Below are 144,179 nucleotides of genomic sequence, written 5' to 3' on the forward strand. Positions count from 1 at the left end.
GTCCTCCTCGTTCAGTTTAGGCAATTCATATGTCTCTAGAAACCTGTTGATGTCTTCAAAATTTTCTATTTTGTTGGAGTATAGGTTTTCAAAATAGCTTCTAATTATGTTTTGTATTTCAGTCGTGTCTGTTGTGATATTTCCTTGTTCATTCCGAATTTTAGTGATTTGGGTTTTCTCTTGTCTTCTCTTTGTTAGTGTGGCTAAAGGTTTATCAATTTTGTTTATTTTTTCGAAGAACCAACTATTTATTTAGTCAATTTTTTGTATTGTTTCTTTTGTTTCAATTTCGTTGATTTCAGCTCTGAGTTTAACTATTTCCTGTCTCCTACTACTTTTGGTGTTGGTCTGTTCTTCTTTTTCTAGGACTTTGAGCTGTAGTGTTAGGTCCTTTATTTTTTGAGTTTTATTTCTTTTATTAAATGCGCTCCATGAAATAAATCTTCCTCTAAGTACTGCTTTCATAGTGTCCCAGAGATTTTGATATGATGTTTCTTTGTTCTCGTTTACCTCTAAGAATTTTTAAATTTCCTTCCTAATATCTTCTGTTATCCATTCATCATATAATAGGATATTGTTTAATCTCCAGGTGTTGGAGTAGTTTCTGTTTTTTACTCTTTCATTTATTTCTAACTTCAATCCATTATGATCTGATAGAATAGAAGGTAGTGTCTCTATCTTCTTGTATTTGCTAACATTAGCTTTGTGGCATAATATATGGTCTATTTTAGAGAAGGATCCATGTGCTGCTGAGAAGAAAGTGTATTCGCTCTTGGTTGGATGGTATATTCTATAAATGTCTGTTAAGTCTAAATTATTGATTGTGTTATTGAGATCTATGGTTTCTTCGTTCAATTTTTGTTTGGAAGATCTGTCCAGTGGTGAGAGAGGCGTGTTAAAATCACTTAGTATTATTGTGTTATGGTCTATTTGGTTTCTAAAATTGAGAAGGATTTGTTTAACATACATGGATGAGCCACTGTTTGGGGCATAGATGTTTATGATTGTTATATCTTGCTGATTTATGCTTGGCTTAAGCAGTATGAAATGTCCTTCTTTATCCCTTCTGACTAACATTGGCTTGAAGTCCACATTATCTGAAATGAGGATGGATACTCCAACTTTTTTGCTGAGTCCATGTGCATGGTATGTTTTTCCCGTCCTTTTACCTTTAGTCTATGGGTATCTCTTTCTATGAGGTGAGTCTCTTGCAGGCAACATATTGTTGGATCTTTCTTTTTAATCCAATCTGCCAGTCTATGTCTTTTGATTGATGAATTCAGGCCATTAACATTCAGGGTTATTATTGAGATATGATTTGTATTCCCGGTCATTTGGTTCATTTTTTAAATTTTATTTATTTATTTATTTCTTTTTTGACACATCTTGGTTCCTCCTTTATTTGACAGTTCCTTTAGGGTAATTCCTCCCTTTGCTGATATGCTTCTTTGTATTTTATCTCTTCCTCATGAAATATTTTGCTGAGAATGTTCTGTAATGCTGGCTTTCTTTTTGTAAATTCTTTTAGCTTTTGTTTATCATGGAAAGATTTTATTTCATCGTCAAATTTGAAGGTAAGCTTTGCTGGGTATAAGATTCTTGGTTGGCATCCATTTTCTTTCAGAGCTTGAAAAATGTTGTTCCAGGCCCTTCTAGCTTTTAGGGTCTGGATTGAAAAATCTGCTGATATCCATATTGGTTTCCCCCTGAATGTAATTTGGTTCTTTTCTCTCACAGCCTTTAAAATTCTGTCTTTATTTTGTATGTTAGGTATTTTCATTATAATGTGCCTTCATGTGGGTCTGTTGTAATTTTGTGTATTTAGAGTCCTATAAGCCTCTTGGACTTGATTTTCCATTTCATTCTTCAGATTTCGGAAATTTTCTGATATTATTTCATTGAATAGATTGTTCATTCCTTTGGTTTGTTTCTCTAAGCCTTCCTCAATCCCAATAATTCTCAGATTTGGCCTTTTCATGATATCCCATAGTTCTTGCAGATTCTGTTCATGATTTCTTACCATCTTCTCTGTTTGTTCAACTTTGCTTTCGAGGTTAAATATTTTGTCTTCAATATCTGAAGTTCTGTCTTCCAAGTGTTCTATCCTATTGGTTATGCTTTCTATGGAGTTCTTAATTTGGTTTATTGTTTCCTTCATTTCAAGGATTTCTGTTTGGTTTTTTTTCAATATCTCTAATTCTTTATTGAAATGATCTTTTGCTTCCTGTATTTGCTCTTTTAACTGTCGATTGGTGCTATCATTCAATGCCTGCATTTGCTCTTTCATCTCATCATTCAATGCTTGCATTTGCTCTTTCATCTCATCGTTTGCTTCCCTAATCATTTTAATTATGTACATTCTGAACTCCCTTTCTGTCATTTCTTCTGACATGCTGTCGTTGGATTTTATTGATGTAACATCTAGATTTGTTTGGGGCATTTTCTTCCCTTGTTTTCTCATATTGTTCAGGAATCAGTGGGTCATTAAGATATTGGAGATTTCCTCTATCGACTTACAATGTCCCTGAAGATTGCTAGTATATCCCCTCTTATCCTTCAGTAGCCTGAAGTCTTGGAGGAAGTTGATAATGCGGAGCTCCACGAAGAAGCTGCCTCTCTAGGGGTGGTGACCCTCAGGTGGCGTATATTCCCTGCTAGTGGGCAGAGGTGCCTCCACTTGTTGACCAATGGTCATCCAACGGGGAACTAGGCTGCGGGCTGAGGCAAGTCCTGTTTGTGCCTGTGTCTCTGGTTTTACCGTCCCTGTGGGAAAACCTCACCCGGCAGGGAAGACTCACTCGGTGGGGACGTCTTGCTGATCAGTTCCCCTCCTAGAGGTTCCCCTCAATCTACAACTACCACCTGGGCTGGGCTGTCTTCCTCTGCAATGTTCCCAGTGGCCCGGACATACCTCCTGGGCCTGGGAGCCTCACCCTTTGCAGGCGAGTCTCCTTAGGCTGCCTCTCCCAGAGAATCTGCCCGCAGTCCTGGAAACTTCTCTCCGCCCCTAGGCGTGTCTCTGTGCGGCTCTTCCAGCAAGAAGCCACCTATCTCCTGGTACCCTGCTCTGCACCTAATTGCCTGGCTATGCGGCCCCTCCTCTGAGCCGCCACCTGGAGCCCCGTACAATAGCTCTGATACCCAGAGACCGGCCACACACCTCCTCCACCAGACAGCGGCCAGGTTTCCGACGCAGTCACTAGGAGCCCAAGCAATTCACTTCGCGTCTCCTCCTCCCGCCAACCGCCCGTAGCCCTAGGCAGTCACTCCAAGTCCAAGTGACCCATCCTGTTCCTCCTCCTCCTCCTTGGGGTAGCCCCCCGGGTGTTCAGGAGTGGTGGCTCCAAGACCAAGTGACCCACCACGCTCCTCCTCCAGGCAGGCCACCGGTGTTCAGGAGCGGTCGCTTTTAGTCCAATCAACTCACCACTCGCCTCCTCCTCTGGCAACCGCCTGTGGCTCTGATGCCGTCACTTCTAGACCAAGCGACCCGCTGCACTTCTCCTCTTCCTCCAGGCAACCCCCCGGTGTTCAGAAGGGGTCGTTCTGAGTTCAAACAGCTCGCCACGCAGCTCCTCCTCTGGCAACTGCCTGTGGTTCTGATGCAGTCACTCCTAGGTCAAGCAACCCGCCGCGCTCCTCCTCTTCCTCCAGGCAACCCCCCGGTGTTCAGAAGCGGTCGTTCTGGGTCTAAACAGCTCACCACGCGGCTCCTCCTCAGGCAGCGGCCCGAAGCCCCAGTGGTTGCTCCGAGTCCAAGCGCTGTGCTGAGCCGCCTCCTCTACGATGATCCCAGTTGTCCGTGTTCACCGCTCCAGTGGGGGGAGGGGCGTCTCGCCGAGCAACTCTACTTCACAAATTCCCTGCGTTCCAGGGCTACCGCCCCATCCAGGACGCCTCCCCAATGGGAGAGACTCACCCAGCGGCTTTGAGTTGGTCCCAAGTCTCTCACTATCTCCTCTTTTGAATCTTGTGTCCTGGAGCAACCTGAAATGCAGCCGCCCCCTAGTCCGCCATCTTGAAAACCTCCTGGACTTTTATTTAATTTATATATTTATATGTGGTGCTGAGAATTGAACCCAGTGCCTCACACATGAGAGGCAAGCGCTCTACCACTGAACCGAGCCACAGACCCAGTCCATAACATGACATTTTTATTCTAAGTTGCTGCTGTTTTAAAAATTGAGCAATTTAATCCTCACAGCAATTCTGTAGGAAACTCTGTAACTACTACCATTTTACAAAGGCAAAAGCAGGCATTGAGGGGCTGGGGAGATAGCTCAGTCGGTAGAGTGCTTGCCTTGTAAGCACAAGGTTCTGGGTTCGAACCCCAGCACCCAAAAAAAAAAAAAAAAAAAAAAAAGCAGGCATTGAGATACCAAGAAACATGTCTGAGGTTGCTAGTCCAATAAATGTGAAGCCAGTGTGTGACTTTAGAGTCTGTGTGTGGGGCTAATCATGTAGTTCTGTGGTAGAATGCTTGTTTAGCATGCATGAGGTCCTAGGTTCAATTCCCATCACTACAACAACAAAAAAGTAGAATGTGTGTTGTAACCACCATGCTGAAAGTCATATTTCTGATATTTGCAATCAGACCAGCATCCTAAAAAAAAATAGACCCAAAACATACAACCCTACATCTATGTATATCTATATGAGTACAGGGGAGAAGACAAAAATTTTGGTTATTTTAGGGAATGGGACTATAAGAGAGAAGATTATTAACCATTTCTTAAAAATTATCTGTAATGTCTGACTTGTTGCAAGAAGCCTATTTTTTAAAGAAAATACCTACAAATGTTTATATTTATATATATTTTGTGGTACCAGAGCACTTTACCACTGAACTACATTCCCAATCTTTTTTATTTTAAGACAGGGTCTTGCTAAGTTGCTGAAGATGGCCTTAAAATTGCAATTCTCCTGCCTCAGTCTCCTGAGTGTCAGGGATTACAGGTGTGTGCCACCATCCCTGGCTTAAAGAAAAATATTTAAACATTAAATAATAAAATTGTTATAAAGGAGAAAAATAAATCTGGGAATGCAATGTTGAATGCTACATCTAATTATTTCACTTTAATGAGGAAAAATGACAGTGTGATTTGTTATGTTCTCATCTGTTCATTTATTCAACAAAAATATGTTGAAAACCAGCCCTGTTCCAGGTACTGGGGATACAGCAGTGGATCAAGTAGACACAGACACCACCATCAAGGAGCTTACATTCAAGATAGAGGTAGACCATAAAGAAATAAATAAGCAAACTGAGCAATTCGGAAGGAGACAAGAGTTGACTAGAAAAATAAAGCAAGATAAAGAATATAGGCAGAGTGGTATGAGTTCAGGGGATAGCTGGGTTATTTGTTGTAGGAGTGTCAGAGAAGATCTTAGTGATAAGGTAACATTTGAGATGATGCCTGAAGGCAATGAGGTTAACAGCCCTGTGGATAAAGCGTGTTGACAACTATGGGAAGAGTAGGACAGCCAAGAGAGCAAAGGCCCTGAGGTCAGTGCATGCTTGGTATATTCAAGGAACAAGAAGGCCACTTTGGGGTGGGGGTGTAGAGGTGGACGAGATCATGGGAAGACTAAGTTAAGAAAGACCAGCTTTTTCTCTGAGTGATATGTGAAGCCATTGGAGAATCTTGGATAGACAATGACATGATATGACTTAGTAACCTGGTACTTGAAGTATAAATGCTTTTCTTGGTCATATCAGATTCGAAGGCAGTGATAAAGTTTCGTCCTTGTCCCCAGTTCCAATTGAAGTAAAGAAGATAAATTTTTTGAGAAAAAAGAAAAGGAAGTTTTGGTTTTTGTTTTGTTTTTTATTTTTTTCTTTAGTTGTCAATGGACCTTCATTTTTCTTTATTTATTTATATGTGGTGCTGAGAATCGAACCCAGTGCCTCACACATGCCAGGCAAGTGCTCTACCACTGAGTTACAACCCCAGCCCGGAAGAGGAAGTTTTATTGATTTGCTAGCAAAGGAGAAAGGCAGTGGTCCCAAAGAAAGATCCCAAAGAATGGCATGTCCCTCACAAGGGGAAATAAAGAACTTTTTAAGGGAAATACAAGAGGCAGACTCCAAGTATAATTATCAGTAAACATAATTAATATCCAGCTGGTGGCCCTGTGAGAGCCTTGCTCAACTTGCTGGCACCAATTTGTAGGTTAGGATTTTCTTTATTGTGGTCAGTGAGGGAGTGAAGGACAGTGATAACTTGGCCTACAATTTGAAAGCATTCATCTTGTTTCCCTTGCTGGTAAGGAGGGGAGACAGAGACAAGGAAGAAAAAGGAGAGAATGAAATGCATGCACACACACACACGCACACAATTTATATTTAAATCAACAAATGAATCCCTGTTACTGCAGTATGGCATTTGACATTCATTCCACATGGTACCCACAACACTGCAGTGAGTATCCCCTGATAATATTATTTAAAGAGAGGAAAAGGAAGTAACCTGGGAGAATATGCAGAGAAATCTGAGAGGAGAGTAGTGTGGGGTTTCTGAGAACAGTTTGGAAGTTCCAACCAGGTCCTAACTGAATAGACCCTGCAGATAGAATGTGTTGTTCTACATGGTTTGGTATGCAGTTACATCATTTAGAATCTTGAAAGATTGATAGGGACAATCTTAATCCACAAGGAGCATTTTTTATTTGTTTGATTTAGAATAAAGGGGAACATATCCATCAGACTTGCATAGGTCTGCCCAAGACCAAAAACCAAATCAGAATTCTGATTTGCTGAGAAGTCTCAAAACAATATGGAGAAGATGATCATTTCAAATATAACCTATAGACCGTGTGTGTTAGGTCAGGTTTTCCAGAAGCAAATCTGAAGACAAAATTTATGTGAAAGTGATTTATTAGAAGTATTCTTAAGAATTCACAGGTGGCTAGGGAGTAGGGCTGGAAAGGGAAGGAGCCCTTTAGAAAAGGTGCGATGTCAACCAAAGTCCAAGGGGAAACTGGCTCCATCCCCCAGAGACGCTCTGCAGACACACAAGCACACATCCATACCATCCCCACAGAAGTAAGGTTGCTGTGCCATTTATACCACAAACCAGTCAGTAGCTGGTGAAATAAGGAGAGAAATGCTAAATGCCCAAGCATGTAGATCAGAGAATAGACATCACTGAAAATCTCTAAGGGAAAAGATCCAGGAATAACGACATCATCTGACTGTCAAAGGGTCTTTGAAAACTATGAGAGGAAAGTAGATCTAACTCTTTCCTTCATGTTGTTCCAATCCATCTGAATTCCACAGGAAAATAAACCTTTACCTCAAATACAAACTTTGATGTTTGAAAAGTAAAAGCAAGCTGCTTCCCTAGGCAGAGAAAATTGTCCTTACTACTTAGAAGAGATACCCTTTTAAAGGATGGGAACAGTACATAATACTCTCTCTGATGCCCAGTTTCCAAAGCTAAGCTGTCCATGCAGATCTAGTTTGCTTCAGAAGTCACCAACTAGTGCTCAGAGGTCCAACCTGCTCAGATTTGTTCTGTTTGATCAGCATGATGTGTTTAAAAATTTGATTTCAATGTTTATCTTCATTTGAGATATATTTTGACCACTAATTATGTATCAAAAGATTAGTCTTGTGTCCAGGGTGTCCAGAATATGAATAAAAGACTAAGAACCAAAGTTAAAAAAATAATAATATACCAGGGGACAGTGAGTCTGGCAACATAAACTATCAACAGAGATAGAGACAGGAATTTCACATTTTTTGAATAATTATCTTAATAAAAATAATAATCCAAAGACTTCACAAAGCCAATATGAACCAACACAGTAAAACTCTTTCAAAAAGTATTTTGAAGAACTTGGTATTTATAAGTATTTTAAAAGGAATGACAGAATAAGATGTCTAAAATACACATCAAACTTTTGAGATTATAATTTGTCTAGTGGACAAAATCATTTGTATATCTACCAGAAAAAAAAATTAACAAACAATATGTAACCTCATAAAATATGGGCTTTTAGTCAATAGCAAATATAGCACATCAGGCACAAGTGTTGTAGGTTTCTCCAATGATCCTTGGGTGGGTGTAGTAAATAATACCCAGTCTAATATTACATCCTTCTTCTTCTTAATTTTGGATAATTTTTAAGACATCTATGGTTATGCCAGGAGAGATTGTAATTTTATTGACCCTAGGTAAATTATTTTTAAAGCTGTCCTAAATTCATAAAACCAACTCATTTCTGTTTTAGAACTAACTGTGAAGGACCGAGCTGTGGTTAAACAAGGATCTACCAACTGATACTTCCTTTTTCTTCTTTTCTCTTTTCCCAGAATTTTGTGCATTTTTTCTTTTTTTATTGATGAATTAGAATTAGTGCTATATTGGTACATGCACATAATTTGATCAATCTCATTTCCCAGTGCCAATTAATATTTTCTGATCATATATGATCATATATTCTTTCTGTCTGAGGTATACAGCTAGGCTCATTAGGAAATATGGAAAACAGGGGTAAGGAGCTGGGGTTGTTTGGGGGAAGGGTTAACAAAGGACTGTTCTAGAACTTATTAAAAAAAAATTAACAAGAGGCCCAGCATGGGGGTTCATGCCTATAATCCCAGTGTCTTGGGAGTCTGAGGCAGGAGGATGAAAAGTTCAAGCCAACCTCAGCAACTTAGTAAGGCCCTAAACAACTCAGTGAGACCCTGTCTCTAAATAAAAATTAAAAGGGCGGGGGTTGTGGTTCTGTGGTTAAGTGCCCCTGAGTTCAATCTCAAGTACCCCCCCCCCAAAAAATAAAAAATAAGATGAGTTTTAAAAATAGTTGGAAGGACAGCAGAAACAGAAAGGAGACGAGAATATGAATAAAGATGAAAGGAGAGAAGAGAATCTGATACTATATTGTTCATGTAGTCTCATAACTTCTTGTGAGTTGGAAAAATTCAGACATGGAATGGAGGGGGAAAAAGTTAAGAGTACTTACTGTATTACTAGATACTGCTAAATTTACAAAATCACAGTGACTGTGTATACTCTCATCAACTACTATGAAAATGCCTGTTTCTTTTTTAAGTTTTTATTTTCTTATTTTTAGTTGTAGATGGACACACAGCTTTTATTTTATTTATTTTTATGCAGTACGGAGGATTGAACCCAGTGCCTCACATGTGTTAGGCAAGTGCTCTATCACTGAGCTACAACCCCAGCCTCTAAAAATGCCTGTTTCTTATATCTTACCAGAACTATAACAGTAACCATTTCAGTTTTTGCTGTTAAGTAAAAAATAAAAAAGTATCATGTAGATATTCTAAAACTTCAATTTACTTATGAGTTAGTGTTAAATTGACCATCTCTTTAGGTATTTATTGTATGTCTTTTACTGACAGCTCCTTTTGTATTTTTGCAGTCTATTTTTCTTTTACACGTCAAAATACAACTATTTCTTATAACAACATCTATTGAAGGGCATCTAGGTTGGTTCATAGTTTGGCTATTGTGAACTGAGCTGCTATAAACATTGATGTGGCTGCATCAATGTAGTATGCTGATTTTAAGTCCTTTGGGTATAAACTGAGGAGTGGGATAACTGGGTCAAATGGTGGTTCCATTCCAAGTTTTCTGAGGAATCTCCATACTGATTTCCATAGTGGTTGGACCAATTTAAAGTCCCACCAGCAATGGTTGAGTGTGCCTTTGCCCCACATCCTCACCAACACTTATTGTTGCTTGTATTCTTGATAATTGCCATTCTGATTGGAGTGAGATAAAATCTTAGATTTAATTTGCATTTCTCTAATTGCAAGAGATGTTGAACATTTTTTCATATGTTTGTTGATTGACTGTATTTCTTCTTCTGTGAAGTTTGTCTGTTCAGTTACTTAGCCCATTGATTTACTGGGTTATTTGTTTTTTGTGTGTTCAGTTCTTATATATCCTAGAGATCCATACTTTACCTGAGGTGTAGGTGGTAAAGATTTTTCTACCATTCTATAGGCTCTGTCTTCCCATTATTGTTTACTTTGCTATGAAGAAGATTTTTAGTTTGAATCATCCCATTTACTGATTCTTGATTTTACTTCTTTGTTTTTTCTATTTCTATGAAGAATGTCATTGGGATTTTAATAGAAATTACATTAAATCTGTATAACACTTTTGGTAGTCCGGCCATTTTGACAATATTAACTCTCACTCACATCCTGCGTGGGCGAGGGAATGGGTACCTGTTGGCGGGATGGGCTGTCTGTGAAATAAAAGCTATGAAATTTATATTTCAGAAAATAATACAAAAAGGCAAGAATATTTTAAAAGCAGGAGTATGGTCCGTTGAGCCATCCATTTATAGAAACAGATCAAAGGGAATCAGAAAGAATAAGGTGGCGATCCAAGATGGCAGCCTAGAGGGTGACTGCACCCCCAGTTGCTCCAGAACCCAGGAGTTAAGAAGGGGAGGCATTGAGAGACTCAGACTGAAATAGAGCCACGGGTGAGTCTGCCCACTGGGTAAAGCTCGGCCCGGGTGGCAGGCCCAGATAGAGGTGGCTTATCGGAGCAGGGCAGGGCAGCTAGAGTCTTCCACAGGCAGCCCTGGGCACTCCGGTGGTGGGCCCCGCCCACACAGCCAGCTTCTCCAGGTTCTTGGAGCAGGCCCCCTAGTGAGAGCCTTTCTGACCAGAACAAGCTCCAAGTCCTGGAGCCAGCGCAGCACAGCGTACTCTGGCACACAAGCAGCTTCAGGGACCAGGATAGGGCAGCCAGAGACCTCCCCAAGCAGCCTGGACCCCTGCGGTGGGAGGTGCCTTTCAAGGCTAGCTTCTCGGACCAGACCGCCCAGTGAGAGGCTTTCTACATAGAACCAGCCACAAGCCCCCAAACCAACGGAGAGTTTCGATCCGCAAGCAGCCTCTGGGATCAGGGCAGGGCAACCAGAGACCTCTTCAGGCGGCTCTGCCCACTCCGGCCGCAGGCTCTCTTCACGGGGTGATCCAAGATGGCAGCCTAGAGGGTGACTGCACCCCCAGTTGCTCCAGAACCCAGGAGTTAAGAAGGGGAGGCATTGAGAGACTCGGACTGAAATAGAGCCACAGGTGAGTCTGCCCACTGGGTAAAGCTTGGCCCGGGTGGCAGGCCCAGATAGAGGTGGCTTATCAGAGCCGGGCAGGGCAGCTAGAGTCTTCCAAAGGTAGCCTTCCACACTCCGGCAGTGGGCTCCTCCCACACGGCCAGCTGCACGGTGCAGGCCCACAGTGAGAGCCTTTCCGCACAGAGCCAGCTCCAAACTGTGGAACCAGTAGGGGGCTAGGGGCAGTTTTCTTCAGATGCACTGCATTATCAGATTCCTCCAAGACATCAGGCTACTGAAGGCTGGGAGATGATACACTGGAAATCTACCAGGACACTATAAGCCAATAGCGGAAAACTGCAATATCTCAGGGTCCCACTGACAGCTGACCAATATGAGAAAACAAGGGAAGAAAATGTCCCAAACAAACCTAGATACTACATCAATAAAACCCAATGACAGCACAGCAGAAGAAATGTGAGAAAGGGAGTTCAGAATGTACGTAATTAAAACGATCAGGGAAGCTAATGAGGAGATGAAAGAGCAAATGCAGGCATTGAAGGAGGAGATGAAAGAGCAAATGCAGGCATTAAATGATTGCACCAATCAACAGTTAAAAGACCAAATACGGGAAGCAAGAGATCATTTCAATAAAGAGTTAGAGATACTGAAAAAAAAACAAACAGAAATCTTTGAAATGAAGGAAACAATAAACCAAGTTAAAAACTCCATAGAAAGCATAACCAATAGGATAGAACACCTGGAAGACAGAACCTCAGACATTGAAGACAGATTATTTAATCTTGAAAACAAAGTTGGCCAAAGAGAAAAGATGGTAAGAAATCATGAAGAGAATCTACAAGAATTATGGGATATCATGAAAAGGCCAAATTTAAGAATTATTGGGATTGAGGAAGGCTTAGAGAAACAAACCAAAGGAATGAACAATCTATTCAATGAAATAATATCAGAAAATTTCCCAAATCTGAAGAATGAAATGGAAAACCAAGTAAAAGAGGCTTGTACAACTCCAAACATACAAAATTACAACAGACCCACACCAAGGCACATTATTATGAAAATACCTAACATACAAAATAAAGACAGAATTTTAAAGGCCGCGAGAGAAAAGAATCAAATTATATTCAGAGGGAAACCAATAAGAATATCAGCAGATTTTTCAATCCAGACCCTAAAAGCTAGAAGGGCCTGGAACAACATATACGAAGCCCTGAAAGAAAACGGATGCCAACCAAGAATCTTATACCCAGCAAAACTTACCTTCAAATTTGACGATGAAATAAGATCCTTCCATGATAAACAAAAGCTAAAGGAATTTACAAAAAGAAAGCCAGTATTACAGAATATTCTCGGCAAAATATTCCATGAGGAAGAGATGAAAAACAACGATGCAAATCAGCAACAGGAGGCACTAGCCTAAAGGAATAGCCAAATAAAGGAGAAACCAAATCATGTCAAAAACAAATATGAGTCAATTGACTGGGAATACAAATCATATCACAATAATAACCCTGAATGTTAATGGCCTGAATTCATCAATCAAAAGACACAGACTGGCAGATTGGATTAAAAGAAAAATCCAACAATATGCTGCCTGCAAGAGACTCATCTCATAGAAAGAGACACCCATAGACTAAAGGTGAAAGGATGGGGAAAAACATACCATGCACATGGACACAGCAAAAAAGCTGGAGTATCCATCCTCATTTCAGATAATGTGGACTTCAAACCAAAACTAGTCAGAAGAGATAAAGAAGGACATTACATGCTGCTTAAGGGAAGCATAAATCAGCAAGACATAACAATCATGAATATCTATGCCCCGAACAATTGGCTCATCCACGTACGTCAAACAAATCCTTCTCAATTCCAGAAATCAAATAGACCACAACACAATAATACTAGGCGATTTTAACACACCTCTCTCACTACTGGATATATCGTCCAAACAAAAATTGAATAAAGAAACTATAGATCTCAACAACACAATCAACAATTTAGACTTAACGAACATATATAGAATATACCATCCAACAAAGAACGAATACACTTTCTTCTCAGCAGCACATGGATCCTTCTCTAAAATAGACCATATTTTATGCCACAAAGCTACTGTTAGCAAATACAAGAAGATAGAGATACTACCTTGTACTCTATCAGATCATAATGGATTGAAATTAGAAATAAATGACAGAATAAAAAACAGAAACTTCTCCAATACCTGGAGATTAAATAATACACTATTATATGATGAATGGATAACAGAAGACAGAAGGAGGGAAATAAAAAATTCTTAGAAGTAAACAAGAACAAAGACACATCATATCAAAATCTCTGGGACACTATGAAAGCAGTACTTAGAGGAAGATTTATTTCATGGGGCGCATTCAAAAAAAGAAGTAGAAATCAACAAATAAATGACTTAACACTACAGCTCAAAGCGCTAGAAAAAGAAGAGCAGACCAATACCAAAAGTAGTAGAAGTCAGGAAATAGTTAAAATCAGAGCCGAGATCAACGAAATCGAAACAAAAGAAACAATTGGAAAAATTAACAAAATAAATAGTTGGTTCTTTGAAAAAATAAACAAAATTGATAAACCCTTAGCCACACTAACAAAGAGAAAGAGGGAGAAAACTCAAATTACTAAAATTCGGAATGAACAAGGAAACATCACAACAGACACGAGTGAAATACAAAACATAATTAGAAGTTATTTCGAAAATCTATACTCCAACAAAACAGAAAACCTCAAAGACATCAACAAATTTCTAGAGACATATGAATTACCTAAACTGAACGAGGAGGACATACACAACTTAAATAAACCAATTTCAAGCAATGAAATAGAAGAGGTCATCAAAAGCCTACCAACAAAGAAAAGTCCGGGACCAGATGGGTTCTCAGTCGAGTTCTACAAAACCTTTAAAGAAGAGCTCATTCCAATACTCCTCAAAGTATTCCATGAAATAGAAGAGGAGGGAACCCTCCCACCTCGTTCTATGAAGCCAATATCACCCTGATATCTAAACCAGACATAGACACATTGAGGAAAGAAAATTTCAGACCAATATCCTTAATGAACATCGACGCAAAAATTCTCAACAAAATTTTAGCAAATCGCATACAAATATATATTAAAAAGATAGTGCACCACGATCAAGTGGGTTTTATCCCAGGCATGCAAGGTTGGTTCAACATTCAGAAATCAATAAATGTCATTCACCATATCAACAGACTTAAAGTTAAGAATCACATGATTATTTCAATAGATGCAGAAAAAGCATTTGATAAAATACAGCATCCCTTCATGCTCAAAACACTAGAAAAAATTGGGATAGTGGGAACATTCCTTAACATTATAAAGGCCATCTACGCTAAGCCCATGGCTAATATCATTCTAAATTGTGAAAAACTGAAAGCGTTCCCCCTAAAAACTGGAACAAGGCAGGGATGCCCTCTTTCACCACTTCTATTCAACATCGTCCTTGAGACTCTAGCCAGAGCAATCAGACAAACCAAAGAAATTAAAGGGATACGAATAGGAAAAGAAGAACTCAAACTATCCCTGTTTGCTGATGACATGATTATATATTTAGAGGAACCTGGAAATTCCACCAGAAAACTCTTAGAACTCATAAATGAATTCAGTAAAGTAGCAGGTTACAAGATCAATGCTCATAAATCCAATGCATTTTTATACATAAGTGATGAATCTTCAGAAAGAGAAATTAGGAAAACTACCCCATACACAATAGCATCGAAAAAATTAAAATACTTGGGTATCAATCTCACAAAAGAGGTGAAAGACCTCTACAATGAGAACTATAGAACACTAAAGAAAGAAATTAAAGAAAACCTCAGAAGATGGAAAGATCTCCCATGTTCCTGGATAGGCAAAATTAATATTGTCAAAATGGCTATACTACCTAAAGTGCTATACAGATTCAATGCAATTCCAATTAAAATCCCAATGATGTTCCTTGCAGAAATAGAGCAAGCAATTATGAAATTCATCTGGAGGAATAAAAAACCTAGAATAGCTAAAGCAATCCTCAGTAGCAAGAGCGAAGCAGGGGGTATTGCAATACCAGATCTTCAACTCTACTACAAAGCAATAGTAACAAAAACGGCATGGTATTGGTACCAAAATAGACAGGTAGATCAATGGTACAGAATAGAGGACATGGACACAAACCCAAATAAATACAATTTTCTCATACTAGACAAAGGTTCCAAAAATATGCAATGGAGAAAAGATAGCCTCTTCAACAAATGGTGCTGGGAAAACTGGAAAACCATATGCAATAGAATGAAATTAAACCCCTATCTCTCACCCTACACAAAACTCAACTCAAAATGGATCAAGGACCTCAGAATCAGACCAGAGACCCTGCATCTTATAGAAGAAAAAGTAGGTCCAAATCTTCAACTTGTTGGCTTAGGATCAGACTTCCTCAACAGGACTCCCATAGCACAAGAAATAAAAGCAAGAATCAACAACTGGGATAGATTCAAACTAAAAAGCTTTCTCTCAGCAAAGGAAACTATCAGAAATGTGAAGAGAGAGCCTACAGAGTGGAAGAATATCTTTGCCAACTATACCTCAGATAGAGCGCTAATTTCCAGACTCTATAAAGAACTCAAAAAACTCTACACGAAGAATACAAATAATCCAATCAACAAATGGGCTAAGGAAATGAACAGACACTTCACAGAAGAAGATGTACAAGTAATCAACAGATATATGAAAAAATGTTCAACATCCCTAGTAATAAGGGAAATGCAAATCAAAACTACCCTAAGATTTCATCTCATCGCAATTAGAATGGCGATTATCAAGAATACAAGCAACAACAGGTGTTGGCAAGGATGTGGTGAAAAAGGAACACTCATAGATTGCTGGTGGGGTTGCAAATTAGTGCAGCCACTCTGGAAAGCAGTGTGGAGATTCCTCAGAAAGCTTGGAATGGAAACACCATTTGACCCAGCTATCCCATTCCTTGGCCTATACCCAAAGGACTTAAAATCAGCATACTACAGAGATACAGCCACATCAATGTTCATTGCTGCTCAATTCACCATAGCCAGATTGTGGAACCAACCTAGATGCCCTTCAGTTGATGAATGGATAAAGAAACTGTGGCATATATATACGATGGAATATTACTCCGCAATGAAGAATGATAAAATTATGGCATTTGTAGGCAAATGGATGAAATTGGAGAATATCATGCTAAGTGAGATAAGCCAATCTCAAAAAACTAAAGGACGAATGATCTCGCTGATAAGCGGATGAGGACATATAATGGGGGGTGGGAGGGGTTAGCATTAGGTTTAGGGTTAGGTTTAGGGTTAGGGATAAGGAGAGCAATAAGAATGAAGGAAAGAAGGACTGTATAGAGGGAAAAGAGGGGTGGGAGGGGTGGGGGGGAAGGAAAAAAAAATATCATTGCCCTATGTAAACGTATGATTACACAAATGGTATGCCTTGACTCTATGTACAAATAGAGAAACAACATGTATCCCATTTGTATACAATAAAAAAAAAAAAAAGAAAGAAAGAAAGAATAAGGTTTCAGTGTGGGAGGAGTCTTGTTTTGGTGATTGCTTCTTGGTGTGGCAGGGGTCTTGCAGTAATCAGGTTATTTGGTGTTTGGTTCTTGATGGGTTACTCTGATCCCCATGGCCATGCTACTTGAGTTACGAATTGGAACAGGTTGCCAGCTTGCGATGGGCATTCTCAAACCAGGGAGTTTCCACCTGGGAGTTCCCATAACAGGGCTTCCCTGTCTATTGGTTTGAAGGGTACTCATTTCACACAGGTCACATAGATGGCTTCCTGCAATTAACTCTGTCTATTCAAGAGCATGGGAGATCTTCCCCTTTTCAAAGGTTTTCTTCAATTTCTTTCTTTAGTGTTCTGTAGTTTTTGCAGTCTATTTTTTTCTATTGGACTTTTTTCGTAGTGATTTTTAGAAACTCTTGATTTATTAAGGAGATTATGTTATATCACCAAGGGCTGCTTAGGCAGAACTTTAATAAGCATCTAGGTGCTTCTTTGTGAAGTCAGTCACTTTTAAAGTGAGTCCAATGGACCTCCTTAAGATCTAAGTCAGAGCCAAGCAGGCATTCATCCCCCTGAGGCAAGGAGATAAGAAGAATATTTTTGTTGTTTAATGTGACTGCCCCAAGCTAAATATCCGTTGGCATGCCGAATTAAAGAAAGAGCCAGATAAATTTGCAGCGACACCAGAAAACCTCCTGGGAGTTTGTATTGTCACCTACCTAACACTCAGCAAAAAGTGGAAGCCCCTCCTGTGTGCAGCAGGCTGCAGGGTATGAACTGGGAGCAAACTGGAGGAAAACTAAAGAACTATTCCTGACTTGGGATCTGAAAGTGACAGCCTCCATATCACCATGTGCATTGGGTCATCCTTCTACCATCACTTCAGTCCTCAGAGTTGAGGACATGTGAGGGACCCAGGGTCACAGTAGGCACAGGTTAACAAACTGTGCAAGGCTGGTGTTCAACAGTGACACCATGTCCCAGCAACGAAGTGACTGAGGTGGGCAGGATGTTGGGAACTGAGTAAACTCCCCATTTCTCTCTTTGCCTGGAATTTGGAAGCAGATGCTTCTGCAGTCAGCTATCTTTAGAGTTCTTGGACAATCTGGAGGTGGGAAAGTAAGTGATATTGGGCATCCTGGTAATTTGGTCTGAGGGGTTTATTATATAATTGGAACCTCAAACTTGAGAGACACATTATGCCAATTGCAAAATGTGTGTGGCAAAGGTTAACTTTGTCTTCCATTCTGGATTTTTTGCACCTTAGCACTTTTGTATGTCATATAGAATTTAAAAGTATTACCAATCAATTACTTCCATTATTAGTTCTCTGTTTTGTACTAAGAAATAAGAAAGTCCTTCTCTCTTCTGCAAGATATTATATATGTGAGGTATAGATAAAGATATAGATATACAGATTGTGACAGAAAAATTGTGAAGGACTCTGAAGGGGGTGGAGAATTACTGGGTAAACTTTCAGGGAATACTCCACAGCCTTCAAGGTTACCCAAAGAATACCTACAGTATGATGGATGCTTATGATGGAGTGAATAACCATGAGCTACTGTGGTAAATTAACTACAGCCTTTCAGTCTCATTATCAAATAGGTTTCTGCTTCCTGAAACTTGCCTGAGGTTCTTTTATACACTACAGGTCAAAATCTGGTTGTTCAGCAAAGAAAGAGAGTCCCAGAATCTCTCAGAAAAGGACCGTGTGACAAGTACCTGAAAACAATTGACTGCAGAGAAAGACCCTTGGGTACAAGCTCTGAGCTGATACTTAGATGACATTCAGTCTGTACCTGTGGAGCGAGTGTGCTTTTACAGGACTGTTTTTAATCTAGAAGCAGACAGCTTTATGAAAGTAGAATGCTAATCCAAGATCTAGCAGAACAAAGTTACAAGGACAAGATGACCTGAGCAGGAATATTTTATTGTGGCTGTGTTTTTATGCTCTATTTTCTGGATATATAAGGAAGTCATCTATCTTTCTTCTTAAACTATCTTGAGTCTATGACTATTCAGTTGACTTTGCTTTTATAAAGAAAAATTAAACAATTTTTTCTGCTTCTCATGGAACTCTCCTGAGGAGGCCTGTCCATATCTAGCAGAATCAGATTTGGTTGAGCCATGGGATACAGAGGCCTGACTCCCAGGAACTGGCAGCCATGATAGACTATTCCAGATAGCCTGGGAAGTAAGTGGCCCTGTGTGGGAGTGACTTACTGTCTGACTGATATGCTAGTTCCCTGAGCAAATGGCTTCCCTAGGTCCACCCCTGTGATGGGTTGACATATTTGACCCCATGGAAATGTTATAGGACAGGCTATAAGGACAATGACTAACTAGACTCCATTTTACCTTGAGACTCATGTTATGTAGGAAATGCTTCTCCCCTGGGAAAACCCCACCTCTGTACCCATCAATAGTTGCTTAGCATAGCATGTTTAGCAACACAAAATGGCAATTCTTATATAACGTAAAATTGTTCTCTTTTTGATTCCTATTTTTCTTAGACAATGTACCATGTCAACAGTGACTGTCTAGATGTTAGTAACCGTTGTTTAACTTTTACCCAACTAAGGTCATTTTGACCCACTTCCCCTTCTGCTTATGATTTTAGATCTCATGATCATAACAGACACTTATGATTGATGTACTGACTTATGGTATAAAAACCCCTGCAACCCTATGGTAGGGACTGTTCTCCCAATAGCCATTTGGGGCATTGCGTGAGACAGTCAGCTGGCCAGCTAAGAGTCTCAGATTTGGACTTCTCAGTGGTGATCGCTCTATTAAAATTGCGCCCACAATACCCCATCCTGTTCATCACAGAAGAAGTTCCTCCCAGTCTTGGCCCCCTTTACCTGCGTGACTGTAAAATAAAGGAGTGGTGGGCTACTCCACCTTGTTAGAAGCCAGATCTGGTCTGGCCCAATCTGTCACACCCACTCTCATTTGAAAAGAGTATTAACTCTTATGTGTTTATTGATTAGATAAGTTTATTGAATTAATAGATTTATTGCTGTCCTCTGGCTGTTAACCCTTCCCTCATCCATGCAGGATATGGCGAAACCCCCACACTCTCCTCCAGCCCTGAATTGAAAAACTGTGACTGAGTTCCCTTACTTTTATAGGGCAATGTGATTATTTTCTTAAATTCAACAGAATCTCTCCTTTTTTCAGCATATAATTGACAAAATTGGTTGTGTTAACCCTGGCCTTAGTTGGAATGTCACATTTGAGAATGATGGTCATTTAACAGGTGTCAAACAACTCTAAGTAGGAAAGGTTGGTTTTTAATTATAAAGCCAATGCTTACAAAACACTCCAACAAAAACTGGCCTAGGACCAACCTCATGAGGTTGTAAGCAATAGCCTAGTTCCAAAGGTAGGTACCAACCATATAAGCAGTAAGAACGGGCACTTCCTGGTAAGCCAGGAATTTTAGCAAATTTGGGGGACCTCGAGTAGAGAAGAATTTATTCAAATTTACAGATAGTACTATTGAAATGTGGTAGTTTCTTGGACTTGCTTTCCTTTTGAACTAGCAAACAATAGAAACAATAGACTTAAATGTATAAGTCTGTGGTTCCAGCAATGATTCAATATTGCATAGTTCTAGATTGCGAAGCAAACTCAAGGAAGCCTATATGGTTAATTGACACTCGCACTGCTTCTATGTAAATAAGTAGGTCAAACTTAATGAGACCAGCCTTCCTATGACTAAGAATAATCTTTGAGACTTTTATGGTAACAAAGGGGAAAATTGTTAAAAAAAAAAAAAAAGGTAGCAAAGCCTTTTAAAGAGGAACAAGAAAAGGTTACTTGATGTACTTTCAATGAAAGGTGTCTTGTGGATCATCTGATTCTACACAGATCTTTCTTTCTTTCTTTCTTCTTTTCTTCTTTCCTTCCTTCTTCCTTCCTTCCATCTTTCTTTTCAGGACTTTGAACTACTTTATAATCCTATACATTATAGCAAACTGATAGCAATGGAGATTATTGTGCAGAGATACATGAATTCTGAGATGCAGTTGATATTCCCCTGTGGACAAGGCTAGTTTTGCATCTTAGTAAATTCGTTTCAGCATTCCTGATTGCTTCTATAATATCTCTGTTCTTTGAATTCTCCTTTGAACCATTTTTTAAACACCTTGTTCCTTCATTAATAACAAGCTAAATAAAAAATTTCCAACACAATTATAATTTTTGATACTTGTAAAGAGAAGATCTACTACCTATGTGTTTTTAAATCTTAAATATATTTTGAGTTCTCTTTAGATATAAGGGCAAATATAGAGATTTAGTTTTATTTTCTTCAAAAAATAGTCATTTTGTTCCCAATTATTGTGTAAACTTTATTTCCCCCATTGTTTTAAAAAAGTCACCTTTTGGTATTATTTGGGTCATTTATGTGTACTCTATTTTGATCTATTTTTGTTTATACTAGTACGAATCTGTTTTAAGTGCTATAGCTTTACAATACATTTTGATGGCTTGGCAGGTTATTTTGGTGTTCTACTGAACCTCCCAAGAAAGAATAGATTGTTCTATGATTTTAGTCTAAAATTTACACTAACAAAAGTTTAAAAATTAGTATGCATACATTGACCAGTTCATTTGGGCCTCATCTACCCTTTCCAGACCATCTTAACTCAAGCAGAACACAATTATGAACCTTAAAAATAGGCAAATAGGACTTCTGAGTTGCAAAGTTTTCACTAAGCCCATAGTTTGTTCCATAAGGAGGGGCAGGATAATCCTTACCTAATGAGTATGTGTTACATAGGGCAGACGGCAGACACTCATGAAGAGACAGTGGAAGAAACCAGAATGATCAAACGATATGCAGAATTGGAGCAAAATGCTTAGTTTCTCAATAACCTTTTCAATGTATAACCTTTTACCACTGCTTAGGTTTGAAAGTGCTAATTACACCCTTTGCCTTTGGGATTTTGATCAATTAAGAAGTAGACACAAGAGGTATATAAGGATAAAAACATCAGCTTTATTCCTAGTAAAGCTAGATTGGAGTAACTTGGACTCTGTTCCCTGTTTACACCTTGAGATGCACCTGTGTGCTGATGTGGCCCTGCAGAATGGGCTCTTACCACCCGGCAGCCCAGGGAGAATCAGGGAGAGCCTCACGCCCAGTCACACCAGGAAAGGCCCAGCCTATTCCTACACCGACTCACAAGAAGAATCTGTTCATCGGACCTTGACTGTCTTGGTCCTCGATAACACTTTTCTGAGATCATGGAGCAGAACAGGTGGTGGGAAGAAAAAGGCAAAACTCAGTGGTTTCTGTCCTCCTGGTTCCCAGGGAAAGACAGGTGTTGGCAGAATTTCCCATTTTATGGCAGCTGCCATGGGGGTAGTGTTCCTTCTACAACACAGGACAGAAATGGACAATCCTGAAGATGAACCTGAGTTAAAAAAGGAAACATTGTCTCCAGATGGCTCTGAGTAGGAAAAATGGAGAAATATGTAATATGTGTCAGACCAAATGGGTTTCTATCAGAAATTTCTTTTTCTTTTTTAAACATTAGAATCTTAAAATATAATCTTCCATGATCAAAAACAATGAAGAATGTGCACAAAAAAACTTTCTCCAGTGATTCTGAATAGTGTGTATAATACTCAACTGCCTCCAATTGTAGTATTGCATCCCAAAAGAACCAACACAAGACTGTTAAGTACTTTTAGTTCACATTTTTACTGTTTAAAAACTATGTTAACAGAGCAGTTATAGAACAGATCTTCTTACATTTCTTTATTTACACCACACCCTGAAAAAGAAAACAAAACTCTTATTTGATTAACTATGAATAGCAAATTTTTGTGACTTGCAACTCAAATTGCCCATCTGAAACTCATTTACAGGGTTTTTACATTAATAGAACAGTGGTGTGCTACATATACGGGACTCAGATGGAATCTAAGATACACTGGACTCTAGAGAATGGATTATGTACCAACAATTAGGATTCAAGTGTTTGGGGGAAAAACCCTTACATAAGAGATTATGTTGGCCTCAACACTAAAATAAAAGACAAACATGCAACTTTCAATACTTGGTAAAATAACTTTTTTCCCCTTCAAATTTGTGCTCATAGTTAATATTCAGTCCCCCAGCCCCCTGAAATATCCCAAAGTTTAGGAAATGTAGCAATTCAATTTTGGGAAAATAAAAACTAAAAATATTCTCCTAACTTCTGTTTTTATAAATACTGCATAGTGGCATCTTTAACCATGAAAGAATTTTATCAAGAAACAATCTGTCATTTTGGGTGTATCTATTTCTATATGACAATGATTTAGGTTTAAATATTCCTTACTTGTAGCTCAGAGAACTATCATTTAAACAAGTGATTTTAATACCAGAATAAGAATCAACACAGCTACTTCTCAGACACTTCTTTTTCTAAACAATTAAGTAAGGTTTTAAGTTCCAAGTTTACACTGAGAGAATTATGTTACCTGGGATAGAATGTAAAATTGTTCTAATTCTCAAACAAAACCACTAATATCTATGAAAACATTTAATCTTTATATGCAGATACTAGTGACTTCTATTTCAGTGTGGATCAACAACTGCAAAAATATACAGCCTCCTATTTATTTACAATATATTTATATACAAGTGAAGCATTCCTACAATAAGCCTCAGCTGCATAGATTCTTTCTTAAAAACACAAATTTGAGCCTGTGTATAGATAGGCCCAGTTACAGAGCCTTCCTCAGAGAAAACCCCAAAGGAGGATGTCTGCATCCTTGCAAATTTTACACTGTTTTCCAAGAACTCTCCCTTTTAGTTTCAGTGATATTTTTCAGTTGTTAGCCACCCCACCCCCAATTTGTACCTGAAAACCTTATATCATTATAAACAATTCACTGTATTTTAGAGGGAGTATGTTCTGTTGCTAAAGGATCTTGAGTACTGCTAAATGATATTGTTTGTATTGTTGTTTTGAAAGTTGCTGGACATTTGCTTGAATGAGGGAATTATATTCTTAAAGTCTATGCCCTTTCTAAGTCTCAAGTCATTTAAACTGAAAAACTGAGGGATGGTTTTGCTCCAAGGCACAAAATCAAACAGCCAGTATTATAACCACCTTCTACCCACCCCAACTACAAGCGCCTTCCACTAGCGGACTACATTGCAATGGAGCCGAATTGCTACTTTTCAGAGCAGTTTGTAGTTCCTTCAGCAGTGCAGACCTTTCAGTAGAGAATTCACTTTCTTATTTATTTTTGCCACACTGCAGATAGAACTCAGGGCCTGTGCACACTAGGCCAGTGCTCTACCACTGACTGAGAATTCACTTTAGAAGGAGGACAGGATTGATCACCCCAGGAACACACTCTATGGAGAACTGACTTCTGACAGGAATTCAGTATTTCCTCTAAGGTTGCATTTACAAAAGGGATTTTCTTTTAATTTTCCTCAAAAAAGAAGAAAAAAGAAAGAAAAAGGGGGGAATAAAGCCGTACTTTGATTTCTTCACAGCTATAAAAATGTAGTTATCATTGTGCCTTACCCAAAGTGACCCCAAGTGCAGTTTTTGAGTGTTGCACCTGCACTGGTATTTCCAGAGGGAGGGAGCGCAGCGGGTGGCAGCATGAGATTCCTTTGCTTTCCTGCCATTGCAGAGACCTTGTTACGGAGGTGCTTTCCTCCCATCCCTAAGTCTGCGCTCCAATTTTTTTGCCTAGAAACTATCTTCTGAAGCAGGACTCATGGAGAGAACTAATTAACTCAGAGTGGTTCTCAAACTTGATGTGCATTAGAATCACCTGGAGGCCTTGTTCAGATTGCGGCCCCTTTCTGAGAGCGGCCAATTTTGCTGTCTGAGGCCGGGCCTGGGAATGTGCATTCTAACAGGTTCGTGCCTGATGCTGATGCTGCTGGTCTGGGGGATGTGCTTTGAGAACCACTGGCTTGGAGGCTTGAGTCCAGCTCCAGGAAGAAGTCACCCTTGGCAGTAACTGAGGTGTCTTCTGAAATGCTGAGGAATTCTACCACAGTCCTTCGTCTATACCATCCCCCCACCCCCAACTCACGTGCCTTTCTTTTTTTCAACAGGGTGCACGTCAAAAGGAAAGTGGAGCCTTTCTACCCTTCCTCTGGTTACCGGACAGTTAAACTGTGGTCAAGAACACTAAAGCCATTCCAAGTGTCGTGTGCTAGCCTCCACCATACCCTGGCACATAGGAAAAGCTATGCAGCAATGTCTTTTTCTGTAGTGGGCTGGAAAGGAGGTGAACTATGGGAACAAAGAGTCATACAAACAAAAGCAGGCCAGCCTGAGACCTCGGAGGAAAGAAAAGGCGCCAGCTGAGGAATGTCCCTGGTCGTTTACAACCCCCTGGAGGCCCCTCATCCTGCTTCCTCTCCTACCACCAGACTTTCTAGACTTTTTCTCCCTCATCTTTGCTGGAGACCATGATTCAGGCCACCATGGTCACCTGTCACTGGTGGCAGCCCTACCTCACTGTCTGGCAGGTGATGTGTGGCTGGGATGAAGAGTCCAGATTTTACCAGCAAGAGGCAGAGACATTCTTGACAACTCTGAACAAACACCCCTGGGAACCATATCATATTTGGTGGCTTCGATCTTTAGCAGTCATATTACATTATTCTATTTCAGCTAAACTATGGGTTTGATAATCTTTTCTAGCTGGTCTGAGGGCCTAACCTGATTTCTAAAGGAAAATACATTCCAGGTTGCAAACAACCCACAAAGTTTCACAATACAAATTCCTTATAAACTGGTGGTTATCTAAGCCTAAAAAGAGTAGATTTTCTCCCTGTGCATATTTTGCTACCCCTACCTCCAATAAGCGACACATAGTAAATTGGGGATTTATAGTATTCTGTTACCCTTACCAGAGAACAGTTCTAAAGCCACAGTATGAAACTGGCACTGTTCACTAGTGTGGAGATCCTATCTAAGATACAGTATCTTTAGTCTACTAATTTAGCAGAAAAACATCTATAGCACTTGAGTTGTGCTGTTTAAGTTCTACCCAACATTTGCAATACATGTTATTTTTGGATACCAGTGCACTATTTTGAACAAGAAGAGCAGTACACTTCATAGTGAATCCCACACAGGTCATATAATCAGTAATATTTGACAAGTTACAGTAGGGTCTATTATATTCAGTTGACAACAAACTAAACTTACAAAGAAGGGTTGAAAAAGGTGGTAACAGACATCAACAGCCATGTGCTTCCTCTAAATAAATATATTTTAAATAATAAATTTCTTGTTGACACACAAATCCAGAGATCCAAAAAAATTATTACACATCCTAGAATGAACAATTTTATGAATTCACTTTGTGAATGTAAAATGAATGGAGTAATGAAGAAAACGGGCGCAAACTAAACGGGTGCTTACAAACTAAATTATGTATTTTTTAATATAGGGTCATCCCATTCCCTGACTATTTCATTACTTGGTGTTCCAGACCACTCCCAAAAGCCAACTAAATCTGGCTTTGCTCAGTTTCTAACATTGCCCATGTAACATGGAAACTACTGCTGAAAGGGACAAGATGGCTGTGGGCTTAGTAGGTTAAGGGCCTGGGATCTAGGTCAGGTGATCAAATCTAGTTGCCTGAACTCCGACTCAACATGGATGTAATTCTGCAGCATTATATCAAAAGCTATGACAGTGCAAAGCAGGAAATAACCTTCCATTCTCCCCCAAGAGGAACATGACAGGCTTTGATGCCTGCCTTATCTACAGACATTAGTCTCTAAAGGAAGGGAACAATTCCCTGTGACTGACTCCCAGTAAAAGTGAAGGCCTTTGGGGATTCAGGGTGGGAAGGAACACCCAGAGCTAAGTGCCTGGAAACTCTGCCAACCATCTGTGGTTAGATTCTACTTATCTTCAGATAAGAAATCTGTGCTCAGTGAACTTATGTGTTCAGAAAATGCAGCCAGAATACATATAGGTAAAGCATAAGCCCTGTTTCAAGAGACCAGCTCACAGAGCATGCACATTTCTTACCATACCTAAGATAGGGACATGCCAATCACAAGTGATGAAATGGCCCAGCTTTCGGGGGATGCTATTCTGGATGTCCTTAGTGTCCCCCATTCCTGTTCCACTACCTTGTCACAAGCTCTTTATTTTCATCTCTTCATAGTTTACTTCTGCTCCCTTTAGGAGAGGGACTGAGTAAGAGTTTGGGGCAACTCTATCCTGCACAAACCATGCCAGGATTTGGAAGAAGAGTGACAGTGTAGACACTGAGGCCCTCATCTTTCCTGTGGGGAGAAGGAAAGTACACAGTGATTTCACCAGAGCTTCTTCACAAAGACTTTCTGAAAGTTTATTTTCAAGACTGGATGGAGAGTTAATGGAGAAAAAAGAAATGAGGCTTATTTGAGGTACAAAAATCTTGTATTTGTAATAACCTAGATTTATATATATAAAACAAGTCTATTAAAGACTCTCCTAAAGTACCCAATATAAAACAGGAATTTCTTACCCTAGATCGTCCTTACTTAGGGACACGCTATTCTCTGTGGCAAAAAGCTGGTGGACATGACTAAATGCTGTTGGGCTTGTAATTCAGTAAAACATTTCCCCCACTTCAACAATACAGGTATAGAGTTAAAGGTTATCTACATCAGAGGAGTATTTTCTTAGGCATCTTGGACAATCTTTTTACAGTAGGTGCCAGGGGTCTCCCCGAGTAGAAGCTCACTCAGCTTAGAGGAACTATGACACAAGATCCTAAAACAAAAACAAAACTTCATTTATGAGATTACCTAAATGTGAAGTTTAAATCATTTACCAAGGTATTGTACCTACCCCTTCCTAACTGAGGACACTCACAAGGGAATATTTTTCATGGGAGCAGTATGTTGTACCTGCTAGGCAACTGGACAACCCTGATCTGAGCTGCCTTATAAAATGGGCATGCTCAGATTCAGCATAGGGCACGAGCCCGATGACTCTCATATGATTAACCTGGTGTGCTATGTCAACCAAAATAAGCAAATTATTTATGAAAAACTTTTTTTTTTCTGTAAAGCAAAATAAATATATACAATTCAAGATTCTTTTCTAAAAAGGTCCAGATAGTATGAGCTGAACATCAGTAGGAGAATTATTTCAGAACTTGGATGTGTCAACATGATTGGATAAGTCAACATGATTGATGATCATGTGTTCAAAGTTCTGAGACTACAAAGCCACAATAGAGAGTTAGGAGAGTGAAATACAACTGATTTGAAAAGTACTTGAAAAATGTAAATGCATGAAATTTGGGGGGAAAAAGTCCACCATTCCTAAAGAGATCCCAAATCTTAGAGGGGCATGAACTGTTACAGAAACAGGTCTCCATTTTGCAACCAAAGTGCTGTTCCATTTTAAGTATCTTGTACTTTTCTATTTGTTTCTGTAAACTTGCAAAAGAAGTGAAGAGGGGTTGCTGATGTGTGGAGACTTGATGAGCAGCAGACCAGAATGCTTTCCTTCCCGGCTGGTCTCAGTGGCCTTCGTCACTACCTGATGAGCAGGCCCAGTCATAGATGACCAGAGGGATGCTGACCAAGGAGAACAGCACCCCCAGGCCCAAAAAGAGGGCAGCCTGGAGCAACAAAAAGACATGAATTATTTTCAATCCAGCTGACATTTTTTACATGCACCTGGGAAAAAAATAGAAATATTTCCCCCTCTCCCTTTGTGTCCCCTTGTATTTGGAGCTTGTTACAACCATTGCTGAACTGTGAGACTGAATCAGTTGTGTGAATCTGATTCTGCAAGAATGGGAAAATAACAAAAATAAGCTAAGCACAGCTGTCCTCTACATTCTGTTCTTTAACTTCAAGTTCACCTCAAATGTGTCCAGTCTACAAATGACTAGGTATCCTTAGAGCTTTTTCTCAAAGTAACATTAAAAAAAGAAAAAAGAAAAAAAAAATATATATATCTATATCTCCAGGTCATTGTGTTACTTGTTACCTACCAACCTAAGTGATCACTGGCAGGCAGACCTTTCTGTTTGGAAGAGTGGAACAAATACAAGCAAAGGGAAAGTAGGTTTGATCAAGTGAAATCAGAAACAGGTGTCAAGGGGAGATAGCTCAGTCAGTAGAGTGCTTGCCTTGTATGCACAAGGCCCTGGGTTTGATCCCCAGCACTGCAAAAAACAAAACAAAACAAAAAAAAACAGGTGTCAAAAACTAAGTTACTTGGAGGATTGATGAAGGCCATAGGTGGACAGGTAACTAAGCCCAGCATCTGGAGAACTGATTATTATAAGTTGTTTGGCCTTGAGAAAGTCCATTGAGAGTTTTGCAGGGGAAGATGAAGCCTTATGAGAACCAAGGGCTAGCCTGGGAACTGAAGTGTAGAAGAGCTAAGGGAAGCAGATGAAGCAGATGGTGCGGCTGACCAGTCTAACTCCCAGTAGTCTCTGCACAGACAGAGCCCTTGCCTAATGCTATCTGATAGATCCAGTTTTATCTGGGAGTGTGGATGGAGAGGTTCAGAGCATTCATGGACAGCAGGCCTTCACCATTTGTAGATTTCATCTTAGGATATTTCACCATTGTGCCACAGTGAATTCTCCTTCCTCTTTGTTCTTGTGAAGACCCTACAGATAAGGCCTAGAAGGATTTGGAGTTTATGGCTTCCAGGATAAACTAGATGCTCTACCAGCATCAACGATGTTTCTAAATACACAGGATGGTCCCTCCTGCTTCTGGGTCTGTTGACTCAGGTAACATGTGCAATTGCAGTGCTTACACTATCTGGGAGGGCAGCTGAGAAGCCTTCTCCGAGGCCAAGCAAAATGGTGCTCCAGAAGGGACTCATGTAGCAGCCACTTCACCCCTGCTTCCCTCACTGTCTCCAAGTGCACCACCTTCAAGATGCCCTTGAACTTCACCAGACCTGGAAACAAGAATCCCAATATAGAAAGGTAGTTTTTTGAATCCAGGTCTGCTTGCTCCAAAGCATTTCTTTCAAGTCATAAAAAGGCTCTTCAACCTAACTCAGACATTTCATTTAAGGCACCACCTATGCCCTGGGTTGTAGGAAGGAGGTAGTTACGTGACTAGAAATAGTGCAGAAACAGCAGACTGCATCCAATCTTTGAGTCTCTCCATTTCATATCATGCTAAAGACACAGGATTGTAAACATCCATCTCCTGGCTAGTTGATCAGAGTAAAAGCTAACTCACAATCAGAGTAAAAATGGAAAAGAATATTTTGAGGGAATAGAGATTCTGAGTTGAAAATTTTATATCTCCCCAAGGGGAAAACTACAGGGCTAATGTCTCCCTTCAAGGCAACCAAAAGTAGTCTAAGATGGTAGAGAGATAGACTATTTGCTAAATTCAAATGGAAAGCTAATCAGAAAATTAGAGTGGTTGGCAAGAGACATACCCAAATTCTTTGAGTGCCTTTATCTCCGTCCTGGTTTGTGATTTTTAAATAAAGAGATGAAGGAAGAATGAAAATAAGCATATTAGCAGATGTAACTCCTGCAAAGTAAGAAAAAAAGAAGGCGGCTTAGGGTTGTTGTTGTGCAATTTTAACTTTGAACAGCTGCAGTATGTTGTGGAATGATAGGTGGAAAGTCATAAAGCCATACCTACGACTCCAAAAATATCCTTCATGGAGGGTATGAAGATCACCAGCAAGTTGATAATAACCAAGAGTATGAAGGTAACCAAGACATGACGACATAAATTAAACTTTGTTTTCTTAGCCAGTTCAAATAAAGATGAACGAACCTGTAGAAAAAGAAAGCAAGGATTCTGTAAGGGCCTCAGCAGCACACTAAACTTCACATTTCTCAGCAGAATAACTGATTTATTGGTGCACAGGAATCTGTGGAATGTTCTATAATGCCTTGTGAATTTTGAAATAGCTTAACAGTTCTGGACATATGGGGCTTGACTTTAACTGCCAAGTATTCCCATATATGAACAGTAAGTGTTTTCCTCTGGGGTGGATAATTGCTTTAACTAAGATTTGAGTGTTCTCTTCTGGTCTTTCTACATCATTCTCTCATGTATGCCTGAGATTCAACCATTCCATATACGATGGGCTGCAGTTGTGGCTCAGTGGTAGAGCGCCTGCCTAGCATGTGTGAGGCACTGGGTTTCATCCTCAGCACCACTTACAAATAAATAATAAATAAAATGAAGGTAATGTGTTCATCTACAACTTAAAAAAAAAAAAAAAAAAAAAAAAAAAACAACTTCCTCTACAGAGGCTACACTAACTCACAGATCCCACTTGCTGTCCCAAGAGCACGGGGCATCTCAGGCTCTTTGAATGACTAGGGAAGTCACCTGTGGCAGGTTTTTTCTGGAGCAGGGTCCCGAAGGTAAAAAAGAAAGGTGAGACCCCAGGTTTTCTCAGATGGCACTGAGGCCTGTTACTCACTGTGAAAAACAACACCGGCACTGTGAGGATGACAGCAACAATGACAGCCAGCCGCACTGTCAGGATGAGAATGTCATCTTTGCTCTGGTACTTGTGAAGGAGGTCTGAATGCACATTGTCTACAGGGAGGGAAAAGCAAGAGGCTTTGAAAAGGAGACACAGAGCTGTACTGAATGAGTTTTTCTGAACTACCAAGAATGTATAAACCAAAGGGTAAAGAAATATCTATTAAAATCATTTATAAAGTTGAAAAAAAAATCCCCTGTGTGAGATATGCTCCAGTGCTCATGTGCAACTTTAGCTGAAAGGAATGAGAAGCAATCACTAGAAGAAGGTGCCCAGTGGGGCTGCTTCACTGAAACTAATGAACCTGCATGGCTGAGGCACAAGCCCTTCCAAATCTATAGACTCCCCCCAAACCTACAGACTCCCCCCACTGGGAGTTGCTCTTCAAGCTACCCTGACTAGTTGCAGTCTTCCTGGGGGGCTGCAGACACATGAGCATTCTTCCTTCACACTCAACCTCCAGGGGCCAAGCCGGAGAGGCACCCACCTAACCTCACCACCCTCACCACAAACGGGAAAGAACGCTTCTCATCCATGAATGCTTTTCTTGTTATGAGAAAAAAAAAAAAAAAAGTATGCAGTTTATGTACTACTTTGAGTTTCTCTCAGCTCCTAACCTCAGAAAGTGTTATTTGAAAGGCTACCAATGCTGGGACAGCAGTCAAAGAATGGCATGGAAATGCTCATTCTTTTGACAAGAGATCATTTCCCCTCATGTCTCCTTTCAAAAGTTTCTCACTGCACCAGTCTCAAGGTTCTGGGCCTGGAGTTCAAATTCTAATCTGTACCATAGTGCTTGTCTCAGTTACTGAAAAAGGACCAAAGGTTATAATAATAATAATTTTAAAACTCTCATTAGTTTTAAATTTCTTGATTCAGAATTCAAAACCACTTAAAAATCCTTTTTCTTTCATCTAAGAAAAAAGGGTTTGATATTCTATTATTTGTAAAAAAAAAAAAAATGAATTTACAAAGAAAAATCATAGCTTGAAGAAGGTAAAGGTGAGACTGTTCAATTAAAATTAGCTCTCACTCTCTCCCTCCCTCCACCCACCCTACTCCTGTGACTCTGTGGGAACCTCAGAAATACCACTTTCATGCAAAACTTAAACATGCTAGTTATGGAGTCATAAGATAATGGTATTCTCTATTGCTTGTGAAATGGTTATAATACAACTGTATACTCAGAGTAGCCTTTCTCTCTAAACTAAATTAATCTTTAAATGTGTTTCAATTTTGAGGCATTTTTTGTTTATGGTAAAAAAAAAAACACCCCAAAGAAATATTCTTAAGGGCTGGGGTTGTGCTTCAGTGGTAGAGCACCCGCTTCACATGTGTGAGGCCCTGGGTTTGATCCTCAGCAGCACATAAAAAATAAAATAAAGGTATTGTAATATATATATATATATATATATATATATATATATAAAGAAATGTTACTTAATAGAGAGACAATTGTGAAAATATGTATTCAAAATAGGTCCCCAAATGCCACTGAAACATTTTAAACAAAGCTGCAGGGTAATTTGAGTAGGAGAGATTAAGTAGTAAAAGCAGGTAAACTGTTCAGTAAGAGTTACAAATGAAATCTTTCTTTCTTTTTCAGATTTCCTTTAACTTTCTATGTCATTCCTTCCCATCTTTGCAAGGCATCAACTTCCGGTAAACACTTAGCGTTTTATTTTTTAATTAATGTAGAGTGTCATGAGTGTGGCACTCTCCTTTTCCTCACTTCCAGCATCTGTCTCTCTCTTTCTATTAATGGAATCTGACCCAATTTGCAGTGTCAATTAGGAAAAGTCTTCTGTGATGCAGTTTCAAACTTTCCTAAGATGGCATGCTTCTAAAATACAATATCTTTTAAGAACACAATGAGGAGAAAACAATTACAGAATATTGTTTTAGTGATGATTCTATTCTGCAATCTACATGAACGTGTACAAGGACACATCACCATTTACTGTGAAAACAAGACAAAACAAAAAGCCAGCAAAACTAGTGAAAAACTAACTTGGTTGCTCGCTTTAAAGGCCTACATATCATTTTGATATTGATTTTTGCTAATTTATTTACACATACCTGTAAGTATGCGTGGACAGAGGTTACTTACCATAGAACGTCAAGTAGCCAAAAATGGCAGTCAAGAAGTACATAACAAACATGGCGAAAAAGGAGATATTTGAAACCATCTGCATTTTTTTCTGTGATCGACTAAAAACAAACATAAATGAGTTTGAAAATTAAAAAAAATATGACTGTATTGAAGTTCGGGGGTTAACACTGAGGAACATACTAACTTAACTTTCCTTCCATCAGGCTGGGGCAGATCTGGTCAGCTAGAAACCCCCAGCAATTAAGCCAGTTCAAAATAACTTCTTTAATACCAAATGGATGTTGTGAGGGAGTGAGGCATGAACCATACTCCCTTGAGTTTTCTTCTCCATGCTTTTAAAAGGATATCAAGTTCTCATCTGAAGGCCAGACAGTACTTTTTAATATTTGTGTTTATTATCTCCACACTGACTGGGCACAGGAAAAAAAGGCAGAAAAAATTCAAGAGCTCTCCTCCCAGCCGCAGAGATCAGTGGCAGAGGACGAACTTGACCTCAGGAGTTCTGTCTTGAAGCCTGCTGCTATGTGGGCTCTGGTTTGCCCATCAAGTCTCCCCAGGGGTGCACCTGGAAGTCTGTGTATCTCCAGAGCAGAAAGTACACAAGAGATTCCACTGGCAATGAGGGTGGTGGGCTCTCTCTCAGGTCCAGTCTACTCTGGGGTTGGGATGACCCTTTTAAGTTTTTTTTAACTGCTCAAATAATTAATCTACAAGACTGTATTCCATAACAGACCACAGATAGTCATAACATTAAGTGTCCTCATAGAGAATCGGGGACACCATGAGAGTGTGGAAAACAAGGAAACGAGCAGTACACACTTGAGAAAGGGACAAACTAAAAGCCGACCATTAAATTTAAAAGATGCCAAAGACATTATTTAAATTCTCTAACTATAGGATCATACATTTATATGCAGCTTATTAAATGTAGATATTTCAAAATCTGGCCATTTATCAATTAAATATGAAAGGGGAAGAATTAAGAGAGAATTCAATGCTAAATGACATCATTTTTTTTGTTTAAAAATGGAGATAAATAGATATATTATATATCTTTTCTGAATGTAAGACTATGACTTGATGACTATTTTTTTATAGAATAAGTCTGATAATAGTAGGCTAAAAAGGGAACACCGGAGGAAATTTAAAAGTTGGCCTTCAGTCTTCTCTAAAAAGACAATCAAAAATAAATCCATAGAATCATCTTATTTCTAGTTTGTTGCCTTAAGATTAATTTCCTATTGTCTGATTTACCAGCCTTTTCTATCCCCAATCATCAGGGGAACCAAAGACAGTGCATTTGGTAGTTTGCAGATCAGTTTAAAGATTATCATCTACTTGCAAACTAAGCACAAGGGACAAAAAGCAACACAAGTACTTGAACTCTGCTAAGATAATACAATATTTGAAAAATCAAATTAACTAAAAATCCCACAGGATTGGGCATTTTCTGTATTTAGAGTCCAAGAACACTGCAGATTTCTGATTTTTTTTACAATACAGTACTTAAGAAAGGCAAATGTTAGTAAATGTTGAAATTGGGTGATGAATCTGTGGTGGTTCATTATACAAGGTTTTATTTTAATACAGAACTTGCCTACTAATGAGGGGGTATAAAATGACTAAGATCAAAAACTGAATCTCTTACTCTTTAAGCTCACTGTAGATCGGCAGAACTGATGGGTGGCAGACAAACGCAAATGCAATGGTTGGTAAAGCATACACGGTCTATTTGAAAGAAAAAAAAATAAACATTAAGAAAAGACAGCTTTACCATAAAAATTACACAGCTCACTCCAGTATTTCTGAGCTGTTTTTTCTTTTTTTTTTAATCTGACAGCTCTTCAGAATCTCTGGATTATTTGGTAATTAGGAAAGTTTTGATCTCTAAAACAGGAGCAGCTTTTCTCAGAGGGCTTATCTAGCTCTAGCCATTAGGCACTTGTCACATAAAGGCTTTAGATCTGGCCCGCCTACAGTCTGTTTATGCACCCCAGGTGCAATAAACCCATGTTTACGTGGTACTAGTCAGTTACATGCCAATTTTCCTACATCACACTCCCTCACTGGGTCCCCATAGCAGCTCTGAGCAGCAGACAGGCCTTTGCTGTTCTTGGACTCCCTTGGGCAGGTAGGGGATGTGCTTAGGACTTCCACCTCTGTTCGACTGCTCTTTGGCTAGGTCAGGTGCCTCAAAGGGTACTTAAAACATGGCATCTAAAAAGAAAGTTAGTTCCACAGTTCACTACTTTGTCTGTATCCTTAAAGTGAGAGAAAGAGAGAGGGAGAGAAAGACCTATTTAATTTTCTTAGATAAGATTTTTTCAAACTCTCAAATTCAACATAACATACAAAATGAAATTGGTAGAGGAGGGACGACAAGTTAACATATCTTATGTTCTAACTGCTGAGTTTCTGCATGAGACATGTTCCCACAAAACCCTGGGAGATATAGACAAGGATTCTCATTTTGACACAAAGGGTATGATTTTCCTGAGGACTAAAATCCAAGCCTGACAGACTGCATAGTCCACGGTTCCTCATACAATCAACCCTATTTTACAGTATGAACATCTTTTTTTTATGGGTCAATTTGTGGTGGGAGGTCTATATTTCCACTGTGCGAACTAAGCAGGTTTGAGGTATTCCTTTTTGTCACCATCATATAAATGCAGTGGGCTAAGTATGCTATCCTTTGCTTTTAAAGCATCACCCTGTACTCTACCTAAGAAAAGCTGAGACAATTATCCAGAAAGAGATTTTTCACAGAGAACACTCAAGGTTGTCCTAAGCAGGTAAGAGATGAGGGGAAATATATTTGCATACATCTAAAAGGTCTCTGAATGGACTGGAATACAAAAGCAATGGCTCCATGTATTCTTTGAAGAACTAATACATGCAAAACAACAAGAAGTATGAGAAATATATTGCCCTTAATCAAAATATTCATGTTTATCTTTAAAAGATAAGGAAACTTACCTTTGAGTTGAAAGTAACATATTTTGGTGTACACATGTCAGCATTTGTTGAATTAGCATTTGCTGTTGAATTTAGCTCTCGAATACTGCAGGGAATTTGAAATTTCTTATAGATAACCTGGTATTAAAAAGCACAGGAGAAATTATGTAGATTCTATTAAAGCCAAATAATGAATAATCATTTCATGGCTTTGTAGTATGTCAAAATCAAACCATTTCATTCAGTACTTACCACTATTAGGAAAAAAACCATACAGCTCAAGGAAAATCCACTAGTATACCCAAGATATCCTTTAAAAAGTAAAAAGAAAAGAAAAAAGAAAAAAAAAAGCTATTATTATTTCATTTCTTTCAATGCATTATTTGAAGCCTAGCTTGGGACTCCAATAATATGCACATATGCCCATGTGAATACAAGATTTATTATTTGAGAATGCTACTTTATTTGGCAAAAAAATAGGGCTTTGAATAAAAGCATTATATTAGGTGTTTTGATTTCACTGCTCCCTGGCACACCAGAGAACACAGATTCCCAGAATTCAGGGAAAAGGAGCCTCCCAATTTTGGCCCTAGGCCTGTGTGCTGATGTACTCTAAGTCAGTCCTACAGGCAAATTCATTTACTCCTTGATCCTCTGGTAGCTCTTCATTGTGCACTTACTGTGTGCACACTGAGTGTCAATTATAACAATTCTTCCCTCAGATGAGAGGCACACAGATGTGAATTTCTAGGGATAAATGGCCTATCTAAGGAGCTTTACTTGTTCCCCTTAGACTCCAACTGGGATTCTAAGAATTCCATTTGCTGCTGCATAGCCTCCAGGAAGGTGAGTAAGTGGGCTCCTGGGAACTGCATTCTTCTCATCCCTGGGGAAGGGCCCTTCTCTGGGTACACTGAGAAAAGCTACCTCTGGCAGCATAGAAAAGCCTACGCCAACCCAGAAAGTAGAAAATTAAGTACTCAAAAAAAATCTACTTAATGAACTTCATAGAAGCTATAGAAGTGTGACATTTTTTTTAACAAGGGGGAAAAACACTGGTTCCTAATTATTTTTGGAAGAACATTAATCCAAACTTTTGCCTTGAATTAGCCCAGATTTAAAGGAAATGCATCTTAGAGGTTTTTGGCTACACAGCAACCTGGCCTCATTATTCAATGTATGAAATTCCCTTAACACCAGGCATACTTGTCTCCAACTTACAAGCATAGAAACAAATGTCAAAACCAAATGGATATGACTAGGAGATCATCTGTCATTTTTGACTTTAAACTTTTTCACTCTCCTTTCAGCAAGGGAAATCACTGATATTGGCTAGACTCGAAATTTAAGACTGATTCATAATACTTTGGGGTATAAATACAAGTAATTTTCTGTCTTGATATTAAATATGAAAATCTGTCTAAATAATCAGAGTATTTATGACCTCATAGGAGGAGAATTCCATTTTCAGGACTTTTCTTTGAGCAGTCTGTACTGTCGGCCCCAAAACCTTCCCTCTGCTCACCCCAGCTTAATAGAGGGACTGCTCAAGCAATCACATACTGATGTGTTTTCCTCACACATGAACATTGGGCTTGATTAATGCTTGCAATTTATGATTCATTTAATTGTGACCCTGCATGTGGAAGCACAAGGCAAAGTTGTTCATTTTTCTGAATCACATGGGCACTGTAGAGATATGATAAAGGCAAGACTTTTCCTTACCTAAGTTCTTCAAGAGACACAGAGGGAGAATTATGCCAAAGGTAACCATCACCACCAGAACTCGGCCATCCACATACCAGGCTCTGAAAGGCAGGTAATCAGCTAGGTTCTATTTTTTGTTTAGAAAGTGACATTTCCCCTAATCCCCCATGATTTCATGGTATGTTTGAATTTTTATTACTAATTTTACCATTTATTTTTTAATCATTATTCAGATCTTATCCAAACACTTTAACCCAACCACTAATCCTTTTCTACTGCCTCACTACCAGGTAATGAAAGAAGGGGAATAAGTTTTGCCTTTCATTGGCTAAACGTGGCATTCCTTTGAATTATTTATGCAGTTTCGAAGCTGAATGCATACATTGCGTTCTGTCAGATTACAACTTGTCCTATCAATTATTTAAAGAGAAAGTTCCTTTTTGTTTTGCTTGGCTGGTATCAGTGAGAATCCAGTCACCATAGGTAGGCAGTTCTCTTTTGCTAATCCCGTGGATTTGACCTTGAATCCTGAGGATAGAGCACTAGGAACTCTGGCTCCTACAATTCTCCCTCAAAGGAGAACTGTTAAAACAAGGAGTCAAAACATAATTGCTATGCCAAAAGTAGCTGGCAACATTTTCCAGGGTTAGCAAAATCTTTAATGAGGTTCGTTCATATAAATTTTATTCCCCAAATGCTATGAACCTTCTTCAAGAAAGAGGCTAGGGTCTTTTTTTAAAATTTAAAAAAAAATTTTTTACGTGTTCTACTTCTATGTTAAAATACTCTCTATCTGTCCATTTCACAGACACTTAATATAAATTTCAGGCTCTTGGGAAAAAGCAGTATCAATTGCAGCATGACAGATGAATCTATCTTTGAAATGTTCATATTCAAATGGTTCTCCCTGCTTCTTTCATTTATATAGCTCCAAAGAAATTTATTGTTGAACAAAGGAAAAAACAAAACAAAACAAAACAGGAAAAACTCTCTTTCTGCAATTTTCATGAAATATAACTTTTGTTAGCCTGCATTTAAATTAAAAACATTTTAGTTTTATCACACACACACACACATACACCACACACACAAGGTCTATAACTTACGAAAATGCCTCTTCCTTTCCCATTAGAAATTTTATGGCAGAGGGTAGTTCATTTTTTACTATGAAGAGGTAGCTCAGCATTGCTGGAGGAAAATGAGAACATTTTTAGAAAGATGATACAAAGGATCATGTTGCAAGCTATCTGGAAGGTGACTAGCCTGTTCTTAGACTAACCTTCAATAAGACACAAAGGTAGTGTTAGCAGCCCTGGGGGATATTTGCATTTAAGTAAGTAACTGCCTTATATTCCATATGTGATAACTGCTTGAATCATGTCAAACTTTATGTGGATACCCAACTACGAGAAATAGAAAAGGCAAAAACAGTCACACACTTTAGGTATGGAAAAGCATGTTCTCTTTACCTCCAGTGTTCTGTAGAGAGGTGGCTCCAAAGATGACCAGCTTCCCTGTGGTACCAAAGACTTGCTCTCCCAGTTTTTCATAAACCATGCAGCCTATTAAGAGTCAAAATTGAGGAAACAATCCTGTTGACTATTCCCCAAGTTATTTTGTGTCTTTCTCAAACTCATACAAACAGCAGCCATCTTGATTGTGCAAGGATTAAGGCATTACACTGATAAAATAACATCTGACATTTTAAAATGTCAGACATGATCACCATTTCTCCTTTTTCAAGTTGGCTACAGTAGCATTATAATTAAACTCTAGATCATCTGGCTTGTTTTAAAATATCTCTACCTTACTGGAGGGCAATTCCCACTGTCATCTTTTTCTCAGGTTTGGTATGCACCTTTGAAGATTTGATTTAAAAAAGATCATGATGTTTGAGACAAAAAGGTTCTTTTACAATTAACTACCTGAACAGATTAGGCTAACAAAGAGTTATCTTCATAACATTCCATCAATCCCTCTTGTCCTAAATATAATAACAATCTTCTAATAGTCACCGCATAAGAATTCTGATCATTCATAAAATTTAGTTCAAAGAAAACAGCAGACAAATCTGTCCCAAGAGTAATTTGGCTGTAGCAAAATTCTAAAGTGATGAACTAGCTCATATCAGTAAACACTAGGATTCTCAACCATTCATTAAAAACAACAGCAACAAACTGTTTAGCCGGGGATGGTGGCACACATATGTAATCTCAGAGACTCAAAAAGTGAGGCAGGAAGATTCCAAGATCAAGGGCAGCCTGGGCAACTTACAAGTCCCTGTCTCAAAACAAAAAATAAGAAGGGCTATGTGTATGGCTCACTAGGTAGAGTACTTGCCTCCCTGTGGGTGGCCCTGGGTTCAACCCCCAGTACCCCAAAAGAAAAAAAAAAAAAAAAAAAAAAACAGAACAACAACACAAAACAAAACACAATGACCTGTTACACTTTTTTATGACAGTTCAGAAAGCAGCATGGAAGCATGGATCAGGCTATAATTAAACCTTTATTTAATCTTTCATAAGACTGGTGTTTAAACTAGACAATGGCTAGATCCTAAATTTATTACAAAATGTTCCAGTCATCTGTATACAATAATAGCTGGCCAATGTGGTTTTAGCTAATGTAAAAGTCAAAGTATTACAAACATAATCCAGTGTCCCAGGAATAGAAAATAAACACTTCAGGTATTACACTGCCCAGAGAACTTGAAGTCCTTGGTAGCTTGCTCCCTCCCACGCTGCCTCAGGAGTAACATTTTCTCCTTGGAATATGCACCAAAGAGGATAAAAGGTCTATTTACTTTTAAAACCTTGGAGGTTATGATATAAAACATGCAATCTTTGTTCAGGATTTATGAAGGCCTAAGGGAAAACAGAAGCCTTTAAAATGAAGTCATCTTAAAGTAGAAAAACAGACACAACCGAGGGTTCACTTTAAATGACAATGCTATTTGCTCATTGCTCATGACAATTTAAACTTTAGTGCCTGTTTTTCTAGGCAAATACCACAATAAGTCTTCCAGTTGCTGGTGGGTCAAAGCAGTCTTTCTTTTTAATAATCAGGTTGCTGAACAGAGAGAGCATCATTTGTTCACAATTCACCATGAAAACCACTCACCCTGGCTTTAACAAAATTAGATGTCTTCTCAGCTTACCTGTTTCCTTGGAACAGATCAATAGAAGGTTTATTGAATATATGGACAGCAATGTCACTGAAGTCAAAAGTATCCTGAAGCAAAGAAAATAAATTCTGTTGTAATAATTAGAAAACAACATATTCTGACCTTGCGTTCTAGAAGGGCAAAGGTTTATTTATATGGTTAACACTATTTGTTAATAGTATCCAGAATGTGGAAACTATTAGTCACCCTGCTTTAAAAACCTCAATAAAAATGTCCTACCAAATAAAGAAGTGCTCATTAGAATCTGAGTAACTCTACTAGTTCAAGTTCTTCATGTAATTTGAAGCCCAAACAGCTCTCTGGGAACATTTCAGTTGAGATGACTATAAGACCACATTGTGGAAGAACACATTTTTAGTCTATGGCACGGATATTCTCTCTTTACATCTGGGTGAGAAAGTGGTTTGGGGTTTGCTGTGAGTGACCTTAAAAGGGTGACCACGTGACTTTGGGCAACTTGTTTAACTGCTTCCATCTCTGGATACCTCACCTAAAACATAAAGGCACAAGCAGAATGATGTAACCTCTCCCTCTATGACTATTTTTGAATCTATACGTTGTGCCACTTATCTAATTTGCTCTTTTTGCACATGGCTCCTCTGAGATGCATACCCACCTCTTCCTTTGGGGCGATTCTGACAATCAAGTGTAATGAAAAGACTTTTTTTTTTCAAATAATGAACTCATGTTTTTGTTTTAGTACATCTGGCTCATCATCAAACCCTTCTCAAGAAAAATTACAGTTAAAATAAAATGGGAGATTACACAGATTATTTCTGAATCCTTTGGTTAAAACTGACATGATAACTGAAAACAAAGCCCATTTATTAAAAAGGGGAAAAAATTTCTTCTCCAAGTGAAACTACTCCCTGAATATAGAGAAATATAGACCTAGAACAATAAATTACTGCAATTGATTCCATGTTTGCATAAATAAAGGCAATTATTTTCCTAGCAAGTGCTGTTGAGAGGCACTTGGCACACCACGCTGTTCCTGGCAGGGCTCCTGCTCCTGACCTTCCCCCACAGCACACCTGTTGAACCCCAGTGGCTCTTGGCCCAGCTCAGAGGCCAGCTCCTAGGGCCATTCCCTGGCCCCGGACAGAATGACTGCTCCTTAGTCTCCGGTCCTACAGCCTTTTGCTTCTCCTGCATGCAATCCAGTGGAGGAAAACAGGAAGTACAGAACAGTCATCAACAGAACAGATGGACTGCCAGAAATTGCTCAGAAAACAAAAGAGAGACAACTCTGGGGAGGAAAAATAGAAAACCCAACACTTTGGGTAAAGGCCAAACTGTCCTGCCAATAAAGGGGAATTTAGATTAATTATGCTGATTAAGGAAGTACCTTCAGATACATATTTATTTAGCTTGAGCGAGGAGGGTGGTTAAGATGGTAAGTCCCTTACAATCTTTTCTGGTTAAAGGACACAAGAAACTGAGAGCAAGCATTTATTAACCAACCCAGTAGTTTTGACAAATCATGAAACATGATTTGATATGCTCAGTGTGAGAAAAAGATACAGGGTCAAATTGCAGTTTGATTTTTATCCCCTATAAGATAAATAAGATTTATGTTGAAGAAGTAAGCATTGAGTCTTATTCAGAGTTTTCTCATGTTCAGGGACCCTGAACATAAATGGCAACGTCTATATGTGCATGTGACAGACCCTGGAGGCACAGAACAGAACAGAATCGCATGGGCTTCCCAGTAGGGACAGGCTGGGTGCCATGTTAGGATCAGTCATGTGCTATTCTGCGGTGACCATGTGCCCTAATCAGACTCCACTGGGCATGATGAGGACAGTAGAGAAGGTGTTACCACAGACCCATGGTTGTGGTATGATCTTGCAGAAAGATGTGCCTAGCAGGAGGTATTAATTACTTAGCATCTACATAACAATTTACCAAAGTCCCTAAATTTGGAAGAAACTGAGTATTTAATAGCAAAAGAAATATTCTATGAAAACCTTTAAACCTTTGCAGTAGTCTCTGCTAGTCGTCCCTGGAACCACATGCATGCATTCTATCGGTTGAATCTCTTAGTAGCTGAAGCCCATCTCAGTGGGCCTCTGGCCCTTGTCAAAGAAGTGAAAAATTTCTTCAGAAACTCCTGTTACACCTTTTCCTTTATCAGATGGGAGAAGTATCAATCAGGGAAGATTCTAGTAGGGTGATTCCCTATTTTCTTCCCCCACATTAAAACACAGCAGGATGAGGTGCTTCCACAGTGACGGAAACAGTCCTCCTGCTCCCATGTTTAAAGGACAAAACGTGTGGCACCCTACAGGAAAGGACACATAGTGAGTGTCCCAGAGGTTTTGCATTTAACCCTCCAATCTCTGACGACTTTCCTTCATCCCTCCTAGAATATAGATCTCTCCTTCCAAGACTGAAAACTAACATAAAACAAAAACTTTCTTTTTTTCTGTCAGGCCACTGAAAAGCAAACTGTGTATGTGTGTATGTAAAATTCTAAGAATTCTTTAGGCTATACCAGAAGCTGGGGTTAGTAAGATTAACATTTAGAAAAGGACACCTCTTTGTTTAGATTCTTAGAAAGAAGCAGTATGTTGTCTAATTGACTCTAATGAATGGTAGAATGGTTAAGAAAATCAAGTCAGAAATGCTTTGAGACACAGAAACCATGACATGTAAAGGAAAGCGTTGAGAGGAGCGAAGGGGGAGAATGTGAGGGCTTATTTAAACACTGGTGTTGAGGATCACTGTGCCCCTATTTGTCCAAATAGGTATTTGAACATATAATTATGGCTTACTGGAAGAGAAACACAAGCTGGTATTTTTGTGTTAACACGAGTAATTCCTTTTTTCATTTCATCTGGATTATCATTTAAGCCTCCACACTGTTAACCATTGGCCAAAAGTTTTAATGTGGCTGGCACAAAGTACTGGTTGCTGAAAAAGGCACTCTTAGGTGGAACTTGGGTTCAAGGTGTTGATATTTCACAGTGTGTCTGGTCTTGACAAGAAGGGGATCTACAGCATGTACCTACAGGGACTGAGGGGAAAGGGCTGGTGGGAGAGTCAGAACTGTGAAGAATGTGATTAGGAACTCTCAAAAGTCCTGTGTCAGCAACACCTTGAAAGACAGTGCAGGCAATCTTAGGACATTTTGTGTCTCCTGAGAGGATTTCTAGGGAACTCAGATTTCTTGACCCAAATCAGGGAAGACCTTCCGAGACTACCCTGTCTGGTTCTTCACCCAGTACAAGAAACCTCCGCTCTCCACACCAACACACAGGCACCCAGACCTACAAAATGCCTTCTGGGAGGGAATGCATTATGCAACTCGTTCTGTTTCTGTATAGTTCTGTGTTTTGAACCTGAGGCTGAGCTAAAATCACTACTGCTACTTCTACCCTTGGTCCTTACTTTACTCTCCAGATCTATTTGATTCTACCTGAAATCTAACCCCTCTTCTACCTAATAGTCCTTCTGAAGGTGACTGTACACTTTGACTTAAACACCTCCAAACTTTCCAACTGTTCATCTTGTGAGACAGGATTCAGATGATCTACATCTCAGTCATGGTCCAGTTTCTCAACCACCCTTTTCAAGGCTATGTGCTAAATCAACACTACAACTTCAGTTTCTGTCCAGACAGTACAAAGCATGACAGGATTTTTAATTCTCTGAGTTGGACATCATATTTCTTTTAAGGCAATCTATTTGGGGATTCATTTTTATGGCAGCCATATCACACTTGTTATTCTTTTTGAGCTTCTGGTATAAAGTGCTACTAGACCAAGTCTGCCCGATTCTCTATCCTGTCTACTTTTTTTTTTTTTAAGTGTAAAAATCTACATTTATTTTTATTACATTTTATCTCTCAAGACTTGTGCTATCTTTTAAATTTCTTAATCTTTTTATTTATTTATTTATTTATTTATTTTGGTTTTACACATCTCAGCAGCTTCGTATCTTCAGTGTACCTTCACGAAGCCACTGATCCTAACTGAATAGAACAAGACAATCTGCAAATGACTCAATATCTAGCTGACTACTCAAGCCAGAAGCCTGAAAGTCATCCTTGATCTCTCACCTATTCTCTCATCCCTCATACCTGATTCATCTGCAATGATCTATCATGTCTACTTCCAAAATACATCCCAAATACATAAGCTGCTTTTCCTATCTCCACTGACATCAGTCCAAGGAGCTATCATCTTTAATTTCTGGGCAAATCTGGTAACTTTTACCTGTCTTCCTTTTTGTGGCCCCTCAGGTCCATCCTTCACTGAGCAGCTAGAATCATTTTTTATTTTATTGCTTTATTATGTCTCCATCACCAGGTTATAGGACAGGCCATGATAACTGAATTTACCTACTGACCTGTTTACATTTAACATCAAACACACAAACAACAGGCTCTTAACTAAGAATCAGTGAACTTATTAGGATCTCACTTGCAAGTTACCTGAGTCTATGTCAATATCTTGGTAAAATCCAGACTACCTAAACCTACTAGTTTATCCAGATGTTGAAAGATAATGTTAAGCTGAGTTGGAAAGTGCACAATTGTAATCCCATCTAATGGCAGGTGAGCGGTGGTGGGGCTGAGGTAGGAGGATCACAAGTTCAAAGTCAGCCTTGGAAACTTAGTGAGACCCTGTCTCAAAATTAAATATATATGCATATATATTTATGTATATATATTTATGGGCTGGAGGTGTAGCTCAGTGGTACAGCATCCCTGGGTTCAATCCTCAGTACACCCCACTAAACAAAAAGATGTTAATTTTTGTCATTTAGGAAAGTTCTATAGCCTCTTTGAGGCAATATTTTCTGCAGTAACTGCACATAAACAAGCTATTTAGTAATTTGCTCTATAACTTTGCTTAGAGTCTACTTTTTGCCACTTTTGAATCTGCCCCCTTCAGTCCTCAGGGATAGTCCTGCTGTTCATGAGTTCTTAAATATTTGTGGCAGTGGTTTAAGATATATTTACTCTATTTGCTACTAGAAAATTTGACTCATATCTTAAACAATGAAATTCTAGACACCTATGTTTTGAATCCTATTGACAGAAATGTAATTCTTTATTCTTCCATAACTTACCCAATGATTCTACAGATGAAGTTCAATAAATTTCATTTTTAAAATAATATATGGGAATAAAATGGAAAGCTTTGACAACAAACAGAACCAAAATATTTAAGGCTCTACACCATGATTGTGCAGGTGATTTCACAAGTGTAGCTGGGTAAACTTATCAAATCCTACCCTTTGAATCGGGGGATTTTATTGTGTATAAAGTATACCTAACTACAAAAACAAACAACCTCAGAACATTTTAAGGGAGATGAGACGTATTTTTAAGAGCCTTGTTATACAGCAAGATTCATGTGACACTCCCAACCTAGCATCAGAGCCCTTGCAAGGGGTGGAGGTGAAGCAGCTGTCACTGCTTTGGATCCAGAAATAGCACAGATGGGGGTGTTGGGGGCTGGTTCCCAGCTGAGTGCTTTCAACTCCTCCAGGACCCGCTGTTTTCAAAAGAACAGAGAACCCGTACCACACTCCTCCCTAGCATGATTCTCCCTTGCCAAAGCTGAAAGCGGTTAATTCGGCAGGTAGGCAGGTATCGGCGGGGACCTGATATTCTGCATTCTAACAAGCATTCCAAAGATGCTGATGCTTGCTGGTCCACGGACCACTCTGGAGTGGTGAGGTTCAAAGACTCCCAGTTAGGTGTAGTGCTGCACACTGGTAATTCCAGCTTTATACAGGCTAAGGCAGGGGGATTGCCAAGTTTGAGGCCAGCCTGGGCAACTTGGCAAGCCCCTATCTCAAAATTAAATTAAGAAGGTTTCCCAGGCCTTTTAGCTCAATGGTAGAGGGCCTGTGGGTTCACTCCCCAGTACCAAGAGAAAAAAATTTTAAAAGGCTCAAGCTCTGCCCTATGACATACACATCTCAGTTGTTTCTGCTTCTCATAACTGCCACGCTGTAGCTAGGTAGACTGCCACACTGTCTGCAGTGGGGAGCTATGCCAACATTACAGCTCCATTGTCTGGAACGTGAACCATAGCTGCCCAGGTAAGACTGCAACGACAGGAAGCACTTACAGTTGAATCACTGTACATTTTTTGGTTGACATCTTCAAGCTTTCCTTACTTTACCAGGATATATATTTAAACGTTATTTTCAAAAGACTCTTCTCCATGTTGCTCCTTCTAAAAGTGGTCTGAGGCTCACCACACTATATAATGCTTCCTCTTCTTTCATTTCTCTTTTGGGTCAGCTGATTCTGTATTGAGATATTTTCCTTTGTCCTTCTTAACTAGCTGGGCATCCCACTGCACCGCTGCTGCTGTCATCTAGGATGTCACGAGGGCGGTGGCCATCAGCATCACAGCCCACAGACTGGGCAATTCCTGGGATCTCCTCAAGGGTTCCATAAAGTTCTTTGTGCTACATCTGTTGGGCAATATTGGCGGTCCCATCAAAGTTGTATTTCCTCTATGTTTGAAGTTTTTCTATTTCTTTCTGTCTCTTAGTGGTTCCTTGAGGGCTTTGATGATCAGGGTAGAGGTGGAAGCCTTAGTCTGGGTCTGTCTGTCCTAATGGTCAGCTTCACTGTAATTCTCAGCCCTTTCTAGTCACTGGTTGCCTTGGCAATGCATCACCAACCTGTTTTGGAGGCTGATTCAGGGGTGTGATCTGAGGATCCCGGGTAGACATGGCATCCACTTTGCCAATAATGAAACTCAGGCACAGAGCGTTGATCTCACTGGGGTCAAACTTGAGCAGCACAGTGCGAGCAGCTGGTGCCGGATGAACCTTGATTCATAACAACTAAAGAAAGTTGTACCTTGGCCTTCTCCAAAGCCAAAAACCAAAGTCTAATTTTTCCTCTTCTAAATCCAGTTGGAAGCACAAAACTTCTACCAGTCTCAATTAAGTGAGCAGAACAGTCTGAAAACTCCCTGAGTTGGAATTTTTAAAATGACCTTGATACTTGTCCTGTTTTTATTCATTCCTGTCTCCCACCAACCCACAGCCCTCACTTCAAAACTCAGATATATTGCTGGTTGAGGCAGTTTATAAGAAAAAATGGAAATACAGTACCAAAGAACTAGATAAACCAAAGGCAACATATTGCTTTTTGGTTGATCATTTTCCTGCAGCCCTGCCCCTCTGCTGCTGGCCTCTCTCTCTCCTGCGACTACCTCTTGCCACCTGTACCTCTTCATTCATCTCTCATCCCTACTAATTCTCCCTGATGTCCATCCCACCCCACATTCCTCCAAGGGAATTATGTGTATGGACAGAATGAAGATTTGAAAACTCTGTTGACAGAGTAGAGCACTTCCTGCAAGTCATGGAAGGGCTGGGCAGCATGGGGGACTCAACTGAGGATGGAGACTAAGAAATGAAAGTGCTGCCTGTCTGTGTGGTTGGAAAACTCAGAATCAGGATAGTATGCCAGAGCGTCAGTGAAAAGGAAGCAGGTTACCGGCAAGCAAGGGATCTTGATATTTGAGGTGCATAGGGAAGGAGGCACTAACCAGAGGTTCCCAGTAAAGTTCAAGGCCAGGAACAGGTCCTGTCCTGGGGAAACCATGCCAGGTGGGAGGCTCACATGAAGAGGCAAGGGACACAGAGGAAGAATCCTTTATTTAATGAGAGCTCAAATTGTCTGAAAGTAAAGAGAGGGATGAGGGTTCTGAGTCCGCAATTCATATGAATATTTTAGAGAGTTTGAAAAGTTCAAAATCATCTTTTACATGACGTAAGTTTCTTGAGCTTTAATTTATTTTAATGGGAATTCAGTATAATTAATAAATACTTTATTGGTTATTAGCAATAATAAATGTTAAGAATATTCACTATATGTCAGGCCCATCCTAAGCATTTTTTTTGTGGGGGTACTGGTACACTTTGGTAGCGTAAGCTAATCGCCAGTTCCTTTTTATTTTTCATTTTGAGACAGAGTGTTGCTAAGTTGCTGAGGCTGGCCTCAAACTTGTGATCCTCCTGCCTCAGCCTCCAAGTTTTTGGGATTACAGACATGCATAATCGGGAACATTTTTTTTTTCTTCACTATTACATTCCTATTTGCAGATAACTGAAGCCTGGAGAGATTAAGTATTTTTGCTTAAGGTCACACAGCTAGCATCAGAGGACTAGTACATCAGGGTCAAGTAGCACATGATTATTTGTAGTATTTCCAAATTGGACTAGGAAATGAAAGGGATGATTTTAAAAGGCTGGATCAGGAGCAGGCAGGTATCAATTATTTGTAAAATTCTTTACATTTCTTTTCTTGTATGTCAGTCTAAACTCTTTGGTGCAAAACTTCTCTTAAACTAGCCTGTTAGTTAGGTATTTTCCTTTGTCTAGAAAAAGAAATATATATCACTGATGTCCAAATCAAATAATATCAAATGTTAATATGATCCTAAAAAGAAAGATATTTAAAAGAGGTATGAAGGCAGAAATAGAACTTGCCAGAATAGTTAATGCTTTGTGAGGTTAAAAAATTAGCAGGAAGTCTTAGCTTAAATGAGTAAGTTGTGCTAATAAGAAAGAAAGCTGTGTGCTACTACCACTTCCTGTTTTTGCCTATAGTTGGTAAAGCACTGTGGGTTTTGTGGGTGCTCCATTTATAACTGCTGACATCTCCTGGTTCCTGTTCTTACATTCCATGAGGACAGCTGGTTGCTCTTGTCCTCAAACCTATGTCCTTACCCTTTAAAATGATGCCCACTTCTTCATCCTCTAAAGGTGAAACTCTTGAGTGAAAGAAAAATTCCATATACCATTATTTTGAACTTTTCCCCAGTAGAGTAGTAGATGTGGGGTTTCATTCATACTTTGCCACTCCATTTCCATAGTAATGTTGCACATTTAAGGAGCTGGGGCAGGTACAATAGGAATGCCCAAAGGAGATGTTGCCGCACTCCATGCCAGGAATCAGCATAATTCTGGGCAAGCTACTTAGCCTCTGTGAATTTTAGTTTCTTTATAAAATGGGAATGATTAATAGGGTTGTTATACAGAGTCCATGAAACAATGTATATATTAAAACTATCTTATTCTTTTTTACACCCTTTTAAAAAAATAAAAGCTCTTCTGAGTTAGCAGGCCATAAGAAAAGTAACTGTGGGTACCTTTGGTCTATGGGCTGTTGTGTGACGACCAACCCTTGATATAGATGGAGATCTCTGATACCATGTGCATGATATAAGGAGACGGCTGTGCCCATAGAACAAAGCTAGACTAACCAGCCCACATAGGAGCTGTTTTCTAATCTGTTAAACCAACCACCACTCCGTGAGTAATAAAAGTTCAAGCTAACCTTGCAAATCCAACTCTGGACTACATTTAAACTACCCTGCTGATACACACCTCCTAGTCTCCTGCAAGGCAGAACGTGAATGGAGAAGGCATTCTACACAGCTTGGAGATGAAAATTATGCTGTTAAAATTACGGACAGTAGAGTTGTCTTTTGCAAGTTAAGAAAAATGCAGTGGACCAAAACAGAGGCCATCCTGTTGTCCCTGGATAGCACCAAGGTATCCGATGTAATTGAGCATAAATAGGAGTTAACTCTTGTGCAGGAACATGCACGCACACATGCGTGCATAGACGCACACATGTGCGTACACACATTCCTATCTTTCTGGGGCCAAGAGAATTGAATTATTGGAACACCTTATCAGATGCATGATGACTCACAAGCAATAAGTGCTCAACTTTTAAAACAATGGGTGGGACTCATCTACTCATGCCAACTCTTTCTGTTTACAAAATAGACACTCATTGTTAGCATGACACTCACTTTCCCACTTCCCTATTTCTGAAAAGCTTCTAAATCCAATGAATTTCAATAGAATTCAGTGGCACTGCCGCTGTCCTTTTTTACATGTATTTCAAGTGCTGGCAAGCCTAAATGTGCCACTTCTCCCCTTCCAAGATTATTATTTCCAAATAAGAGACTCTGATGCCAGTGATCTCTGCTGCCAGCTGAGGACAACACTTTTCAGATCATTTCTAAGGAACCATGACGATAACTCAAAGAATTTTAAAAACAAGTAACTGATTGACAAGACAGAAGATGAATGTACCCATTACTCGAGGACCTCCTAGGATCATCCGGAAGAGCAGGGTTTCCTTACTGACTTTCCTTTAACCACCTCATTTTTATATCACGAGATCCTATTTGGTCTTTCCTTGGAACTGTGCAGAGACAATGACTTAACATTTACAAGGAATAACTCAGTAAATATCACAAAGACCATCTTTGTTACCATTAAGAGCAAAATTATCATCTTGATAGGCGTCACTCCAACTTTTTGGAATATATATGAAGTAACCAAGCAATGGCAGTTCAAGAACAGGGAAAATATCTGCAAAGGTACACAGCCATCTTAACCCAACTTAGAGTTTGCTGATATAAACTCAGAGACCAAGAGCTCCGCTGAGGCAGTTGTTTAAAGTGAATATAAACCTCCTAATAAAAGTGAGAACATTTGTATGATAGGATAACAATCAAGTGCCCACAGCGTGGGAACAGGGACTGTGGGTAATGTGTTGATGAATCTGGTAGTTCCAGTTTTATTTGTCAACCCTTTATGTGGTTTCAATTATAAAATGCTGTATTTAAAGAGAAGAGAGACTGGGTAGTCTGATTTCAGTTTACAAACGCTCTTTTTTTTTTTTTTTTTTTTTAATCCTTATAAGTGTGGCTATTTACTGGTTTGTTTGTAAACACTAGTTACAGACAACAAAATGTTGCATCGTTTTCTTGGTAAAATAATTACAAACGGCCCACCAAGGCAAACATTAAGAGAAAGAATTCAGCTACAATGGAAGCAAACAACCCACCACAAAATGAAGGTAATTGCTGTAAACTGACAATGACAACTGCTGTCCTTTATGCAAATAGCAATTTAACAACAAATGCCCTTTTGCAATACTAACCTCATACTATATTTCTTAACAGTCTCTGAACTACTTTGAATTTTCAAATGAAGGAGGCATTCTTAAGGAAAATAAATAATAAGTGGTGAGTCCCTGAACCTTCTGATTATTATCATTACATCTCCATGGCCTACTAAAAAATCTGAGGGTAAACTAAAACTTCTGGATGACTTTTTCTCCCTCTGTAAGTACAACAATGATAAGAGCCACTGTTTTGCTCTAAAGTTTTGCTTTTTGCTTTGCAAGATCTAATTCTTACATAACCATTCATTCCTTTGCATAGACTCTATTGAGAAATACCTATATGCAAACACCATTCTAGATCCTCTTGGGGGCAAGGATCACAATTTGAACGAGGAAGAATTTGACATGAATCCTGTTATTGTAGGGTTCAGAACTCAATAGGGAAAGTAAAATATATGCCTATGTAGTGAAAGCAAGACTTACTAGAAATGTAAAGACTACATTGAAAAGAAAAGAAAATCTCCATTCCACTAAAGAGGATCAGAGAAGCGCCTGTGTAGGAGATGGCATCTGCCCTGGGCCTTACAGGACTGGCAGCATTCAGAAGCATGGAGATGAGGTGGGGCTGAGGGAGAAGAGGCACAGACTGGGGGGTGGCCAGGGTGGCCAAGGCAGAGGGGACTAGGTTGAAAATAAGCGGCACCACACTGATTTCTCATTCAAGTTCTTGTAGTCTATAAACACCAAAAATGTTTTCTCAAGTTTTCTTTAGGTAAGAAGAAAAGGAGTTTTATTATACTGGTTTTAAGTTCTCTAGAAACATTTTTTTTTTCAACTAGCACAAGGCAAAAAAAAAAAACAAAAAGTATAAATTTTCCAAGTCCACTCCACTCCCAGACTCAGAAGTTACCACCATGTACAGTTTTCTTGTCCAATCTACTCAAATATTCTGGGCAACAGGTACACAAATACAGTCTCCTTCCACATTTACTGCCATCCAATATTCAGTTTGCTCTCACATAATATTATATTCTATAGTAAAACTGCTCTTGGGAAACATGTCTGTTTTACTTTTTAGTAGCAATCCAATATTTCTTTTTATGGAACTACCATGATTATTTAACCAATTCCCTAATGATGGACTTGGTTTTATTTGTCTTTGCTACTACCTGGTGTTTAATTGTTAATAACAAAAAAGTTTAGTTACCTCTTTGCAAGGAATTAAGTTCAAGGGCTTCTAAGGCAGCAGGGAATCTTAAATTGCACATGAGGAAAAACATGAAGAATACAAAGTTGCTGTAGAGCAGCTCAGGTGCTCTACTGGTTTTGCAGTATACACTAGGCATAGCCATTCTACTGGCTGTGACCAAGGACTTGACCACCTCTGATCTACAGTTTGGTACACCTGATACTGCAAAGCTATATTCATTACAATAAAGAGAATGGCTCTTGATGGACTATTAGCACAATAAATCCAGAATACTGATGATTTTGCAAGGTGATTTTAAAGCTATGTTATATTGGAAAGTTAAAAGTATTAACAAACAAACATTCATTGATAAGAATACAACTTCTCTCATGTTGTACATTAACCATGCAGGGCTGGTTTCTGAAGGAGAAGGCAACACTAAAAGGCAGTCCAGGGCTTTTGGTCACGCTGGTTCTAGAGTTGAGCAAGACTGACTGGTTCCTCTACATTTTAACTCATGATCATAGGTAAGTTGTTAAGCTTCACTTAGTTCATCTGTAAAGTGGGGCTAATACATACCTCCTGGTGCTGTTGCTGAGGATTAAATATGATAACATGGCATATGTAGTTATCTACATAATAAGAATTCAATACATGTTAACTATTATTTAGTGACTAATAATCGTAGTACTTGAGCAAATATTTACTATATACCAGGCACCACTAGTACCCTCTTGGTCTCTTTTCTCTCATACACTAATAAATGCACACATGTGCATGCACACACACATACCACACACTCATTTACCCTTCACAGCAGGGATTGACAATAATTAATAAAATTCTTCTTGCACGTCACTTTTCAAAGTGTGTTTTTAAATATATTTTCATTTCTACAACCACCATCCAAATGAGGTAGAAAATGGAAACAAGAGATGCAAAAAGGTCTGGAATTCTAATCAACTGAAATAAAATTTAAACTATTATTTTGTACAGATTGTAATGCTATTTGACAATATTATCACTGTTGTGTATGTGTGTGTGTGTGTGTGTGTGTGTGTGTGTGTTAGTGGATATTGAACCCAGGTTTGCTTTACCACTGAGCTATATCCCCAGCCCTTTTTGTTTTTATTTTGAGACAGGGTCTCACCAAGTTTCCCAAGCTGGCCTCATACTTTTTGATCTTCCTGCATCAGCTTCCTAGCCACTGGCATGTGCCCCCGTGTCCAGGTGCACGCTCACCGTTTACAGTAACATCTCAGAAGTGTCATGAACTTCACTTTCCTTATTCACAGTTATAAACTTAAGGAACACATTATTAAAATAATAAATGATAATATGTGCTGAGGAGTTATGGAAAAATATAAATCATATATGGCTTTATCAAATTCTGTATAGCTTAATAAACATCTCATGTACCTAGCACTAAAAGGAGATGATATGTTCTAAAGAGATAAATTTTCTATAAAATGTATACCTTTAATGGAAATGTTCAGAAAATGTGACAAACCAAAATCCACCGTTCCTTTCATGTCAATACTGACTTTTAACCCCTACTTTTGTGACGATGGCGTTATGGGAATACTCACAAAACTAAAGAAGTTACATGGAAGGAGATTTCTTTGGCACCATGGCCTTTTCTTTGGATTCCCAGAGGAGCTGGAATCTAAATTCATAGCACTTGTGCCTCAGGACATCCCTCACTACTGCCTCCAGGTACAACCCCTAGTTTCCCACAGAAGATTATACCTTCAAAACAATTATAAATTAAGATTGCCCACTGGCACACTTCCTTTTTATCAGTTGGCATTCTGAGACTTCAGAAGCCAGGTTCGGTGGTGCACACTTGTAATCCCAGCAGCTTGGGAGCCTGAGGCAGGAGGATCACAAGTTCAAGACCAGCCCTGGCAACTGAGAGAAGCCCTGAGCAACTTAGCGAGACCCCGTCTCAAAATTTAAAATAAAAACAGGCTGGGGATGTGGCTCAGTGATTAAGCACCCCTGTGTTCAATCCCTGGTCTCCCTCCCCCCCGCAAAAAAAAACCCTCAGAATTTAGGAAACTGCAAAAACTTAAGATCATTCTTAAAATATGCAAAACTCACTGGATGGAATTGAATTATTGTGTGTATTGAACAGGAATGACAGCCATTATTCTATGTCAAACAAAACAAAACAAAACAAAATAAAACAAAAAAAGCCGTCCTGCACTCAGCCAAGAAGAAGAAACCACACCAACAAGTTTCCAGATGACCCCAGCAAAGAGCTCCACCCCAGTCCCAGCGCGACATGGAGGAGCCTTGCTGGCTGTGTCTCTAAAGAAGCCTGCACAGTCTTGGGCTCCATTTCCCTGTTGGCCAATGAACCTGGAACAAGGCCCTGTACCAGATGAAATGTCCTAATCCTGCCAAATGCTTCTTGGCTTGGAGCAGCTGTAGGAGCAGCTGGTTTTACAACGGTCACAGAGCAAGTCCTTGTTCGGAGGTGGGAGAGTCCTGTGTGTTGTGAGACGCTTTTAAGTTTGACTCTTTATACTACTACCTTCAGGAGCTTTCACCCAAAGATTTGGTGTGTTGTGCTCACTATTCCTGTGTCTTACAAAGAACTAAATGACCTATAATAGTTTCATCCAGGGGAAATCTTCCTTGAACTATAAAAGTCAAGTTTATCCAATTCTTTGCTCATTCAGAAGCAAAAGAGTCATGAGATAGGAAATCAATTATCCCTGAGCCAGTAAAATTTAAAAAATCAATTGATTTGAGGGAGAGAGGAAGTGCTAAGAAGTGACACTGGCCAAATTGTATTGTTACATGGTGTGCATGTACAAATATGTAACAACAAATCCCATCATTATGTACAACTATAATGCATCAATAAAAAATGTGGGGAAAAAAAAAATCAATGGATTTCCAGGAATGGTAGATTGGATACAAGGATTTATTCCTCCTTCCTTCTGATATACCAGTAAAGGGATTTGATTTTACTCTTTTCAAGATGTAAAGCTGCTGGGACAGTGAGAATGTGAGGAGAGTCAACAATAGCCTGGTTTCAGAAGCTGGAAGGTAGACAGGACTGAATCCTGAAATGACAGTAGAGAGAGCCAAGTCAACCCAATTTCTATCACAGAATCCTCAAAACACCCTGGTGGCATTACTGGAAATAAGGAACAATGGACGGGATGCTGAATGTGTTGAGTGTTCTAGAAGGGACAGCTAGAATCACCAGAGCAGACTTCTTCTCCATAAAGCTGAGTGTTGCTCTTTTCCCATGCTGACAGAGTCTGAAGATAGTAGACAGTTTAAAATATAGATCTCTGGGTGAGGAACTAGGCACAATTTGTGGGACAGGGCACTGTGATGAAACTGGAGACTCAGGGAACACAAGCACACTGTGATGTTCCCACCAGTCCCTTCCTCTGACTTGGCCCCCAAAAATATGACAACCAGGCCCAGACCCTGCAGGAGATGAAAGATCTCTGAGTGATCCAAACACCTGAAGAGGAAGCATCCTAAGAAACTGACACAGGGTAGGCACACAGCATGGTGGTACAGGGCTTGCCTAGCATGCAGGAGGACCTGGGTTCATGATCTCATGAACCAGCGCTGCCAAAAAAAAAAAAAGAGAGAGAGATTTGATAGAGAAACTGACACTGGTGGCTCCTCTTATAAAGGGTTATGAAGAGCACCTGGAGTGAAGCTGTTACAAACTGGCCCCATTTGCGCCCACAGGGTTCACATTAGCCTTGCTTTTCCCCATTCTTGAGTATAACAGATAAGGAAGCACCACCTGACATCTAAGGAAAGAGTCTAAAATGACAGACAGTCCAAAACAAAAGAACAAACATCAACTTGCACCAAAGGATACAACTGGCAAAATCCAGATTATAGGAAAATCTCTAAGACAAATGGCCCAGTTTCTTCAACAACAACAACAACAAATTACATGGAAAACAAGGAGAAAGATGGCAGACCCTGCATAGATTAAGAGACTTAAAACATGTATTGACCAACAGTTGCCCTATTTGAACCTTATCTGAGTACTGATTTGAACAATCAACTGTTTTTGTTTAAGTATGAGATAGTCAGTAATGTAAGTATTAGTTGGATATTTAATATTAAAGAACGGTTGTTAACTGTTGGTTTTAGGTATAACATGTTATGGTCATATTTCAAGAGTTCTTATATGTTAGAGATATATACTGAAATATTTCTGGATGAAATGATGTGATGGTTGTCTTGATTTCTTCAAGACAATCTAGGTGTGGACTGATTAAATAATCATGGCCATGAAATGAAGGGAACATGACATTCTTTTTTTATTATTCTATGTTTGAAATTTTCCATAATGGAGGAAAACTACTGTAAGAATTCTCAGAGAAGACATTGAAATTACAGGACAGAACCAAAATAACATTAAGAAAGGAACATTCAGAGTATTTTAAAAAGTTCCTATAAGTAAAAAATTAATAACAGAAATAAAATATTTACTTAAGAGCTAGGGGAAAAAAATTGACATATCCCAAGAAGTACAGCTAAATGTTAGCAGCAATGAAAATAAAGAAAATATTTTAGAAGTTGGAACACCAGTCCAGAATCTGGGTAATGGTTTGAAGTATTTTAGAAGTTGGAGGACCTAAAATCTGGGTAATGGTTTCAGAAGGAGAGAAAAAAGAAACAAGAGGAAGGAATTTGTTAACACAATAATTTAAGAAAAATTTCCCAAACTGGAGGCCATGAATTTCTAAAAGGATGCATCAGCTGCCTGACAGTCAATGAAAATAGGCCCACACAAGGCTCAGCACTGTCACTGTGAAATTGCACAATGCTAGAACAAGGAAATTCAGCAAGTTTCCACAAAATAAATAAATAAATAAATAAAACACTAAACTGGACTATATATAAAAGATTGGGAATCAGAAGTATATGGAATCTCACAACAGCAAAAGCTCAAAGGAAATGGGGCAATATCTTCAAACTTCCGAAGGAAAATCATCACCAATGTAGAGTTCTCAATCTAGCCACACTGCCAAAGATGAAGGTAGATAAATCTTAAATTTGGTCTTTTCATGTTATCCCATAATTCTTGGAATTTCTGTTCATGGTTTCTTATCATCTTCTCTGCATGGTCAACTTTATTTTCAAGATTACATATTTTGTCTTCATTGCCTGAGGTTCTATTTTCCAAGTGGTCTAGTCTGTTGGTGATGCTTTCCATTGAATTTTTAATTTGGTTAATTGATTCCTTCATTTCAAGGAATAGAGCTACTTCAGATTAGGTAGAAGGGAGTGAAAGCTGGGAGGGGTATAGGGTAGGAAGGATAGTAGAATGACTCTGACATTATATCCTATGTACATATACGACTACATAACCAGTGATTTTTACATCACGTACAATCAGAAAAATGAGAAATTATATTCCATTTATGTATAATGTGTCAAAATGTATTCTACTACCATTATAACTTATTAGAGCAAATTTTTTAAAAAAAAGAAGCTTCTTCATTTGATGCAACTCCACCCCTCTGGTTTGGATTTGTTATCTGTGTTTTTTAAATCATTCCTTTGAAATCATCACCAAGACCACAGTCATAGAGTTTACCCTCTTGTCATCTTCCAGGACTTTTACAGTCTTAGTTCTTACTTTTTAAGTCTTTAGTTCATTTCAAGCTTTATTTTTCTGTATGACATGAAATCCAGGTCCAATTTCGTTACTATGCATGTGAATATTCTGCAGTCCCAACTCTATTGGGAGTTGTTCACATGGTCAAATATTGCATCCTAGGTGAAGAGTAGTTGACTATACATATGTATGAATTTATTTCTGGGCTCGTATTCTGTTCCACCTATTTGTATGCCTTTTTTTTTTTTTATGTCAGTACCATATTGTTTCAATTCCTGTAGTTTAATATTTTAAAATAAATAAAAGAGATGCCTCCAAAAACAAACAAAAAGATGAAAGTAGAATAAGAACATTTTTCAGACATGAAAGTATCAAACACTTTATTTCCATTCATGTTTTCTCAGCAATAACAGCAAGGAAGTAAATCCAGAAAGAGAAAGAAATGAGATACAGGAAACAAGGGTTCTACCACAGTAAAGAAGTAAAGGGAATACCCAGAAAGGTGATGAGGAGATTCCCTATTTGTGAAATGGGGAACTGCCAATCATATAATTGCCATCAAATAATTGACTTGTTATACTTTAACAAATAACTTGATATATTACAATAACTTTTTAAAAAGAAAGAAATAAATCAATGTAATACACATTTATGAACTAAATGAATTTCTAGCTTTGGAATGACTGAAAGAAGTCACAGAACCACAGGGCTTTGGAGGTTGGCAGGGTTCTGAGATTATCCTTGTAAAATTTCCTTGTCTTAAAAAAGAGGAAAGGGAAGCTCAGAGAGGCTAAATAACTTGCTTAAGAGTACACGGTCATTTAGAACAGGAGTTGGGACCAGGTGTCTCAGGTCAATGCACTGGAAATCGGAAGTGTTAACTACCCAAGTAGGCCTGCAGCATCCTCAGAGGGACAGAGTTTCACAAATACCAAAAATAAATAAATAAATAAATAAAAAGAAAATAATAATCTGTCATAGTACCCTTACACCTGGCACTTGGCACCACACACACACACAATCTGTAGGGTTAGTAGCCATTTTAGTCTCGGCTTCCAAGAAAATGATGTTCCCTTCAGAAAGACATGACAATGAGAACCAAACACAGTGAGGTTGGTGAAGCCTTAGTGCAGAGCTGGGGAACAGGCAAGGCCAGGAGGGCGCCTCCCCCAGGAAAGGATCCCTGCCTCTCCCAGAGGTGTGACTGCGCTGCTGGCTGGACGAGAGTTTTCCTAGTATAAATTCTAAGATCTGTCTTAATCATGTTCCAACTGAAAACATTTGCAAAAAATCCCATTCAACAGTTTGAGATGAAGTTATTTAAAAAGAAAATTGTCATTTTCTTTTCACTGAATCTCAGAGGAGAGGTACAACTAATTTCTCATCTCCAAAACTGAAATTTCTTTGCTTCTTGAATATTTATTACAAACACGTCTGTAATTGCCTTTGGTGATAGTACATATTCCACAGAGATCCAAATACCAAAGTGGTGACTGACTGGATTGAATATCTTGATATTTTGACTATTTAGCTGAGATTCAAAGTGACAAGAAGAGTAAAAGGAAAAAATTCTACTTTCAAATGTTTTAATCTGTTTTTAAAAAATGCTATTTCAATTTTTTTATTAATAAAAAGATTTCCTTTCCTTTTTCTTGTAAGCATTAAGTGTATTTTGAAAAGTTCTGACAATAGATAAAAGTATTATTGTTTACTTAACCATAAATAAATACAAACTCTTTAGATATATCTCCAATTTCTTCTACAGAAAAGTTTTAAAAATGGAAAGGTCTGTCATGCCAATACTCACAGAAAAAGAAGGATTCCAGTGTTTGCCAAGGCAAAGGCGAGTCCCAAAATCCCACTGCCCATGATGGCGTTGCTCAGGTTAAAAACGGACATTCCTAAGGAGGTCGTTCCTGGGATCTGAACAAAGAAACAGACATTCACACTAAGCCAGTCAGTCTCCAGGAAAGCCCATCAGACCAAAGCCTTTAAAGCACTACTAGGAACCAGCATGGAAATCCTTTCTGAGTGAGTTAGTTATTTTTTTAAAGGGGTTTCAGGAGAAAGTACATAGGATATGTGAGGAATATCCTGGTGTATAGACAGCTCTGTTCTTGGGACCATGCTGTATAAATTAAAAACAAATGCCCCAATTTATGTGATTAAAAAATAAGTACACTTTATTATAATGACACTTACATATTCATCACATTTCTTTTTTTCCAAATGGCTGTTTGTGAGACTTCTTCTACTTTCCCGATCAGAAATAAACTTGCTGTAAAGACATGCATAATACATTTAACCTTGTGATAATGATTTAAAGCTTAACATCAAGACTAAAAATTTATTGCTTACCAAAACATATTACATATGATAATTCATCAACTGGTTGCCTAAAAATGTATAGCCCTATTCAACATCCCCTAATTTTTTTTTAAACCAGAAATTGTCTACATTTGTGTTTTACCAATGAACACTGAGTTCATTGAGCTCCAAGGTTGGTACCTTGCCTCATTTATTTTCACTCTGCCTGTTACCAAAAAATACCTGTAACAGGTGCTCTCTTGAGATGAAATGAAACACAACTCTAAGTTAAAACAGCTATACATTTTGAGTCATTTTCATAATAAATTACAACACTATATACAATGTAAGTTAATTATTTACATAGATTTTCCTGTAAGTGGAAAATTAGAAAATGTCAAGGCTACTATAAACCTGGAATTTTAAAGAATACTAGAGACAAGTTTCCTTCTGAGTTCATACTTTAGGAGTACAAGAGTTACCAAATAGGAATTCATTCCCTCTACCTTGCAGAAAAGAAAAACTATTTCATGAATGGAGATTCCTCAGGAAACTTTACCAACATTTGACCCAGTTATCCCACTCCTTTGTCTATACCCAAAGGACTTAAAATCAGCATACTATACTTACAGTCCACATCAATGTTTATAGCAGCTCAATTCACAAGAGGTAAGCTATGGAACCAACCTACATGCCCTTCAATAGATGAATGGATAAAGAAAATGTGGTACATATACACAATGGAATATTACTAGACATGAAGAAGAATGAAATTATGGCATTTACTGGTAAACAAATGGAACTGGAGACTATCATGCTAAGTGAAATAAGTCAATCCCAAAAAACAAAGGCCAGATGTTCTCTCTGATATGTGGATGCTAACACACAATAAGGCAGGGGGTGAAGAACAGAAGTACTCTGGATTAGACAAAGGGGAATGAAGGGAAGCCGGGGATGGGAATAGGAAAGACAGCACAAGGCATTGGACATAACTTTCCTATGTTCATATATGAATACATGACCAGTGAAACTCCAGATCACATACAATCACAAGAACGGGAAGTTATACTCCATGTAGGTATAATAGGTCAAAATGCATTCTACTGTCATGTATAACTAAAAGGAACAAATAAAAAAATTTTAAAAAGAATACTGTTTCACCATCAAACTTTCCTTTAGAACCTGCCATATGCAAGTCACGGGAGGACGCGATGGGGGTGATCTGGAGCTATGTAATAAGTGATGCAGACACTGTATAATCTAATGCCTATAGCATTCAAAAAATTAAGGCAGGGAAGGGAGGCTGCATGGTCCCCTCTTAGAAGTAAAACTAGGGCTTTGAGAAAGCATGTGGAATTCAGAACTTGAGTTCAAATCCTTACCAGGTTTGGGGGTCTGGGCATGCTACCCTAATTTGCTCATCTGTGAAACGAGAATAACATGATGACCCTGCCTCACAGTGCTATTGGGAGAATTAAATGAGAGTGCATGTATAAACATGGGTCCAGCACCTGGCCCAGAGTGAGGGCAACAGGTGGTAGTCACCCCCCTCCACAGCGGGGCAGGGGCCCAAGGTGGCTGTGAGTAAAATACATACACATATATAGTAGTAAGAATTTAAAATGCTCAAAGAACCATCCAGTACAGTCTATACATTCAGGGTTAACATCAAAACTTGATGGCCTAAATTGCTAATTTTTAAAAATTCTCTAGTAAAAAAAATGATTTTGTCAAAGGAGGCAAACTATTTCATGTCTTCTCAAGACATGTTAAGGCTGCTTTTTGGCTCTTCTAGGTGTGGAAATTCCATTATCTGGTCATGTCTAGAACTGATCACAGTGAATTGTTCATTAATAGGTTTTAAACCACCTAAACTGAAAGAAGCATGTATTTTTAAACCGTGTATTATATTTCCATACACTTTTTGAGTCATGTTATATTTCACTATAAAGCATTTTAAAAAAATGAACCATATGCTACATTGATGTTGATTCTATTTATCTACCTCCTCATCTTTAATCCAAGGGATCTGGTTCTCCCTGGCATTACTTCTCCAAATTTGTATTATTTTGCCAGAATAAACCAAAGACTAGAAAAATATATACTACAAACTCACTTGAAGCCATTGTGTGGTATGAACTGTACAATCTGCAAACCCAGCCAGTCACTGTGAAGACCACAGTGAAAATCTGGTCTCCAGACACAGGAGTTCAAGCTCTGGTTGAAATAAGACCATAGCAGCTAACACCTTTATAGGAACGTTGGATTGGGCAAAATGAAGATAAGGAATCCAGATAAGGAAAAGCCACTATTGAGTGGGGTTAGCCAAAGGAAACTTAAAGGCATAAACCTGAGAAATAGGATTGCTTGTTTTCAGCAAGACAATGACATTATGAATGCAGAATCATTGAAGATCAACTCCGTTAGCTGTGTAGCATTGCTGCTAAGGACTGGTTTGTCCCTTCCTTTGCCCTTAACATTCTAAATCTTTTCACAAGAATTGAGATTTACAGATCTGGCTGCAGCGGGGCAGGGACAAGCAGCCTTCCCTTCCACACAAGCAGCCCAAAGAAGTGTGGGTTCTGGACTTTCCAAAACGAAACTGACTCATATTTAAGTCATGTTGTTCAATAAAGACTGTATGTAATCAGGCTAATCTGAATGACCAGAACTCAAGTCTACCAAATCTTTACTCACAAAGTTCCCCATTTGCCTTTCTTGTGGAGGGAACTTATTTTCCAAAGAGAATTTCCATTGAATTTCCATTGAGAATTTCAAATGAAGGTAAAAGCCAGAGCATTTTTTTTTTTTTTTTTTTTTCCAAATAAGCCAATCAATGGACCACTGTGGCAGATCTCAGTACCAGGCCTGGCAAACACTTCTCGGAGTTGGTGGCAGAGGACTGGTGGGCAGAGAAGAAAGGAATGTGGGCTCCCTGACATGGGGGAGAGGGAATTCAACAGGGTCAAACATTGTACAACTAGAGGAGATGAAGTCTGAGGTCCCTGCCTGGCAGCCAGCTACTTCCTGTAGAACTGCAGAAGGAGCTTCATGATACTGATTTACAGAGCTGTTCTAAGGTGCAACCATTCAGAAGTACGTTAAAGCCTGTTGTTTGCTGAGTGCCTCCTCAACTCTGCTTCCTTTGGTTCACCTTCTGCAGTAAGACTTAAAAGTTTTTCCCAAAAATCTCCACTGGCTTCCCCACTGAATAAGTGTCAAATTCCTCACCATGCTATTTCAAGTGCTGCTTAATTTGATTTTGCCTCAGTGTTCAGATCTTAGCTTTCCCTGCAATCTGAGAGTATCTGTGCAAGAGTGGGTGGAGAGCTGGGACAAGACAGGGCATTCCCAGGACAGAGGATTGAGAAAAAAGGCAGCAGTAGGAATCTCTCTCCCCAGAGAGGCCCTCAGTCCTTCCAGTCAATCCCTTCCTATAAGTCAAAACCTTTAGCTATCACAATTCTCTCTACACTCTGGTTTGAACTGAGTTTTCTGACTCCAATCTACCTACTGCTTTATTCATCCTGAATCCACAGTGGTTGCATAGTGCACCCTGTGCCTTACAGCTCCTTCTGGTATGTAATCTACCCACACATTAGCAATTCCCAGGAATGCTCCAAAACTGAGTGTGCACCTTCTACTTAGGAATTAGGGGATAGCTTAGGCTGTAGGAAAATATAGCTAAATAAGAATGCCTTATTCTTTTTGTGGTGTTTCAACTTTTTAGTTTTTTATAATTGTACCGGGGATCGAACCCAGGGCCTCTGTGCATGTTATATCCCTGCCTTTTTTCAATTTTACTTTGGAATATAGTCTTGCTAAGTTGCCCAGGCTGGTCTTGAACTTGTGATTCTCCTGCCTCAGGCCCCCAAGTAGCTGGAATTTTAGAAAGATTTAAAGCTTTTAAACCTTTGCTTTGTGTTCCTATAAACTTAAAAAAAAAAAAATGGATAAAACCAAGCTTTTTTGTAATGGAAAATTCCATTCAAAATAACTAGGTCAAGCAGCTTATCACAAGTTTCTGTTATCTTACCATTTTAAAAACACAATTGCTTGTTAAAAAGCACTGACCTCACAATGAAATTTACTTAAAATTTCTTTTTATTATCATAAAATGGGCCACAGGAGAAGGTGTCTTTGACATGTGATCTTAGGATGATGAAAGTATTGTTAAAAAAGAGTTTGCACTGGGTCACTCTGTTCTCATAAAGAATTTGATCGACCATTAGGTAGTCAATTGCTCTGTGAAAAAACAAAACAAAACCCTACAATGGGTAACTTGGTGACTCCTAAAAGAAAAAAAAAAACTTTAGAAGGATGCAGGTAGTGAGAAGAGAAGCAAGCAACATAAAAGCACTTACTTAAAACTAAAAATAAATCAACCACAACAATCCAGTTAAGGATGGGTTGTACAATGAAAAGATAATCTTCCTGTTTTAATCTCCATCACTCAGGTTCTTACTAGATTATAGTGCTTCATTTGAAGATTCATAACACAAAACAGAGTTGAGTGGCTGAGCTTAAATGACCTTTCCTCAAGCAAGGAAAATGGGATCAGAAAAATGAAAAGAAAGAATTAACCAAACAGCAAAGGCATTCAAAGAGAAGACTGAGAGGCAGTTAAGCCTTGGTTGGTGAATAAACCCCACTAAACATGGGCGAAAAGTGACCTTGATTGTAACAGGAAGGATAGAAGCAAGGGAAGAATTTTCTGACATGAAAACTGAATATGGAAAGATGTTATGGAATCTTATTTCTTTAAGTATACAAAATATCTTAGAAGAAAAGAAGAGATAACTTGCAAGGGTCCTCTCCAGTAATTGGGGGGGGAATTATTACATGAACTCCAAAATATATATAAGAACCAAAAAAAGATTGATTCAGGGTGTGATAACAAGAGTTACCTCAAGTTCTTTTAAGAACAAATCTAAATGAAAGACTTTGTTAAATAACACCTGATTCAAAACAACAATGACGATACACAGAAATGAGAACACTAGCAGATAAGTATGGAAATATGTGAAGATTTTTCTGGATACACTTAGGATAATCTACAAATATTTCAACAAATTTAAGAGCAACAACCAGCAGTCATCCATAACCTAAAGCAATATTGTTGCTCTTTGGGGTGGAGAAGAAAGGAGTCCTTGCCAAAGAAAGAGGGTTGCAGTTTTATTGATACAGACTTTTCTCATAACTAAGAGGCTTACTATTGCCAGACACAGTGCCAAGTACTTTAGGTGGATTTTCTCATCTATTTTCATTAATTACATGTGGTTGGTACTGTTTTCATGCTATTTTAGAGAAATTAAATAACTTGACCGAAGTTACATTGCTAATTACTAAAACTGTTGTGCCAGAATTCGAACCTAAGCAGGTTGATTACAGAGCCTAAGTTCTTCACCTAAAATAGAACTGCATTATACATTCCCCAACAATCCCATTATTCCTGTCTTACAGGGATAGGTCTGAGCTCAGAGCATAAAATCACATAGATCTATGATAGAGCCAGGATTCCATACAGGTCTAAATCCACAATCATCTACTTCAACGTCCCCCTCCCTACTGCCCAATTTAACAAGTAATTATTTGGAATGTCCACCCTGTGCCTAGTATAATGATCAGTACAAGGAAGGAAAGATGACTAGGACAGTTCCCTCTCAAAAGGATCACATCTCGAGGGAACCTAAAGATTGCCACTCAAAAGTAGAGTCCTTAGGCCAGCAATATGAGAATCACCTGGGAGCTCACCACAAATCGTGATCTCAGGTCGCAAACAAGTCCTACTGAATCAGAGTCTGCACTTTAACGAGGTTTCTAAATGTTTTAGGTGCACATCGAACTGTCTACGGCACTGGTCTAGTAGACATTTTGAAAGATGTGTTATTACAGGTAGAGATTTCAAGGATTATAACCCCAAAATTAGAGCATGAAATAAAAAAAAAAAAAAAAAAACATTGAACTGGCATAAGTTTAGGTATTTTAATGTTCAAATGGCTTTCCTCTGTTTTTCATTTTTTTTTTTTCAGTACTGGGGAATCAAACCCAGGGCCTTGTGTATGCCAGACAAACACTCTAACTTTGCTCTACATCCTGGCCTTTATCCTCAGACAGGATCTAAGTTGCCCAGACTGGCTTTGAATTTGTGATCCTCCTGCCTCAGCCTCCTGAGTCGTGGGGATTACAGGTGTGTGCCACCCCACTGGGCTTCTACATTATTATTATTAATATTATTATTATTATTATTATTATTATTATTATTATTATTATTTTGGTACCAGGGATTGAACCCCAGGGTGCTTGACCACTGAGTCACATGTCCAACCCTGTTTTATTTTTTTATTTTGAGACAGGTCTCACTAACTTGCTCAGGGCCTCTCTAAGTTGCTAAGGCTGGTCTTGAACTTGCCACCCTCTTGCCTCAGTCTCCCAAACCACTGGGATTACAGGTGTGTGCCACCACACACAGCTCTACTCAATTTTTAACTAAACTTTAAAAATAATTCTTATTGTATCTTGGTAGGGAGTTTGCAGTCACAGTCATTAGCTAGATGTCAGGTAATCTGAGTTCAGCATTGTTTTCAACATTTTCTCTAGCTTCTTAAAAAGAGGCACTATTCCCTGGAAGTTCACTATTTGGGGAGGGGTGGTTTTCTTAGGTTCATATAATCGGGCCTACCTTCTTCCCACAAATTCGAGAAAGCTACAAGAGGAGTGAAAGGTATTCAGGTGCAGCTTTTGCAGAAACCATGTATTACTAGAATATGACAGCAATAGGCCAGGTCACCCAATGGGGGCCTTAAAATTGGCAGGGATTTTTTTTGTTTGTTCGTTTATGTTTGTTTACATTTATTAGCTTCATATTAGCATATTGTTTTCAATTTAGTTATCTTAGAGCCAGAAATTAAATAAGATTTGTGAACATGTCAGTGAAGGAGGGGAAAGAAAGGGAATGCATCAGAATGCTCTGGAAACAGTGGAACCAAATTCCATAAAACAAGTGGTCAACACTCCACAACTCCCTCTGAACCAGCTCACAGGCCTAGTCATAGTCTATGGGGAAGTGAGCTCATCTGGGCAAGGGGCCCAAGTCTGGGATGAGGATGGGTGTTTTTTCCACCTACTGCAAGTGGAAATCACCTAAAAAATATAACCGTTTGAGTAAGTAAAACTTAAAAAAATCAAGTTCAGATTCTAAACAGAATGTTATAAATGACTCTCGCTTTAAGGCCCTCAAGGCTACCCTGCTATGAGAATGAAGCTTTGTTATAAAACCAAAATGTCCCACTTGTCACTGTTAAGTGGAGGTCAGCAGTGCATACAGAAGACTCCAGGAGTACAGGGCACAAAAATGGCATGGAACCGTTAAAGCCTAGCTTTTCAACCAACACCCAAGTGCAATCAGAGGCAGAGGGTAGAGCAGAGAGACATAGATCTAGACAGCCCTGTATTGACCATTTCTTGTTTAAAATGTGTACCAATGAATGTAGTACACACTCAGATATGGGATGAAGTGAAATTCCAATAGTCTGTCTAATTCATAAGCACAGAGCTTTTGAAAGTTTGGGTTGGTTGGGGTCCAATGTATTTATACATTTTTATTAGACTCAATTGAAAGATTTGAAAAGATGAATAAATTACTTTCCTATTTGCTTCATCTGCTATTGCAGACTATGCCCAACAGATGTCACATCAGAAATTCAAATTTCATCTTCAAATGGAGCATAACTTTAGTAATGAATAATTCAAACAATAACAAAACCAGAATAATTTTTAGAGCCATTTCTTTCATTGGATCGAAAATATTAGTGGAAAAATACTCACCTATTTATTTGACCATTTTCTACTTCGGTGAAATCATTGGAATCATTGCTAATGTTATCATCCTCGGGCACTGTCATGTTTTGCAACTCAGTTAATTCGAGTCCACTTTTGAAATGCATCATGTTTAGAAGTTATTTGTAGTCAAAATAATTGGTCCAAATGTCTCGTTTTGAGTGTATTTAGAAGCAGATAGCAGCAAATATAGGTGTGGTACCCCTAAAATACAGCAAAATTAAACATATTTAATCATGTGAAAAACACCACTGATTAAAATTGAACTGTTACAAGTAAACAGTTAATTTACTAATAATGCAACTTTTATATTTTGCTAGTAGAATGCATTAAGGTAAATCTTTGTACATCAAATCATAGAAGCCTACCTCTAAGGTTTATGCCTTTCATAAATTTCCCTTCATTTTTGACTGTAAAGTAAGTCATATTCCATAATCTTTATGTTCACCTTTACAGGAATGCCATGTCAGCTCCAGGCAATATAGATACTCTTATGAAACCATGTGTTTAAAATGAAACCGATTCAGTTATTTTAATGTGACAGATCACAGGGCACACAATATAGCTGGGGTACAGGCTGCACAGGCACAGAGCACTCTTGATGTAGCGGTTCCAGTTTAATAAAAATGCAAATCCTCAGTAAGTGGCATCACCAGAGATCGACAACCCAACCTGGTGGCCAACCAAGCAAAAGACAGATATTGTTTTGAAATTTAGCAAATAGTTTATCCCTCAACTGCAAGAGATTAAATCAATCTCTTCAACGAAATCTCTCCAATGTCAGGGAATTAAGGAATTAAAAACTCATACTCAGGGGATTTTGGTTAGTCCACCTGCTACTCTATTTCCTCATCAGAAATGAAAGACTATCAGAACTCACATTTTCTCCTACATGGATGATTGTGTCTTAAATCTCTGAGAGGTCACCAATGGAATATCAAGGAGAGGAAGAAAGAGTTTGGGGAGCACTGTACCACAACTCAAAAAGAAGGTGGCCAGAGAGGTGAATGCCAATATATGCAAGGGAGCCTCACTGGGATCCTCATGAGATGATGGGGACCATGGAATGAGGCAGAATGTCAGCATGAATTTTTTTACATATATACTTCCAATGGCAAACACCCTCAAACAACAAAGTATTTTGTCTGATCCTGAATTCCATAAGATGACTCTAACTTAGTTAAGAGTCAGAACTTTATCATGCCCATGCAGGCATCCTAGTATATCCCAGCAAGCATTTTACTCATTGATAATATTTTAAGGACCCATAGAAAGTAACCTAGGATGATACTTTTCAGACATTTCCTTCTTCTCTTTCTATATCCAGGTGCCATATATTCCTTTTCCTTTACACAGTCTCATATCTAGAATGACTTCCCTGGTTTCAGGGTCCTTTAAACATCCACAACATACTTTCTAATACCTCAGGTTGCAGGAAACTCTACCTTCTGCAGGGCGGGCCTCTCCTGGGAGTCAGGAAGTCAGGACAGAGAAATCTGAGCCCTGCTGCCCCTGGCCTGAGGATGACTGATATGGCGACCATACTAGCCCAGCTCTAGTGCCTTCACAAGCAGCAGTGGTTCTCACAGACTTCAGTCAGCAAAAGCTGAAATTCTTTAAACCCCACTCTCACCTCTTGGCCCCCTTGATGAAAGCTGTCCTGAAAGGCTAGCCCAGGTCATTTCTACACAGACTCTGCTTGCATGACTACCTCAAAGGTCACTGAAGTGATGCTACAGGTCTGACAGAAAGCTAATGCAGGTTGGAGAAGATCTGGGTTAAGGAGTCTTTCCTCCCTCTACAATCTGGAAGGAAGTAGGGCACAAGACAAGGATTTTCTGAGGTGAAGAGAGGTTGATTAATAATAGATTTGCAGCCTACTGTTTGAATTTAAGCTTTCTTTTTCTTCCTTCCCAGTACTGGGGGTTGAACCCAGGGGCACTACACCACTGAGATACATTCTGGTCCCTTTGTGTTTTATTTTGAGACAGGGTCTCACTGAATTACCAGAGTTGGCCGTGAACTTGTGATACTCCTGCGTTAGGCTCCTGAATAACTGAGATTACAAGTATGTGCCACTGTGCCCAGCTTTGAATTTAAACTTTCATATCAAATATGTGTGTGTGTGTGTGTGTAGTATATAAACAACACACATCTAATTAATTATTTAAAGAAATGGTCAAAAGACAAAAAACATAGCCAATAAAATCAGGTCAATATTAGAAAAATGTCAGTACAGGCTAATCATATGGAATATATTTTTATTGCTATAAAATAACCTGTATGATCTAACTTGTTCTGGAAAATGAAAACTAGAAAATGAAGAGAAAAACAAAGTTAGTGACACCTATCACCAAGTCTGAGGCTGCACTTGGGAAACACCATCCATTCAATGTATCATGTATTTATTGCATGCTAAGTGATGCAATGGTTCAAAAAATTTGGAAAGTGTCATATTCAGGGCACTGGAGAAGCTTTGTGGAAAAGTTACTTTGGACCGAGCATTGAAAAAAATGTTTTCTAACTCAGAGTAATACAGGCTCACTGAAGACTCTTTAGAAAAATATCATTAAAAAAAAAAAATCCTCCCCACTAAAAATGGGTCAGTTAGATTTTGATACATTTCCTTCCCTCCTCTACTTCCCCCCTTTTTTCTCCTTCTCTTTCTCCATCTCTACAACACCCCACCTTTTATTTATTTATTTTTATTTGTTAATGTTTTTTGGCATCAGGGATTGAACCCTGGGGTATTTAACCACTGAGTCACATCCCCAACACTTTTTTATTTTTTATTTTGGGATGGGATCTTGCTAAGTTGCTTAAGGCCTGACTTAGTTGTTGAGGCTGGCTTTGAACTCGTGATCCTCCTGCCTCAGCCTCCCAAGGAGTTGGAATTACAGGCATATGCCCCTGCACCTCCCTCCCTCCACCTTTTAAATTTAACATAGGGATTTTGGATTGTTATTTTTTAAAAATATTAGTTCTTTATTAATAAATAAATGGGTCTTTGTAAATAATGGTTTTGCAAATGGAATAACACAAGTAAAAAGAAAAAAAGTCACCTGTTATCTCAGCAAGCAGAGATGACCACTATATTTGTACTGCTGTATGGACTTCCAGGGTTCCTCTATGCACATAGATATGCTGCCTGGCACACTGGAGACACTCAGTAAGTATCTGTTAAATGAAAGAATGAGTATAAATAAAAAATATGAACATATTAACAAAGATGGAAATCATGCCAATCATTAAGCTTTTAAAATATGTATGTATTTTTTTCACTTAACAAGGTATCATTTTCTATCCTGAGTTCTGTCAGTAAACCAAGTCTACCCTATTACTGCATATGCCTGGTTAACTGCTTGACTGTGCTAGAAATGGACATCTGATCCACCATCGCTGGACAGACCAGCGAGAGAAGATTGACAGGTGGAGATGGGGCCTGAACTGAGACGAGACGTTTTCAACCCACAGAGGCAGGAAGCGCTGGTCAATTTAAGAAACAAAGAATTACATTTTCACTGAAAGATAAGAAACAATCATCAAACTATACAATTAATTAAAAGACATGCTGGGGTCATCATCTAAAGATCTTGAGGTCAACCTAACCATAATTACTATGTCTCAACATTTATAATAGGTTACAAAGTACAATTCACTCAGCACAGAACACTTCTGATCCTTACCACAATCTTGTAAGGTACTTAAGGTAAGCATTATTATCCTGGGTACAGTTACTGGTACACTTTGCAACGGCACTAATGTAAAACACATAAATTTACTCTTTACTCTGCAAGATATTATGTATCAAAGGAGAGAACAAAAACAAACTTGTCTTGCTTTAAGTCACTTAAAGCCTGTTTAAGCAAGCAGGCCATCCCATATAAAAGGACAGTCTGCCACAAAACATTTTGCATGACAGAGATCAAACTACACGGCAGAACAAAGACTATGTGCAGAAAGGTTTCAGAGACATACACACACACACACACACACACACACACACACACACACACACTTACACATATGCACGGGTGCATGAAGGAAGGAAAACAGCCAGGAAGGTAGAAAAGGAGGAAAAACAAATAGGGTCTGGAAAAGTCTTTCTAAAAAGATGGGACTTGAACTGTGTGTAAAGACAGTTAAGATTAGACTGGGGGTGAAGACATTACTTACACTGGAAACAGGACTAATATACTAAATGCTAATACTGTGTGGTGGGATGGACAACTCAGTTGTTTCCACCTCTTTCTAGTTCAGTTCTGCAACATATAGGAAGTTGTAAACTCCATTTCCTTCACTCCCTTACAGCCAGGGTTCTAGCCATGATTAGATCTCGCCATCAGAGTGGTGGTGGTGGTGGTGGGTGAAGGCATCCATTTCTCTGGCACAACTCTAGCAGGTATTGCAGGTGGCACTGGAGCCAACAGCTTGGGCTGCGATTCCTGATTGTCAGATCTGGCTGCAGTGAATGTGTTCTTGGAGCCTGCGGTGGCAAGAGTGGCTTCCTGGTTTTCTGACTTCCTGATGCAGGCACAATTAGCAGTTCACCTTAGCCAGCCAGCTGAATGGTGCAGTTATGGTAATTATTCCTAGACCCAGCCTAGAGCCTCCTCTACCTGCAATTTTATAGGTTCTTAATTCCCTGTACTAAATCCCTTTGGTTCATCATAGAAAAATCTCAGCTAAATGCAACTAAACCCTGACAGATATTCTTAATTTTATCCTTCTATTTATTTATTTATTTACTTACTTATTTTTTTGGTGCTGGGGATCGGAACCCAGGGTCTTATACTAAGCACATACTTTACCCCTGAACTACACTCCCAAACCCTCTTTTAAGATGTATATGGAAAATTTTAAATATATATAAAAGTAGAACAGTATAATGAACTACCATTTACCAATTGCAGTCTTGCTGCATTTTTATCCCCATCCACCATCACCTGGAATTTTTCAGCATTTATCTTTAAAAGGTAAGTTTGTCTTTTTCAACAATACCACCATATTACTATCAAACCTAAAAATAACAAGCTGGGTGCAGTGGCACATGCCTGTAAGCCCAGTGGCTTGGGAGGCTGAGGCAGGAGGATTGAGAGTTCAGTCAGCCTCATCAACCTAGCGAGGCCCCAAGCAACTCAGTTTCTAAATAAAATATTTAAAAAGGGTTGAGATGTGACTCAGTGGTAAAATGCCCCTGGGTTCAATCCCTGGTATCAAAAAAAAAAAAAAAAAAAACCCTAAAAAATAATAATAATTCCTTAATATCACTACATATCTAACTATATAGACTAAATTTTAATCTATTTTATGAGTCATTATTGTTTTTTATGAAGAACAAATACCAGCATACCTCTCCTGGCTCAACTCCCAAGAATCAACTTTGATAGCTTGGCCAATGGTTTTGAGAAAGTGTTAATAGACACTTCTCCAGAGAAGACATATGAATGACCCAGGGTGTATGAAAAGTACTCAGCAGTCACTAATCAGGGAAATGCAAATCAAAACCACAAGGAGCTATTACTTCCTACCTGTTAGGAGGCTATCATCAAAAACTTGAGAGATAATCAGTATGGGCAAGGTGTGGAAAAAAGGAAATCTGTGCATATTGTTGGTGGAAACATAAATTGAGGTTCCTAAAGAAATTAAAAATAAAACTACCGTATGAACCAGCAATCCTTTTACTGGGCATGTACCCAAAGGAAATGAAATCACCACCACTTAAAGATATCTGCACTCACATGTTCATTACAGCATTACTCACAAGAGGGAAGATATGGAAAAAACCCAGTGTTCACTGATGGATGAATGGATAAAGAAACTGTGACACACACACACACACACACACACACACACACACAAGAATGTTCCAGTCTTAAGAAAGAGACCCTACAATTTGCCACAAATGGATTAACCTGGAGTACATTATGCTAAGTGAAATAAGCCAAGGACAGAAAGAAAAATACTGCATGATCTTACATGTGGAAGGTTAAAAAAAAAAAAAAAAAAAAAAAAGGCTGAGTACACATACCAGAGAATTAAACAATGGATACAGGAGGGGATGGGGAATGAGAAAATGATGTAGGCCTAAGGATATAAAGTTGCAGATAGGTAAGAAGAATAAGTCTAGAGACCTAATGTACAACACGAGAATGAAAGTTATATTGTATTATATTGGGGATTTTTGTTAAAAGTAGATTTTAGGTCTTTTTGTCACAAAAAAAAAAAGAAAGAAAGAAAGAAAGGAAGGAAGGAAGGAAGGAAGGAAGGAAGGAAGGAAGGAAGGAAGGAAATATTATGTGGTTTATCTGAAATATATACAATTAAAAAACAAAAAGGAGAAAGAGTCTTAAGCATAAAGTCCAAAATGGCCCTCTTCTTCCTGGCCATCTCTTCCCATAACTGACTGAGCTTGTTCATACATGTTCCTTAGATGTCTGCACTTAGATGATAATGACATGGAGATAGACTTATGTGCTAATATGGATCTATATTTCAAAAAGCCTCAGACAGGATAAACAGGCCAACTGCCATGCCAGGTTTTCTTACTTTTAGCTAGATTATATTGGCCTGATGTGATAATCCTAGGTTCTCATTGGCAATTTCACATATTTTAGGTAATATAAATGGGAAGTAAAATAACATATTAAAGTTTATGATCAAAACTTACTAAATGTTATACTTGAGATCTGGACATTGCACTGTGTATAATCTGTACCTCAATTAAAAGTTTAAAGTTGTTAGTCAAAATCTTTGAAAACTTGGGAGGTAAGGAATAATAAAAATGGCCTTTAGGGGTGCCAGTGATCTCAGAAGTGTTTTATCTCTTCTTGCCTAAGGCTCTAGGCTTGAGCAGTGCTGGCTCTCTCTGGCTTCCCTGGTCTCTGTCCTTCATTCTCAGAGCTCTTATCTGCAAAGTAACCTTGTCCAGAACCTTGAACTACACCCCCCTCTTTACTGCCAACAGCCTCTGAACTCCTTGCTCTGCTTTTCATTGGTCCCCTGAACTCATGCTTGACTGGTATACTCTGGCGCCACCATTGAGGATCTGTGTGAGTTTGAGCAAGTAGGTTAACTTCTCTTTGCCTCAGATTCCTCAACTGTAAAATGGAGACAAAGTATGACCCCTCTCGTACAAACACAGAGATTCCATGATTTAGAACCTGGGCAGTACTTGCTTTTGTGACTATGTTCCCTAGTCTTGTGATCTGATCTAGGCAAGTGGCTTCTCTCAGTCCTCACTCTCTTTGAATCCTGACCTCTCCCAACCTGCTCCTCACTGCATCCTTCCTGGCTACATCTTAGCCTCCTCTGTCAACTCCCTTCCTCCTCCCACTCTTAGAGTAGGGGTAGTTCTTTGACCCTCCTCTCTTCCTGCTTCACATTCCAAACTCTTTCCTTTTTAGAACTTCAGGATCCCACAAGGGCATCTTCAGATATTTTTTTCCATTTTATACAACTAGGATTCCTTTGCCTTATGATATAGGATCTCCCTCTTAAATACTCCTTGAGAAGGATCATGCCACTTAACATGTCATGTGCTTGTTTTCATCTGTAACATGAGAGGGCAGGAGAGAGAGATGATCTCTCAGATTTCTTCCTGCTCAGAAAAAATTTCCATAAATTCTTTACCTTCTCCAGCTGCTTGCTGAAGCCTACATGCAAAAAAGTGAACACACCTCCTGACCTCACATGCCTCACATGCTTTTCTATTTCTGTTTAAGATAATGTACATCTTGTCACCCAGACTTGAAACCTGGCTAACACTTTAATACAACCTCCTATCTTATCAGTCACCAAGTCCTGCCAACTTTCCTTCATCCTTCCCCCATCTCTTCCTCCCTTTCCTTGGCCCTGTCTCTCTCCTCCATTCCACCTCCCGATCCTGTGCCCTTTCCCATCTATAGAAGATGAGTCTTCCTGAAAATGAGTGTCTTGCACATTTTCCTTCCCAACTTGCCATACTTCACTGTTCCACACATTTGCAGCATGAAGTCTCATTGCAGGAACCTAGAATTCAAAGCCCAAACTGCTCATAACTCTTTCTTCCACTTTCCTTCCCACTACATCCTGTTAGAACCTTGCATTCCTGCAATGAATCTGCTCCCATGCACCTTTCTGCTTTCCTCGCACCATCCTCCTGGTCCTGAACACATCTCCCCACCTTCCCATCAAGCCTGTGCTGACTAAACAATGACATTTCTTTCAAAGCCTAGCTTGTTTGCTTTGTCTAACAATGTCCAGTCAAGTCCTTCTGTTTACTCTTACTGCTCCATCATTTTTTTCACCAAAAACCAATCCATGGTTCATTATTTACTTAGGAAACCTTACAACACTGCTGTGTACATTACACACTGGCTTACAGCAAGGGTTGCCATATATTTTAATAATTGTTTTATTTACCATTTCAACTCCTTGGGAACAAGGACCACAGTTCTCATGGATCCCCAGCACAAGGCAATAATAGACATGAAGGATTAAATTTTAAAAGAAAGTTATGATCATCTGCCTGCAGACAATATATTCAGCAATTCTCACAAACACAATTTCTGCAGGAAAACAAAACAAAAATGAGAACAACATGGATAGCCCCACCTCATCATTTTCGATAAGTCTGTCCTTAATTTCCTTTATATTTGGTCTGGGCATGTATGTGGGTTTAAGGTGAAAATAGACTTAAAACTGTAAAGTACTTTATAAATGTAAAGTCTACTTCAATAACATCCAGGCCACTGTACCTGGAATGTTTAGGAATTGTTGGCATGATTTCTGAGTCCAGAGAGAGTTGTGCTAAAGCTGGGGTTCTCAACCGAGGACAACTTTGCCCACTGGCAGATATTTGGCAATGTCTAGAGGCCTGTTTAGGTGTCACAAGTGAGGGGCTGCTGTAGGCATCCAATAGAAGGAATTCAGGAATGCTGCTAAATATCCATAACGAAGAGTCATCTGGCCCAAAATGTCAGTGGCAGTGCTGAGGTGAGTAACCAGATGTTAAAGGAAGTTCACTGGGAGTGAGCACTGACCATTTCTGCAAGGGGCCTGGAGAGGGGCCACTAACTTCCTGGAACAGACTGCCAATGGTGTCCATCTTGTCCGGTGTCCCAACACCTGCTCTTACTGCTCCATAATTCCTTTTCTGTTCAGGTTCCCAAAGGATCTCTTAAATATCTGTTATGAATATGACCATCCTATGATGTCAGGAATTAACCTATCCATATTGAGATGTTTTGGAACTACTCTGATTTCAAGAGAGAAAATAATGATAAACTCCAGAAACTAAGTCAACCCGTGACTTTGAATGTAGGAAAACAGACCATATATTACATTAAAAAATCAATAACATTTGAAGCTTCATTTAAACAGTGAGCATATTAGTCTGTGTACTAACAAAATTAAAAGCCTTTCTCATTAACTGAAAATGGATTTAAATAATTACTAAAAACTTATGGAGTAGAAAATAACTTGGAATATTTTAGCCTTTGAGAAAAAATTTTTTTGTATCTATGTGTTTTGATCCTGATGATACTTCTGATCAAGACTGCTCTTGAACTAAAAACAATGAATAGGAGTTTTGATGGTTAGTTTTTAAGCCCTCGCTAAGCTATGACACTTAACTCCTAACACAATAGTCTAGGAAAAATAGAAAGATTGAGAAATTCAAAGTACTATGAAGTGATATATATAAGGAGAATCATTTCTAAAAAGAAACCTTTAAAAATATACCTGTATTTGAAAAGAGAAAAAAGTAACAAAAGACACTTTATAATTCAAAACCAAGTGATGGAAGTGTTTGAATAATTCTTTCTTCTCTCTAGGTCTCTGGAAAGTTGGATTAACTGATGATGCTGTCTCAAAAATCTCCCCCAGTTCTAAAGTTCTCTGATTATATAGACTCTTCCTGAATGGTTCACTTTTAAAAATAAGAGGATGAACCTGTGGATACATCTTTTGAATGGCTGACTTAGGAGATAAGTAGTCCTCAGTTCTGAAGCAATGTAGGAATCACCTGGGAGTTAGAAAAAATATATATATTATAGTGATTAGGGGGCACCAAATACCCACGGTTTCTGACTTAATGAGTTTAGGATGAGATCCAAACATGGGTATTTTAAATGCCTTCTAGGGGATCCAAATGTGCAGCCAGTCTTAAGATCTACAGATGTAAACCAGATATGGCAGCACATGCTTGTAATCTAAGCGACTCAGGAGACTAAGGCAGGAGGATACTGAGTTCAAAGTCAGTCACAGAAACTTAGGCCCTAAACAATTTATCAAGACCCTGCCTCAAAATTAAAAAAATAAATAAATAAAAAGGGCTGGGAAAGTGGCTCAGTGGCTAAGTGTCTCTGGGTTCAATCCCCAGTACCAAAACCAAACAAACAAACAAAACAAAACAAACAAAAGAACAGCCTACAGATTTATATTAAAAGTTAAAAACAAATTTAGCCAGTGCCTGGGCAGGCAAGATAAATGAGTAAAGCTAACTGAACATAAGAACTGAAGAACACATGTCCCATCTCTTTCCCCACAACTAGCAGTAACAAAGAGCCAGATCTTTTAATTTTCTTTTTTCAAAAAGTGCCAGAAATTCAGGTATTAAGTAAAATTCTGATTTTTTCAATGTTGGCAACTAACTCCAATTAAAAAAAAAAAAAAGTGTAGGTCACACAAAATATGTCCACAGGCTTAATTTGGTCCTAAACCACCAGTTTGCAACCTAAACAAACATCAGTTCAGTAAATTGAACTCCACCTTTTCTCCCCTCTGCCCTTTCTCTTCCACCCAGAGCCTCTTCCTTCTGTAGCCTGGCCACAGCCTATTCCTTTCCTTCTCCTTTCCATTGTCTCCTTCTTTTCCAATCCTCTTCATCATGCCTAAGAGATGGAAACTGAGATCCACACATTAAATCTTCATGTGCCCTGGCTGTATTACTGGACAGGCTACGCCTGGGAAAATTCAGGTTATAAATTGTAACCTGAGGCTGTGGCTCCATGAGGTCAACAACTGGGTGGCTTGGTGAAATCAAGGGGAAAAGTTAGTCAAGCTCATAATTTCACATTACTAAGACTTCATCAAGCAACCCATCGGAGGTCCTCATTGAATTTCTGATTTTGTTTTGTTTGTTTTAAATACAAACCACTGCATATCAGTGGTTCCTTCCTTCCTTCCTTCCTTCATTCCTTCCTTCCTTCCTTCCTTCCTTCCTTTTCTTCTGTTTTAACTTGTGTTTGGGCTTTACTCCATGTGAAATTTGAATTTCTGGAGATGGAGTCTGGGCATTGGTTAGGTTTTTACAAGACCCCAGGTGAGTCTGAAGTGGAGCCAGGCCTGAGGATCACTAATATCTAAAACTCTTCCCCAAACCTGCAGATTAGCAGTGTCCTTGACCTCCAGATGACTATCACCTTGAATAGTTCTTTTAACTTTTTCAAGAATTTTTCTCAGCTCAGATCTCATTACATCTTCACAGTTCTGTGAGGTAGGCAGCTCAGATACTGTTCTTACCTCTGGGCAGATGAGAAGGTAAGGTATAAAAATGTTGAATGAATTGCCCAAGGCTGCACAGCTAGTTATAGGCAAAGACACACTGTAACCTCACTGGACACAGTCTCTTGACTGCAAGCCCAGTGCTAGTTCCCCTAAACCACGTTGCCACTCTGCCTTCCGAGTCTTTGAGCTCCCCTACCATTGGTAACTAATCCTGAAACACAAATTAACCCTAGAAAGCCAATGAGTATGAGATCAAATTTCAGAAATAAGTGTAATAATGGTTTTAAAGACTCAAGTTAGGGTCGTTGTACCAAGACGTCTTTTTCTGAAGTCCACCACGCAGTTTGGAATGTGCTTACTTCTATGCACATACTTCCTCCATTCCCACCCCACCTGTCACAGGTACACACTCTCCCAGAGACTGAAAATCTTCAGATAGTTTCCATTAGGATATTATTTTCAGATAAGTATTTTTAAAAGATTAAACAGTCAGAATAGTAAAGATAAGGGGAACTTCACTGATCAACTTTCCCCCTGAAAGATTACGAAATTGAAGTCCTTTTTAATTTAATATAAATAAAGTGGCAACACCATGCCAAACATATCACATCTATTATCTTAATTAAATCCTCAGGATAACTCAGTAAGATGGGTATGACCACTACCACCATCATCATCATTCCAATTTGACAACTGAAAAACACTGAAACTTTGAGATGCTAAGGTCCTGGGGCTAGTAAGTTGAGACCTAGTGTGACCGTAATGCACCACCTGGGGTGACAGTAATGCAAATAGTAAAGGACCAACACATCCTTAAGGAAAAGGTCAATGAGGTTATCAACAAACACTTCTTCCAAAAGGTGGAAGAATGGCATCTGGCTAGACTGCCCAAATGATGACTTCAGTGGGCATTCCAGTCTGGAATCCACATAGCTACTGAGGCAGAAAAGTGACAGGAAGAGTGTAGTGTGAAACTGAACCTGGGGAAAGGGAACCCCAGGGGAAGAAAGGGAAAGGGGAGAAGTCAGATCATAAGGGTCTTGCCTACCTCCAGAAGGAATTTAGATTTTATTTGTAGGCCACTGGAGGTTTTTAGAAGCAAGTTCTTTAAAAGAACATAAACTGAGTTTTAGAAATACAAATCTCATAGGAGCATCCAGATTGAATTATAGGAGCAGTTTAGCATGGAGGAGTTCCACTGGAAAGTTCTTCCACCTCCCTTGTTGGCTGCTTCTCCAAACCATGCCTAAAGCTTGCATCTTACTCCCTCCACCACTGGATTCTTCAAGGCACCTCCGTTCTGTTTTGTGATTCTTACAGTCCAAAATCTACTTGAATTGCTGTGTCTGGGTCAGATGACAGGGACCTACACTTGGGCAGTGAGAATGGAGACAAGAGGACAGGTTTGAGAGGCATTTGCTAGGGCTTAGCCACAGCTCAACAGTAGGGAGGGTTGGTGAAGGGAAAAAAGCAAAGTAAAACAACATGCAGTGGCATACACCTGTAATCCCAGCCACTCAGGAGGTTGAAGCAGGAAGATTGCAAGTTGGAGCAGTCCCAGAAATTTGGCGTGACCTTGTCTTAAAAAAAAAAAAAAAAAAAAAGGCTGGGGATGCAGTGGTAGAGTGTCCCTGGGTTCAATTCCCAGGACTGTGTTAAGAGACAGAGAAGAAAAAGAAAAAGAAAGAAAAACAGTACAGAAAACAAACAAAAACCCCCCAATGTTTGAAACTTAGGAGTAGGGAACAGATAATGGGATATGGAAAGGAAGGGATGATTAACAATATCATAAAGAGGTGGATAAGATGGCCTGACCAAGGTCTTAATCCAACCAGTATTTATTAAGCAACTACTGTGTGCTAGACATTAGGTGAACAAAGAGCAAGATAGGTTTTTGCCCTCCAGCATCACCCAGAGGGAGGAAGAGAATAGGACAGGTGTGCATGTATACATGCAACACAATATGTTTAAAGAATAAAAAACATTTATTGATCTCATCTGCAGAATTACAATACAGTCAAAGCAGAGTGTAATAAGGAAGTACTTGCTGTTCCTTTGGCTGTTCCTTTCCCTAATAATTCAATCAGCTGATCCTTTCTCATTCTGGTCTCAGGACAAATGTCACCTCCCCATATACCTGGGCCCTCCTAGAGAGTCACTCTATCTCAAGACCTGTTTCTTCATTGCCTTAAATATCCAACATGTATCTATACATATAGTCCATTTCCTCCATGAGTATGGAAGCTTCACAGAAGCAGAAATTTCTTGTTAGATGCTACCAGCCACATAGTGAGCCCTCGGGAGAAAACATATATGCATAATATATTGCATACAGTACCTGAGGGTGAGGGGAGATGAGAAAACCTCATCAAGATTAAGACCTCAAACCAAACTAGGCGGGTTTCCAGTAGCTTACAACAACATACTGAGAACTTAAGTGACTCTTAAGAGCAAAGTCATTTTGAGGCAGGGGTTGAAACAAAATCCAGGGGGCCCACACCAGATCAGTGTCTGCACTTGATTGTCTTGCATAGATTATGGGAGTACCCACCCGGTGTGAGATATTTGACAATGAGGCCAGCCAGCTGCCGGGCTCAGGTTTTATTTCCGTTGTCCTTCTGACGTCAGAAAAAGCACGAGTTGCTGCACAGTTTCTTCTATCAAGGTGACAAATTACAGCCTCGCTAGGCCCCGCATTCTGCAAACCCTACACTTAATGCCCCCCTCCCCTTACATTAAAAAATGTAAAAACCCATTACAGAGATGTCAAAACCCCCTGCAAATGCAAATGAATACAGTTTCCCAGCGGCCGGTCTTTTCCACTCTTACTACGCACATCACCGTAGATTCGTCTGAGAAAGTACGCTATCCGGGGGCAGTTAGGTTTCCACCGAAGAAACAGGCTTGTAAAAACTCCAGATCCGCGCCGCAGAGCGAGACACAAAGGACTCGAATTGTTAGCACCACCTTCCCCAGCCGAAGGCAGCCTGTGAAAGGCACTGGGAACGGCGTGACGCGGTTACCGCGAAATTTCTTTTGCCGCCATATGCACTTGTGCTTTCTGTGGCTACAGTTCAGAAGAAACCCAGGGCCGGGAGATTCGGCAGCGAAGCGGTGCCCAGGCAGCGCGGTAGCCTGCGGGGTCCCAGTAGGTGCTAATGGCCCCGGCGCCCAGGGAAACGGATTATTTGGGGGAGACAAGGGCGGGGCGCACACAAGATCGAAGGCGCCTTTTCCATCTGACGCGAAGCCTGAGAGTTTAACGGCCTTTTGTGGCAACGTTTAGGGACCCGAGAAAGGTGACCCGGGTGGGGGAGGAGGTGAGCCTGGAGGGGCATGCATTCCGCGCGGGCCCGGCTCAAGCGGTGGCCTTTTGTTCGCTGGCTCCAGCGGATCCGGGTCTCGGAAAAGAACTACCTCTTTTGCCCCCTCTCCATTTTGGAAAGAACCTCTTCAAGGCGGGAAAAGACAGTGAGTCACTGCCAGCATCCTTTTGATAGTTTCCCCCGCATCTTCCTACTCGTCCTCATTAGAGACCCGCAAAGCGCGAAGGAGGGGCGACCAACGTGCTCCTGTTTACTCTGCTCCGCGGCTGGGCTCCCAAACCAGCGGCCAGTACCCAGACCCAGTCAGCCGCACGCTGCACCCTTGGGGACAGCACTAGCTCTTCTCTGGGCCCTACGGACTCGGGAAATAACCCCCAAAAGGGGATGCATACACTTCTCGGGTACTCCGTCGCGCCCTCACATCGCCTGCTCTCTCCTTCCAGACCTGCGTGGTCACTGACCCTAATGAAATGTAACCAGACCTAGTGCCACACTCTGCCACCATAGAAACCGATCAAAAAAGTAAGCCACGGCCCATTCAAAGGTGAAACCCGGGACCCTTGCGCTTCCTCGCATTGCCGCACTTCGGGGGAGAACAGGGAACCGGGACTTTTCCTTTCCGAAAAGCAAAATCCGAAGGCATCAGGCGCAGCCGCGCTCTCCCTCTTCCCAGCTTGGGGGAATTCTGCGTTACTGCCTCCTCTCGCGGCTAAAACATCCCTTCGCTCCCCACCGCCGCTCCCCAGCCCTCCCGGGAGTGAAAATAATCACCTTACCTCGGGAAATAAAGGGAAAGGTGGCAAAAGGCGACGTCAAAGTGTCCGCCCTTCCGGATATTCCCAACAGCTGTTTGATGTCCTTTGTGTCAAGGTCTGGCTCCCTGGGCCAGGAAAAAAGGTGGTACTAAATCAGCGAGGGTTGGGCTGGGAAGCTTGGCGTGGCAGATTTCCGAGGAAGGTGAAGGGCGGAGGTTCCCGGCGACCTTCAGGCGCAATGGCGTGGCTGCCCCAGGCCGCGTTCTTTTGGCTCTCTTCCTTTTGGCTGATTGCATCAGAATCTCCCCCTACCACCAACCGTCACCCACAGCCTTATCGCCAGCCTCTCACTCACATCGACACGCTCTGGCGTTCAGGGTCCGGAGCCTTAGTCATTTCCTACTGGGAGGCGCGTCGTCCTTCTGCATTCAGGGCTTATGATGTTTTAACTGGGAAAGTCAGGCCATTCCTCCACCGTCTCCTCCCCTTCTGCGCGCCCGCTGTTTAACCAAAGCTGCGTGTCACTAAGCGGTGCTTGTCACATGGTGTCATTGCTGGCGGCCGCGCCTTTCTGCCTTCCTCTCGCAGCTCTGACGATGCAGCGACCGAGGCTGGCTGCGACTGAGCATCGGGGGAAGGGGTGAGGGAGGGTGCGAGTGAGGGGCTCACTGACGAAGGCTAGAAGAGTGGCGGCTCCGCGCTGCCAGGGCACCTGCCCGCGCCCCTGCCCGCGCCCTCCTGGGGCCCGGCAGCGTGCTCAAAACTCGGTTGCAGTAGTGGTTGGAGAATGGGAACCCTTGGGGCTGGAAGTGAAGTGGCCAACTGGGCATCGGCGGAGAAAAGGAGGGCTGGGCGCTTGGGGCGGAGGGCTACATTTTGGGGTACGACAGAATCCAGCCAGGGCCTAAGGAGCGAGGGGAGTTGCATTGTGGGAAGGACGCAGCCTGAGGATGGCCGCGGGAGTGACTGGCGGGAAGGCTGCCCGGAAAGCCGTTGGCAGCGCCCGGAGCTCCGGGCAGGGATGGAGCCGTGTGTTGGTTCCAAGGATGACCGATAGACGGCCCGGGTTGGCGGGAAGGAGACCGAAGTGGTTGGGGGAGCTGGGCGCGCAGAATCTTTGGAAATCCTTTGTCCCTAGTCCGCAGCGAGAGGCTCCTTCCCCCTTCCGGATCCTGCACCCGTAGACCTCGACTGCCCTCCATGAAGTCTACGCTGTGCAGCTGTGTTTTGGGGACTGGGTGTGAAGCGCACCAAAGGATTTGCTTGGCTGGGAGCGCGCACCTGCCTAGGCGCAGAGGCCAGAGTAGGGTCTGGCGGAGCCCCTGGACCCCAAGCAATTCCGAAGACCCGCCCGGCGCCTCTGAGCGCCAAATTCGGGGGTGGGTTGGGGGCAGTGGGAGCGGGGCAGGGGCGACCGAGATCGTTCCCCTTTCTTCTGCTTTCTCTTTGTTTCAGGCACAGCCCCTTTTAACTGACTGGGCACTTCTTGCGGAGGGGACGTGTCTCCTTAAAATGGCGACAGGAAATCCCACCTGCGCGTCAGCCAATTAGACTGTCGTTCTAGCGCGAATTTGCAGGGAGGAAACTCGAGCTTTTTAATGACAGGGATGGTTCAGTCTTCGTGTTTCATCAAAACAGGAAAGGGAAGGTGAATCATAATTCAGAAATTAATCTACCTGGAATCGTTCAAGCGGGAAGACTGAGTAGTCACTGTGGCAGGGGCTGTCGCTTTTTACTCTCCCTGGAAAAGTGAGATGACACCCAGATTTTAAGTTTCTTATTATTGACTAAAATTTTCATTCCCTTCGAATGGTAGTCGTTGGTCTTGGTTATTTCAACGGGCTTCCTGAGAACACTGTTTAGCAGGCATGTTCTGGATTATACCTGAGAAAGTGAAAGGGCAATCAAGTGGAACAGAGGTTGGGCCTCCCTCAGCCCACCGGTTCTCAACTCTTCAGATACTTATATCACTTCCTTCAGTTGATTAACTTTTGTCCTAGTACTGTTTTTCTAATTTGTAAGAAAAGGAGATAATAGTACACACATCACAAATAATCTGTAGGTCTTCAGAAACTTGATTCTGTTTACTCTTGTTCCGAGAGGAAGTTACTTTAGAATGAAATTAATGATTTTAGGTAGTGTATACCATGTCTGGCACAAATAATTGTTATAAATAAGAAACCTAAGTAGGTAAAGTAGATAAACTGTGAACCCTAGTTCAACAAGCCTGTTGAAATGTTAACTTTATTACAGATCTGTTTTTAAGAGAATATGATTTCCAGCCTATCTTTTGATTTATTGCAACGTAGTTGTTAGTTCCTATACACCAAAAGACTGCAGTTACCCAGCACTTTTGAATAGGATTCAGTGGTTTTGTCCTGAGGTCCTACTGTTTTCCAGCTACTGTGCTAAGTAAGCATTTTACATGTAAAGATTTACACGTTTAATCCTTTTCATCCCTCATTTAGGTGTTATCCTCTTTAGATAAATAAGAAAGTAGGTTCCATGAGGTTAAATTGGTCATTGGTTAAATTGGGGCCAAGCTGGCTGCTTACTGAGAATACCTGCTTTCTTCCATGGGTTTTCAAAGTCTTTCAAATATACCTGATCTAATATTAAGTAGATTTCTTGTGTATGAATTTTGAGTAATAGGATCAAAATTATTTTCTGAATATAGTTTTTCTTTTCTACAAAAGACAGTAAATAGTGAAGGGGGAAGCAATTTCCATTTGGGTCTGATATCAAAGTCCACGTCCAATCTTAACCATAGTGCTTCAACCATTGGCAATCAGGCAAGAATCTTCACCTGACCTCTGGATTTTAGTTGACAACCTGGAACTGGAGGAAACAGAGACTGTGATGAAGGTCTGTTGCTGTGTGGAGGTTGTGGTGGGAGTGTTCAGGAAGAGTGCCTGGTAACATCAGTATGAGCCTTTTCCCAGAACTGCTTGTAGCTGAAACTTCCTTTTTGAGGTCCTTTCAATAGTTGAACGACTAAACACAATCACTGTGATCTCAAGTGGGGTCTTCAAGGGATATGAGTATGGTTCCCCTCCTTACTATGATGAGAGATAGCACCTGATTAAGCATTTTTACACATGATCTCTAGTTTAATCCTCATGACCTTCCTATCAGGACACACCATCCTAATCCCTGATTCAGAGGTTAAAGGATTTATCCCAAGTCCACACAGTTCTAATTGGCACACGGAAGTCTTGAATTCAGTGTCAATTCCAAAGCCAGTTGTCCATGTCTGACTCTAAACTGTCCTTCGGTTCGGGAGGGCACATAGGTGGGAAGGGTCCCAAACCACTTTGACTTCAGATGGAAGTTCTACTTTCTCCAGAAAGTCCGTAGAATCAGTTTACCCAGTATTAGGTGTTTGAGCTCCAAGGGCATTGTTATTAGTATTGAATGTTATTTGTAGACTTTGCCCAATTGACAGATATCCCTACATCCATAGGAGACATTAGCAGGTTTTGTCATAAAAGGAGAATTGGATAACTTCACCTAAGGGTTCTCCAGTAGCACTATTAGCTATTTTTAATAGCACTACAAAGGATTGGCTTCCCAAAATTGATTTGTGAAGGAAAATTAATTGTACCCCAAAGAGATTGGACGTGCTCTTAAGTAACATCTGCTCTTGTCTAAGCTTCACCCGGCACTCCCTGGGTTTGCACTTGTTTCCTGTCTGAATTATTCAATAGGACAACTGCAGAAGGGGCCACACCAGCTGTTCACAGAGAATACCTGCTTTCTTCCATGGGTTTTCAAAGTCTTTCAAATATATCTGATCCAATATTAAGTAGATTTCTTGTGTATGAATTTTGAGTAATAGGATCAAAAATTTTCTGAGTATAGTTTTTCTTTTAAATCTGTAAAGGACTAACATAGGGCAATCTGAATTTTAATAACGAAAAAAGAATTAGGACTGGGTAGAGTGGTGCATGCCTTTAGTCCCAGCAATTCAGAAGGCTGAGGCAGGAGAATCTCAAGTTCAAGGCTGGTCTCAGGAACTTAGTGAGGTCCTAAGCAATTTAGCAAAACTGTGTCTCAAAATAAAAAGGGCTGGGGCTGTAGCTCAGTGGTAAAGCCACCCTGGGTTCAATCCCTAGTACCAAAAAAAGAAAGAAAGAAAAATAGGGTAATCAATTGGAAAGGTTATTTTGGAATGAGTGTCCTGCAAATTTCCTGTGTTTGACAGGAGCAGTACTGCCACCAGATGCCCAAATCCTACCTCAAGAGAAACAAGTTGTTTATTCTGAGATCAATCTTTTGTTCCTATTTATGTGACCTACCCTAAAACAACAGATGGTCTTTAAAAATTCCTGGTTTTTCTTGACTGATGAAATCACATTTCTTTGCCTGATTAACCCTGGTTACCATCCCTACATGACAATATTTTGACACTAGAAATTGGTGGAACAGCCACAGCAAAAAATTAATTCACAATGAAAGGAACCTGCAACTATCTTGGCCATCCTTCTATAGACACATGATACTGTGCCATCTAATCCCCCTTGGTAGGTAGCACTGTGACTGTGACAGGCTACTGTCACTTTTTCCAGCATGGCGATGAACATTCCACTTCACCAGATTTTGTGATTGGCTCTGACAGGAGGTCAACAACTCCTACTGACTCCAAACTTAATTTAAACTAAAATCCTAGAGCAAAAAAAGCCCGTTATCTCTGGTTTGGGCCTAGGTTAACTTTTTTAGGTTGCTTATTTTTATCTGTTAGGGGAAACTGAAGGTGACGTTCGTTACTTATTTTAACTGTATGGTGATAAAATCTTGTTCATTCAAGTTAACTGAAGAACCAAGGCCAAATGATCAGTCCTGGAAGTTTGATGTCCAATTTGCTTCATATTTACATACCATTATGCATGGCAACTGAGTGCAGCTCCCCTAGCTTATTTCAAAACGGGGTAGTGAGACCCATCTCAAAATCAAATGATTCAATGTCTGCAAAGTACTTAAGCAGATATTTGATACAAAATAAGCACTCAATAAATAGTATCTCTTATTACTTGCACACTTTCCAGAAATAAGCATGGGCAATGAAATGTCAAAGCCCAAGTTTACAGACACAAAGTATTCTATCCTGTTTACTTCATACTGAAAACACTATTAAGACCACATCTCAGCTCAAACTCCTCTCACTGAGGCAATGGGAAAAAGAAAGTATTAGAAGGGGCTTGGGATATAGCTTGCCTAGCATGAAAAAGGCGCCGGGTTCAATCCCTAGCACCATCACCACCAAAAAAAAAAAAAAAGTATTAGAGACTAGTTGGGCCTCCATTCAGCTACCGACCTTAACTTTAAAGCAACAAAGTAAGCCTTGAGTACACAGGAGAATGTATTAATTAAAAAGTAGAAGTGTTTGGCATTTAATGGTACCAATGTAAACTGACACAACATTTTGTGAGGTAGCAAATTTAGGAACTGTGGGCTCTGGGGTCAGAACCCTGAGTGCTACTTTTGGCTCCACAGCGTACTAGTTCTGTGATCTTAGGCAGGTTACTTAACTTCTCTATGCCTCACTTTCCGCACTTAAAAAGGGAATACTAATACCTACCTCACAAGGTTTTGTGAAATATATATGTTAATACATATAACACACTTCAAATAGTTCACCACATATCTTAAGTATTTAATAAGTAACAATTACTATTATTGGAGAAGAGTTTGGCAACTAGTAGAAGGAGGCCAGCATATGTGTCACTTCTGGAAATCTGAACCCTAGAAATAATGTACAAAGGTGTTCCTCATAGCACAGAAGCTAAGGGCACAGGCTTTGGGATGAGGCAAGTAAAGGTAAGAACCATGTTTAAATATTTTATTCAAAACAAGGATAAAAAAATTCATCGAATTAAATATTCAGATGTCTAGGCTTGGGACACCTCTGAACCTGCCATAGCCCAGACAGGAGCTTTGAGAAATTGCATGCAGGGCTGACCATTCCTTAGTTCTGATCCAGTGTGATCACGCCTACTGTCTTCCCAGGTTGGGCACCCAGATGTCATATAGCCTGAGAGGGATCTTCATCCAAGACCAAGAACTGAAAGTGACAGTAGGAAAGTGATGAACAGTATAAGGAAAGTCAGCGTAGAGATAAGAAATCAGGAAAATAAATGACAAGATCAAAACCCAGGGAAACCTGAAACAAGTCACATGAGATCCCAGGGCAGTACTGGGGGGGCTAGGCATCTCAGGATTGGGAGGTGTGATCTCATGGGGTGCTATTTGATGCTACAATCTTGCTGGGCAGAAATAAGTTTTCATATTTTCTGCTAAAAAGGTAGCTTTTGGGTGGGGGAAAAGGGGTTGTGTTTTCATTTTATCTTTTTACTGCTGATAGTATTTAAGGGGAAGAATCCCATTTATAAAGAGTAGAGTAACATGCTTTACAAAAATAAACTTTCCGTCTAAATGATTACTCTTAAAATAATGAACACCGAATAAGTTTTAGTGCACTTGATTTTTACGGCATATGAAGCTATTACAAAATCACAAAGGGGTAATTTAATGACAGATTTAAAATTGAATGTCTTCTGTTGATCTATATTTATAGTTATTTATACACATATCACTTATGTGCTTCTACAATAAAATGTTCAAAGTTTCTTGTTCCAATGTAATATGTCCAAAATTGAACTCATTGTTCTTTTCCCCAACCCAAACCTTCTTCTCCGATAAACCTCATCTTGGGAAGCAGCACCGCATGGGCACAGATGCTCAAGCCAGAAATATGGGGGGATCTTGGCTCCACTCCTTTACTCTTGGCATCTAATTAATTCACTCTTTCAACTAACATTTACTAAGTGCCAGGCATTCTGCTAGTCTTTCATGGAGCTTGGAGTTAAAGTATGAGATTGACATTACTCAAATGATATTGCCAGTGAATGTACTAATTACAGATGGAGATTAGAGTTCTGAGGAAAGGGAATCTGACTCAGGGAATAATAGAGGACTATGTCCTGACCTAGGAAAAGAGAAAGAGAGAAAGGGGTTAGGGGAGAGCAGGTGACATACGTGATCCGATGTGCATTTTCAAAGGAATATCACCAATCCTATCACCCCTCCTCCTAAATATTGATGGCATCTATTCCCTTTCTTCCACCCCAATGACCATTGCTAGTGTAAACCTCCATTAACTTATTCCCAGGCAAGCACTCCCCAGAGAGTATTAAGAACATACTTCAAGTTAAAAACATCCTCATTATTCCTGCCCAACAAAATATGTCTACATATGTACTGGCAATAATATGTATGTAGTACTACTTACTACATACATTAGACGCATTCACAAAAATGTGAAAGTTTAAATAGGATTTTACATTTTGAATTTGTTAGCAGTAGTTTATTCTGTCACCATATATTCTTAATTCTTAAAATTTTAATGTTTTGGTGAGAGAAATTTGATTTACTTTATTTTTTTTTTAATCTTTAACACAGTGATACAACAATTCACAAGTCTGATTCTAAATTCAGCTTATTTAGATTCTTGGGTTTAACAGCTATTATAGCTGGAAAGAGACCTCACAGAGACACACAGCCCCAGTAAAGACAGGGCCCCATAGACTGTAATTCCAAATCAAGCTATCCATTTCTTCATCCTATCCACTAATTTACAAAGGTGATTTTTGCTATTTGTCTACAAATGTGCACTTAACTGAGTCATCATTAATGATTTTGGAGATGAACCCACGAATCTTTCTTCATAATCCTGAATTTGCTCTGATAGACTTTTTATCACATTTAAATAGATGGTTATTGCTTTATCTTCCATTGTGGCCTAAGAGCTCTTACTAGGGCACAAGTACCAACATTGTTTTTCTTTGTTTCCTCGCGTCCAAGATCTATTTATTTATTTATTTTTGCAGTGCTGCAGATTGAACTCAAGGCTTCTCCCACCTTAGGCAAGTGCTCTACCACTGAGTCACACCCCCAGTCCTATTATTTTGTATGTGCTACTTATTCAGAACAGTTCTTTATATCTAATTGGCCATCTTGGGAAGACAAGTTCAACTAGATAAATCAGGTAATATGATTTATAAATTCACTCAACTAAATACACTGAAACTGCATACAAATGGTCACAAATCAACAAGGGTCTCGCTGCCATCCCTGTGCTCCTTCCTTGAGAGAATTTTAGTGCTGTTGAGCTCATCTGAAATGTGGGCTGAGGCAGGGCCACTATTAATCTATTAATCTGAATAGGAGTTATAATATTTTCTTCCTGAAGTCCACTTTGCAACCCTTCTTTAATCTTTCATGAGTCATTTGTTTTCTTTTCTTTTTCATTCCTTCCTTTCTTTTTTTTTTTTTTTTTTTTTTTTTTGTACCAGGGATCAAACCCAAGGTGCTTAATCACTGAGACACACACTCCCAGTCCTTTTTATATTTTTTATTTTGAGACAGGATCTTGCTATGTTGCTGAGGTTGGCCTTGAACTTGCAATTCTCCTGCCTCAGTCTTTGGAACTGCTGGGATTACAGGCAGGCTGTCACCCAGCCCAGCTTCCATGAGTCTTTTAACTAGACTCTCTCTACCTGCTGTAGACCACCTAATCCTGCCAGTGTTATGGGGCGCAACTTAAGAACAGACCGATCACCACTGAGAAGTACAAATTGAGAGCCTTTACTCGCCAACCAACTGACTGTCTGACACAATGCCTCAAAAACGGCTCTTGAGAGAACAGCCCTGACCATAAGGATGTAGGGGCTTTTATACCATAAGTCAGTACATCAATCATAAGTGTCTGTTGCTATGATTTATAAAATTATAAACTAACATTATGAGATCTAAAATCATTAGCAGAGGGGGAAGTGGGTCAACATGACCTTACTTAGGTACAAATTAAAGAATGGTTACTAACATCTAGATAATCACTGTTGACATGGTACATTGTTTAGGAAAAATAAGAATCAAAAAGAACAATTTTTCATTATATAAGAATTGCGATTTTGTGTTGCCAGACATGTCATGCTAAGCAACTGTTGATGGGTACAGAGGTGGGGTGTTCCCATGGGAGAATAATTTCGTATATAACATGGGGTCTTAAGGTAAAATAGGGTCTGTTTAGTCGTTACCCATATAGCCTGGCCTATAACATTTCCATGGAGTCAAATATGTCAGCCCATCACATTCCCCACTGGTTTTATGTACGTAATCAAATCATTGATTCATCATTAGCGTAGAGGTGATTGTAGTGAGTACATAACACCATTAGTTTAACAGATCAGATTCTATCTCTAACATATTTAGTTTAACAGTTTATCATGCATGGCCTGATTAAAAGCATTACTAGAATGAGGTCCTGCCATTGCAGTTTTAGAGTAGTTAACCAGGGGGACCAAGAGAATAGATTTTGGTATAGATTTCCCTCAGGTTTTCGGCTTTTCCTCCCTTTTCTTCAGTCTTTTTCTAATCAAAGATAAACTATCACGAATAGCACCTGAGTGGTTAGTATAGAAACAACAGGTCTCCCCTAAAGCCACACATAATTGTCCTTATTTTAAAAACAGCAAATTTAACCTTCTTCTGTTTTGTAAAACTACCTCAGCAAGTGAATCAAGGGAATTTTTTAAGTGGCTTACAGAGTTTTTTAATTCACTTAAGTTCTGATTTATTTGTGGACTTAAGGTTTTGAAATTTTAGTCTACTGTAATGAGTGCGGTGGTCCCTACAGCAGTGGAGCCTATTATACCTAATCCCACTAGGAGGGGAACTAGGACACAGGCTGCTCATTTAAATCAATGTATTAGCCCCAGACAATCCCTTTCTTCCTCCTGGTCATAATAGTACACCTGGGGAATGATATGAACAGTAATATAGAATTCATCCCATTTGGTAATCTTGAAAAGTTGAAGGGCCAGGCCTGGAGTTACTCCTGATGTACAAACAAACCATTTTCCCTCAGGGGCCACAAGATGGTTGTCATATGGGCCCGAGGAAGTCCCAAGTACTACAGTAGAGGTATAAGAATCCTTGATTTATCTCCTAAATTAGCTAAGGGATTGTAGTGGCCTTGCATATACATTAATTTGATAGACGAAATTTGTTGTTTTAGTAGCTCAGGCCTTATAACATAGTCTAAGCAAGAGAAAAAAACATGATTAACATTTTTTAGTGTTATCTTTAGAGAGTGTTTGAGGTCTCTGAGGGCTATCCATTTTTCTGTTGTCTGGACTCAGATGTGATGAATTCATGTGGTGAGTAAGGTCCCCTCCATTTCAACTGGGCGTTAGTCCTTTCTCTGGAACCATTTGACATAGATGTAGTCTTCTGGCTGGAATGGGTGTTGGAAATCAGTGGTCTCTTGGGGCTGGTTCGCTCATAAGTTGAACCTGTTGGAGAGACTTAACGACAGGTTGGAATAGGAGCAGGTTATCTCGGTAAGAATGGAGGAAAGGAATCTGGAAGTATTAACATTTTAATCTGAACCAAATCAGCCTCCATTTTGTGCTCTGACCTGATTACCTATCTACACTGACAGTAATCTTATTTCCCCTCTAATTTTAGGGACTTTTACTGCTGTAAGGAAAAAGGATGATGACCGCTCTTGCTGCTTTGAGCTGGGGAGGGGTGACGTGGATGGGGGCAAGCAGTTTGGAATCCCTTTATAGAATTTTGATCTATCTAGGGGTAAAAGTCTGGTTCTATGAAAGAAACAAAAAACATGAGTACAAATTAAATAGCATTTGGTACATGGCAATGAATATCATAAAGATGAGAGAAATCGATAATCTCTTACCAGGAGGTAGAAGAGCTGAGACATTGTCCCCATAACACCAGTACAAATTAAAAATCACTTCTTTTGGTGGTCATTTTTTTCCTTCCCATATTTTTATTGGTGTATTATAATTACATATATGGTGGAATCCATTGGCAGCCATTTTCAAAACCCAAATTAGTTATGGTTTCTCTACAATGAAATTATTTATACAGAGATTGTCTTCCCTATCAGCTTGTAAGCTTTATAAAGACAGATGCCAAGTTTCTCACATCTCACACATAATAGAAGCTCAATAAATATTTGTAGGATGAATGAGTAAAGTAGCTCTAATTCTTTTATATTTAATTTACATTTCGGGTCCTTCAAATGAAAAATATATGAAAAAAAATGTGAATTATCAAAGTTACATTTAGTCAGATTCTTAAAGTTTAGTAGCCTATATATACAAATCAAATGAATAGCTATTTTTAGACTGTGACTATTTGGGGATTTTGTATAAATAAATTACAATTTTAAAACATCAATAGTAAATGTCTATTAAATGCTATTTTTGAAAAGAAAAAAAGGAAGCTCAGCCTGGATTTAAAAATAAATATGTTTGATTTAACAGTTTTCTAGCTTACAAAAAAGTACCTAAAAATTCAGAGCTCCAACTTCCTAAAAAGTACCCTTCCTCAAAAGCAAGTGTGGTTTTGTTTCCAAAAGTATCTGGATAAGTTCCAGCATTCTCCAAGTCACATTCTCAGTATGAAACAAACATTTTTAAATGGAGTTTAATTAAATGTTGTGCTGTAAAAGATGAGTTACAAGTTAATTTGTTCTGCTGTTTCTACTTGCTCTTGTAACAAATAGTATTTAGGCATAATCCTGTGGTTCAGATATGAACCACTTAGCAATATTAATTTAATAATGAGTTCCATAATTCTGTCCCTATATCGAATATTGTTACTTTAATGAAAAAGGAAATGCACTAATCATTCCTCCTTAATGTTAAAAAGGAACAGAGTGGCAGAAAGCTGTCTTACCACCTGACATCATTCATTCATTCACTCATTCATTCATTCATTCACTCAGTGGATGTGTTCCCAGTGAATTCCTTTTGCAGCATTCTTTATTTGGTTCTCAACTCTTTGGGAAACTTGCTCCTACATTCATTTATTTTTTTTTTATTTCTGCATTTTTATCCTTTGTGGACAGTAAAGCATTCAAACCTCTTCCTTGTATAAAAAAAAAAAGAAGGGAGGAGGAAAGAAGTGAGGGTATGGATCTTACATCTCCCTCTAGGATAGCTCTCATCTTCTATTTAAGAACCAAACTTCTCCAAAGAATGCTTAAAAATGTTTCTAATTCTTTACCTTGGATTCTCTCTTTAAACATGCAAATATACTTGCAAAACTGATTTTTTTTCTCACTGTAGAAAACGTGAAAATGCAGTACAACCAAAACTATCCATAAACACTGTTGACACTCATTTTGAATACTTTCACACCTTTTTGACATTCAGAATCATGTCCAGTTATATATTTGCATGTGACATAAAATTACGATCATTTTACTATATCATGAGAAATTCTTCCAAAAACAAATTTTTAAAGTAACTACAAGATAATCAATCACACGGTTTTACAATAATTCTTGTTATTTCAGATCTTAATTTTTTAATATATGTGCATGATACTTTGTCCCTATCTGATTATTTCCATTAGATACATTTGTAGAAGTAAAATTTCAGTGTTAAAATGTAGCAACATTTAAAATATTTGATACAAATTATAAAACTACTTTCTAGAAAGAGTATGCATTAAAATGTTCACAGTATATAAAGGTGTCTGTGGAATTGTATTATATTGAGTATTATAATTTTGCTCATTTTTATTAATTTAGTAAGTCAAAAGTTTCTGTTTTTAATTTGCATTTCTTTTCTCATTGATTATGTTGAACTTTTAAAATATGCTTGTAATTTTTTTATGTTCAGCAGTTTAAAATTTTTATGTCAATGAAATGCTCTTTTTAATCTATAAATTGATTTCTTATACACAGATAATATTCACCAGAATTTGACTTTAGTTCTTATGACTTAGACTTTTTTTTCTCTCCATTTAATTCTTGAATCTACAAGTGAAAGATAAAAATCTAGATTGATTTTCTCCAAATCACTAACCAATTATTCTAGTGCCAGTTGTAAGAAACCTTTCATCTCTCTCCTCACTCGGAGGTGGTGCCTCCTTTAGCAGATGTTATTATTTAAGAAAAAAAAAGTAAGAGAAAAAGTTCCACTCCTGATCTAACTAGTCTGTTCATGGATCTATTCTTTATATATGAATTCATTTATTAGACCTTTGTTATGTGCTCTAACAATGAGTGTAAAAGCCTTTTCATATTTTTCTTAGGATAATTACTAATCCAATAAAGCAAAACCATTGTAATTGGGCTTTTGTTATGCTTATAAATCAGTTTAAATACCCACAATAAAGTGTTTACAGAAAAAAAAAAATTCTTTCTTTTTTTGGTACTAGGGATTACACACAGGGGCACTTAACTACTGAGCCACATCCCCAGCCTTCTTTTTTTTTTTTTTTTTTTATGATGAAACAGGGTCTCACTAAGTTGCTGAGCCTGGCTTTGAACTTATGATCCTCCTGCCTCAGCCTCTAGAATCACTGGGATTACAGATGTGCACCATTGCACCTGGTTATTTGTTTTTTAAGTATAAAACTTTGCTAATACATAAATGAAAATCTGAATACATTGAAAAATATACCACGCTCCTGAACAGTTTGAAGATGTCAATTTTTCCTGAATTAATTTATAGAATAGTAATCCTGGGCTGGGGAGATAGCTCAGCTGGTAGAGTGCTTGCCTTGCAAGCACAAGGCCCTGAGTTCGATCCCCAGTACCGCAAAAAAAAAAAAAAAAAAAAAAAAAAAAAGAAAAGTAATCCTATTTGTTTTAAATAAAAAATGAATTGTGTTCATGATGCACAGATAAGACAGCCATTTTTAGGTAAATTACATTTCTATATTAGACAAACATAAATACAAACTCCTTGTGTGCTTAATTTTTAGCCATCTACAATTGTTGACATTCTTATTTTATAGGCAGACATAAATGACAACTCTTTCGGTTTTTTTTTTGGTTTTTTTTTTTTTTTTTTTTTTTGCGGTGCTGGGGTTTGAACCCAGGGCCTTGTGCTTGCTAGGCAGGCACTCTACCAACTGAGCTATCTCCCCAGCCCCAAATGATAACTCTTATTTGCTATATGGAGTAAAAGAGAATCTTGGTTTCCGCCCAAATGTTTGAAAATCAACCCATTAGGCATCTGCCACAGGTTGAGTTCCCTATGAAATAGATTCTGAGGTCAAGATTAATGTGCAGAAAATTTATTAGAGAATGCTTTGGGGTCTGCATTTGAGAAAGAGAAGGAAAGAAAGCAGGATGGGGAGGAGGAAGTTAGGATGTAGTCTCATTGAAGGCCTTATCCAACCCCAAAGGGAGTGCTCAATTGTCCTGAGTTAGAGTGAGGGCCAGATACTTTATTCCCATCTTGACAAGATGCCTGTGTGGTTTGCCAAAGGAATATGACCTTGGGCAAAGCAGTTACCTTCGGCTGATATACTTCCCTAAGAGGACAGATAAGTGTGGCCTTTCTGCAATTCCAGCAGCTGTTCTGAAGGGGAACAGTGGTCACTACAGTATAAACCTAAAATAGGCCTTACGATTTCAGCATCAGCATTTTGTATTCAGTATTTGTTAAAGTAGACAATAATTATTGAGTTATTTCTAAAAGCACACATTTTGTATTGTGAACAGATAATAAATATATATTGAAAAAGGGGGATTCTAGGGTTCTCATTTTTTTTTCAATTTGTCCAATTTTTGGGATTGAAAAACTAGGGTAGAAGAATTTGAATCTCATTTTTTTGCTTTCCATTCCCTTCTTTAGTGAAGCAGCATAAAAAAGGAAGACAAAGGTCTGGACAAAGGTGTAACTCAGTGGTAGAGGGCTTGCCTAGCATGCACAAATCCCTGTGTTAGAGAGGGAGAGGGAGAGGGAGATATACCATGCATTGAATCTCTATTCAACTGTTCTCTAACAATTGTTTTGATAGTAATATATCCATATTAAGAAAAACAGCAGTCAGACTGTGACTCTGGAGGCTGAGGCAGAATGACTGCAAGTTTAAGGTCAACCTCATTAACTTAGGGAAATCCTCAGCAGTTTAACATGACCCTGTCTCAAAATAAAAATTAAAAGGACTGAGGCTGTAGCTCAGAGGTAAAGTGCCCCTGGGTTCAATCCCCAGTGCCAAAGAGAAAAACCCTCCTTTGTCCCTCAATGAAGAAGGATTCTGGGTGAAGGGCCAGAGCAGGTAGTGATGATGAATGACCAGGAGGTGCAGGTGAACATGTGCTGGCTGAGGAAAGTCTCAGGGGAAGGCAGAGCAGAAAAAGTACTGAACACCTGCATGCACCCCCCTCTGGGGCATGTGTTTGCGTGTTTCCTGTTTCACTGTCACAGCAAACTTTAAGATAGATCTGTTGTTCTCAGTCCACAGAAGGAGGATTTGAAGGGCAGAGAGAGGCTGTAACTTAGATTTCTTAGAGAGTCACTGAGCTAGAATCTAAACCCAGATTGTCTGCATTCTGCATCTTTCTATCATATATTGTAAATATGAGCAATTGAATGGGACAAAGCAATCAGAATAATTTGACTTTTATCATTCCTTGATTTAATAAACATTCATGGGGTGATTATCAGGTACATTACTGTTATTAATAAAAGGTGAGTAGAATAGTTTTACTTGTATACAGCAATTGATATATAGCAATCAACTTATCTGTCCCATTAATTATTAGGGTGTTACTTTCACTATTTCACTTCTATCCAAGTGGCAAAGTAACTGAAGTAGTTATCCAGTTAATGCCTTTCACTACTTGTCCAGTTACAGATGTGTGTGTCAAGTTGGCATTTGGAAGATGTGAAAGGCAAAGAGTATGCCCTGAGGTGGGTTTGGGAAATGAAAGCAGGATATATTGGCATGGACAGGAGACCCATTTTTCTAAGCAAGGCAAAAAAAAAAAAAAAAAAAAAAAAAAAGAGGGGGAATGAAAAGGAAGTAAAAATTCTAGATAAGAGACACTTTCTTGAATTTTTTGTTGACTTTGATGAAAAACCTAAAATAAAATAGTAAGTTATTCATTCTTTCTTTTGGCGTAGAGTATTGGATACAGCATGATCTTTGCTACTAAATATACCTAAATTCTAGTTTGTCCATGTGCCAAATGCAAATGTGGGTAAGTTAATTAACCTCCTTAATCCTTTTTTTTTTTTTTTTTGTGAAGTAGGGATAATAATGGTACCTACCTCTAAGATCATTTCGTGGATTACATGAGATGAAGGTTTATATATCTTATATCTAATACATAAGGTTTAAGAGCTTGACATTTAGTAGAGCTTCATACTTATTAGTTATTATTAAGAATTAATATTCTTTACTGGAACTCTTACTTATGTCTTTTATACTCAATATGAGAGACAGTCTAACATGGTGGTTAAGAAACTGGACCCTGGAACCAGGGACCCTGGGGCCAAACCCAGCTTCTGCCCAATGCTGACTGTATGACCCTGGGCAAGTTGCTTAACCAAGTTGTCTCTCAATTTCCTGGTCTGCAGAATGGGGTTATAACAGGTCCCACTCAGTGTTGTTGTGAAAAATTAGTGTGTAATATATTTAAAGACTCTAAGCAGGGAAGAACCATGTGACTATTAACCACCATTGCCACCACCATCATCTTTTCTGAGACATGGACTCCTCCAGACCCATTGAAGTTATGAACAATAGAAACCCTCAGATGCACATGAACATGATGGTGTGTGCACACACACACACAAACACACACACACATGCTACAAATAGTGCACACTGAGAAGTTCCCCTTCTTTGGGGAGACCAGCAATACACCGGTGAAATTTTTTCCACTTCAGCTTTTTCCCTGGGAAAGGGAGCCAACTTCTGTAACAGAATCTAAGAATGAGATAAGAGGAGGAACGAACAGGCTGGGTCACAGCCAGCTCTGCACAAAGGGTGTCTCAAAGGCCTCCTCACTTTCCTTGCCAGCTCCCTCTTTTCCTTCTGTCTCTCCCACCCTGCACTGCCACCCCCAGTACCTCTTCTGCGTCCACTCTGGTTTCAGTGAATTTCAGCAATGAGTCCTTGCTCAAGTGTGAACTTTGGGGCATTTACTGGTTACTTTGGGAATGAAACCTCATGGGGGTCTTCCTTTTTCTAAAGGAGAAAGGAGCAATGTCTGCTTTATTGCTTTCATCCTCCCATCCCTCCCCTCCTCCTGAGCTTCTGTCCCATGGTGGTGACAGGGGCAGCCTGCCGGCTGCTCTCTGGAGATGCTGAGGTTGTGGGTTCATGGGACAGACAAATGCCAGCTACCCGCTTCCTTACCAGATTTGGAAGCAAAGCGGGTTTTTTTTTTTTTTTTTTTTTCCCTTGGTTTAGAAGATGTTATCATCAGGCATCTAGTCTGTCTTTTTTACTCCTGTCCTACAATAAATTTTCACACTTTTAGCTGGAGAAGACAGGGGGCCCCAGACACATTTAAAAGAGAAAGGGAAAAGGGGTTTATGTGAGTGGGGAATCGAACCCTCACTGCTTGACAGGGTTCCTGAATGGATTGGATTTGCCAGTGACAATTCAGATATCAGCTAAAACAGAGGACAGCATTGCAAGTAGGGGTGCTGGAATTTCTCCCAGAACATATTCCTCCTCACGATAGTTTCCTAGCATAACTTCCTAATAAGTAGGCTCATTTCTTGAGGCTAGTTATTTCATTTCAGCTTCTTTCAGTTTACCCTCTCTCTGTTCTTCCGCACTTCCTTCCCCTTCTACACAGTTCAACCTTCTGCCGCATGACAGGAATTCCATTTTGGGAGCAGCTTCTCATGCATTCTTTCTACAGGCCCCTCCATCACACCTAGGCCTATCTCCCTCCAATCTGTCATGTCTTCTCTTGCTCAGTGTGAGTACTTCTGGTGCCCCAACCATTCCCTGTGTGTTGATAATGTGTCCTGTGCTTTAAGATTTCATATGTGGTCTGCTCACTTTGGCTATACCATTACCAGACTATGTGTCCCAACATTCATTTTTTGTTTAGAGCTGTTGCTCTGGACCACTACCCAACTCCCCTTCAAAGTGTCCAGTTCAGACTCCTAATCCTATGTCTTCCTCCTTGTCTAAACCACCACAGCTTCCTAACTACTTTGCATGTGTACCTGTTAAAGTTGCTGACCTCTGAATAACACTAAACATTATTGTAAAATATTGGTGAACATGGAACACATGAATGAACAGAAAGGGCTAGGAGGGGGTACAAATAACAAGTCATAAGAGGTGGAGAGGTACAAGAGAGCAGAGTTAGGGTCTAAAGTAGAGTTAGGGTCTAAAGTGAATAGGAAAGAGAAGAAGTGCATCCATCAAGTTGATACCTGAAGTCTCTTACAACTTTGGATCTTCCTGTTCCCTGATACACATTTGTCTCTGTACATTATTTTTGTTTTTCCTCTCTTTATTAGTTAACATCTTTCTACGGTCTTCAATTAATTCTTCAATCTCTTCGTTGAGAATGTCTACTCAACCCTTACTACTCAAAACCCAAGAGCATCGGCATCACCTGTAACCTGGTTAGAAATGCAAAATCTTAGGCTCCACCCTTAGACCCACTGAATCTGCATAGTAGCAGGCCCCCAAGTGACTGCTCTACACACCACCATCTGAGAAGTGCTGACCTGAACCATCACAGGCAACTCAGCCATCTGTACTGTGCTTCTTTATAAGTGAAAATTTTTAAAATGATGTTTCATTCCAACATTCCATCAACATATACTAATTATTTTATCCTTGACTACATGCATTAGTTTTTTTTATTTATAAGGTGTCTATAGTTATATTCAGGGATGTTCAGTGTGGGCGGTGTACACCACAAAGTACAAGGACAGAGTACTTCACTGTCCTTCTGAAGAAGATAAAGATTTAAATATTTATCTTATGACAAAAACAGTCAGGAGAAAAGGAAGCTGCATGAACAGAATCAAAAGGAACCTCAAAGCTGAGCATGGTAGCTTACTCCTGTCATCTCAGACTTGGGAGGTTGAGGCAGGAGGATCACAAGTTCAAGACCAGCCTGGGCAACTTAGGGAGATCCTGTCTCAAAATAAAATAAAAAGACCTGGTAATGTAAGTTAGTGCTATAGTTCTTTCTTAGCATGCACAAGACTCTGTGTTTAATCCCAGTACTGCCCCCTCCTTCCTCCCCAAAGAAAAGAGGAACTCTGAAGCTGGGAAGGCAGGAGATAGACCAGGAATGACCATTGGCCATATTGGGTTCCAGTGATAATGAATTAATAGGAACCACCCTAATAATCATGGTTGGAAAGCTGAAGAAAGGTGAGTACATTTAATAGAATATCTTGTGGACATTTGAGCAAGGAAATAGTATGACTAAAAAGGATGGTGCACAGGTTTTTTTTTTTTAATTATTATTACAAAAGGTGGAGTCTAAGTTTTTTGAGTCCAAGTTTTCCCACCTATAAAATGGAATATGATATCTAGTGTGCAGGTTGTTATAAAGAATATAAAAGACACGTGCAATGAATTTATACCAGGGTTGTTCCATAGGAAGCACTCAACAAACACAGGTAGCTGGAATTACTCTTGTAGGAGTTGAGAGACGAAAATCAGAGAGTAATAAGAATGGCAACATTGATGAAATGATGAAATGCTCACTGTGTGCTAGGTAAGATTCTAAAGTGCTTTATGCCTGTACTCCTCATGAGGTAGAAACTGTCATTCCCATTTGTCAGATGAGTACTGAGGGACAGAGTGAATCAACTACCTGCAGAAGTTATCATAGATAGAATCCAAAGGCTCAGTGTGACTTCAAATGCCACACTCTTCATCTCCATGCTATTCCACTACAGGGGCTCCAGTGAAGACAAGGAGATGTGTTTGGAGGATAAACAGGAAAGAAAGGCAGAGTAAAACCCTAGCAGATATACCTGCATGCATTCTCAGCACAATTCACAGTAGCTAAGTTATGGAACCAGCCTACGTGCCACATCAACTGATGAATAAAGAAAATGTGGTATGTGGACACAAAGAACGTATTGCTCAGTCATAAATAATGAAATCATGTCATTTGCAGGAAAATGGATGAAACCAGGGATAATCATATTAAGTCAGACTCAGAATAAAAATGTCATTTTTTCTCTCATAAGTGAAATCTAGGGGGGGCTATGACATGAATGTTGAAGGGAAACTATTAATGAAGAGGAAGGATATTGGGGTGGAAGAGAGAGAGAAAGGGTGGGTAATGGGGATGGACATGATCAAAATACCTTATATGCATGCATGAATATGCCACAAAGAAACTCACTAGTCTGTAAAATCAATATGTATGAAAGAAAAAAAAACTAAGTAGGACAAAATCTATTAGTAAGAAACTCCAAATGTTGCTTGGGAAGGATGGCAATATGTGAGCAGACAGGCTGGGCTGGATAGAAAAAAGTCCAAAAGTCCTCTGAGCCAATGATCAGAGCCCAGAGGACAGTGGCAGTGACACCAAGGAGAAGGTGTGTTTTGCATTTGTCTTAACATCCTTCACATGTTTAAGCTTCTATCAAAATCTCTTGGGTCCATTTGGAGCTATATACAAAATTGTTTGGAAATATAGGATAAGCTTTGCTCTTTGAACAAGGAACACTCAGAACTGGCTCTTCACCTGCATCCTGTGGGTCCAGTGATTAGTTCTGTACATAGGTAAGCTTTTCTCTCAAGTAGCATGTATTTAAAGAGCATAAGTGCCTTTTTTTCACACCCCATTTAATTTACACTGGTTTTACCTTCCTGCACAGATGGCCTGCTTTTCCTCTTCCTGTGCTTAATTCTCATTGAAGCCACAGAGTGTTAAATGCCCATGAGGATTCAGTGGAGTTAAGGAATACAGGAAGAGGAGTCAGATGGTGCTAATATTACCACAAAACTGCTGGGGAATGGTTCCTGAAGTTATGATATCATGCATAAAACATTTAAAATATTTTTTGCAGCATAGTTAATAAAAGGGGAAGATGTAAGTAATGTTCAATGAAAATAAAATAGGAAACTAATATATCAATCTGTTTCTCAAATGGTAGGATTTAAAAGTGCATATAAGCACATGTTTTGAAAAATATATATATCTCATCCTTTAAAGGTCAGAATTTTTTCTTTTTTTTTCAGTACTGAAGATTGAACCCAGAGGTCTCTTACATCTGAGCTTCATTCCCTTCCGTTTTTTTCATTTTGAGATAGATTTTGCTAAATTGCCCAGATGACCTTGAACTTGCAATTCCCTGCCTTGGATTTCCAAATAACTGGGATTACAGGTGTGTGCCACTGTACCCAACTAAGGTCAGAAATTTTTTAAAAACTTTATGCTTATTGCTAGGTAAAAGATTTTGGGAGAATTTTGTTATTTTCTTTAAACTCATTTACACTTTTCATTTTTCTTACATGCAGTATTGATTTTATAATCAGAAAAAAAGCTCATACTTTTAAAAGAGACAGAGTTGTAGGCATGGTGTTGTCCACCTATAATCCCACATACTGAGGAGGCTGAGACAGGAGGATTGCAACTTCCAGGCCAGTCTGGGCAATTTAGCAAGACCCTGTCTTGAAATAAAAGATAAGAAAGACTGGGGATGTAGGTCATTGGTAAAGTGTCCTGGCTGCAATCCCCAGTATCCAAAACAAAATGAAACAACAGCCAAGAAGCAAACGACAAGCAACATTCAAAGTTTCCATTTTCCTTATGTGTTCTGGTCTGAATTAAAGCCGAAGTTTCTGTTAAGTGTTTTGCCCAGGGGATCAGTATTAGTACTCAAGACTTCTGCAGTTGTCATATTACTGGCTGGTTTGGGGGAGCCTTCAGTGCAGGGAAGAAGTGAGGTGCCTTATCTGTCACTGGCTGGTAATTGTTTAGCAACAGTAAATAGAATTGTTCTTTCTATTAAGTAGAAAAGGGAAGTCAGCTTACAGAGACAAAAAGGGGTGGTGGTGAAGGAGAAATCTTCAGAGGAGCCTTCCTCTCCAGCATTTTTCAATGATGATGATTCCCGGGACTCAGCCAGCTGCAGTGTGCAGCTGTGTTTCCAGCTGTGCAGAGAGGCGATGGATGTCACCCTTTTCTGGAGCAGGTAGACTCATCAGTAAATATGTTGACCAGGGCCACACTGAGTCTGTAGGGAATTGGCTTGTTGGGCAACTGTTAGATTGTTGAAGTTCTACCTTTCAGGCCCTGGAAGGAGCAAGAGAGCCCATGTACATATCGCTGCGACCTCCAAGACACAGTATTGATGAGTTCGCATGAGATTACTATTATTTCTCTGTGAGTGCTACAGCTTTAAAGCTCAATCACTATTATTTCATAAATGTCATAGATAATATTTTCATAGCCTAGCGCATTTTAAAATTGAGAAAGAAACATTATGGTAACCATAAATAATGTTTTAGAGCGAGAAAAGAATGCTCCATTATTGGAGAATCCAATTATTCTCACTTTAAGGTTTTAAAGTGCTTAAGCTTATATTGCAGGATAATTAAACTATATTACAGAAATTTGGAGGAAAATATCCCTTTAAAATTTTACTCTTCTAAGACAACTGTTGTCAATTCTGTGATTTCATTTCCAAGTTTTTTTTTTTTTTTTTTTTAGAAGAAATGTCTTTAAGTTTAATTTGTGGTAGATCTAGGAATTTTGTAATCTGATTCCTTTTTGACTTTCTGTTGAGCCTCATATTGTATGAGAGACAGTTGAAGGAACTTGTTAAGTCAGGATGTGGAGTCATCTAAGAGTTTCTTTAAGGAAGCTATTAACTAGGAAAGTGAAGCCAGCCTGGAGAGAAAGAGGGCAGGAACATTACTGTGGTTTGGATTAACATCCTCCATAGTCATATGTGTTAGAGGCTTGGCTGCCAGTCTGTAGTGCTGTTGGTAAGTGGTGGAGTCTTTTAGAAGGCAGGATCTAGCGGAAATTAAGCCTTTAGAGGTGTGCCCATGAAGGGAATATTGGGGCTCTTGCCTTTCCCTCTCTCCTTTCTTCCGGTCACCACTGAGGTCAGCAATTTAGCTCCTCCACACACTCCTTGAGATGATGTTCTGCCTCATCAATGGCCCAAAGTAATGGTGCTAGGCAGCCATGGACCGAAACCAATGAAACAGTAAGCCAAAATAAATCTTTCTTATATGTTATTTATCTCAAGTATTTTGTCACAGTGATGGGAACCAAGTAGCAAAGAAGGTAGGACATTTTAAGAAACTTAAATAGGGATAGTATCTCTTTGCCAAAGTTACTGTGAGACAGAAATGAAGTAATACCCATAATATATTTAGTATATGGCTTGGGACACAGTAAGCACTCATTAAGTGTTAGTTATTGTGCCATATATACATTTTTAGGTAGACTTTATAAGTAGTTATTTTAATATTGATATAAAATTCCATCAGAGAGATTTACTATTTTAAATCTACTGTTGACCTTTAATTTTAAAATAATTTTAGCATTATAAATAATATAGGACATAGTTTTTGTCACATTTTAGATTATATCTTGAGACTACATGTAATTTAATGGAATTGCTATGTTAGCGAACTTTTTTAAGATACTTGGTACATTTGCTACATCACTTTTCTAATGTCTTCCAAATTATAGTATCATTATCAACATTTGAAAGAATAACTTTATTGCAGCATTGCCAAGTTGAATATTAAAGTTAATGTGTGTGTGCATGTGCTCACTAATTTGGTGGGAAGCTAACCATGTAAGAATATTTTTGCTAAATCAGCAAAGCATGATAGGTTGGCATGTGGAATTAGAAAGCACTGCCCCCCAGAGGTCATCTGCATAATCTGGACAAACTAATTTGTTAACTGCCTTAAAAAGTTCCAGAAATTAAACTCCCATGATACATTCAGGACAGATACCCAAATATGTCTCCTGATTTGCATTGATCCAGAAACTCAGTCAGAATGAACTAGAATTCAGGTCACAAATGGGGCTTCCAATGTGTAGAACATTTTATTGGTAAAAGAACCTTCCACAAAAACAAACCATTAAGCTTCAGGAAAAAGCAATGGAGCCTTTGAGGAAAAATTCTCTTTGGGTAAAAATATATTCTGACCGTGGTTCAGGTTCAGTCACTGGGTCCCAGGAAGGAGTTGGTGTTTTTCTAGCCTCTTAGAAGTTGGTGCTAAGGGAGTGGGAGGAGAAGACCTTTATCACGCGGGGCTCATCTCTGCTGTGGCAGCTTTTGCTGGAAAAGTGGATGTCTCCAACCAGCTGAAAAGTGAGAACAAACCTATAGTGAGTAGGACAGGCCGTGGTTTGTGGACAGCATGGCGACAGCCACCAGTGGACCAAGAATGACTGAAACATTGAGTCAGGGAGGGCGCTGTCTCAGGCACCACTTAATACTGAGGCAGTGGCTGGCCCGGTGCTACCTGCTTTCCTCTTTCTGAATTTCTGCTTCGGATCTACTGTGGGCTTAGGAAGTAGATTCTCATTCCTGTTGGAACTGTTTGTAAAATAACAATAAAACGTCTCTGAGAGGATTCTGGGAAGATGTCAGCAAAGGAAGTGCTAGGAATCTGTTTCCCCACCGACACAACAATTGCACTGGTGGAACCTGTCTGGTAACTGTTTTGGAACCCTGAAGGCTTACAACTTCCAGAAGAAGGTTTGGAAAGAAAAATTCAGTCCATTTCAATCATTTCAGCCCTTAACACAAAGAAGTTCCTGTCCCCCGCCCCCACTCTCAGCCACATAGCAGGCAGCTGCGCCTTTGATCCTAAAACAGCTTGAATACAGCTTGAGGGGGTCATGGAGGCAAAAACAAAAACAACAACAACAAAGAAGAAGCCCTGTTGTCCAAGTTTGGGGGATCTGCTTGCTGAGTGATGCTGCTGTTCACATGGCTGCAAAGAAGCAGAGAGCCTCTGTTGTTGCACCTCTGTCATTATCGAAAATGCCCCCTCCTCCCTCCCACCTCCTGGCTGAAGGGGCTTCTCAGGTACTTAAGCGGTCAGCACTTTTTTCTCCCTTCAGTTTTCTCTTCTTTGTCTTTTGGATCAGATACTAAAGACTAGAACTTTCCAAAGTAACCACATATTAAGGGGAAATTAGAAAGTTCCAGTGCATGCCAGGGGAGGGTGTAGGCTCATACAAAAAACCTGGGAAAACTTTGTATTTACACCTCAGGTTGATGCTCAACACAGAGATATTTCAACCAAGAAACCAAGCAAACAAAATTTAAAAATTGCAAACCCTAGAGAAAGGAGATCTGATTCCCAGAGTTACCACATTATTAGATTCAAATGCTAGTTTTCAAACAACAACAACAAAAATCACAAAGTACACAGGAAAATAAGGCTCATTCAAAGGAAAGACAAAATGAATCAACAAAAAACTCCCCGGAAAACACTTAACAGTGGATCTACCAAAGAGTTTAAAACAATTGTCTTATAAGTGTTCAGAGAATTAAAGAAATACACATGGAAAGTCAAGAAAATAATATATGAACAAAATAAAATATTAACAGAGAGACAAAAAAATTTAAAAGAAACCCAAAAGAGCAGGGTACTGTGGTGGTGCATGCCTATAATCCTAGCTATTTGGGAGTCTGAGACAGGAGAATCAAAAGTTTGAAGCCAGTATGGGAAATTTAGTGAGACATTGCCTCAAAATAAAAAATAAAAAAGGTTGAGTTTGTAGCTCAGTGGTACAGTACCCCTGGGTTCAATCCCAGTACTGGGAGGTGGGGAGTAAAAGAAAAAAAAAAAAAAAAAAGAAAAGTAAATAAAAGGAAGAGAAAAAAGAAAAATAAGCTCTTGCCAGGCACGGTGGCACACACCTGTAATCCCAGTGGCTTGGGAGGCTGAGGCAGGAGGATGGAGAGTTCAAAGCCAGCCTCAACAACCTAGAGAGGCATTAAGCAATTCAGTGAGACACTGTCTCTAAATAAAATACAAAATAGGACTGGGGATGTGGCTCAGTGGCCGAGTGTCCCTGAGGTCAATCCCTGTACCCCCTCCTCCTCACTTCACCTCACCCCCTAAAAAAAAGAAAAAGAAAAAGAAGCTCTTGAGAAGAAAAAGAAACTAACTAAAATGAAACGTTCACCAGAGGGACTCAAAAGCAGATTTGAGCAGGCAGAAAAAAGAACCAATGACTTGAAGGTAGGACAAAGGAAATTATTAAGTCTTGGGAACAGAAAAAAAAACATGCCAAAGAAAAATGAATAGGGGATTTCTGGGACAGACTCAAGCAGACCAATATATGGTTTGTGGAAGTCCTGGAAGATCAAGAGAAAAAGGGACAGAGAAAACACTTGATGAAATAACGACCAAAAACATTCCAAATTTGGTGAAGTTTGGACATAAATATAAACATCCAAAAAGGTAGAAACATCAAATAAGATAAACTCAAAGACACATACTCCAAGATACATTATAATCAAACTGTTGAAAGACAAAGAAAAGAGAACTTTGAAAGCAACAAGAGAGAATTGGTCTGTCACATACCAGAGATTCTCACTAAGATTATTAGGAAATTTCTCATCCAAAGCTGGAGGCCAGAAGTCAGTGGGCTGATAAAAAGAATTTTAAGAGCGTACTATGATAATTATATAGCAACTTAGTGGCTAATGTGGATGAAATGGATAAATTAAAAAGTCAAATTACCATATGATCCCACAATCCCTCTCTGAGGAGTATCCCAAAGAACTGAAAACAAAGTCTTAAAAAGAGATTTGTGCACCAATATACATGGCTGCATTCTTCACAATAACTGAAACAAGGACACCACCCAAGTCTTCATGGATGGAAGAATAGATGAGCAAAATGTTAGATACTTAGAATGGAATACTCTTCAGTCTTAAAAGGGAATGAAGTACTGATATATTCTAAATATGGATGAACCTTGAAGATATTGGGCTAAGTGAAATTATGTTAGTCACAAAATGATAATTACTATATAATTCCATCCTAAATGAGGTACTTAGTCAAAAGCTTAGGGACAAAAAAATAGAATGGTGGTTTCTGGGGCAGGGATAGGGAGAATGTAGAGTTATCATTCATTGGTACAGAGTTTTAGTTTTGTAAAGTGAAGAGCTTTGGAGAAGGTGGTCATGGTTGCACACTATAAATGTACTCACTACCACTGAACTGAACACTTAACAATATGATGAGGATAAATTTCATACTTTGTATATTTCACACATTTAAAAAAATCTGAACTAGAACCTGAGAAATTATACTATGAGCCATGTGTGTTAATTATAGTGCATGGAATTTAAAATCTATTTCAACTACTTACGAATTCCTTACCACCATCCCAACTCTCAACTTTGTTTTATGAAAAACAGTTTGTCAAATAACTAAGTTCTAAATAGGTGGGGTCCTTCAGCAAGTTGTTTTATAAGTTTCTTTGCCCTCATCTATGATCATAACATGTAAAGGTACTAGGAGTGGAGTCAGACCTAAAAGTCAGAAATATCTGGGTTTGAATTGGAACTCCACAAGTGATTTTGGGAAGTTATGCATCCTAAGTCTCAGTTTTTTATCTGTGAAATGGAGATAGTAAGTTAACTTTGGGTTCTCTCATGATGATAGAATGATAATTACTATATGATCCATCCTACAGATAAAGATATAATACAGTGCCTGACCCCCATGAGAACCAGTGTCTGTTGCTGTCCTTATATTAGGAAGTCCAGTGGGACAAGGAGGGAATTTACACTTCCCAATTTTGTCTGGTGATGAATTGACTCTTCAGTGTAACACAGCCAGGGCGCTTTCAATGTGGAGTGGGAATTAGGCCCAGAGCATTGCTTTATTGATAGACAAAATCAACAAAATGGGAATTTGCAATGCATTTTATAAATGAAAGAATGATTTTTCGATTAAATTTAGGAAATAGACAAGCAAAAAATATCCTTATTTCACTTGAGTTTAATCCTATAGTTACAAACCAGGCCAGGGTGGGTATATGGCTTTTTAGAACAAGAGTGAAAAGAAGCCTTTCAAGAATGACTCGTACAAAACTAGTTTTCCCCAAAGGACCCAGAAGTGAGATAATCAAAATGAGAAACTTTTAAAACAACATTAGTATTTACATCTAAAAGTCTTTTTATTTGCCCTTTAGGTGAAGCCTATCTTCTACCCACCCACCCACACACACAACCTCTGCAAATAGAGTAAAACCCACTGAATCATACTTTGAGAAGGGAGATGTTTTTAAGGTATGTTGATTAAATTCTAGTGAAGATGTTAAAAAAAGAAGAAAGAAAAAGAAAAACATGGATGGTCATGTAAGGACCTTGATATAAATATTCTAATTTTCTTCTTATCATATCTTTTCACCATAGAGGAGCTATAGCATTTTAACAAATAATCTGAAGGTTATTTACATAGAACTAACTTTTTTTGAAGACATCCTCACCTTAGGAATTAGAGTTTTCCTGGAAAAGCAGAGAACATTGACAACAAATTTGCTCAAACCTGCTTGGAGGATTATGGAAGCATTTGCACTGTCTATTCATACTCACTGGTGGAAGCTTCTGAGGCAATGTTTGCTTCCTGAACATTTAGCACTTCCTGGAGAGGGTAAAGAATTCTTATTATTAAGAGTGATGCCAAAACAGCATTACACATTTGACCTGAAGAATTAAAGAGAATGACTAATGAAGTCCTAGTAAAGTTACTTTTGAATTCTACCTCAGTTCTCTACCAGTATGTGTGAGTCTTGTTTTCCTATGGCCAATTTATTAAAATAATAAATTCTTCCAGAAATTGAGAAATTGGCAGTGATGAAAGTCCACTCTGAAAACAAATTTGAGTTTTTGACTCTTTTTCCTGTTGCTCCTCTTCAAGGATTAAGATGAACAGTGTCATCAATGTGCTAAAGTAAGGAAGTAGATGGAAATAATATTACAGGGTTTAAGTTATGAATGTTTTTAATCTTACAGGTATGGCAACTGATATTTTGGGGCTGGGCATCATTTCTTAATTATCCATAGTAAACTACATATAGAGAAAAATACATCCTGTAATTAGATTCAGAGCTTATTTGGATCAAATATTTAATTATACTTATTAAGAAGAATAAATTCTAATCTATAAAACAGATTAGAAATAAGAGCATAAATCTTCTTAGCCTGCCAAGCAGTATTATTATCAGTTATTGTCAGAAATTAACTATAATACTCGAGCTAATCCATTGCTAGCTCCTCTAGGAACACAATCTCTAGAATAAAACAAAAATTAATTAAAAGAAAGAGACAGAGTCAATTTGTGACAAGCTCTTGAAAGTCAAAGTGAACGATTCCTTCCAGGGTGCAAACGGCCCTCTTTTCAACTGACAAAACAATTGCTGAACAATTCCATGCCCAGCAATGCCTGAGGGCTATTGTGGAAGGGAAGGGCAAGGAGCTCTACTTTCCAGTGACAGCTGCTTGCCCCTCCTGATCAGAGACATCTGAACCCACGGCCACCCTGCCTGCAAGTCTTCATGGCATGTTATAAAACTTCTGCCTTGGTCTGAACTTTCTCTGGTGGCACACTTTCAAAGACAACCTGTCCAGTGGCTCACTAAGTATTCATGACATCTGGTCAGAACCTAAGGAACTGCCATGCCCATGTCTGATATCCTGGGACTCACAATGGTGGACTTCCTTTTTTTTTAAATCAGTGCCGCTCCCATACCATTCATAATTCACCAAAGTAACACACATAGTTCTCCTCCAGAGAGCAACTCTGTGTACTCCTCTTCTCACTATCTCTACTTTGCTTTCAAGGCATACTTTTTTCATTCACGGTTTCCATCCCTCTGAAATCACCCTGTTTCATTCCAGTTTTGAAAATTTTTTTCCAAGTCTTTCCAATAACTATCCACTACCCACAGAACAATGGAGCTTGTTAGCCTGGGCCTAGCAGAGCAGTGCTATTTGTTGCTAGACACTCCATAGAGAACTGGGGAGGCCTGAGTACCAAGTCACCCTGGGATTTGCCAATGCATATACTTCTGTATCTGCTATCTGTTCTCCCCCCACGGCTTTCCTGAACTCCCCAGTACCACAATTTTCCCAGCACCTAGACAGTATCTGGAAGAAACATAGGCAACACTTGAGAATTTCCTGAAGATCTTCCAGTGGTCCAAAGAACATGAGGCATAAAACAAATGTCTGAGATAAATGGGAGACTCCATTTGACTCTGTCCCAACACATACATCCCTGTGTAATCCCAAACTGGAAGAACAAAGTATAGAAGTCATCAACTTCTTCGCTTTCCCAAACCAGCTAGCTCAGTCTATGTGAAACTACCCTGAATCAAACCCCTGCCTGTTGCCTTTTTCCACAAATATCTCTATTTCTCTCTTACCTCAGGGCCCAACTGATAGTAGAAACCTTTGCATGTTATCAAAAAAAGACACCAAAAGAATAGCAATTCAGAAACCATGGATAATACTACTATTGATGAGGAGATGGAGACATTGAAACTCTTATATATTCCTGGTGGAAATATAACATGATGCCAAACTTTGGAAAACAGTGTGGCTGGTCCTCAAAAAGTTAAAAAAATAAGTGTTGCCATATGACCCAGCAATCTACTCCTAGGCATATACCCTGAAGAATTGAAAGCATGGGGCACACAAAAACTTGTATGTGAATGTTCTCAGCAACACTACTCATCAGAGCCAACAAATGGAAACAACCACATGTCCATCAGCTGATGAGTGGATGAACAAAACATAATATATCCATACAAGGAATATTCAACTTTAGAAATAAATCATGTATTCCTAACACAAAGAACTGATAAGTGTATAAAGAGATGGAAATAATAATTACCCTGATTTGATTACATATTGTATCCATGTATCACATTGTCACACTGTACCCCATTATTTAGGTACAATTATTATGTGTCGATTTAAATTTTTAAAAAAAATGAAGTACTGCAATATGTTACAACATGGATGGACTTTGAAAACATTGTGGTAACTAGAAGAAGTCAGCCACAAAAGGTCACACATAGTTTGATTTCTTTTATATGAAATGTCCAGAATAGGCAAATTTATAGAGACAGAAACTAGATTAGTGGTTGCTTAGGGATAGGGGAAGGAAGGATGGGAAGTGACTGCTAATGGGTATGGGGGTGTCTTTTCAGTGTGATGAAAATGTTCTAAAATTAGATAGTGGTGATAGTTGCACGACATTAAAATATACTTATAATCATATAACTGTACACTGTAAAAGGATGAATCTATGATATATGAATTATGTATCAATTTTTTAAAAGGATGCTGGCCTTCTGGTGACATACTCAGCTCTGACACCTTGTTCACTGAGAAGAATATGGGCCAGACAAAGAAATGGGATTCACCTCCTACCCAGGGAAATTCTTAGAATGCAAAAGTGTTAGGATGTACTAAGACCATCCACCCACAAAGTGATGAACCAGAAAAGTACCAGGCCAGACCTCACAGAGGTTGCCTCCATGCAGAAGTCAGCGACGGGCAATAGCTAGCTCCTAGCTCATGTATTTGCCCAGCTCCACATTCCTTTTTCCTCAACTCACCTGTGCTAATTAGTGCCCTGTGCCTCACTCCCAACCTTAACCCATTATCTCTCCTTTTCCCCACCTGGACTGTGACTCCAAAGGTTGACCTTCACTAATACATCTGGTTCTCTTACATTTTGGAGTCTACTTGGGTTTGGCAATGGGGGCACCAGATGTCAGACTGGTGTGTGAAAGCAAAGAGGTCGGGGTCTTTAGTTTTCGGGTCTTCTTTCCTGTCCACTAATTCCCAGCCCTTATCTTCTTATGATCCCATAATGCAATAACAATATTCCCCTAGTGCCACAGCTCCTGTCAGGCAATCCCCTTCTACATCACTAGCATTCCCAGCCCTCTACCTTTCCCTGCCTGTGCCCTTTCAGACCAAGGGATGATAATGGCTTACTGCTACTGTTGTTCCAGATGCTTCACCACCCTTTGTCAGTTCCTTTCATCCTACCCATCTTTGTTTCTCCATGGGACAATGACTGATATACTACCCCTCTATCTTTTTATCTCCCTAACTCTAACCCTAAGACTTTTGGGTGCATCTCCCTATACTCACTTCTGATACCCTTCCTTATTCTCTTGGGATAACAACATCATTGGAAGGGGGAGAGAGGAAAAGATGGCATGCTTACAATTTTTTCCTTCTATCTTATTTTTCAAATATGATTGAGAGATGGAAGCTATTTGGGACACAGTTCTATCTTAGAGTATTAATTAGTCTTAGAGGAACAGAGATAGAAAGGGGCTTAGTAGGCGGCCTTGTTGTACAGCAACAGAAACTTCAGAGGTGGCTTGGTACCTAAGTTGCCCTGAAGAATTTAGGACTCCACTTTTCAGCCATTGTTGTTTCTAAACCCGGTAGCTTTTTGTGAATGAAAATTTGTATTATTTAGATCAACTGGCTTAAGTTTTCTAGGAAAGGAGTAATCTTCAGAAAGCTAGGGTAGTTTCAGGGTTAAGGCAGGACCTGACAAGAACCTATAATTATTTTACTATATAAAATACAGACTTTTAAAAGTCAAAAGTTCACAATGAGTTGAACACCCTGTCTTCACCCGATCAGCCCAAGACCACTAAAAGTGAATGATCTGTCAGGCAAAATTAGGTTCATTGACCTAATTACAATGAGGGAGACACACTACAGGAACCAGGAGGCATCTCACCCAACAAAGGGAAAAGCCAAGTTAGGACAGATAAAATTCTGGGGACGGGTAGACATTAGATGAGATTTCAACAAAGTTGTGTTTTGATAGGCTCAAAGCAAAGGGGGACTGTGCACAGTAGTAAAATAGAACATCCAGACCGCACACAAGACCCAGGGTTGAGCTTCCCTGGAAAAAAGAAAGTTAAGATGGCTGTGGAATGCTGTGTACAGAAACCCTTATCTGAAACCCTGCACCTGGGTTGTAAACAGAGACTGCTCCTCTGTGTCAAAGGAACTTAGATTTCCTCCAGGCAAAGTGGGATGTTCCCTTCTTACAGATGTAATTTCAAACAATTTTAATCCAATCATTTAAATTTCTGATACTCTCTGGTTTTAGAGAACAAAGCTTCTCAGTGAGCAAGAACGCAGTAGCCACTTAAAGAAGCGGGTTGTTATGACACTGCAGCTGCAGGGTGTCCTGGGGGGACATATTGTTTCCTGTTAACTTTGCAGCTGGCTTTATCTGTATCTTTTATTCCAATCTGATGAATGGTAGGGCAGACTTTTATAGTCCAAGCTAATTTTTTCTTTCTCACTCCCTTGAGGTGCTTTAGACACATAGCATAGGCAAGAGAGAACCTTTTGTGAGGTTTATCTGCTGAGATTCTAAGGGTTTCTGGTTCATTTGTTTGCTGCTTTTTGTTTAATCAGCCTATCCTGGATGCCATAAATTTCAGTTTTAATTAAATTCCCATAACATGAGAATATGGCAGAAAGTTACCACATAGGGGTACTGGTGGGGGCTGGCAGTTTGTGGAGAAAATGATTATTGGAGGATAAAAGATGCATACCCATGTTATGCAGTGGCGAGCCTTTGGTAAAACTGTCATCTGAAGTAATTTAAAAGGCTTATCGTGTTCCTAATAATTCACAACCTTAGAAGAAGATTCAGAAAAAAGAATAATAGCTTGTATGGCTTGCTGATGACTGTGTTTGGCAAGGCATTATAAGAAATAGATGAACTTAGATCAGATATGGTGGTGCACATCTGAAATCCCAGCAACTCAGAAGGCTCAAGAAGGAGGATGGTATGTTGGAGGCCAACCTGGGCAACTTAGTAAGATCCTGTCCCAAAATAAAACAAAAAGGACTGGGAATATAGCTCAGTGGTACAGAGCCCTGGGTTCAATTCCTAGTCCCGTATTAAAAAAAGAAAAAAAAAAAAAAAAAAAAAAAAAAGAAAGAAAGAAAGAAAAGAAAAGAATAGAAAAAGAAAAAGAAAAAAGAGGAACTCTGAAAAGAGTTGGCCAATTTGCAAGCCAAAAGGAATAGAGAGTATCAACAAAATTGGGAATTTATTGATGTTGCAAAAGACAATCATTTCTGAGCCTCAAACAATAAAAGGTAGCACAGGAAAATGTTCTGATAACAAAGTCTGATTAAGACACTGCCCTAGAGCAAAGATCAAGTCCAGGTGCAGCCATTGAACACATGGCTAAAACCTGTATATGAATTAAGATGGGGCCTACTCTATCTTTTAATAGGTTGAAATAACTCAGAGGAAAAAATTGAAGATGTGACTCTCCCACTCATGTTAGGCCCAAAGCAACCACAACTGAAAAATAGGTGGGAGGAGAAAAAGAGAAAAGCAATAAAGAAATATGGCAAATTCATGAAGTATGACTAAAAAGAAATGAAAACATATGTCCATAAAGAATCCTGTACATAAATGTTTATAAGTGTTATTCAAAATAACCAAAATGTAGAAATATCTCTAGTGTTCATCAACTGAAAGATTGGATGTAATATACCTATACAATGGAATATTAACAATAAAAAAAATTAAGTACAGACATATGCAACCTTGAAAACATTAGGTGAAAGAAGTCAGTCATGTCATATATTGTATGACTCATTCATGTGAAATGTCCAAATTAGGGAAATCTGTAGAGACAGAAAGAAGACTGGTGGTTACCTAGGCCTGGGGGTTGATGTGGTGGGGTGGAGGAAGGTGGGGAGAAATTGAGAGTGACTGCTAATGAGTATAAGGTGGGTCTCTTTCTGGGGCGACTAAAATGTTCTGTATCTAGTGGTGATGGTTGCACAACTCTGTGATTACACTAAAGTTCACTGAATTGTACTCTTTGTGTGAATTATATAGTATATGAACTGTATCTCAAAAATTAGCTTGAATAAACGAAGAAATACTTGTGGAAAAGAATTGTGGTTGTGGCTATTGAAACTGACTCAGATGAAAAGATGGCTGAATTTCTGAGAGAGTTAAATTGCTAAAGGGTCCACTAGTCTAGAAAAAGAGAAACTGCTCAGAATTTAAAGCAACTCTTGACCCCAACCTTCCATGAACAGGAAGTGGGCTAAGAAATCTTCCAAAACCCCCAAGGAAGACATATTCAAGAACTTCAGAATTCCCACTTATGATGAAGCTAAAAAGGATATCAGAAAAAGAAGAATCTTACAGAAGCCTTGCTCTAAAGCTAAGGAGGTAAGTGGATTGAGGAGGCCCCACTAGAGAGAGGAGCAGAACTGGAGTTTAATTTAGATACTCACCCCTTCTCAGGGTAGAAAGGATTCCTGATGGCTCAGTAGAATTATTAGAGAGGCTGACTTCCAAAGGGAAGTATTTAAGGCATTTGTACTGATCCAGCCTTGTATAGCGTGGTAAGAGCTGATAACTTGTCCTTTCAGTTTTGAGGATTGACATGATCACTTCTGTTCTGCGGAAAAATCGGTCTGATTATAGTATAAGGAATGAGTTGTAGGGGGCAGGGCTAGAGTTCAAGGGTAGAGTTCAGAAATGCCCGTGACCTGAAACCATCTGAGGACTGCAGGCAAAGGCTACAGAGAGGTCCCTGTCACTTGGGCATCGCATGGATGCCAGAAAATAGACTGAAACCTCAAGCAAAGGTCAAAGATAGAGTCCAGGGGCCAGGTTGAGTAGGAAGGCTGGAGGTGGATGCGAGCATGGGGCGTGGATTTCAGGACTGGGTCTTTGGAGGTCTACAGCACCTTTAGTATCATAGAAGAAACCTCAAAGCAATGAGACGTATCTCCTTATTACAAGGGGGAGGAGCTGACCTTTGGGGCCCTGAGATTGTTTCTAATGTATCTCTATGCACATAAGTCTCCTTTATCTATTCTGTACCCACTTGGGTCTTCTTTTCTAATTGAATTGCATTTAGGTTTTGAGAAATCGTTAAATTCGACAATTATTCAGCATCTCATATGATCCTGTCAGTTTGAAAGGGTCCTTAGGACTCAGAGACAAGTCATCCAGGTTGGATTGGAAAGCACCTGTCTTCCTCAGAATTGGGACAGGGGAAGCTGATGATCTCAGGGTGCTGTGGAATTCTGTGGGCAACTCATCACACCCAGCAAATTATAGAAGGCAGAACTAGAAGAAACCAATATTTATTGACATATATTAGAGCAAATCATAGGAAATTTCACTTTTTTAGGTGAAAAAAATGATAGGAAAGTTGGCAATTTCCTATGGTTCTGCCTATGTAAAAGTCACCTTTTAAAATGGACTTCAGAAGTACATCATTGTTGTAATGAGTCTGGTTCACAGTACACTCATCTTTGGTCCATGTGGTTCCTCTTCTGTTCATCTACCAAATCTTCCATCTTTGCCCTTGAACACCAGAAAACTAGGACATTGACAGCCACTTCCATCTGCTTCTGCATCTTTCTCCTTTCTCCCAAACTAACAATGATCTTGAATGTTGCATGACATTCCCTTGCTTCTTTAATTGTGGGAAATATATTAGTATACTAAAAAAGTTATTGTTTTAAACTTTAAAAAGGATATAATGCTAAATACACGTGATATTGTGGGGCTTGTTTATTCAAGTTTTATTTACAAAAATGAACTGCAGTTTGTTTTCCATGCTGCATAGTTTTTAGTTCTGTGATACACACGGTGACAGGCACTTGAGTTACTTCATTTATTATCCAGAACAATCCTAAATATGGGGTTTTTATACTTATTCTTACTTTTAAAGGGAATGGACTAATAGCACAGAATTGGAAGCAGTCTTGAGTCTCAGCTGTGCTCCTTACTAGGGAAAGTCACTTAAACTCCTAAATTTGAGGCTCAACTAGTAAGCTTCAGTGTCTTCTTCAGTAAAAATGGATTAAAAAAGTATATATATATACACACACACACACACACACAAAAAAAAAAGCATACACAATCCAGGATTGTAGTGACTGTTCTTCGTGCAATACCTGGCACATAGTTAACACTGGACCATATGAGTTATGCTAGATTTTATTACCTAGAGAGCAAACTGGGCAGGTTCAGAATCTTGCTGGATATCACACAGTTAATCATGGCAAACCAGAACTTGAACCCATCTTTGCAGGGCTACAAGGTCACACCCCCACACACCAGGAGAGCTTTCCAGAAACAGTGTGGCATAGTGAAAACCAGTGTAGAGTAATTACTGACCCTGTTGGTTATTAACTCTTCTTTCATAAACATTGTAGTAAAATCTGTGATAATTTGTTGGCAATCATGATCTTTTAAATGAATTGTTTGCATGTTTTTTTAATTTTAGAACAAAGAGTGCTTTTTATAAAATATAATTCACTGATCTCTCCCCCACAAGCAAGAAGGAATGTTCTCCCGCTTGCTTCATTGCCTTCAATATGGGTCGTACGTACTAAACATTTCTTTTTGGAGCAGTTTGTGAGAGAAGAATGTTTCCAAATTTATGAGACTCTCATGCATTTTGAGAAGAGATTTTCATATTCCACATATTTCCTTCTTTGGATCTTTCTATTTAGGGATCAGTTTAAAAATACAATTCCTCTATCTGGAGCAGAAGGGTTGTGAACCGCGAATTCCACATCTCTTGAGAATTCAGTCACTTTAAAGGAAATACAAAGAAAATGAAAGGAAATTAAAAATAAGAACTACAGTTTATTTTTGTCTTGGACTATAATATAATTTCATGCTAAGTTATAATAAATTGGGGACATGGGAATAAAATTTATTACTTACTAAACTTAAGGGCATATTTCTCTTTGAGAAAAATAGCTGCTTGTTGAAATTGTATCCTTAAAATAGACATCCTTAGTATGTTTTGTTCCTTTTATTGCCTATTGATCAGATATCTCACTTTAAAAAATCACATTGGTGTGTGATTCTGCTACATTTTTGGTAAGAATGTATGATAACTTTGGAAGTTTAATTTATATATTTAAGACCTGAAATAGATCCTAAACCCCTGAGAGAAATGAATGAGTCAAAAGATTGGTTTATGTTTCATAATCACATCTTCAGAACTGGATCTACCCAAAAGTCGATACCCTTTTTTCCTTTCTTTTTCTCCTTCCCTTTGCTTTCTTCCTTTCTTCCTTTCTTTCCCTTCCTCTCTTCCTTTCCTTCCCTTCCTTCTTCACTCTCTCCCTCCCTCCCTTCCTTCTTTTTGGAGGTGAGGTCTCCCTATGCTGCCCAGGCAGATCTCAAACTCCTAAGCAATTCTCCTGCCTCAGCCTCCCAGAGTAGGGGGACTACACACACACATCTCCACACCCGACAACACATATTTTTTATGGGTGTCTCTTGTACATATTTAAAAAGACCATGATTTCCTTCAGTCAAAGGCAATGCTCACTAGTGTCATCATGCTGACGAGGGAACTTGTCCCATTTTGTGACATCTGGGTCTGTTTTTCACTCTGATTTCTTCACCTGCTCTGCCACAGTACCTACGCAGCACATTCTCAGTCAGGGAAACCTGACCTGTACGTGAACCTCATGTCAATCTTGGGGTTATTGGGTTGGGTTGAGAAGATGATTGGGTTCAGACAGGAGGTTAAGACCATTCTCAGAAAATGGGAACCCAGTAGCATCCAGCTAGTAGAATTGTCATGGTAGGAGTTCATTCTCTTGAAAGAATTTAGAGACACATTTTTCAAGTCACATTCTGTAGTGCCCTAGGTTAAGACAGCTTCTCATGGGCTGTTAAGGAAGGAGGTTGGGAGACTGAGCTCTCAGTCTTTAGACCTTACCCATGACCCTATTTCAACCAGCACAACTCTGCTTTTATCTAAATTATAGAGTGGGCTCTATCTACTTTAGATATTTTCATTATAATCAGATGACAAAATTGAATTTACCAGAATTGCTTTCAGTGTAAGTACTGTGAGTGGTTAGAAAAGATACTTAAGAGAAGTCACTTAAAAGGGGTCGGGTGGGGGGTGGTGTAGGATTCAGATCTTCAGGGGCAGATTGGAAATAAAAACACGTGGCCAGTAAGTTGTCATCTCAGGATGGTAAATCCTGATGACAACTTCAAAGCTTTTGTTTTCCTGAGAATAAGAAAATTTGAAGTCAAAGTCGGGTTACTCATGAGAATAGGCTGTGTGTGGTGTGGGAGAAAGGGCAGGTAGAACCTCCAGGTCACTACACAGCTGGGGGGACTTGGGAGAAGACATGTTGAATGGGACTTTATGAGTAGAGTGTGCCATGTAAAACCCTCCTTTGCTGTCTAACCCTCCTGACCCCTAGACATTGTTGAGTAAAATTTGCTTTCTAGGGCTGTGAGGCTTTCACTGAGAAAAAAAAAAAAATCCTTCCTGGAGAAGAAAAGAGAATGAGGATTGTAAACTGATGGTGTAGAGAAAAAATTCAGAGAACATACATATTTCATTTGCTGACTCAATAGCAGTGAATCCAACCACTAAGCCTTATTACAGGTAAGGACACAGAACAAAAGCAACAGGAAAAAGATATTTGATAGTGGAATCCAAAGGTGTCCAGCACAGGCCTCCAAGACCTTTGTCTGAGACCACACAGGAATGCTTTTTCTAGTAGTGAACTACAGAGACATGTGTGAAACCTCTGTCTGGAGAAGACCAAATGAGTCTAGAGGCCAAGACTTTATTTATAGAGTGGGGGTGGGAGACTGGTCACATAGGCTTATCTTGCTATGCAAATAGTCTAGACCACCAAAAGTCAGGACCCAACAATAAAACCAGGTGCACATCATTAATCTTGGTGTTTGTGTAAAGCAACCTGACAAACCAGTATGGCATGGTCCATTGCTCCTGGTGAATATAACAATCATCAGTCACTAACATAAAGAACATTCTCATGGCAATGTTCCTAGGAATTGGCCAAGGATCAGTGACCAGACTTGTGTTAACTCTTTCCTCACAAAATGTGGGGGACAATCAAATCTGACTAAGATTTGAAAAGAAAGGTTTCACTGCCACAAAATCATCTGGGTGGTAGAGGCTAAAGATGGCTCCTACGGAGGCAGATATGAGTGAGGCAAGAAAGCCTTCCTGTTTAGGTCTCTTGCAGAATATGAGTAAACAGTTAAATCACATGCTGTTTTTATCTCACGCACTTGGCAAATTCTTATTTAAAAAGTGTGAGCCTCTTTTCACCTATACTGTATTCATTTAGCAATTATAGGGAAGAGATCAGGGTAAATACTTGACTCATTACTGACCGATTAGTTTATCTGGAGAAACTGAACTGAAGAAATTGGAGGCTCAGAATCGAATCACATAGCTCTGCAGTAAAGCTGCACACAGCTCTGACATTTGAGGTCTCTAGAAGGAATATAGTTTTTGACTTTGGGGGAGCCCATTCATCTAAATTTTAATTTTCAGAGGTATTCCAATCTCTAAAGTTCTCTCCATCTGCCAGATTTATTTCAGCTAATTTTCACTGATTTTATTTTGTTATCAGAAGTTTGACTAAGCCAACTCTCCAGGTAAGAGTATTTCCAAGTCAAGACAAACAGCTTTGGTTTTCTATTTAGACGTTTCTCAAATATTTCTCAGGCTTCATGGAAACCTCATGGGAATAGCTGGCTTCCTGGTTAGGGTACAATATTTTCATATTGAGTAATTTACCCACCAGATATATTTCTATTTTTGGATTAACAAATTGGCATTCTGGTTTATTTGGATATTATTTAAAAATGTATTAGCATAATTTGAAGTGTGTAGATTATTAGAGCCAGTCTAACTCATAACCCCACCCTACTTCCCATGGGCACACTAGGTGCACGTGGTAAGTGCTTGTGGAATACCTGAATATCCCACAGGTTTGCTTTTCTATTCAGATTTGTTCAAATTCTGCTGCCCTTTCTAATCACTACCCCTTCTCCTTTGCCATTACTGTGTATTAGTTTCTTGGAGATTTGTCTTCAGAGTCATTCCCAAGCACACCTGTTCTTTATTTTAGCATTGTTTCACTTTGTAAGCCTTAACCTTTTAAGGTCATCGGTAGGCCACACCTGATCTTGTGTATCTTGGTCACCCTTCCACTTCTCATCACTCAGGTAAGCTGTCCTATTATATTCTATCAGCTTGTCCATTAATGCTGCCTTTCCTGACCAATTCACCAAAGTCAAACTAATCCTTTCCAGGCCTCAGTGCTCTTTAATTGTATTGGGGGCTTTTTGAAATTGAACTGGGTCCTGGGCTGTCCTCCAGAACATAACATTCAGAACATCCAGGCACATATGGGGAAACTGACAAATGCTCTCCTGTAGATTGATGCACTTTTGGCCTACTTATTCCCATCAGCAGGGTGGAGTCTGGGAACTTTAGATGCCTTTTAGCATGTTAGCATCTTCCCTTTTTAAGTTTGGCAACTTTGGAACTTACATTCATTTTTCTTTTCATTATAATCACCAACACCATGAGGACACTCATGAAATGCTGAGTGTTGTATTTAACAAACACACCAAACACTGCTAGTTCCATTACTTCAAAGGAAAACACTGCTACTCAGGATTAAGTATGTATTTATTTTAGTTCAGTTAAAACATACATTGTTTCATTGAAACGGTGTAGCACTCCTTGCCAACAAACCACAGGAATTGTTGGCCTCTAACAGTACAGTGGGGATATTTACAGTATATACATCAACGCACCCAGGTTCTCAAAGGTCTTTCATTACACTAGATCACATTTGATTTCATTACACTCTATCACATTTTGATAACTACTGCATTTTGAAAATTTAGCCTTTATTTAAAACTTAAATAAGAGAGATCTGAACTTGCACCAAGTTTTCATGAAAAAAGTTTGATGTCCAACCAGTTTATTGCAAATACGGTTTAAACAAGTATTTTAAATGTTTAGTATTTGTACACAACTTGTCTTTTTTTATACTGAATTCTCTGTACAGGTACTCTGGGGACTTTTACATAATGTGAATTCATCAAAATGCAGTTAAGAAACTTACAGGAATATATACATGTGAACCCAAGACCCAATACTGACATTATATACAGCCTATTTACAAATACATATGGACAGACAATGTATGTACATAGATTATCATAAATATTGAAAAATAGGTTAGCTTTAATGGATTAATGCTGTTCTATAAATAACATTGCAGTTATAACTGAAACATCCACGGAAGACAGTAATGCAAAATGAGGTGTCAAGACAGTGGTTTTAATACTGAAGACTGCTCATTAATGGGAATTCACTGTTTAGGAACCTCAATGCAGACGAGAGCTCCAAGAAAACCATGCAATGGAATTTACCCTAGGAACTGATTTTGAACCTCAAACAACCAATGAGGATTGGGGGCAAGGCCTCTTCAACATTGATCTGCTGTGAGAAGAGATTCTTTTCTTCCATTCCTTCCTGGTTGTCATGGTACTTTCTTCTACACAGAAGATGGTGAACTGTAGAAAACAACTGTACTTGGAACTTATGCAGAAGCGCAATTCTTGGTCTGAACTGAATTACAGGTGAGGTTCTGGATTCGAATGGAGTGCCCAAAGCCAATTAAACGAAAGCAGTGCTGTAGAATTCATCTTCTCACTGCCTTTCTACTCCTAGATGGTCCCTAATTATTTTATCTTTGCAGAAAACAAAAAAGGACTTCACCCAACATAGCACTACAAGACGTCTTCCAGTTCTGTGAGGGTCTTTAATCACAGACACATTTTGTCTGTAAATTTAGTCACATATAATACAAGAACATGTAACAAAAACCATGTCTGCCACATTTCTGGCTCTTGTGTAAAACTGAAAAATGTTCAGTTCAAGGGAAAACTTTAGAGCCAGACAACTAATTGATGATTCCATTATTTGCTTCCCTCAACCACTTAATGGAATTATGTGTATTAGATTTTAGACATTATGCCTGATGAGCAAAGTACCACATTATTTAATAATATATTCACCATACACCGTATCGTACAATAAATGTGCTCTTAAAGCCAAGTTGCAAAATAATGTTTTCACCTTTAACTGGAGTTGAAATGGAAGGGTGAACATGCAGTTGGACCAAAACTACATACAATTAGGATGCACTGTTTTTCCTAGCTAATCATTTTTTGGATGTAAACAAGTAATTTTACATTATATAAGAATGAGATGACAATCCAGTGCAAACAAATTTTTAAAAAGCTTACTGCATGAGAAACCCAGTGGCCTCTATGAAGAGAACTTATATCATACCAAATATCGGTGTAACCTATGGATTAGACCTCTACTACAAGACAAAACATGAATACAACTAAGCCATACAATGTCAAGTAAATCACACTTCCAGTAGATGAGCATTTTGAAAAGTTGTACTCTGGATAGAATAGTTCTGGCCTATTGCCATCTAGTGCCCATTTTTCACTGCTGGAAGCAATGTCAAAAAAGGGCTGGCCCAAAAGAGAGCCAGAGCTGTCAATACACCTCTGGAGACAGATGCAACTGAATAAACCCTGTTTTACCCAATTGCACTATTTGGTACCTCAAAATTAGCTATTTTATTTCCCACAGAAATATCTGCATTATCTTCCATTCTAATAGGCTGAAGACCTAAACATTTAAGTCTGAATGAACCACATTATTTGGGGAAAAGAGAAGAAAAATAATGAACAGGGTTCATCTGATTTGGTGTAGCAACAATTAATCAATCATCCTGTAAGTAAGGTGAAGTTTGAATGGAAAAAACAATGCTTCCTAATTCATGGTGCAATTTTTCATTACATCATTTACTCTTAAAAATTATTTTGGGTAAAAAAGTATTTGGCTTATAATGCCTACAAAAAAGGCAAATCATTTCATAATACTAATATTCATTTTTAAATACCAATGAAATTATTTTACGGAATTCATTGACAAGTGTTTCTGGATAAAGTTAAAAAAAAAAGCAATTTCTTAAAAGTAAAATAGTGCTTCTGAGGTCTTTAAGTATTTTTGGTACAAAAAATAATAGCATTTTCTCAATGGTTATTTCAATACTTTGCTGTAAATAATTGTTTCTCACATCGAATGGTTCCATTAGGCACATTCAAGTAAAATCATAAAATATCCAAGTTAAACAATGACACAGCCAAACATGTGGCTTGATAAAAGTTAAAGAGTTCGTCCATTCTCTGGAATGGAATAAAATTGTCACTTCCCTTAACCCGAGACTCGTGGTTTTGTTGTTAATATCCATTCCTAACATACAGATAAGTTTCTTTAAAAAAGAAAAAGAAAAAGTAAAGAAAAAAAGTTCACTTATTCTGCATTCAGAAGAACCAGCGAGGAATCTGCACTTCAAAAGGAAGTGAAACTGAAAACAGGTGAAATTTCATAGTAGTTGAGTTGACTCAACACTGGCATCAGATGGACTACTTGAGTTTTGAGTGGTGTCAATTAATGGCCACCTCCAGAGGCATTGTGTACCCAATCCAAAACAATCAAGGCCATGCTTCCGATCATCACCACTATGCCACTTAACAGGAAAAACAGAGCCTGAAATAAGCAGAGAAAACTAATCAGCAAGCAAAACATATATGCTAAACCTTCCTTACCTTTAATTCAGGTTCATGCTTACTAAAGTTACATCTGTATAATATTCTACATAATTTTGCTTTGTTAAATATAAACTATTTCCTGAGATCAAGGGGTCACCTTTATAAAATATCACTATACCTATGAAGCTTTCTGAATTATACTTCTTCATTTCTTCATCTCAAATATAAAGGGTATTTTCCTGCTGAATAAATTACTTTATATAGAATAGAAAACTTTTTTTTGGCTATATTTTAAAGCAAAATCTAAGTCACAAAATCAAACCCACACCACCCTAAGATGCAGCCTAAGTCAAAGGCAAAAGGTCCTTCAAGAGATGAGTTTAAATCTACTCAACTTCACTAATTACTGCCACTATGTAATTTTGAATAAAACAAGATTTAGAGTTGCTGGTTTATAGACAATCCTACTTTATTTTATTTATTTTTTGTTTTTTTTTTTTTTTTGGTGGTACTGGGGATCGAACTCAGGACCTTATGCTTGCGAGGCAAGCACTCTATCACCTGAGCTATCTCCCCAGCCCTAACAATCCTACTTTAATCAGACCAGAATGGTAGTGGAAAATACTGAGATGCAATCTTTTTCCTAAATATCCCTACCAGGATTCTAGCTCCACACCACTTGTCATGCCCTTCGTAGTCAGTTGTCACTCCAACTGAAGTATACAACATTGTGGGGCAGAAGCTCCTCCCTACTGATCTTTGCTTTAAGGATGGTAGTTTCATTCAACTAAACACCTCAGCCTTTTCTCTTTTATATACTCAATGCCCATTTCAGCACCTACCACACAGTTGGCAGGTCAACAAACCCTGGCCAAATGGGTGCTGAAAGTTGGGTGTCTTTACACTGATCTTTATTCCTTTCTCTAAAATGTCTAACAATTCTCTTCTAATCAAATTGAGGACCTATGAGATGGCAAATTACCTTTTCACTCCCCTCTCCAGACTTGTCAAGTTGTATTGTTTACTGAAATGCTTACTAGAAACTTAACTATAATGGTGGTTGAGAAACTAAAATTACAATCCATGTGGGGAATCTCTGATGTTAAAAAGTTGGGAGTTTTTATAGCTCTAATCTTTCACTCACCCCAATCTTTTGTACAGATTTCATAGGTTCTTTCTTCACCAACTTGATATAAAAGGCAGATGGAAGAATAAATATCAACATAGCAGCTGCAGATGCACCTGTAAAAGAATATTTACCACTTCTTGAGAATTCAATGAGTCACTATTTTTTAAGCCTTAACATCCCTGGAATTTAAATCAACTTTTGACACTTTAAAATACTTACCAATGAAACCAAAGATATCCCTAATAGTTGGGACAAAGATAACAAGCAAATTGGTAAATGCCAAGATTGACACTGTAATAAGGCTGTGACGCCACCAACTGAACTCTTTTGCTGCACATAACAAATGTGTTACAGAACTCCGGATCTGCAAAAAAAATAATACACATGCATTTTAAAATCCAACTTTAACTAATGAAGAAAAAAAAAAAAAAAAACCTCAAGTAATAGGGAATATATCTGAAAATCTTACAAATGTTTCTATCTAAAAATGCATCCCTACACAAAGGGCAATTGATTACTTACTGGGAAAATAACTACTGGTACAGTCAGGGTGACAGCCACCAGCACAGCCAAACGAACAATGAGAAGAAGAATATCAGTTCCCATAACTGTAGAGTAGGTATGAAGCAATTCTGACTCCACATGTTCTATAGGGAAAGACCAAAAAAGCTTTCAGTGTGCCGTTTTCTCTGGAGATCAAGTAGAAAATCTAACTTACAATGAAATCTGTACGAAAATTATTAGCTACTCACAAAATGAATATAACCTAAGAGGCTAATAAGATTAATTTGGAAATACGGCTAATGCAATTAAAATAACATTGAAGGAGAATTTTTCTAAATACCAAGTAGAGATTTAGCCACATGACCTGCATTAAAAACAACAGGAGCTAAACAGCTAAAATCCCATGATTTGGCTTAGTTTGTTCGTTATACAGTTTAAAGGTGATGGGAGAAGAGGCAGGCAACAAGATGAGCTTATTTAGAGGTGAGGATATCATAAAAACTTGCCATAAAATGACCAATGTTGTTCCAAACCTAGATTCTAAAATGTATTAGAATACACTATAGGAAATTCTAAACTCCAAAATTCAACTTTCATTACAAATATGGAAGATATCAAACCCAGCTGAACTTTTTAAGTGATGAAACTATACACAGAAAAATACCAAAAAAATTGATATTCCCCCCCAAGTTAGGCATTATTTACCATAAAATGTCAGGTATCCAAAGAGGGCAGCAAGCAGATACATAAGAAACATAGCAAAAAATGAAATCTTGGACACATTCATCATTCTTCTTCGGCTGCGGCTATGAAAATTTAAAAGAAAATGAAAACATGTATTTTAGCAACAGTTACAAACAACTGTTCTACTATTTTCCCAATAAATTGATATAAAAGCAAAGGACTCACCCCTTCAGTTCTTCATAGATGGGAAGAACAGCAGGATGACAAACAAATGAAAATGTCAGAATTGGTACAGCATAGACAGTCTGAAAAAGATATAAAAGCTTATTTAATATACTGATGTGAAACAGTGTATCAAGAGTGATCAATATCCTAACTTTTAAATCTGCCCATTAGTTAACACATGATTAATTTCATTTCTCAATCTATTAAAATATAAACCCACATTTTCTTCACAGCTCTCAATAGCCAACTGCATGCTTTCTAAGAAAAATTTTTAGAAATCCTTTAGGAGTTACCTGTGAGTTGAAGATAAAATAACGTGGTCTGCAAGAGTCAACTTCAGTCACGTTAAAGGCCAAATTAGGTCCGAAAGTTGCTGGCTGTGTTAGGGTGCTATTCATTGTTTCATTAATTATCAAAACAGCTTCCATAGGACAAGGAATCTGAAATTTCTTGCAGATCACCTGAAAATATATTATTTTGCCTTTATTAAACTGAATAACATGACAGAGACTATAACCAATATTCTACGAAGAAAAACTATACCTACCACAATCAGAAAGAACATCATACACAATAAGGAAAGGCCACTGGTATAACCCAAGTATCCTGTTAGAGGTGGAAAAACACAATACTAGTTTAATAAAACAGGGTTATGCAGGGCCAATGTATTTTGCCTACCCAGTATGTCAATTCTGCTGGGAAGACTTGATACTAAAAAGTGTAGTAGATAACAGTAATAAATTTTTAATTAGAATATAACAAGACATACTTGTTATAATGAAAATAATGAAACTATTATTGTGCATTATTGTTTACAAAGCTCAAGATATTAGTTATGTCAACGAAATATTCTGACCCCCGGGAGCCAACCTACTAGGATTTTAAATAACTACAGGTCATGCATGCTACAACTAAGGTAGGGGTCCAGGGTCTTTCAGCTCTCATTAAATTCTAGCAAAAGAAAACCATTTCGATTTTCTTTAGAAATGGGTTTGCTCACCTAAATTTCTCAGCAGCGACAAAGGAAGAATGAGCACCAAAGACACCAGCAGAACCAAATAGTCACCATTCAGATACCACAATCTAAATTAAAGAAAAGAGAAACAAGGTCAAAACCAGCTACAGAATGCATACATCTTGTCACGGGACTCTAAAGAGATACCATAAAAATAAACAGATTAAAAAAAAAAAAAAGTTTTGGAAAAAGTATCCCTATGTAAGAGAGGAATAACTTTTTAACTTTGTATGCTAGATGAATGTTCACTGAGGTTAGAAATGGGGTATAAAACAGTCTAACTTTTGTCCCACTATTTGCTCTAGGAAGGCTGCCAGTTGATTCATAACATAAAACGCTTCTTGAAGGATTGATACTAACATAGGGAACAAAGCTGCTTTGTGAAGCCGGTAAGCTAATCTTTAAGCACTTTTAGAAAAATTGTACACCAACTTTGTTATAGCTTTAGCCTGCAATTTCTAATGCTGGAAACAAGTACATTTTACAACAAGCTGTGATTTTTTTTTTTTTTTTGACCTTTGTTAGCAAATACACTTATCTGACATTTCAACAAGGAAATTTTTTTAATATTTAGATTGAAATGCATAGGCAAAACCAAAAAGCCAAGCCAAAACCAAAACCCTGAAACAGGAAAATTAAAAAAGCCCAAACCCAATTCCCCAAACCAGAACTTATTCCAGATTATCAGTGAGTTGTTAACACCTTGACCCACCTTGACTCCCAAAGTAGTCAAAAGATCCTTTCTGAACTTATGGGACTCAAAAAATATTATGTCCCCTAAGAATTCTACCACTATTTTTTTTTTCTTTTCATGTAATTAAGAACTATATCCTCCTTTAAATCACTTTTTAAAAATTCTTACTGCTTGTGAATTCCATTGTACTCACTTCAACAAGGACAGCACAGGAAAACTAATATTTAAAGATAAGCTTATCTCATTATACTTCTAAAGCCACACCACAACACTCTATTTTGAGGTAATATGCTGCATGTAAGTTGGGAAGTAAATGAGTCTTTCTGTGTTTACTTTAGATAAAAACCTGCTAGTTCACTGGGATGAATAACCTTGCAGAAAGAAAAAGGTTTCTACCACATGGTTATACAATTTTTTTATATTCTGCATTAAACATTAAGTTTTAAGGCTAACTTTCAATGTAATTCTAAGTTGGGGTCTGTATTCTAAAATGATAACTTCTTATATGTGACTATGAAGAGAAAGTTCTACATAACCTGTTTTACACAGGTTAGATATCAGATATCTAGTTACAGGACTAGTTACTATCTTTGACCTTTCATTTTTAAAAGTTCAAATCAGTTTATAGGGGACTTCTTGGTCAGTTTCATCAGGAGCATTTATGGTTAATTTATGGATAATCATTTTATATCCAACTTTGATAAAAATGTATCTAATCATTTTAGAATGTAATTGTTTAACCATTTTAGTCTATAATTGTTTCTTAGGAGTAACCTTACTTAGCACCTACCCAGTTGTATCTTCAATGTTCATTAATGCCTGGATCACCAAAGGTAACTCATATTTCACTATGAAGAGGTAGCTTGACATAGCTGGAGGAAAACAAAATTATACCATTACAAGTGCAAAAATGTGGCATGTGACACGAAAAGTTATGTGTCACCACTGTGCTACACAATGAGCAAAATATCTATCCCAATCACCTTTTAAAACTCACCTCCAATGTTCTGCATTGTAATTGACCCAGAGGCTGCAAGCTTTCCAACCAGTCCAAATGCCTTATGTCCCAACTGTTCATATAACAAAGACCCTACAATTTGAATAACACAAGAGCATGAAGTGAGTACTTTTTAAAGAAGAAAATCATGATACACATAAAATTATTTTAGAAGAATCAAGAATGCTTCCATACCTCCTTCATTGGCAGTCTTCAAAAGGAGATGAACAGAATACAGGGAAAATATTGACACAAATGTCAAAAGAATTCTGATGAAAAAAGGAGAAGGCATGGGGTTATAAACAAGCAGGGCTATAGTCTTAAAGATAATGCTTCTTGGTTCTTTAAGGTAACATTAAATATGGAGCGTATCTTCTTTGTGCCAAAATGTTCCCAAGAATTGGTGTCCCCTCTACTGCTAACCAGAGTGTCAATTTAACCTCTTGACAGACCCCCAAAACTCATAATGAGATGTTTCAGGTGCTAGTTCCATAGTAACTATGGTTAAGAGCAAGAGTTTACACACTGTGCCAAGTGCAGCAGGAGATGCTGGAAAGCCCAAATTCCCAGTGGAGCATTCTGATTCTGGCACCTTAACAATTAGTTGTTGGCCTGCCATTTCTGGGTTTTAATGGTTCCCTTTATCTATAAAATGTCAGTAAAATTTGCCATTAAGTCCCACCCATGGCTTTTTTTTTTTTTTTGTGAAATTCAACTGAGAGAGGTTCAGGAAAAGTCTTAAGACTACATGGTCTGTGTAGAGAGAGAGGAACGGGAAAGGGGAAATGATACTAATGTCTTAAGTATCAGGCACTACAGACTTTACAAACAACTGGGCACAAATCAGAGAACTAACAACTGCGATGATACACTAAATTGCACCTCATGATGAAGAATACAGGCTGTCACAAATTTAAATGCCTGTGCTAGAACAAGCAAGTCATCAAGTTGACAGTCTAAACTATCCTTTTCTTTAATCTTTTCACTTCCGTGAGGGGAAAAAACATAGAATACAGGTTGTCTCTCATCCCAGCTATACTTCACACTCACCCAAGCAAGCAGAATAGGATTTTTATTTTTAAGAAACAAATCAACAACAACAACAACAACAACAAAATTAGGGAAACTCATAGAAAACCCTGCAAAGACAATGGTCATATGAATTTTGATTCTGTATGGGCAAACTGCGCACAGTATCATGTAAGGTGCTGGCCAAGAAATTGACGTCTAGGAATTAAATGTAGGAAGTGGCAATTAAACTACCATTCTAATGCCAGAATTCTAAGGTGATACTACAAGCTTCACCTCTAACTGGAGAAAAGATGCTGGTTTTATTAAAAACAAAAAAAAGTAACAATAAAGGATAAAAAGACCTTAGAGGTCACTTTCAACTTCAAGACTGATTTCAGTTAAAAAGGTCAGCTACAGAGGAGTTAAGTGAACCATCATAGTCTTGTGGCTTTTGGCCCATTTACCTTTATATCTCTGATATGACAGAAATATTGGTGAATAAAAACAAGCAATCTTGATATCATTTAGTCACTTATTAAAAAGGTTAATCAAACACATATAAGCTTCTATTGAAGTAGGAGCAATCCAAAAGTGCAAGGGTAACATCAGAGTTTTGCTTTCACTTCAGAATGAATTGTCATTTTATCTCATTTAAATTTTTGCACTATAACCAACATCGGCAGCATTTTAAAACTGCTTCCAGTTTTATACCAAGAGCTAGGAAGGGTTTCAAATATTTAACTATTTAAGTCTCCCACTAAAAATTTTTAAATTATAGGATCCTATCTATGTAAATTCTTCACCTTACCAAGAGACTTGAAAAAGCCTCGTTCTAATGAGGCAGTTCCTCTGAATTCTACCCTCAATACCCAAATCCAGGCTTAACCACACTATGGAGTTTCACAAAGCAGAGCTTTGCAAAAGTCTGCTTTTCTTTTCATGAACATTCCATTGTGCTGGGAAAAATAACTTGAGTATAAGGCAGCAGTCAGTTAACTAAAACATCTGTCACAAAGGGACAGTTGCATGTATGGTTACCTCAACTATACAACAAAATATTAAGTAGTGGGCTCCTCCACAGCAACTGCCTTAGCCAGGAATCCATAGATACTTAATGACTACGAACCAATTATCATTGAAAAAAATACATGTTCAAACTTGCATGTACTTTAGTAAGGTATTTTCCTGGAAATACAGTTGATATTTTTCGACCGTATTTCCACAGTAAAGATCCCCCAAATGGTCTTCTCTAAAGTTTCCTGTACTTCGAAAATTCTATCCAGGAATTTATGGTGAAAAGCGTTAAGACTAACCAACTAGATGGGTAATTAGGGAGGCAAAACATTTAAAAAATAGGTACTTATATTCATTTTTGCCACAGCATGTGGTGGTGGTAAAACTCTGAAAAATTGAAAAAAGAAAAAAAAAAAAAACCTCAAACACATATGAATTGCTTTTCATATGACTCACTTGTCCTAAAACAAACATGCTACAGGCCAGGTAAATATTACCACACCTTGCACATTTACAATTTTCTTTTCCTTATGCATTTAAGGGGCCTGGAGTCCTTGGGGAGAGCTTGTCAATTTATCAAGCTGATATATAGATAATTACTGATATTTTTGATTCTCCTTTTATCAGAACAAATTGCAGCTACTCTGGATTTATCAGTAATTCTTTTTAACTTTCTAGTATATGCTAAACTTTGGGCTAAATTTGTCAGTTTGAAAGGGTGCCCTAGTCTCTTACCTAACTGGTTTTCTTGATATTGTGCAATATGTAGTAGAATAGAGATATTATGATTTCTCATACTTTTAACTTTAAAGAGTTAAGTTTTAAGTCAACTATTACAACTGTAAATTCAATTTCTGGAGCCAAAATATGTCTTATTATTGTATTAACTGCCCTGTATGGCAGATTCACTACTTACACATACTTACATAAAAAGAGCAATTCCAGTATTAGCCATGGCATAAGAAAGCCCAAGGATTCCACTGCCCACAATCGCATTGCTCAGATTAAATATTGACATTCCAAAGGAAGTAGTACCTGGATGCTACATAAAGGGAAAAGGATAACCAAACATATAACAATATTAAATGGAGAAAACCAGCTTTGGGCAAGTTAGATTTGAACTCTAAAACTATTCTTTTACTCCATAAAGCCACAGATAAATTATTTTAAACTTACAAAGTCTGTTTCATACTTCTTCTTCCCCAGATTCGATTCAAGTAAGAAGTTCTGGTTTTCAGGATCTACATCTGCGTAATGACTGCAAAAAATATGTATACATAAATGTAAGTTAAGAGATATAAATTATGCACCAAGTAGCTTTAATATAAAGTAGTTCCCTTCCTTTTGCCACAACACCTTTACTTAATGTATAAACGTTAACAAGGAGATGTAGGCAAGATAGGACTCTCACAGGATACTGTCACTGCAATAAGGTAACTGGGTAACTCAAGAATTCTGCACTCTCCAAACGCTACAGAGTAAAGTAAAGCAACAGAAGCAGAGTCCTAGGTAACTTCCTGACCTGTGCAAGTGGTTTTTTTAAAAAAAAAGTGCACAACTTCTCCCACCTCTTCAGAGCAGCTTGCTTGGTGGGGTAGGAGTAGTTGAAATCGCTGTTGGAACTGTAGCTGCTGCTGTCCTCATCCGGGGAAATATTGAACCTTCCCATTTCGGTCTTCTTCATGCTGAGCGGCAGAAAGAATCGGGTGCGCCAAGCAGCTCTGGGTTCCTTTTGTCCTTGGCGGTGCACCGGCCCGCAAGGCTGCCTGAGAAGGTAAAAAGGCGGCGCGTCAACACTGCAGCGCCCGCCCGCCACCCGATCACGTGACGCCGCCGGGCGGCGCAGCGCGGCTGATTCATCCCAGTCCAGGCGAGTGGAAAAGTACCAGCCGAGCGCGAGGGGCGGGGGCGCGCCGAGGGGCGGAAAAGTACAGACAGCGGAGCCGCGGAGAACAAAGATGATCCCACTACAGCGCAGCGCCCGCAGAGGCCCCTTAGCTAGCAGATTTTAACATTTTACCCTCTCCACTGTCACGAGTCTTTAAGCCCGGGAGAGCCGGGCAAGGGGGTCTATTTGTTTCCTTCCACCTGCCCAGTTTTACACAGGCAAAGGCACACATTCCATCCAGACACAGCCTAACGTGCAGGCAACCCTGGCGCACGGCTCCTTTTTCAGCATGTGGAACAACAATACCACGTAACCCGTCCCTTACAGCCCTGAGACCCCCAGATAGGGCAATGCTTCTGCGGTAGATAGCTTGCTTCCCGAAGGCAGCGTTCAGGGCTGACACTGATCCTCCTCTCACAAAAAGAGGCGAAGGCCCAGCCCCGGGCACGCGGAGCGTTTGTTTACACGCGCACACCGTGCCCTCGAGCACAGCCGTCCACAGGCATTTGGCCCGCCGGCGCTTCGCCCGGCCGGCCCCTCCTTTGCCCGGAAAGGAACTGATGCAATATCGATCGTCGATTGTCAAACGTTCCCGGTCCGTCTTCCCCAGTCTTGGCTCCCGATATAATAAAAGCCCAAGCCCACTTCCGCCAGCCCCGGATTCTCGGACCCCTGGACTTATATTTTTATGAATGCAAATCAGTCACAAGACTTGCCGCAGCGGAGTCGCGGGCCGGGCGGGCTCCCCTCCCCCTAACGGGAAGATGCGGCTCCGCGCCGGGCGGGCACGCGGCCCTGGCCCCGCGCCCCTTACCTGCCTGCCCAGCAGGCAGCGACCCCTGCTCTGCAGACCCCGCTTAGTGAAGACGCCTGCTCCGGCCAGGAGGGAACGGCCCCCGCGCTGCCTTTGCGCCGCGGCCCCTCCCGGGTGCCCCTCCCCCACTTTGCTCGGCCCCGCGCCCTTTAGCTCGGGCGCTCCCCGCGCGCGTTACCTTGGTGGTCTCCGCTCCTGTATCCGGAAACCTCACGCAAACGTCTTCGGTGGGTTTGACGCAAACAAAAATCGTAAAACAAAACAAAACCAGGAAATTAAAAAATACCCCCCAAATCCGACAACAGGCAGGAAAAAATAATTTTAATTTAAAAAGGAAATGGCAAATTGCCGCCCCAATCCTCCGGCGTCCGCCGTGTCAAGGGAGAGGCGCAAGTGTGCGGTAACGCGTGGTCGCCTGCGGACGTCGGTGCGGGGATAGGCGCTCCGGGGCGGCGGCGTGGCAGGGCTCTAAAGCAACCCTGCGAGCGGCGGGTTATAGCGGCACCGGCCGACGCGTCAGTGGGCGGGGCGCGGCCGCTGGGGTGCCTGCCTTTGTATATCAACACTACCTGGGCTCCGCCCCCGGCCCGCCCAGCCCCGAGGCTCCGCCTCCCCCCCTCCCCCTCCCCGCCCCAGCGCGCTTCCCCCAGTGGCCGCCAGGAGCCCGCGGCGCCCCAGACCCTAGTGCAAAAAGCTTCTCTAGCTTCCTGGACAGTTAGAAAAGGTCCCTCGCTTGCTTCCCTGCCCCTGTTCTTTTCAGTCCGAATCCCTTACTGATGCTCAACACTTGCGGGTCTTTGAGGAGCCGCCTCTTTCAAATTCCCTTCCATCCCAGTCACCAACAATCCTTGCTTCGGGGGCATACATCCGGCCCACCAAACCCTTTCTTGCCAGTGATTTTGGAGACTTACATTCGGGTTTTCGCTCACAAACTTGATTCAACACAGCAACATTGTCTTTATGGTCGTTTTCTGGTTCTTGTTCTTTCTTTTCCACTTAGATCAGGTTTCACTCTTACAAACTAGCCTGATCAGGTCGGTTGGCAGCTTCGTTTTGGGATATACTATTTGTACGGACATGGAAAATCCTGCTAGGGGAAAAGTTACATTTTGACCAGCAATCCTGGAAAGGAGAGCCCTCGCTTGTGGGGGGGGGGCCCTCGGCTCCCCGAGGCCATTTAGGAGTCCTCAGTTTTCCCTTGGCTGACACATTTCACTATTTCACCACCCATCTCCCAATTTGAGAGCTCTTCTCTCCTTCCTCCCCCCTTTCCCCTCCTATTTACAAAGGTGCTGCCTTCGTGGTCCTAGATGCTTTCTCCCTAGCCTGGTCCTTTCCTTCAGTGGTGATGTGGTTTTGAGCCGGCCAACTAAGGGGCCCCTTCGCTGTGGAATACTTGGTGCTGCCGGAAAGGCCAGAGCCCTTCCCTTGCTGGAAACAAAGACCCTTCGGGAGAGAGAAATGTTAGTTGAATAAAGGAATAAACAAACGAGTTTGACCTACTGCTCTCTTCCTTTTGGAGACGTGGGAGAGACTGGGCAGGGCATAGAGGAAAAGGTTGGGTGTGATCACAATTTTTGCTTTCAATGTTTTCCTGAGGAAATTTGTACAGCTGCCTATTTCCGCTGCACGTGAGACTTCGGGTGCCTTCAGCTTGCACCAGTGTCGGTGATTGATAGGGGAGGACCCGATTTCCCCTTTAAACTCCTCTGTTCCCTACCCCAAACCTTCTACTCTGGTCAGACCAGTCGGACAAACAATAGTCTTTTTTTGCATTAGTGCCCAACCTCCCCTCGCCCCTCTCAAATGCCACCATCAATCAAGGCTTAGTCATTGAGCCCCAGCAAAGCCTCAATCTGCCTGCCTTAAACCCTCCCTTCACAGACCTCTTTTTGCAGGTACTGTTTTCTAAACCATGTGGTGCAGGATTTTTTTTTTAAACGTGTGCTGTCTTGCACAGTACTCAAAATTGCCCATATTTGTTAACAGTGGTTTCCCCAAGGAGATTGGGAACTCCACTGCAGGTTTGGAGTTTGGCATAAGATCAGGGCTGAAAAATCTTGATTATTTTCCTCCTATATACATTCCCTCGTAACACCAATTAACTTTTTTTGTCATAACAATCTGATGGTGGATTAAAGAGAGTCCTGGGAAATTCCTTTATACCTAATTTCAGCTGATAAAAATCAAAAGGTCTCAAAACACTTTTTCATTCCAGGTAAAGTTCAGGTCATTCCTCTGCACAATCTGAGGTGTTAAGGAAATCCTCAGCGTTAATGGTTACGGTTGGCAATTTGTGGTATAACCAGAACTTTTGTCCTTTGAACTTTCTGATGTTTGGTGTTTCCTATTACAATACATATTTAAGAGAAGTGCAATACATGTGTAGAATGTGGGGCAAATTGTGTGTGTGTGTGTGGTATGTTGGAGGTGTATAATTTTGATCTGATTGTTTTATGGTCAGAACCTGAATAGCAAATGCAAAAAATGAACATGCTTTTTCTATGACTAATTTGATTCATTTTCTTAAGAGTCAACCTGAGGAACATCTGCTAACACAAGGCCTGATGTGCTTTGAGTTTTTGCTGTTTTGCTTTGACAATGCATGGGACAGTGCCCTAGTTGAATTACTATGAAACTACATTCCTAAATACCTAATGACCATATACTACCATATTGTTTAATTTCTAAGCTAATGTTCTAGAAGAGCAGCATTTTTCAAGCTGTATAGTGCAACCAAAGAATTCAGCGAATTATTGGCAGTTTATTTTCTTCTTTAATGCAATAGGATAGGGAAAAATATCAGTCTGTCATATATAATAGTAGTATTATTCTATAAAACTTCTATTTTGATTATGTATAAATGTGTAGGTGTATTCTTCTGATTTGTGATGTAAAATGTATTTTTTGCTGTGGGTTGGGGACCAAAGAGTTTTGAAAGCTACTGAAAGTGAACCGTATAGCCTATACTAAGACAGACAGTCTCAAATATTAATTGTTCATTCTGAATTTTCATGAATGCATTGTGAAGATAGGTTGTTAGAAGTTTTTATTGAGGGCAGATAGCTATCTTCTATATAATTATTTGATCATTACTACCTGATAAAATAGAGTGCTTTTGTTTTCTGAGGACTATAATTAGTTAATCTTTTCAACTTGTTAAACAGCTGGCTTTTAGGATGACACTCAGAATTCTATTTATCCAACACTTCAGTTTGACTAAAATGGGCTAAATGTTAAATTTGCTCTCCAACTGAATGGTTTCCTTCTCAGGTTCATTTCCATGACTTTCTTTGATCTAGCTCCACCTATAATTCCAGCCTTATCTTCAATTATTCTTGTGGTAGGCAGCTTCTTAGACAACTCCTGTGAATCCCACCTACTCATACTGTTTTGTAATCCTCTCTCTTTGAGTATGGGTTGACCTTCTATCTGGCAGAAGTGATGGCATGTCACTTCTAAGACTAGGTCACAAAAAGACCATGGCTTCCATCTTTCTCTTTCTTCCCTCCTGCATCTACTTTGAGGGCAACTGGCTATCCTCTTGTGAATTGTCCTATGGAGAGGCTTACGTGGCAAGGAGCTGAAGTCTCTGGCAACAACCAGGGAGACCTGCCAATAATCACATGAGGAAGCTTGGAAGCAGATCCTGTCCAGTTGAACCTTGAGATGACTGCAGTACCAAGCAGTACCTTTGCCAGGGACTGGGGTAAGCTCAGTCTGGATTCCTAACCCACAGAAATAAATGATGATAAATGTTTATTTTGTTTTGTTCTTTTGGTATTGGGGGTTGAACCCAGGGTATCTTAACCACTGAGCCACAACCCTAGCCTTTTTAATTTTTTATTTTGAGACAGGGTCTTGCTAAGTAGTTGAGGCTGGCCTCAAATTCACAAACCTTGTACCTCAGCCTCCAGAGTTGCTGGGATTACAGGAGTACACCACCATGCTCAACTGTTTATTGTTTTAAGAAACTAAGTTTTGTCACAGTTAATTATTTTTCAATAGATAATTAACTCATTTCCCTTTGTATACTCAAATATTTTGGTCAAATATATTGTTTAATGTTCTCAATACAAAACATTTTCCATTTTAATCATTCCAACTGCTTAAAATATGCTTTATGGCTCCATCCATTTCCCCACCATTCCTTTATACCTAAATTCTCTTTCCTTTTAGATCCAGTTTAAATTCCACCTCTTTTATTAACTCTTAAGTTGATGAGCCCATTAGAAACTGATTACATTCTTCTTTCAACTTGGTGCTTTATAAATATTTTTTTTATGACACACCTTTTTGTGTTGTCTATGCACTGGATTTTTATTAATGCCTTTGTTAGTAGACTCCAGCAAACCACACCCAGCCAAGTCACTTGTAAAAAGAAGGTTCTTTTTGAGTATATGGATGAATTAAATATGCTTTTTTTCTTTTTAGTACCCATCACTAACTGAAGTCATATTAAATTTATTTATTTATTTACTTTTCTATTGTTTATCTCTTCACTAGAATGTAAGGCCAGGAGAGCAAGGATTCAATCTGCTTTGATCACTGTCAGGTACTGCAGATAATAGGTTTTTGCTGAATGAATAAATGAAAGAGTAAATAGTTTGGGGTTTCTCTAGAATCAAGAGAAACCTATTATCAAATACATCTGAAGGGCACCTATCTTATCCTCTACCGGCCAAAAAAGAACCTTGATTTACCTATCAAAACTGTTTCTTTTCTCATCTTTCCAATATGGAAGAATAACACCACGATTCATAAGGGAGCTCAGCTCCAAACCATGGAGTCATCTTAAATTCTCATCCTGAGTCCTCCTTTCCCTCAAATATCAGATCCATCAGTAAGACTCAGGGCTCAGTCTCCAAATATATTCAGAATTCTTCCTCTTCTTACCAGTTGTACTGCTTTGGTCCTAGTCTAAGTGACCATCCCTTCTCTTTTGCATCACAGCCCAACTCGTGTGGATTTCCATTCTTGGTGCCTATAGTCCATTCTCCACCCTGCAATGGAGTCAGAAAGACCTTCCCAGAACATAAATCAAATTTCTTGCTTACAAGGACAGATCATTCTCCTTACTTAAAACCCTCCAGTAACTTCTGATCACAAACAGAATAAGATCTTTGTTCCTCACTTAACGGTGCCTTACCTGGTTGTGCCCTAGCATGCATCCTCAAACTCATCTCAGCATTCCTTTCCTCTTTTCACTATATATAAGCTATACTGATTTTTCTCTCTCTCCCTAAAATACACTAAGTTATTCCCTTTTTGGAGCTTTGCATTCGTTGTTCCTTCTACCTACTTTCTCATCTTTTAGATCTCGGCTTCGATGTCATTGCATCAAAAAAAAATCTTCCTTGACTATTCTGG

At 39.2% G+C, this 144,179-nt stretch overlaps 2 protein-coding genes across 4 annotated transcripts; both read right to left on the reverse strand.

Annotated features, from left to right (window-relative positions):
- Window positions 1–22,335: 22,335 nt before the first annotated feature.
- Window positions 22,336–85,122, reverse strand: Slc38a1 (solute carrier family 38 member 1). 2 transcript variants are annotated; one of them, XM_047548537.1, is made up of 17 exons: window positions 84,552–85,122; window positions 72,022–72,136; window positions 68,948–69,163; window positions 61,016–61,091; window positions 60,621–60,736; window positions 41,066–41,139; window positions 39,378–39,470; window positions 39,015–39,096; window positions 37,927–38,009; window positions 36,454–36,512; window positions 36,223–36,339; window positions 34,892–34,971; window positions 33,241–33,341; window positions 31,065–31,183; window positions 30,265–30,406; window positions 30,057–30,154; window positions 22,336–28,254 (listed from the first exon to the last, which is right to left on the reverse strand). In XM_047548537.1, the coding sequence occupies exons 3-17, from the start codon at window positions 69,067–69,069 to the stop codon at window positions 28,153–28,155; spliced, it is 1,464 nt and encodes a 487-aa protein (XP_047404493.1). In that variant the 5' UTR covers window positions 69,070–69,163; window positions 72,022–72,136; window positions 84,552–85,122; the 3' UTR covers window positions 22,336–28,152. The 2 variants fall into 2 exon arrangements, with proteins under 2 accessions (XP_047404493.1, XP_047404494.1); XM_047548538.1 differs by lacking the exon at window positions 84,552–85,122 and adding an exon at window positions 83,001–83,421.
- Window positions 85,123–125,859: 40,737 nt separating this feature from the next.
- On the reverse strand, window positions 125,860–139,329 carry Slc38a2 (solute carrier family 38 member 2). Of its 2 annotated transcripts, XM_047549389.1 has the most exons (16): window positions 138,988–139,329; window positions 137,676–137,873; window positions 137,284–137,365; window positions 137,034–137,149; window positions 134,278–134,351; window positions 134,083–134,175; window positions 133,876–133,957; window positions 132,377–132,459; window positions 131,924–131,982; window positions 131,670–131,837; window positions 131,377–131,456; window positions 131,173–131,273; window positions 130,486–130,610; window positions 130,183–130,327; window positions 129,979–130,076; window positions 125,860–128,832 (listed from the first exon to the last, which is right to left on the reverse strand). In XM_047549389.1, exons 2-16 carry the CDS (start codon window positions 137,789–137,791, stop codon window positions 128,734–128,736), a joined length of 1,521 nt encoding a protein of 506 aa, XP_047405345.1. In that variant the 5' UTR covers window positions 137,792–137,873; window positions 138,988–139,329; the 3' UTR covers window positions 125,860–128,733. The 2 variants fall into 2 exon arrangements, with proteins under 2 accessions (XP_047405345.1, XP_047405346.1); XM_047549390.1 differs by lacking the exons at window positions 137,034–137,149; window positions 138,988–139,329 and having other exon boundaries at window positions 137,676–137,818.
- Window positions 139,330–144,179: the final 4,850 nt, after the last annotated feature.

Source organism: Sciurus carolinensis, chromosome 4 (genome assembly GCF_902686445.1).
Source record: "Sciurus carolinensis chromosome 4, mSciCar1.2, whole genome shotgun sequence".
NCBI lineage: Eukaryota > Metazoa > Chordata > Mammalia > Rodentia > Sciuridae > Sciurus > Sciurus carolinensis.

Coding starts and splice junctions, on each gene's coding strand:
- Slc38a1 (XM_047548537.1), bottom strand. CDS start 69,069: ATGATGCATTTCAAAAGTGGACTCGAATTAACTGAGTTGCAAAACATG. Junction 39,471..41,065: donor GATCTGTTCCAAGGAAACAG/GTAAGCTGAGAA, acceptor GACTCTTAATAG/GCTGCATGGTTTATGAAAAA. Junction 38,010..39,014: donor GGAAAGGAAGAGGCATTTTC/GTAAGTTATAGA, acceptor CCTGCCTTTCAG/AGCCTGGTATGTGGATGGCC.
- Slc38a2 (XM_047549389.1), bottom strand. CDS start 137,791: ATGAAGAAGACCGAAATGGGAAGGTTCAATATTTCCCCGGATGAGGAC. Junction 131,983..132,376: donor GTCGCTGCTGAGAAATTTAG/GTGAGCAAACCC, acceptor CACCTCTAACAG/GATACTTGGGTTATACCAGT. Junction 130,328..130,485: donor TACCAGTAGTTATTTTCCCA/GTAAGTAATCAA, acceptor TTTTTTTTGCAG/ATCCGGAGTTCTGTAACACA.